At 43.4% G+C, this 138,939-nt stretch overlaps 10 protein-coding genes and 3 long non-coding RNA genes across 18 annotated transcripts in view; 10 read left to right on the top strand and 3 right to left on the bottom strand.

The window, feature by feature from the left end:
• kif4 (kinesin family member 4) overlaps positions 1-7,466 on the top strand; it is an 11,088-nt gene extending 3,622 nt beyond the window's left edge. Inside the window, exons 8-31 of the mRNA XM_030100988.1 lie at positions 1-60; positions 448-623; positions 893-954; positions 1,075-1,207; positions 1,386-1,444; positions 1,628-1,733; positions 1,847-1,945; positions 2,300-2,476; positions 2,620-2,723; positions 2,801-2,945; positions 3,484-3,594; positions 3,676-3,759; positions 3,867-3,980; positions 4,061-4,216; positions 4,319-4,416; positions 4,675-4,804; positions 4,890-5,060; positions 5,140-5,259; positions 5,349-5,426; positions 5,511-5,609; positions 5,768-5,929; positions 6,144-6,269; positions 6,595-6,711; positions 6,836-7,466. The exon at positions 1-60 is cut by the window's left edge and continues 60 nt beyond it. Of these exons, the coding sequence (XP_029956848.1) occupies positions 1-60; positions 448-623; positions 893-954; positions 1,075-1,207; positions 1,386-1,444; positions 1,628-1,733; positions 1,847-1,945; positions 2,300-2,476; positions 2,620-2,723; positions 2,801-2,945; positions 3,484-3,594; positions 3,676-3,759; positions 3,867-3,980; positions 4,061-4,216; positions 4,319-4,416; positions 4,675-4,804; positions 4,890-5,060; positions 5,140-5,259; positions 5,349-5,426; positions 5,511-5,609; positions 5,768-5,929; positions 6,144-6,269; positions 6,595-6,711; positions 6,836-7,054 (2,906 nt within the window). The 3' untranslated portion in view covers positions 7,055-7,466. The remainder of the gene's footprint in view (positions 61-447; positions 624-892; positions 955-1,074; positions 1,208-1,385; positions 1,445-1,627; positions 1,734-1,846; positions 1,946-2,299; positions 2,477-2,619; positions 2,724-2,800; positions 2,946-3,483; positions 3,595-3,675; positions 3,760-3,866; positions 3,981-4,060; positions 4,217-4,318; positions 4,417-4,674; positions 4,805-4,889; positions 5,061-5,139; positions 5,260-5,348; positions 5,427-5,510; positions 5,610-5,767; positions 5,930-6,143; positions 6,270-6,594; positions 6,712-6,835) is intronic.
• Positions 7,467-17,984: 10,518 nt separating this feature from the next.
• adssl (adenylosuccinate synthase, like) lies at positions 17,985-24,894 on the top strand. Its single transcript, XM_030101276.1, has 13 exons — positions 17,985-18,275; positions 19,935-20,037; positions 20,666-20,734; positions 20,820-20,870; positions 20,951-21,017; positions 21,104-21,211; positions 21,509-21,590; positions 21,861-21,987; positions 22,077-22,231; positions 23,029-23,153; positions 23,237-23,334; positions 23,943-24,092; positions 24,190-24,894. The coding sequence occupies exons 1-13, from the start codon at positions 18,042-18,044 to the stop codon at positions 24,240-24,242; spliced, it is 1,422 nt and encodes a 473-aa protein (XP_029957136.1). The 5' UTR covers positions 17,985-18,041; the 3' UTR covers positions 24,243-24,894.
• A 5,104-nt stretch (positions 24,895-29,998) lies between these two features.
• On the top strand, positions 29,999-39,041 carry kcnk4b (potassium channel, subfamily K, member 4b). The gene is made up of 7 exons (XM_030101067.1): positions 29,999-30,785; positions 30,997-31,318; positions 35,413-35,527; positions 35,758-35,918; positions 36,023-36,209; positions 36,663-36,805; positions 36,898-39,041. The coding sequence occupies exons 2-7, from the start codon at positions 31,130-31,132 to the stop codon at positions 37,516-37,518; spliced, it is 1,416 nt and encodes a 471-aa protein (XP_029956927.1). The 5' UTR covers positions 29,999-30,785; positions 30,997-31,129; the 3' UTR covers positions 37,519-39,041.
• A 5,459-nt stretch (positions 39,042-44,500) lies between these two features.
• esrra (estrogen-related receptor alpha) lies at positions 44,501-57,280 on the top strand. Of its 3 annotated transcripts, none has more exons than XM_030100815.1 (8): positions 44,501-44,653; positions 46,274-46,376; positions 50,668-51,051; positions 52,100-52,216; positions 52,338-52,451; positions 52,964-53,131; positions 53,525-53,794; positions 54,141-57,280. In XM_030100815.1, exons 3-8 carry the CDS (start codon positions 50,673-50,675, stop codon positions 54,392-54,394), a joined length of 1,302 nt encoding a protein of 433 aa, XP_029956675.1. In that variant the 5' UTR covers positions 44,501-44,653; positions 46,274-46,376; positions 50,668-50,672; the 3' UTR covers positions 54,395-57,280. The 3 variants fall into 3 exon arrangements, with proteins under 3 accessions (XP_029956675.1, XP_029956674.1, XP_029956676.1); XM_030100814.1 differs by having other exon boundaries at positions 44,502-44,791; XM_030100816.1 differs by lacking the exons at positions 44,501-44,653; positions 46,274-46,376 and adding an exon at positions 47,263-47,369.
• Positions 57,281-58,978: 1,698 nt separating this feature from the next.
• LOC115395303 (peroxiredoxin-5, mitochondrial-like) lies at positions 58,979-63,222 on the top strand. Its single transcript, XM_030100775.1, has 6 exons — positions 58,979-59,141; positions 62,074-62,208; positions 62,280-62,411; positions 62,529-62,567; positions 62,641-62,705; positions 62,886-63,222. The coding sequence occupies exons 1-6, from the start codon at positions 59,046-59,048 to the stop codon at positions 62,989-62,991; spliced, it is 573 nt and encodes a 190-aa protein (XP_029956635.1). The 5' UTR covers positions 58,979-59,045; the 3' UTR covers positions 62,992-63,222.
• A 15,108-nt stretch (positions 63,223-78,330) lies between these two features.
• Positions 78,331-84,590, top strand: LOC115395390 (peroxiredoxin-5, mitochondrial-like). Its single transcript, XM_030100914.1, has 6 exons — positions 78,331-78,415; positions 83,423-83,557; positions 83,629-83,760; positions 83,878-83,916; positions 83,992-84,056; positions 84,234-84,590. The coding sequence occupies exons 1-6, from the start codon at positions 78,404-78,406 to the stop codon at positions 84,337-84,339; spliced, it is 489 nt and encodes a 162-aa protein (XP_029956774.1). The 5' UTR covers positions 78,331-78,403; the 3' UTR covers positions 84,340-84,590.
• Positions 82,686-85,704, bottom strand: LOC115395391 (uncharacterized). Its single transcript, XR_003932270.1, has 3 exons — positions 85,585-85,704; positions 83,635-83,789; positions 82,686-83,465 (listed from the first exon to the last, which is right to left on the bottom strand). It is a non-coding gene; the product is annotated as an uncharacterized LOC115395391 (long non-coding RNA).
• Positions 85,705-85,797: 93 nt separating this feature from the next.
• LOC115395381 (barrier-to-autointegration factor) lies at positions 85,798-89,482 on the top strand. The gene is made up of 3 exons (XM_030100905.1): positions 85,798-85,898; positions 87,230-87,387; positions 87,603-89,482. Exons 2-3 carry the CDS (start codon positions 87,262-87,264, stop codon positions 87,747-87,749), a joined length of 273 nt encoding a protein of 90 aa, XP_029956765.1. The 5' UTR covers positions 85,798-85,898; positions 87,230-87,261; the 3' UTR covers positions 87,750-89,482.
• Positions 89,483-90,240: 758 nt separating this feature from the next.
• On the top strand, positions 90,241-99,664 carry LOC115395384 (uncharacterized). The gene is made up of 3 exons (XR_003932269.1): positions 90,241-90,296; positions 97,136-97,138; positions 99,623-99,664. It is a non-coding gene; the product is annotated as an uncharacterized LOC115395384 (long non-coding RNA).
• On the top strand, positions 92,395-94,859 carry LOC115395383 (barrier-to-autointegration factor-like). Of its 2 annotated transcripts, none has more exons than XM_030100906.1 (3): positions 92,395-92,511; positions 93,648-93,805; positions 94,685-94,859. In XM_030100906.1, the coding sequence occupies exons 2-3, from the start codon at positions 93,680-93,682 to the stop codon at positions 94,829-94,831; spliced, it is 273 nt and encodes a 90-aa protein (XP_029956766.1). In that variant the 5' UTR covers positions 92,395-92,511; positions 93,648-93,679; the 3' UTR covers positions 94,832-94,859. The 2 variants fall into 2 exon arrangements, with proteins under 2 accessions (XP_029956766.1, XP_029956767.1); XM_030100907.1 differs by having other exon boundaries at positions 92,406-92,507; positions 93,643-93,805.
• A 257-nt stretch (positions 99,665-99,921) lies between the features above and the next one.
• Positions 99,922-102,822, bottom strand: gng3 (guanine nucleotide binding protein (G protein), gamma 3). The gene is made up of 3 exons (XM_030100192.1): positions 102,614-102,822; positions 101,732-101,831; positions 99,922-100,415 (listed from the first exon to the last, which is right to left on the bottom strand). Exons 2-3 carry the CDS (start codon positions 101,828-101,830, stop codon positions 100,287-100,289), a joined length of 228 nt encoding a protein of 75 aa, XP_029956052.1. The 5' UTR covers position 101,831; positions 102,614-102,822; the 3' UTR covers positions 99,922-100,286.
• Positions 102,823-104,792: 1,970 nt separating this feature from the next.
• On the top strand, positions 104,793-127,272 carry LOC115394895 (uncharacterized). Its single transcript, XR_003932190.1, has 3 exons — positions 104,793-104,804; positions 112,646-112,912; positions 127,262-127,272. It is a non-coding gene; the product is annotated as an uncharacterized LOC115394895 (long non-coding RNA).
• Positions 116,408-138,319, bottom strand: LOC115394893 (uncharacterized). 3 transcript variants are annotated; one of them, XM_030100189.1, is made up of 5 exons: positions 134,943-135,002; positions 134,649-134,792; positions 118,691-120,792; positions 118,034-118,336; positions 116,408-116,740 (listed from the first exon to the last, which is right to left on the bottom strand). In XM_030100189.1, the coding sequence occupies exons 3-5, from the start codon at positions 120,774-120,776 to the stop codon at positions 116,475-116,477; spliced, it is 2,655 nt and encodes an 884-aa protein (XP_029956049.1). In that variant the 5' UTR covers positions 120,777-120,792; positions 134,649-134,792; positions 134,943-135,002; the 3' UTR covers positions 116,408-116,474. The 3 variants fall into 3 exon arrangements, with proteins under 3 accessions (XP_029956049.1, XP_029956051.1, XP_029956050.1); XM_030100191.1 differs by lacking the exons at positions 134,649-134,792; positions 134,943-135,002 and adding an exon at positions 138,309-138,319; XM_030100190.1 differs by lacking the exons at positions 134,649-134,792; positions 134,943-135,002 and adding an exon at positions 122,900-122,961.
• Between the last annotated feature and the right edge of the window lie 620 nt (positions 138,320-138,939).

Here is a 138,939-nt window from a genome sequence, read left to right as displayed (position 1 = left end):
AAAGCAAGAAACACACGTTCGTTCCGTACAGAGACTCCAAGCTCACCCGTCTGCTTCAAGGTTGGCTTTGATTTTGATGTTCAAAAATGACACAGTGGTCATTAGAAACCACTCGCTTTGAAGACTTTAAAAACCAAGCATATTCTATCTGAAATGCTTTAAGCATGGATTCTGAAATTGTTTTTTGAAACCTTTCTCATGCACTGATGTGACCTTTTCTCAGAGAATAGACGACTCTCTATAAACCTTCAAGGAACACAAAAATATAAAAGGCACTTCGGCATATGCTTAAAAATCAAGTTATCTGTAAACGCTGTTTGGGATCTATTTTTGTGTGAAAAATTGTTACATTTTTTATGTTGTCAAGTGACAAATTTACAGGATTTTGTAGCCGAACAGACACGTCGGATTAAATCACTGATGGTTGTTCTACTTTTTGGTGTTTAGATTCGTTGGGAGGCAACAGCCACACGTTGATGATCGCCTGTGTGAGTCCAGCAGACTCAAACATGGAGGAGACCATCAACACCCTGCGCTATGCAGACAGGGCTCGCAAGATCAAAAACAAACCCGTCGTCAATGTTGATCCCAGAGCGGCGGAAATGGACCGACTGAAAAAACAGGTAAAAATGTCGGGGGGGTGTCACTTAAGATGTGATATTGGTGTCCAGAAAACAGCTCTAACATCTCTAGATAAATATATAGTTATCTATCTAGTTAACTATGGACCAATTAGCAAAATGGGTTCAACTGTGTTTGGAGGGTAAATGTCTTCTAAGCTGGTCCGTCATTGCATCCAAAAGAAATTGGTTTGTTATGCAAAGTAATGATTCATGAAATTATATTTAAAGTGCGTTTAATAACTGGTGATGTGATTCCTGTGCTTGTGTAGGTTCAGGAGCTGCAGGTGATGCTCCTTCATGCCCGTGGAGGTGTCGCTCCGGCGCTCTCGGGGTGAGATATTCCTGTCGGTCAGCCAGGGTCCCATCGGGACATCAGATAAGAAACACACAGGGCGCATTGTGTCTGCAGGAATGAGCAGGTCGTAACAGTCGGTCTGTGGCTCTGTTACAGGCCTGAGTCAGCGGAGAAAGTAACTAAACTGGTGGAGAGAAACCGCGCTCTGCAGGACGAGAACAGCAAGCTGAGCAGAGAGCTCAGTGAGGCGGCTGGACAGACGGCGCTCATGTTTGAAAAGATTATTATGGTGAGAAAGTCTACAGCAACATTTAATCATCTCTTTGTATCGGCTTTTCTTTTCAAGGATGTAACGGTTGCAGTTGACACTCACAGGTGGAAAACACTTATCTGACAGTCTGGTGATTTATCTCTTCTTTCTCTCTTTTGCATCATATTCATCATCCTGTGTTTACGTTATCTTACAGACAGAACAAGCAAATGAGAAGCTTCAGAGTAAACTGGAACAGTTGCAGCAACATGCAGCGTAAGTTTGTAGAAGCACAAAGTCGCAGAGGCTTCAAGACGGATCTCAGAGCTTTAAATGTAGCAAACAATCCAGGCCTTCTCTCGATGTGCTTATCTGGGTTTTCAGTGGCTTCAGACAGCTTTGAACAGAGTGTTTTTGAAAGAAAGCGTTGATAAAGACACTTGTTTTGTTCACTTCCAGCTGTACAGTCAATCTCCAGAAGGTGCTGGAGACTCTGGAGGACCAGGAGCTAAAGGAGAATGTCGAGGTGATGAGGAACCTGCAGGACATCATCTTGGAGCTCAAGGTGAGCAAACATGCTCTATAAAGACTGATGAATTATTGTTTTTGCAGCTGTTGACATTTGGCTCTGAATATTCAACCAGAATTTCATAGTTTACTGCTTGTTTGCTTTCCTAGAGTGAGAGTGCCGGCATTGCGGCTTCCATCGACGCGATGGCTGCAGGGGAAGAATCCTCTGAGGCAGCTGGGAACGGCAGTGCAAATGAATCTCCATCGGTACGTTATCACTTTCATTAAACACAGATAGGTTTATCTTTAACTCTTTAGGGACCTCTCATTAGAGTACTTGGAAATGTCAACGATTTACCTTCATTCTAACATTTTTTTAGTTGCTTTTTTTCAGGGTTAAAAGTCTGATCATTTGCCACGTGCTTTAGGTTGAAAGTTTCCCAAAATCAAATATATATCAGGTGTTCTTTAAAAGAAAAAAAAAAAGCCCCAAGTATTACTTTCAGGAAATTATTTTTCTGTTAAGTAGCAGCATAATTTCCATCCCCTGCCCACACTGATCAGAAATAAAAATCACATGTGAATCAAAATGTTCCAATCGCTGCACACGTCCCCTCTCAGGATGCTGGCGCCGTCAAAGACTCCCCGGAGGCCTTCACGGCCCATCATGCACTGCGCCAGGCCCAGCTCTCCAAAGAGCTGATCGAGCTCAACAAAGTGTTGAGTCTGAAAGAGGCGTTCGTCAAGAAGATGTGCCAGAATGACAGCCAGCTGGAGCCGATGCAGTCCGAGCATCAGGTAAGAGGCTCAGCCACAAGCAACCAGAATCTGCACGCATGAATGATGGCGCATTACTGAAGTCCTGCAACTCTCGGTGACTAATAGGACATTTCTGTCACTTGCAAATAGCTTAGTTATAATGCCTCCATGTCGTTCTGCAGAAAAATTTCCAAGCTCTTCAGTCTTCAGTGGATTCGCTGCAGAAGGAGAAAGAGGAGCTCATCTTGGCTCTTCAGTCCGCAAAGAAAGACTCCAACCAGGCCAAGTATGGACAATGCTATTGATTCACACTCCCTCCGCTACATGGCTGTTCTCAGCTGATGTTCCTCCCTCTCTGTCCAGGCTGAGCGAGCAGCGGAGGAAGAGGCTGCAGGAGCTGGAGGGCCAGCTCGGAGACATGAAGAAGAAGCTCCTGGAACAGTCCAAGCTGCTCAAAGTGAAAGAGACGGCTGCTCAGAAAGTAAACAATCTCATGCAGGAGATACAGGTAAACCGCCGTCTTCTTCGCCTTCGTGGATAACATTTCTGGCAAAGTGGTGAAAGTGACCAATATCAAATGAATTACCATTTCTGGTTTAAAAAAAAAAAAAAACATTAAATAAATGTTTTGGCTTCGGCTTTCCCTTAAAGATTGAGTGTTGCAGCCTCACAACACGCTGCAGTATTTAGAGGTTTTCTGCACATCAAGGACACTTTTTCACATTTTCTCCCTTTTCTGAGAAAAAATGTATTCAGCTGCATTAACTTAGACAAATGGATGTTTCCCAAAAGCAAAGAAAACAAACACTAAGCTTATATGTATTCTTAAGACCATGGCTTTTTATTCAATAAATAGTATATCTGTCGTTGGTTTAGATGAAAGTCTAAAATTTGATCATTGTGAAGGCCTTGATAAATACTTGAGTTTTACATCTGTCGCAAAGTCAAATGAACCTCAGTGGCTCCCTGTTCTTCAGTTATTGTCATTTTGCTGTACACGTGTCTGCGATGGAGGCCAAATCCAAATCAAGCTGTGCTTTTCACAGGCCATGAAGACCCAGCGAACGCAGCTAATGCGGCAGATGAGAGAGGACTCGGAGAAGTTCAGACAATTTAAGAGCAAGAAGGATCGAGAGGTGCTGCAGCTGAAAGAGAAGGTATGTGGAGCATTCAGCCACAGGGTCCCTTCAGAAGCTTTGGGCCTTTTTTGAAATCGTTTCTCGCTTTCGGATTCTCAGGATCGTAAACGACAGTACGAGTTGCTCAAACTTGAGAGGGATTTCCAGAAACAGGCCAGCGTCCTGCGTCGTAAAACGGAAGAGGTGAGCGATCACTCCGTTTTCCTCTCAACATCTGTGATGGCGTTGCGTGAAGAGGCAGAGGAGCCTTTAGGAATGGTTCAGATGATGAATAACTCCTGCTGCTACAGGCCGCAGCTGCAAACAAGAGGCTGAAAGACGCCTTGCTGAAGAGAAGCGAGGTGGCAGATAAACGTAAAGACAACCAGAGCAGAGGCACGGAGGGAGCTGCTGCAAGAGTGAAGGTAGTGAAGCATTTCCATAAACTCTCCATTCAATAATGGAGAGTTAGTACACAGTGATAGCGTGACTTTCTGCTCCTCAGGCTTGGCTTCTCAATGAGGTGGAAGTGATGGTCAGCACGGAGGAGGCCCGGCGCCACCTCAACGACCTGCTGGAGGACAGAAAGGTCCTGGCCCAAGAGATCACCCTCCTCAAAGAGCAGATTGAGGCCGGAGAGAAGCCCGCTCAGAAGATCCGGGTGAGCGGAGGGGATGGGCTCCGCCGAGTATCTAACGATACCCGGCTTAATCGCCCGCAGAGGAAAACTCTCACATCGTGTCTGTGCTGACTCTCCACGCAGCGCCGGACGCTGACCCTCTCTGAGCTGGAGAGCCAGGGGGCGCTGGAGACGCCGCTCACCAAGCAGCTGGAGAACCTGCAAACAGAAATGGGGCTCAGGTGAGTCTCAGTCTTGAGGAATCGCAGCGCATCTCTGGAACAAATCGATTTTAACATTCCGCTTCATCACATGAATTCAAGTCGAAAACCGAATATTTCTCCAGTAAAGCTGATCCTGAATTAATTATATACAAATAAAAACAGTGATCCATGTACAGGAACTCTATAATTTCATACCAACAGTAACTCAGGTGGTAGCAAAATAGCTTGTGTGTGAAGCTCATGCCAGCGTATACAGAATGATTTGTTTCTCACCAGGAACGCTCAGATCGCTGATCTCCAGCAGAAGGTTCTCATGGCGGACAGCGAGTCCCGTCTGAAGCAGCGCGTCGACGGCCTCTCCAGCATCGTGGAGGCAAAGTGCGCCCTGAGGCTCCTGGTGTCTGAGGTGAGCGCTGAGCCTCCACTCCCGCTCTTTGCTCAGCCGCTCGTTTCCAAAGCCCCGACAATAATCACTTTTTCTTTTCTTGCAGCTGCTGGCTACCAAAGCGGTGAGCTCCAAGCTGGAGAGCGAGCTGAAACAGGAGCAAGGAAACGTTCAAGATTTGCGTAAAAGGCTGATGGATGAGCGAAACCTCATGTCAACCATGGACATGGAGCACCAGCAGCAGCTGGTGGAGCTGGAGCAGAGACACCAGGCGGAGGTACGTCACCCGCTGCACCAGCGTCTGAATCCCCGCCTCCGTTTCCGACATTCGATCTGCCTTTTGCTCCGGTCTCCAGGTCAGCTACTTCCTGAACCAGCTGAAGAACAAACCAGCCTGTGAGGAGAAGAACGAAGCCAAGCAGAAAGACGAGGAGAGCTCCAAGGAGAAGGAGCTTCTCCAGCGACTCAGAGTCCAGGTTGTTCTCAGCTGTTTCCGCATCAGATTCTCTTCGTGCTTCTTTCAGTGAGGAGTTGTTGAACCGATGCGTTTCTAATCTGAGAACAGGAGGAGGAGCTCAAAAAACTGCGAGGCCTGAGTGAGCAGAACCAGAAACTGGCGGAGGAGAATGAGCAGTACAGACAGGTAACCTCTCATGTCTCTGATTCCAGTTTTACCGTCTGAGCAGATGAAATCAAATGGATCAGTTATTTTATGACTCCTTTTCAGAAACTGTCTCTGCTTCATTTGGCGAGCGGGAAGAAAGTCCTTGTGCCTCCAAGCTCCAATCAACAGAACGATGACTCGTTTGAATATGTTCCTCCTAAAGTAAGTCTGTTTGCCTTCAAGGACGCTTCGTGTGCGTGGAATATCTCGATGTTGAAAGAATGAACTTGACCCAGGACGCAGCGTCGTTCCCTTTAATACGACTCAATCAGATTTCACCGCTGCATGATTCCTCTCCTTGTGATCTCTCCCTTCAAAAGCCCAAGCTGAAGCGTTTCACCGTGGCCAGAGTGCCGCTGAACGCCACCATCAACATCGACGAGCTGATGTCGCCCAGCGAGGACGAGGAGGACGACGAGGACTGGAAGCCCGAGAAACCGGAGAAGGGACGCAGAGCCTCCAAGAAACCGAAAGCAGTGGGGGTAAGAGAGCGCCGCTGGAGGGGAGTGTGACACTGAAACGGGTTACGATGTGAATTATGGAGAACGGTGAAAATACGTCACATGACATTAAAGTCATCCAGCAGTGGGTTTCAGATTTCCCTGAACTGTGACGTCTTCATCATAGTGTGTGTGGTGTGTGTGTTTAAACTGTCTCGTAAAGCCCTGCGATGCTGAGTGGTTTGTCTGTCCTCAGTGTGCGTGTAAAGGCCGCTGCAGCAACAAGCAGTGCCGGTGCCGCAAAGGGAAGCTGACGTGTGGGGAGAACTGCCAGTGCGACCACGAGAAATGTCGAAATATGGAAACGCAAGCGCCTATCCAGGTGAGGGATCCCACAGATCCACATCACTTGATCCGTTTCAGGCACAGATTTCTATTTCTGGGTAAGAAAGGAAGTTTGAACACGATCCGGTTTTATTCACTGACGGAAAACCTCAAAGTGAAGCTTTTATTGGATCTGCAGACGAAGTTTTACAACTTAATAGTGTTATTTGTTAAAACATGAAGTCTAACGAGCTTTATTGGATTTAAATGCACGTTGGATTAGTTTGTTGTGTCAAAACTGTAAGGTTTTTAATTTTGGCTTTGCTTCGAGTTCACATTCAAAGACGTGCAGAACGTTATGTTTGTACTCTGTTTCATTTTAGGAGGTGAGTCACACAGAAAGCGCCGCCCAGGACTCGGTGGGCTCTCAGGACGCCCCGGCCGGCAGCCCGGAGAACTCCACCTTCTTTAAGCCGCCCTCCTGCACGCCCACCAAAAAGGTGAAGCTTTTTCCTGGAGTCTGAGCTGTTTGTAGGATGTTAGATATGATCACTTCTGAAATGTAACGGTTCTTTAAACAGTGTGATAATGAGCTTTCACTGACGTGCTGCTGTGTTGTGACAGGTGCTGCAGGAAATCGGAGACCTGGGACACTCCAGCGGCGAATTGAAGCTGGTCAGGAAGGCGCTCCTGGAGGAGGAGGAGGAGGAGGAGGAGGAGGAAGACTCCTTCGAGGAGGACAAAACGACAGTCAGCTTCCTCAAGAAGAAGAAACGGCTCCTGACAAGTTTCCAGAACAGTTTTTTCTCCGGCTGCACGCCAGTCAGAGAAGAATTGGAGTGACGGAGGCGGTCGGAGGACTTGTTCGCTCTATGTGTCTCGTGTTGGTGTCGTCTTTTTTTCATGTGATTAAAGTGTACTGCGGGTCGAGCGTCGTCATTAATTCTAAAACACTTTTCAGTAGGGGCTGTGAATGGAACGATCAACAAATATGTATATTGCTTTTAGCTTGGTGCCTTCCGTCACAGTAAATGATTTAGACTAGGAACTTTATTTACTAATGTAAATTCATCTTTCACACTCATCTCGACCTGTGCTTTTAGTATCGAAGTGGAATAAAGTCTGAAATGGACAAATTGATTTTGTTTTAGAGACATTGTAACATCTTTGAGGCTTTCAGTCCGTCTGTTACAGTGATTGTTTTACTGCTGATGAGGGGAAGGGAATGTGTAGCAGAATGGTTATATAGAGAATAAATAACTAAAAACTGAAACGCTGGATGCTGGTGGTGTTTGATGCGCACTGTGAATAACTTGACATCCTGAAAAGACAAAAAGTAATTAGAAAGCGCCAACAGAGTCACGTATTCTAGGAATCACATGCTGTGTGTGTGGATGAGTGTGTGTAGGTGCAGGTGTGCAATGCAAACAGGCTCCACATGACTCCCTGCTGGACTTCTGGACGCAGCTGCAACATGTTGGTTCAGTCCTCAGCGTTAAGCATCCGAGCGCCGCCGTCCTCTGCAGGAAAACTCAAGAAGCAATTACCGGTCTTCTGGAGGCTCCGGCTGCCTCGTGTCACACGTGGAAATATAAAGACACACACGCCTGCAGGGGGCTGTGCAGCGTTCTTGATGAATGCCAGCGGTTGGACAATTAAAAAGGTCTCACTAGGTGCTGTTGACGTTTCTCTCCCTGCTCAGCGTGGAACAAAACCACTCCACCTGCTGGCATTTCAGATCACAGCCTCTCAGGGCTGGGCGTAACGAAGTGATGTCCTGTTTTATTTCAAAATAATGAATTTCCATTTACTTTTTGTCTGAGAAATGTCTAATTAGCGCGTTAAAATACTTATGGGGTGTGAATCTGGGGGCCGTGAACTGGATTGTTCCCGGCAGGATTTATTTTACTATTCATTTCTGAGATGAATTTGAAGAATGAATTCATTAATTGTTCAATTTAAAAACAAATTCTTTAAATAAATAAAGACTTGAGTATGAAACGAACCTTCACACATGTGAGGCTCATCAGTTCGCCTTAAGGAATCTGTTTATATCGAAATGACAGGTAACAACTTTACACAATGATTGACAAAACCATCTATCTCAGAAACCAGATGATACCAATCAACTTGTTAGATTAGAAGCTTGTTTTGAAGACATAAAAGCCTGGATGAACTCCAATATGAGGTTCTCCTCATACTTCTGATAAACCCTTCTGGAACCAGCTCCAGGTTCAGTCACAGTCTCGACTTTTGAAGTCAGACTTAAAACTTTTCTATTAAAAAAAAAAGAAAATTCCAGCAGCAGAACAGCACAAGAATCATAAAAGTGACAAACAAACAAAACCTTTAACCTTTCATCTGGCAAATGACCCTACTTCACTTCCTTATTCTTTCTGTTTCTTTGAGACGGACAGTAATGAGTTTGTGGCAGTCAGAAGATAAAAAATAAAATAAAGGTTATAAAACTCATCGAAATCAGACATGTGGGGTTTATAGAATTTATGTCAAAGTTCGACACTTCTGCTTTAGTGAGAGGAACACTGATGTATTTTTCTCTGTGTCTTGGGAAAGCTCTCCAGGCCATGTGATTGATGCTTTAAAAAAAAAAAAAAATCAGTAAAATTCTGAACACATTTACTGACAGTGGGGTGATAACATGTGACACTGCTGGAACGTCGCAGAGAGTGAGATTTTATTACATCTCAAACAAATAAAGTGAGAAATGAATCTCGTTTAAACACAATTCTAAATTGGATCTGGACAATTTTAATCAGTTCAACACATTTTCCACAAGTTTTCAGACAAATTAATGAATATTTTTTCACTTTTATCCCTTTAACAAGTAAATAAAAACCAGTCAGAAAGTCTTCAAGACCAGTGTTCAAGTATTTTAGTGAGTGTCCTCTAAAGGGTTAAACATTAAAGCTTGATAAGATATAATGCTTCACTTGAGTAATATAATCATGTGAAACATTGACGTGCACACTGGAGACTCCGGAGGCTTTACAGCTCTTTTAAACTCTTTCAAGGAGATTCTTCAAAACTAAAAATCAATCTGTGAATTATTCCTTCAACTTAAAACACTTTCTGCTCTGGTTTTCAGTGCGTAGCAATAATTGTAGAGATTTTTATAACAATCTTTCCACTTTTTTTCCTTTTTTTTCCACTAAGAAAAACAAGAAAATGTGAATCGACTGTTATGATTGTTGGGATGGAAATCCTCCTGTGAAGACATATCAGTCAGCATGTGTGGGCAGACTGAGGGAAGAAAATAAATCCACAGGGCAGAGATGAGTAAATCTGCATGAGGGCCTCGGGGAAAATGTGTTTCGACGGCTCCCTTCATGAATACAGAAAGATTTGGTTTGGCGGAGATAACGCCGTCAGATTTCAGACTGTGGGATGAAAAGGAAACGAGAATAGCTCAGTCAGTCAGGAGGGTCCAGGATGTTTCCAGAAATTATTTGGGGAAGGAAAAAAAAAAACATGCAAAATCTAACAGAGAGAATCAGATTAAGGAGTGGGAAATGTTCCACAGACAGCAGCTTATCACACAGGGGTATTCATCCAGAGGGATCTCTGCTCTCATTAAACATGGTTTCTGTCATGTAAATCTAAATAGCTTTCACATTTTTTTTTGCTGTTATTCGCAGTACACACTTCTCACCAGTTGGAGGCGCTAAACGTGGGGATGCTGTCACTAAGCAGGGCCTGATCAGGGTCACCTCTCAGTGGGTGTTGAGCCACAAAAAGCTCATTTCCATTGAGGGACACGGAGAGCAGCAGAAAGTCTCATATTTCTGAATATCTCCTGATTGCTTTTGTATGTCTGGATTCAACCAGAAGAGACACGCAGACTCTCATCTGCATGTAGGGAAGAAGAAAGAGCTCCAAGGTGTTAATTTAAATAATTTTCAAATTCATGATTTCATCTGATGCTCTCCTGGACTGCAAATGACTCCGTTTGACCGCAGATAATGTATTCAAAAGGATTTATTTTTGCATGAAGGGGCGAAGAAAGGGTCTGAAGATTCAAGAGAGAGAGAGGGAGAGAGAGAGAGAGAGAGACAGAGTGGTCTTTGAATACTAATGTGTGAGATAAGTGGGGAAAATATAAAGCAGAGAAGCACAAACAATATTAAAACTCACTGGATATAAATGAGGCTTCGGTTTCTGACAAAACCAGCCAGCGGGGATTTTTCCAAGGTGGGTTATTAAAAAAGCAACGTGCGTCCCGTCCAATGACTTTATATAAGGACAGATAAAGACTTTTACTGTCCAGATACTTAGATTTTAAACCATTCATTCTGACAGTGAAATAGCTTTAATCGACACAAATTATAAAACCACTTTAGCAGAAATGGGGACACATGAACTCCTGGATGTTTTTCCCTCATTCTCCACCAAACACATATCCTCTCTGGGAACAATAAAAGATGGAAACTTTGCTGTAAACTCCGATTTACTTGGTTGACCAGGTTTAAATGAGCTTCTACACATCTATCGACAGAAGCTGGAGACGTACATGTTCGTTAGTGGGCTCACAGAAAAAAGATTTACTGCACCCTCTAGTGGTCACGATAATTAAGACAGCAGCAATGTGTAATGCAACAGGTTACGTGATGTACATGAAAGCGCTGGTGTAGAAACATGTGAATGAAGACGAACAACAGGGGACAAAAGGCTACGATCAGGCCCACAGAACCACAAAGGGATTTTTAAACTTATTTCTCAGGATTAGCAGACAAAACACAAGACCGATCTGAGATATCGATGAAGCTGCCATGAAAGCTATGTAGCTTTAGTCCAAAAGCCATGTTGTTAAGGTGAGATGATAAAAACATGCAGAATGCACAGAATGCAACAAAAGAGGGGTTTTTTTTACACTTCACTGTATTTTGCACTAGAAACTTTCATTAAAATCGGCTTCATGCTGAGACTGCTGTCATTTTCAGCAATAATTTTTTTGGCTTTGTGAGAATATTGACATTTTCAAGTTGCCACAGATCCTCACATTCAGTGAAATGTGTTCCAGACCAATACAAAAATGATGAGAAAACTATATAAAGCATACTCTGTGCCACAACAAAGAAAAACTTTAAAGTTTAAATATAACGGTTATTATTATGACGCCATTTTACCGGCACAGCCCGTTAAAGACACCTTGACACTCCTGCATGTATTGTAATGTCTAATTTCGTATTTCACCACGTCTTCCCTCTTATAATCAGCTCAACTTGACCAAAAATCCAGCGAAGCCAGAAGATGTTTGAAGTGAACTGAGGATATCTTCAAAAGTAAACACACATAAGAAAGACTTCAGAAAATGGCCTCTTGTCCTTCACATCAACGGCCCCGGTGCGGTCAATCATTTCTGAAATGAGCTCATCGAGCGACGGACATCAACCTCAGCTAAGATTCCAGCGTCGCATGTGACCTTGTTCGCAAGATAATTTTATGTTGGGCAAATTGATGCTGCTATCGGACCTAAATTGCATCTGAAATGATTACGACCTCAGGCGACATCGATTCAAAGGAGGGAGAAACGGCTTTATCTGCTCGTCAGATTAATGCTGCGCACATCGACTCCCTCGCCGAGACGCTGGACTCTGCACTCATTTGCACCAAACCCTTGAACTTCCGAGATAAGATAGGCCAAGAGCATGAATAAAAGAGGTGTAAAATGCCTTCACTTCAAGGGAAAACGTCATTATTTCACTGCAGTTTATGATGTTCGAAGAGTTTCGTGCATATTGAGGACGTTAAGGACAGACAGCCTTTTCTGCTTTGTCATAATCATTTGAATAAATAACTGTAGTTTTGCTTTCTTATTGCGGATGACATGAATCCACAGTCATGCACGAAAACACAGAAGATAAAACTTCCTGATGATGAGAAATAAATGCATGTTGTGGCTTGTTCAACGTGTTTTCATCTTTTCTTCTACTCAAATGTTACGGCTTGTATTCGCCGTGTTTGTTATCGATTGCAATTTTATTAAGGCGTGTGCTCTCTATCAATCTTTAACACGCCATTCAACCCACCTTTCTCCGTGCCGCCGGTCAGCCCGACTCTGTCATGGCAGCCCTCGCTCTTTCGCTTCCTCGTGCGTTATTATTGCCCCACACCTCCTGAGTATCACACCCGCTTTTTTGTGCTACGTGCGTGAATGTGTGTGTGTGTGTGTGTGTGTGTGTGTGTAAGTAGATCATGTAATTTAATGCAGCGGGTGTACACCAGACCGGCTTTCCTGGAATTAGAACCTTTTATCAGTTTCAACTGTCGTCGGGTTTCTCCTTGTCCAACATTGCAAAAACATCTTAAACTTTATCGCTCCACTGACCATTTTCTGTCACTTCCTGTTCGCTCCCAAAATTTGAATTTGACAAGAATCAGAGAACGAATGATTATGAAGCCATGATTAATACTCGTATGTTGAGTACTTCTTTAGGTAATAGGTTACGTGGTACAGCAGTGGAGCTCCTAGAGGAATCCTGTAAGACAATGGTCCAATTTAATACGTTTTTTTAGCTGGAATTTTTTAATATATGTGAGATTTTCTTCATTGTAATGAGTCTAATGCACGTCTTTATCTTGGCACTCTGGGATTGAGATGTTTCAAAGTATTTCAAAAAGCGAACAATAAATGGCGAATCAGTCTAGATTTATGAATATTTCAGCTTGTTTTTCACTAAGAGAAGGTGTATTTCTCTGAGGGCGTGCTGTGTGTTTCCCTCTTGCGGGTCAGGTCATTCGCCGAACACATATCGTGTGCGGCGGGACAAAAGAGATGTGCTTGACTCAGGCCCTACCCTCGGTGTCAGTCGGAGTGGAATCAGGATGTTGGACCGAGGGGCAGGGCCACGGTGCTGTTAAATATTGACCGCGAGTATAATTATTAACTTTCACCAACTCCCGATCTCTTAAGCTGGCCGCTCCGCGTCGCTGCCATTGCTTCGCCGTCACTGCTGACATTTACATCAAAAGCGTCCTCCTCGTCCCCGGGTCTCGGACCCGCTCCTCCGTCTCTGTGCCTTCGCCCGTCTCGCTCCCTGCTTGCCGCCTTTCTTCTCCTTCACGCTGTACTTCCTCTCGCCTGCTTCCTGTCGCACGACACGCCGCTGGTCCTCAAACCTTTGGCCTCTCCCTCGAAATCCAGCGGGCCTCGTTGGACGTAAAGGTAAGTCGAGCCTTGCTTTGAAAAAAACATGACTAAAAACTCATCAGCATCCTTCGGCTTGAAGTAGCACATCTCAACCGTTCAGTCTTTTTCGTTAAGCTTTAGCTTTATCGTCACTATTTTGACAAATAACTAAAAAGAACAAGTTTATTCTTAAAATGAAATATCATCCTAAAAGCAGTGAATTTAATCATCTTGGTTTATTCAAGATGTTAAAAACCACCCAGTGAGTGCAGCTAATCATTGAATGACTTTATTGGTCTGTTTTTTTTGTCTCAATGCAGTTTTATTGCGAGGCAAAGTCTGCTGAGGCGTCTGAGTTTAAACAGGACAGGAAGTTAAAAAGAAAGGAACCTGCTGCAGAGCTTGAAAAGAATCTGATAATGTTTGTGAACTGATGTAATACAGATCAATCAAGTGTGAGGCTGGTCTTTGAGTCATAATGAAGACAAATGTCAGAGTAAGCAGGAAACACAAGCGCTCGCAGGTACATAGGTCGGACACACCCATATACTCACATATTGAAAAGCACCCTTGTGTTGACAGCTACCATAAAATCTGTGTTATCTCTGCAGGCCTTGGCCCTTTGGCCGTGCTGTTGGAGGAGCGCGAGCAATGATGCCGTTTACTCCGGGCTATAAAAACTGGGAGGAGGAAATTGCCAGGTCAAAGTCAAGAGGAGACCGGCCATATAGTGAAGCAGCTGCCTCAGAGTCCAAATCCTGAGCTGACCTCCTCCTCGCCTCTCCTCTCCGACTGGCTCCCACCTCGACGCCACGGAACCGGAATCGTCTCGTCAAATAGGTTTGTTCGCTCGTGGCGGCGACGAGCCGCTGCTTCGGCCTTCCGGTGCTCGCTGGATGTAACAGCAACTCCATGTGGAAGCTGTGTCTGTTCCAGTGGAGGTGCTGTTACGTGCAGAGACCCACCCAAACACGCCATTCCTGCTCATTTGTGCGTGGGTCCGATTGTTCTGCAGTGTTGGGACACAAGGTGATGACCTATGAATTGACAGCCAGTCGTTTCTTGCATCTGCCTGTCAGTTCTGTAGGCCACTGCTGCGTTCGTCTCTCTGAGCCTCTTCAGACGCACACGGGACGCTTTGGGCCTCTTAAATCTGAGGCATCACCGACTCAACTGTGACTATTTGTTGTTTTTATATTCATTCCTTTTGTAATAAAGTGATTAAAGTCAGAATGTGTCGATGTGTGTGTCTCTTCAACTCTGCTGTTTTTCTTCATACACGATCGAACAACAGATGTGCTTCAGAAACATAGTGAAATAATTAAAGATGAACTCCAGACATGCCTTAGGAGGCATGGAAAAATGTTATTAAAATGATATTTCATGGTTTGACTTACTTGTTATCCCAAAATCGGCCAACACTTAAATAAATATCTGAAGTAGCTATAAGTGTGTTGGGAATATCATGTGTTCACATCATTCTCAACTTTCCTTCTTCAGCAGATGAGTGCGATCACACACACACACACACACACACACGCACACACACGCACACACACGCACACACACACAGTCCTCCAGTTTCAAACTGCATCAGCGTCTCTCTGCACAATGAGGCTCAAACATTCATGAAGAAAAGCACTTTTTTCAAAGTATTAAAGGAGTCGAATAATGAGCTTCCTTTAGGAGTGTGTCAGTAAAATCAATGGCAGAGACGCCACAACAATGTGCAAACATCACTATGAGGAACATTCAGACATGGTAAACATGATGGTACATCAGACAAGACAGGTATTGATCTATTGGGTTTGCTAAAGCAAAGCAGAATCTTTAATGGCTCCTCTCATCACAAGTTAGACTTATGTTATGAGTCCAACTGTGTTTATAAACCAAGGTTTAAAAAAAAACGGAAACAGATTAAAAAAAATGTTCACATACAATTTTCATGATGAGAAGTGACATCAATAAGCAACATTTATGGATAACAGTGGTCAAAGTTTCAATTTTACAGTTGTCATATATTCATGGAACTGTTGAAGTTACTGAGGATTAATGATCAATAATAATTCTTATCTGTGTGTGTGGCTCCAAGACAACACAAAAGCCTCTTTAGTGGCACAATGTCCCTAATAATGCAGCACATGGACACAGTTACAGTGACTGATGAACAGAAACTGAACTCAATCATCGCCACATTGTCTTTTCAGATTAGTGTTTCGGCCTCTTCTTACCTGACAGCTGACTCAGTCTGTGCTCCTCACTGGATTTTATGGATTTTATGGTGGATAATCTGAAATGAACAGTTGTATTACAAGGACACACAGGGTGAAAAAGCTGATATTTGCTGCCATCTAGCAGCCGATTTTCTCTCTTACACTACAAAGTGACACATGACAGTCACATGCTGAGACAATACAACAATAAAGGGCCACTTGTGACCTTTTGAAATCTTTAATTGGTGACATTAACAACAGTAAATGTGTGTCACGGTTTTACGGTGCATCCAGAAAGAATTCAATCACCTTCACTTTTTCCACATTTTCTTGTGTTACAGCCTTATTCCAAGATGGAATAAATTTTTTTTCTCTCATCAGTCTACACACAATACCCCATGATGACAAAGTGAGAAAAGATTTTTTGCTAATGTACGAAAAAAGACAAGCTGAAATGTCACATGCCATTCAATACTTTGTCCAATCACCTTTGCAGAAATGAGAGCCTCAAGTCTCAAGTTTGGCACACCGGCATTAGAGGTATTTTTCCACTTTCTTCTCTACAAATCCTCTCAAGCTCTGGTTAGACAGAGTGTCACTGCACAGCTATTTTGAGGCCTTTCCAGAAATGTTCACTCAGGTTCAAGTCTCCAGGACTTTCACAGACTTGTTCTGAAGCTTCTTCATTATCATGGACGTGTGCTTCGACATCACAAAAAAAGCTTCTTTTTTTTAAGTTTCATTTCTAAGTTAGATCAAAGAAATAAACTCTGTCACACACAACAAAGCATTAGCAAAAATATCAGCAAAAATGTTTTTTGCAAGCTTTTCTGTCAGAAAGCTCATATACTTACTGTCAGTTTAGGCAAAGTGCCTCATCACTCTCGTTGCACTTCCACAGAGTGACCTGCCGGACATTTTTGGTCTTCCTGCAGTAACTGCAGATGTTTCTGCATTCATAAATCGGTGTATGTGGCAGGTGACTAAATGAACACCACCCACATCCTTACTCACATGTAAACCTCAGAATTACACATTTTATCATTGCATCAATAAGACGAAGACAAGAAGACCTTTTCTGCAAATGAATTGTCCTGAAACCTTTATGTCTAATCCTTAAGAGGGAGATCATTGACTTCCAAATCTGTATGACAGCAATAGGTCTGTTACTAACCCATTTGTTCATAGAGATAAGAGATAAGGTCATTAACAGTCTTACAAGCATTCAGTAAGAATTTAATTTAAATCCTGATTGTGGCAGGAACAGCATCCAGTGCAAAAGCAATAAAAAGAAAAGCTAAATATGTAAGTAAGTTGCAATGACTTACTTTGGCAATCCCTGCAAAAGGAAGAAAGTAAATAAACCCTCAATCACTGTTAGAGTTAGCTTTTTTTAAAATATGAGTTATTTTTGCAACTTACTGAAAATAGTTGGGAGAAAAATCAACCTTTGAATCATGTTTATTTTACTTTATGGGGTGTTTTAATATAATAATTCCAAACACATTTGATGGTTTTTATTTTCAGAGGAGTAGAATAGCTCAACAAAATAAAAGTACAGACTCTCCAAAAACAGGAGAAAATAGTGTCGACCTTAGAGGGTTACAACTGGAAATGTTTGTACCCTTTCTTTCCACATGCACTGCCCATCTGGGTAATTTAATCCTGCAGTGGAATCACACTCATTGTGCCCTTAAAACATCGGGTTCTTGTGCAATGGTGTCACAAGTAGAACTGAGAAGTGAAAACCACAAGTGAAGGTAATAATAATGTAACTTTCTAGTGTTGCACTCTACCCTTTCTGAGTACACAGATTCGGGGCCAAGGTTGATTCTGGGTGTGTGGAGTTGAAAAGTATATGTGTTGTTGTTACAATACATCTAAGAGTGTGAATAAAGAATGAAAATAGCATATTACAACTGACAGTGTTTAGTCTGATTAGGGTCGACATTGTCTCCTTTCATACTGGTATTTAGTTCTGATATTTATTTATTATAGTACACGTTTCAAGAGTCAGTAGTCATGCATGAAAAAAGCGGTAAATGCTTAAAGTACAATACTTAATTTGTGAATTTACTAAAGCAAAGAAAACCTTTTAAGGCTTATGTTGAAGTCTCGCGAGATTTAAAGCAAAAGCGGAAGTCCGGAGGAGTGAACTATCTTGTTCGCGATCTCTTTGAAAAGCGTTAATTCGGTTTATTTAGCATTTTAATAACATAATTTTCACTTTGTGTGCATGATTTGATTTATGATGCACAATAAAATAGATGATTCAAGAGAACTGTTTTTGAACACACTGTCACCAAGCGTATTTTTATACCTAAAAGAACTAGAGCTATCAGCGGAAACACTATGGAAACACCGCCCTCTAGCGGCGGCGCTGCGGATGAACACTTCCCGTGCAGCAGAGAACGCGGTAAAACGAGTTTCCGGTGTACGGGAAAGCAGCAGCAGCGGCGGCGGAGGCAGCATGGCATCCAACAGCGGCATGGCTAACTTGAACGGCCAGGAGACCGCGTCCTTGAACGGCGAGCCGGTCGTCAAGCGGCCGCGGGAGAGCGGCCCGCAGGACATGTCGCTCCGCGTCCCGAAGGAGCCGCAGAACAAAGTGACCGTGGTGCTCGGAGCGCAGTGGGGCGACGAGGGGAAGGGGAAAGTTGTGGACTTGCTCGCAATGGATGCGGATATCGTCTGCAGGTGTCAGGTAACATTAAATAACACCCTCCATAATCCTCCACAGCGGCGCCGAGCTTCTCTCTCTCTCCACACGTGAATGTTCCTGAGCAGTTTTGATGGAATCGGCCGTAGAAGAGCGGCTGTTAAATATTCATGACTCGGCGCGTGCGTCAACAACCTTGTGTGACCTCCCGGATGTTGAGGCGCTACAGAGGGATGCTAGCAGACCGGGCTAACGGGGGTTTGTGCGGATTCTCCCGGACGGTGGGCCCCCTCGAAGCCCCCGCGGAGCCGTGATGGTTCCCCTCAGTCACAGCCGATAACATCTAGTCGATGCGGGGTTACGTAACTCGCGCCGCCCGCCGCCGGCAGCTGTTCTTCCTCGCGTTCAACACACTCGCATTTATCCAAAATGTGACTTTGACTCCTCTGTCAGTCATTTAAACTCACCTGCCTGCTGTCACCAGACGTGAGCTTCAGATGCATCAGCTTTTCCTTTAGTTCAGCAGCTGTTTGGAGCTGAGCCAACCTGAGGTTGCTCCTGTAAACAGTGTGATTCATTAATGAAATATGTAATTATGACTTAATAACAAGTGTTATTTATGTCACTTAAAACAAACAAGGAATTAATTTACAGCTTTAGCTGTTAATACAATACAGAGACAGGTAGGGACGAGATGTCTCTTTATCTTCAGTGATGTAAATATTTGTTCTTTGCTATAATTAAATTAAACCTGAAACTGTCAAAAAAAGTCAAGCTAAACAGATATTTCCATTCCTGTGCTTTTATATAACATTGTTGAAATGCATAGAATTGCTTGTTGCCTGCTGTGACCTGTCTGATCCATTTAGAGCTTGGTTGTTGTTGTTTGGTGCTGAGCTTGGACTTCAGTTGAACCTCAATAAAGCCACATTAGCGTTGGAGGGTCTGAGACCTACTTTCCAAACAGAGCAGCTCCACTTGTTTGGGGCACACAGCAGCACTTGGCTGGCTGTGCTCATTATCTCACAAATGGACCGAATGTAACGGACGTGAACACACTCCCACTGAACTGCAGTCGGGCTCATTTAATCTTTTTGCAGAAGCTTGGTTGCTTCTCTTTACATGTGTGTCTTAGTAGTGCCTCCATATCAAATTCGCCCCTTTTCTCTCTGTTTGATTTGTTAAATGTTCTGATGATTAATCATCCAACCAAAGGTGTGTACTCACTGTGTTTAAATAGAAACCTTCCCCTCCTTGAATTCTTTTGCACCAAGATCAGCACTCCATGCAGTGCTACGTTTCACACATTCAGTGTTAGTTCAGTGCCACAGATGTGTAAATAAGAGTCAAATATCACTGTATTTCACTGAACATACATTTAATCCAACTCCTCTTTTCACACAGCGGTGTGCAGCGCTCCAGTTCCCTCTCACACTTCAAAAACATGCATTTAAGGCTGATTGATGAGTCTAAACTGTCTGTAGTTGAGTTTGTGATCAAGTATTAACCATTTTGTACGCTGGATTTTCATTTGGATGAATTGATTTGACTGAATTCCTCTTTGATGCTCTGCCGTGTTGCTGCGGGTTTTGAATCATTCCGCTCTTTGTTCTCACTGTGAATGCTTTGTGTCCTCTTCTTCCAGCGCGGCTTGTCCTGAGCGAGCCGCCTTGTCTCCGTTCTGACTGCGTTTTCTGTCCCCAGGGAGGAAACAATGCGGGACACACGGTGGTGGTGGACTCGGTGGAGTACGACTTCCACCTGCTGCCCAGCGGGGTGCTCAACAAGAAGGCCGTCTCCTTCATAGGTACGGTACGGCGCGGCGCTCAGGTTTGATCTGGAAAAACGCTCCGATGGCGGGAAGATAAATGCTGCAGTAAAGCTGTAAAACATCAGCATGAAACCTGTTTTGATTTGAACATCTGAGCGACTGAAGACTTCCTTATCTCTATTTATGTGGAGTTGAGGATATGACCCTGATTGTTAAGTCAGATGGAACATCCATTTACAGCCGTCACCTTCTTTCTCTGAGGAAAGAAGCAGGTTGTATATAAAATTTAAAAATATCTGAAGTCTGTGACTCTGTTATTTTGGTTTCTATTGTGCATGTTTTCCTATTTCCTCTTTTTTTCTTTGGTCAGTGAAGAAACAGGAAATGAATAGAGAGGAAACACGTAGACGTTATTTAAATAAACATGCTCAGACCAGTAGCTTCAAACCTTCAGATTGCCTTAGGCTGAAGACTGAGTGACTAAAACATTATCGTGAAGACAAACGCCGTCAAACTCGCAGCACAGTTTTTCAGGTTTGTCAGATTGTGTGAAGTGAGACACCCTGTCCTCGTCTTTAGGCTCTCCTGCGAGCGTAGACCCGTACGGGACCGTCTTCTGCCACAGTACATGCAGGGTTTTACAGGTTTTTGTCTCATGCTGCAGGAAATGGAGTCGTGATTCACCTTCCAGGACTGTTCGAAGAGGCTGAAAAGAACCTGCACAAAGGGAAAGGTGAGGCTTCACCTCTTCCTTCACTCAGATATTCCCGATAACACCGCGGCCTTCATTACAACCCGCTGATTGTTGCTTCTCGCAGGATTACAAGGATGGGAGGAGAGGTTAAAGATTTCCGACCGCGCTCACATCGGTGAGTAAACTTCACCCTGTTTGAATTTGAAGCCGTGGAGCCGTTCGCCCTCCAATGACGCCTCTTCTGTCCGCCTCCAGTCTTCAACTTCCACCAGGCTGTGGACGGAATCCAGGAGCAGCAGCGACAGCAGCAAGAAGGAAAAAAGTAAACTTTTCAACACGTGTTTAGAAACGGCAGCTTGAATCGTGATTACAGATTAGTTATTCAGTTTGTTTTCGTGTTTCACGCAGTCTGGGAACCACCAAGAAGGGCATCGGGCCTGCCTACTCCTCCAAAGCTGCTCGGAACGGCCTGCGGGTCTGCGACCTCGTCTCAGATTTCAAGGTTTTCGAGGAAAAGTAAGCACGAGTTTGTTACGTGTGGATCTGTGATGTGAGCGGAGCAGCCGGTGTTTTAGATCAGGATCCGTTTGTTTCTATCTGCAGTCTTCTGAACTCATTTTCTGTCATGAATGTAAAAAAGTATAAACTTTGTGATAATTTGGTGTAAAATTAGCCTCATGTCTGTAGTTGTTGGACTTTATGTCAACATGTTTTTGATCAGTTTGTGTTTTCAGCTGCCTGCGGTTTGCACCGCCTCTCTGTAAAGCACAGCTTTGTTTCATTCTCTTAACTCTTCCTCTCTGACCGCTGCAGATTTCGGATGTTGGCCGAACATTTCCTGACGATGTATCCCAACCTGAACGTGGACGTCGACAGCGAGCTGCAGCAGCTGAAGGTAGAATCGGCTCATCACGCAGAGCATCGAGGAAAACAAAACCAGTCATGGTTATGTTGCATATTTTAGTAACAGTTTTTAAAGAAAAAAATCTGAATAATGAGCTGAGCAAACCTGTTCCTCAGAGGTCTGGATGTTTCATATCCTACTAGTTAATCTGGGAAGAGTTTAGGCCCCAGAAAATAATCCTTAAAGTTTGTTAATTAATGACTGTTAAAGATAACACGCTGGTTTTGGAGTGTTGAATTTGTTTCCTGGCTGTTTCTTCAGGGATACGCTGAGCGACTGCGCCCTCTTGTGACGGATGGCGTGTACTTCATGCACAAAGCTCTGACCGGGCCCAGCAAGAAGATCCTGGTGGAGGGAGCCAACGCCGCCCTGCTGGACATCGACTTCGGTCGGCCGCCGGAGCGTCCTCCTCCTCCTGCCTGTGTCGAGCGGCCGCCGCCGCCGCTCGCCCGGGCTGACCTGTGTTTCTGTGTTCAGGGACGTATCCTTTCGTGACGTCCTCCAACTGCACCGTGGGAGGCGTGTGCACCGGGCTGGGCGTGCCGCCGTCCTACGTGGGCCGGGTGTACGGCGTGGTCAAGGCGTACACCACCCGGGTGGGAGTGGGCGCTTTCCCCACCGAGCAAAACAACGTGAGTAGAAAGAAGTTGAAATGGTGCCTTTCAGTGTTTGCTGATGAAGTTTGGATCGATCTCGCTGCTCCACATCCACACGCTGTCATCATAGCCGTGCGTGAGCGCCGTTCCCCTCCTCGTCTGGAGGGAGTCTGCAGCCCGCTGCAGGTCAGAAGGCAGAGCTGTGGTCGGATAAAGTCCCGAAATCCTGATAGAAACCTGAAGGAGCTGCTGGGTGTTACTGGAAAATCAGCAGTCCTCTCTGGCTGCATCATGCTGCAAACATTGTAATGATACCCAACTAATGTGCAATTTGAGGAAAGAAATCTAATTTTAGTAATGGAATGTGGCAGTGTGTGTGTGGATGTCTCGATATCAAACCGATACACTCTGCATGCTGCAGGGATCGTCGTCGCTTTGAGTTTTAGATCAAGTTTGTGTTTTAGATCAAGTTTGTGTTTTGCCGAAGCATAAACTACTTTTAACATGATGTGTTTTAGTCGCACAGGAAGCGAAATAACTAATAAAGTCTGTAAACAATATTGGAACGTTATGTGTGAATGTTTCCATTTAAAAACACCAGTTGGTGTAATTTTCTGACTGGATATTTTCTGATGAAGCGTTATTGAGCCCAGAGTTCTGACGCTGATTCAGCACCTCGGCTTTAATCCCTGGTAGAATCTGATCAGAACAGTGGCGACTAATTCACAGCAGAAAGGAACATGATCAATAAAAGGCTCCGCTCACTGACGGATTTCTCTGTGTGGGAGTGTTTGCCATGAGTTTTAATGAATTGCATTTTTTTAATCATCCAGGAGACCGGAGACCTGTTACAGTCCAGAGGGCGGGAGTTCGGCGTGACGACGGGCCGGCGGAGGCGCTGCGGCTGGCTGGACCTGATCCTGGTCCGATACGCTCACATGGTGAACGGCTTCTCCGCGTAAGGCGCCGCCGTGTTATTACCGAGCGCTCATCAGTCGGTCCGGAACCGAGGTGTTAAATCAGACGTCTCTCTCTCTGCAGCATCGCCCTGACGAAGCTCGACATCCTGGACGCGCTGCCCGAGATTAAAGTGGGCGTGGCCTATAAGGTTGATGGACAACCGCTGCCAAGTTTTCCAGGTACGAAACTACCACCATACCAACAGGTGAAGTGATAAAAGACATTTAATGGATACATGATTTTAGAAGAAGCTCCAACAGCGAGTGACTGAATTGAGACTTAACCGTGTTTGAGTGCTTTACTTGTTTAATCCATCATCCCAGATCTGCTGAAATCATCTTTTTCTTGCCCCAGTTTTCCCATCATTCAATATGTTTTAGTCATTTTAGCTCTCAGTGTCGGTATCTGTGATGCTGCAAGTGTCGGTAAAAGCTTTCACGCCAGCGATCATTACTGTGGCGACAGGTGAACGAACATGCCTTCCGTGTTTCACGAGGCTCAGCTGTTTTTCTCCTCGCAGGAAACGCAACATCTGGGCTTTTTTTCAGAAATCTGTATCGCAGCACGTTTCTCCTCTTTATGTCGGAGTTTATTGAGCCAAATGGAGCAAATTGAATTGTCGAGCTAATGAAGTGGGCCGTGAAGGCGCTTCTTCCTCCTTTCTGCCGTTAAACACTGCAGCTGCACTCCAGTTGGGCTGCTTCCTCTTCTGCTGTCTTCTGGAGTAGAAGTCACTTCTGATCCTCTTTTTCATTTTTTTTTTTTTCCCCCTCCTTCATGTTTCCAGCAAACATGGACGTTCTGACGCGCGTGACGGTGGAGTACAAGACCCTGCCCGGCTGGTGCTGCAGCACCGAGGCCGCCCGCAGCTTCGAGGACCTGCCGCCTCAGGCTCAGAGCTACATCCAGTTCATCGAGGACTTCCTGCAGGTGCCAGGTCGGTGCAGCGATCCCTTCCAGCGACGGAGGAACCGGAGCCAGCGGCTGCCCGTCTCAACCTCTGCCTCCGTTTTCTCTCCTTCCCCTCGTTTCAGTGAAGTGGGTGGGAGTCGGCAAGTCCAGGGAGAGCATGATCAAGCTGTTCTGAGCCGCCGGCACGTTTTTCCATACCTGCAGCCGTCGACGGGAGCCGCCTGTCACACCGGCGGAGGAAGAGGAGGAGGACGAGGAGGTCACAACGCAAACTCATTCCTAAAGGAAGCTGCTTCACCAGCAGAGCGACAAGAGAAACCTTTTAGTAGCCGTGTGTGTGTCACACTCAATAATTCACACCTTTAATTTATGCATTCCACCTCTTGTTTCCTATATTTATTCGGGTGTTTATCTTTTAAAACCTGCTGCAAAACATGTAGGTCAGTTTTTTTTAATCACTTTTTTTTTTCTTAGTGATTGAAAGTAATGAATTAAAGCAGAGTGAGACATCAGCATAACGTGCAGTTTTAGCCAAAACCTTCCCTCCTGTCCTGCCGTGTGTCAGCTCTTCTGATCAGCACACTTTTTAACCTTCGCATTAGGAGGAAGTTACAATAACGCTAAAAAAAAATAAAAATAAAAAAGCTCTTGAGACTTTGTAAGGAAATGGAAAACCAAGCCGTCGTGTGATTTTAGTGTGAGTGTGAACTTTTCTATCTTTCACCATTCTGAAAACATTGAAGCATCTCAGTGGTTACGTTTGTATAAAAATAAAAAAAAAAAAAAGAAGAAGAGAGAATTAAATCTTTATGATGATCGCAGGAGCACATGTAGAGCTTCAAGCAGAGGCGCGAGAAAAGAGGAAGTTACCGTGTTTTCACCTCCATTGATTATCTGTAGTTTTTGAGTCGATGTAAAAAGGGCGGGCAGCAATGTACAGAGGTCATCTCCACGCTTCGTTCGTCGTTTTAATGATGGAAACGAGAAACTCCGCTTTGCTTTTATCAATAAAAGGAAACTGTAAAGTTTACTGTGGGTTCATGTCTCGTTTTCAGAATGCAGAATGATTTCCCGGTGTTTTGTAGTCCGTGAGGGCGGCCGGACTCCGTTTCCCACCCGGCCGTCGCCGCGCGGCGTTGGTCCCGCTCCTCGCCGCCTGTAGTTATGTCGGCTTCCTCTCGCTGTTTGAAAGCCTTTCAGGACCTGCGGGGATTAGATTAAAGTGTAAAGTGGGCTCCTTGGCACATCGATCAGAGATGTAACTGTGTAGCAGGGCTTCCCAGATACTCCCAGTGTTTCTAATGCGTTAAACATGCACACACACTTTTGCTTTCAGCCTCTCCTCCTCATGATGGGTGGTAATCTCTGCAGTCCCGGTTTGTAAAACACAAGTCAAGGTTGAAGTTCTTGCATGGTTGGAGCGATGCAGGTTCGCTCCATTCTGAACACACACTCTCGTCTGAACACACACACTCCACTCGGTCCTGCAGACTGGATCATCTCAACAGTTGTGAGGAACCAGTCAGGTTTCTGTGCAGCAGTTTGTCTGAAATAAACAGCGAGATTCATGATATTCTCCTTGGTTTAGATCAGGGATGTTAAACATAAGGCCCAGGGGCCAAAACCGGCCCACCAAACAACCACTAAGGCCATTGTGAAAATTTCAAAAAAAAAAAATTTTTTCTTCCAGTAGTAGCAGACAAGACAACACAAATATCGGGATGTGAACGGAGCAGTTTGACCCCCCAGGTTTAGATGGTCAAGCGTCATTTGACCACTGTTACAAAGCACAATGTGGAAATAAAGCAGCTTGTTTCAAATTAGAAACCACTGGATCTTGTTAACTTCGGGTTGAAATTAAAAGTATCATGACATCGATTAATATTTCCTGCAATCTGATGCTTTAAATTTGTCTCGCGTTAGCTCGACGACGTTGCTTGCTGTCTTCGGTGACACCGTCCTGTGAAAGCCGTTCTCCGCTCCATCAGGGTGCTTCTTCCCTTAAACGGCCAAAGTTGCAGACGTGTGCTAACCAGTCAATTTCCAGTCCGCAAAGTCCCTGCATCATCAAAAATGGGCGAAAGTGAGCTGACAGTAGATGCTCCGAGCCTTAATTGAAAATAAAGTGCTCATAACATCGGTGAAGGCCTCTCCCTCCTCCTCCTCCTCATGCCTGCTTGCCCCCATGCCTCCCTCTCTTTTTATTTACCAACCAACCTCCACTGGTAATTGTGAGAACCTTCATCAGCAGGTCAGTCAACCTTCGGCGCCTCAAACCTGACATGGACCTCAGTTGAGGACCTTCCACATCCATGATCGGAATTTTTACCATCAATCAACAACAAGTAAGGACTTGTACATTATCTAATTTGTTTGAATAATCTAATGAATTGGAAGCGAGTCCACTGACGCCACAGCTTTTGGAAAAAAACGTCAGAATTGGCCTTTTAGAATGACCCTGTCATTTCTGATACCGCACTGAGAAAGGGATGTTTTGTGGGAGAGACACCGTCTCTTCGTGTGTTTTGTAAACTTCTCGGAGCGATTCGTTTTAATTCTCCTCCAATGACTCGTCATCTTTCCTCTGTTTTCTGTAAATCTTCCTGGAGCTCCAGCGTGTCATGATTTATGCATCTGGAGAGGGGGGGGGGGGGGGGGGGAGGCGGATAAGGCGTCTGCCTCCCCGCGGCTGGAAGGCGTTCAGATTTTAGTGAGAACGGGGAGACAGCGGCTCTCACGCAGATTGAATTGGAGGAGCTAAACGTATTTAACAGTTTATTTGGTGAGTGCATGAAATAAATCCAATTCGGCGGATGGAGCAGCGAGTATTTGCAGGAAAAAGCCCGAGAAAGATGGAGCCCTTCTCGTTTTACATTGCGCCCCTTTGGACTGGTGCTGCTTAATAAGAATGCATTACATCCTAATGCACTGCCCTGAGGTGCTGGCCTGCTCGTCGTGCGGCGTGTGAAGCTCTCCATCAGCAGCATGCCCTGAAATAGGAGTTCATTTCACAAAATGTCGGAATCATACATGGCAAAGTTACTGATTTTTAATTATTCTCGATTTTTTTCCTGATTCTAAGGCTGAGTCCAAACTTAAATTAGGCTGATGGGATGAGTTTTATGCACATTTACACCAATTAGCCTCAAACATGAAAAGAGCATGCAAACTCCACGCAGAAAAGTTCCACAATCTCAGTCTGGACTCGAACTAAGGGCCTTTCTGAGTGTGAGATGTGAGACTGTTTACCACTGCAAAGCCCAGAAGATTAAATTCCGATATTAATTTTCCACATTGTTATTGATGGATCTCTTTTTTGTGGGTGAAAATGGTTAACCTTTTAAACTATCAAAGCTGCAGCTATCACTTCCCCAAATCCTTCATGTGAAGATTAAACAACTCTTACCGTTTGGTGTTATGTTAATGATCATGCTTTCTGATTCGATAATATGTCCTGAATTCCTTGTGCAGCCTGTTAATCATAAAGTATGACCATAAAATGCTGTCAAATCAAAGGGAGAACCTGTTAATTTTTGTATATTCATGCATGAGGAAAAAATGCTGCGCTGACCATTTGCTGTTTTGTGTTAATATGTAATCTTTGAAGTAATAAGAGTAATTTAGCCAAATAATGTGCTTTTTTTTTTGTAGTATATCTGATCTGGCCTCCAGTTCAGTCTGAGAAATCTGAGCTCACACTATCAAGGACAGGAAAGAAGTTTTGCAAAAATCCTTCACTCTTAAAATCAGCCTGATGTTGGGTTTATGCAGCGCTCTTTGATTCGTGCATTGACTGGTGAAATGAATACATACAAACGAGCACGATAAATGTCCTTGACATGAGTGTTTCAATAAGAGAAAGACCCAAAACACATCAGTAGGCGAGCAGCATCTTGGTTCCAGACCAACAAAGTTAAAGTTGTGGATTGGTGAGCCCAGTCCTCAGACCTCAGTCTGATAGAAAATATGTGTTTGTTCAGAAATATGTGGACACTTCTTTCTTCTCACAACCCAAGATTCATTTTTCTTCATTTTCTATGAATTCTTCACAATGCATGAAATTAAGAACTGTCATGAGGATTTTGAGTTGAACTCAAGTCACGGATATAGACTGAAGTGTTATTTTATAAGACTGGACAGAGATGCAGCTCACTGGTGCTCTTCGGTCAAACAGCAGCGTGTTTAGTCCGTGACGCTGGTCACGTATCGAGAGCTCCGGCTCACGCCGCTGTGGATGAAAGTTCCTTCAGATCAGCTGCCAAAGACTTTAGTCGACTTCCAGGATGAAAAAAAAGCGACTTGTGCCAAAGCAGTACATCAGCTACTGTGTCAGACTCTTCCTCTTTAACTCTCTGAAACTGCTTCACCTGATCAGTTATTTTCACGTATTTACACACAGCTGATATCGCTGCAGTTGCACTGACATGAGTCTGACTAAACTGCATCATGTAAACACTTGTATGTGTTCAGATTGACGCCCTGTTTATAAGCCAGACTCCATGTAAGAAAGATGTCTTTCTTTCCGTGTCTTAAAATAAACAGAAAACTCAGACTGAAGGAATTGATTCAGGCCAAAGAGAAAGGATATTTATGACGGCTGAGTTTTCGCAGTGACAATCTTCCGTGAAACCTCTAAATGTTGCAGCAGACGGGCTGGAGGATGTGTCGCAGAGAGCCTGAGCTTCGGCTGCACTAGTGGATACACCCTTTCCTCCACAGCTTTCCACAACAGTCCACATGTATTATTTCTTTATTTTTCAACAGATCAGATGACAGAACAAAGCATGAAACCTCCCCGGACCTACTAAAAGTATAACTCAGCTAACTCTTGCCTTTGATGGAACTTCAGACCGCTGACCGATCTGCAGTGGTGTCTAAATAATTCAAAAACTGGGTAAAAATTCCTGTTCTCCAGCCAGGAACCAGAAAATGTGCAACGGCAAAATATGTTGACCTCACAGTTACTTTTGATGTGTGAGGACTCATTTCAGCCTGAGAAGCTTCATCCCCACACACACACACACACACACACCGAGGGTGGCTGTGCTTTCTTCCACTTGCAGTATCTGCAGAGTAACTCCGATCAAACCTCAATGAAATGCAGAAATTGATCGCAGGCAGATGCAAAGACGTGACCGCCGCTGCAGCTCCCACTTCACACACACTCTGATGAACACTGTAGTGAACATGGAGGAGGAGAAACACGGCAGCAGAGCTCCAGAGTGAAGGGAGCGAGGCAGCTGGATGCGAAGCGTGCTGCTGGAGTCTGATTCTGCTCTTCAAACTGAACGTGTTGGAAGAAAAAAGACAAACCCCGCTCCGTCCTCATCTCCACCTTCATCTGCCCTGCTCCACCCCCCCCCCCCCCTTTTTCTCTCTCCCTCTCTCTCTCTTTCTCTTATTCACTCTCACTCTCTATAAAAAGTCATTTTGACTGGGTATCTTTTCCTCTCTTGTGCACTCAGCACCAGCCTCCCCCCTCACACACACACGCACACACACACACACACACACACACACACATGCTCACACACATTGCCTGTATGCGGCTGCCTGAACTCATGAGACACTCCTCATGCAGCTGCTGGCGCTCTGGATTCCTTCATTTTGAGGTAAGCACACACACACACACACACACACACACACAGCGTCTGGGCTGGACGGTCCGGTCTGAGCCATGAATCTTACGGACCCGGTGGGACTCTAAGTGGTAATAAAGTGGGACTACGATGGACGGCTGAGTCTCTGCTGCTGCACGGCTGGCATTTAATGCAAGGCGTGTTACGACTTCCTTTGGTCAAGAGGAGCGTAATGAGTCTGGTGTTGTGTGTTGCAGTCTGAGGTGTGTGTACGGTGTTCTCATCTTGTGTTTCGATGCATTGATGTTTAGCTGAAGCAGAACTCTTTACTCACTAATCCATTCAGCACAAATGTTCTCTGATCAAACATGGTGATTTTCCTCTATTTGTTGAAATTCTGGGCGCATGTTTGTTTCGAGGTACGAGTTGGAGATGAGGTGGCATTTCCAATTTAGTAAGTGGACAGTCCCTTTGTGTTTTCCCGGCAGCTGTAAAACCATTTGGAGAGCAACTGGGCCGTCACCGTGTGACAGTTTATTGCTCCCATTTTGGATCAAGACCAGAGGATCTGCTGACTAAAGAGCTGCAGTCACTGAACTTTTACAATCCAAAGAGCTCGGCTTTCTGATATTTTTCATGCCAAATGGCTTGCACATGACAGACACATCGGTTCAAATGAGAGGATGTAGAATTTCCTGCTGCAGGTGCATCAATAGTCTTCACTTTTAAACAAAAACAGCATCAATGTTCAGCCTGGAAATGACCAATCTCATCACACCAAACCTGCTAATTTAACTTAAAGAGAAGCCTCACACACATTCTGAGGCATCATTTTTCCAGATGCTCCTCTGTATTGCTTGTATATGATGAATGATGGTCATGACGGGAGCAGCTGTGTGCAGCCCTGCCACGCCTCAGACGCTGGTGTTGTCTGCCATCGATTATCTCCTCCAGTGGCGGGATTAATGGGAATCGTAGTGTAATGCTTGACGTCTCTGCTCCTGTCCAGTGTCCCCTCCATCAGAGTGTGACGGGGACGGGCTCCCCACCGGCTACGGATCCAGGGACTCCATCCTCAGACCTGGAGCCAAGAGGGAGTGGAAGCGGCGAAGGCGTGGGCACCTAAAGCGGATTGACAGGTGAGTCCAGCTCCAGCGTTTATATATTTCATCTATTCTCATGCTGTAGCGTCTCTCCCCGACGTGTAAGGTGGATCAGATGACAGGCTTTTTATCCTGGACGTTGCATTTACTGTGTGTCAGAGCTGCGGTGGGGCTTGAGTCCATTTGCTGCCCGGGGCTGTGGTCAGCCTGAAACCCGTGTGCTTGTGTGTGGTCGCTGATGTTTCAGCTGCAGCAGCTGGGATCCAGACCAGGCTGCAGCCGAGGCCGACAGGGAGAAGCAGCAGCAGCAGCAGCAGCAGCAGCAGCAGCAGCAGCAGGAACAGGAGCAGTCTGTGTTTGGCCTGACTGGAGGTGCAGCCATGCGCTGCTCCACCCTGCTCGCCATCTTCACCGGGGTGCTCCTCTACTTGGTGCTGGGAGCCGTGGTGTTCCGCGCCCTGGAGGCTCCGTGGGAGGAGGGGAAGCACATGCAGCTGCAGGACGCACGCCGGGACTTCCTGCTCAACTTCTCCTGTGTCAGCCCGGACAACCTGCAGGCCCTCATAGAGGTATGGATGGACGACCGCAGGAGTCGACGCCACCGTGAACCTCCTCTCTGGTTTTTAACAGCATGCTGCCAGATGAACCCGTTTTTGACAGAAAAAGTTTGCTTATTAGAGGAAAACATGATCACAGCTTGACTCTGGAGCAGAAGTGATCGACTCTCCCACCTGCTCAGTCCTGCAGAATGAGAACATGTGGTGCATTATTCAACAAAAGAGGAGAGAGGAAACGCTTCTTTCGCTCTCAAGCTCCTGACTTTGCAGAGAGAAATGTTAGGACATTTTTGAAAGGACAACCTTTTTTTAAAAAAAAAAAGGGAGTTTTTTTTTTCAAACGAACTGACAAAAGTTTCAGTTTCAACGTTTGATTTTTCAGTGATAAACAACTCTGATGATTGTGAAGTCTGCAAATATTTCATTGTCACCCTCAACAGGCCAAAATGTGCCTGAACACTTCTTTAATAAGTAAACAGAAGGATCGAAAATCAATGAGAATTATGGACATAATGTAATGAAACTTATTGACATAATCAGCATACGTTTGTTTTTTTCTTGACAAAAAGAGAAAGAGAGCAGAACTCAGTGATCCGGTGGCGTAATTACAAACGATTTCATGAATAAATGAGCTGGAGGGCTGCAAACAATGACTCAGGAGCTGCATGTGGTCTGTGAGCTGCCACTCCGCCAATTAGGGGTGACTGATTAGAATCATCTGCACATTATTTTAATCTGTTTCTCACATTTTACACAACATGGATGGATCTGCAGTTGTTGACAGTAGAATCATTGAGAATGGTCCGTGTGGCTCGTGTTGAAGCCCCCCGGACTGTGCGGTCAGTGTCGATGGTTAATGGCTCTGTGGGCAGCGTGCTGCACTGAAGCAGGTGTGGTCAGGCCCGGCGTGCACGCGTGAGCATCTGACTGTGTGTCTTCAAGTGCATGAAAGCCGATCCATGTTGAACTTTACAAGGTACCGTGTGTCATATGTGTTTCCATCCTGGGACGGGTGTCCTTGCTCCAGTGTGAACTTGTAAAAATACAGTTTTAGCTCGCAAAGTTATACAGGGACGTGCAGGTTCAAAGGTTAAAGCACCTGAGGGACAGGATGGAAGTAAATAGATGCTTCTTTTGAAGAAATACATAGGAGGATGAGATCTGCATTCCAGCCAATTTAAATACTGACTGGAGTTTGCATGTTCTCCCTGTGTGTTTCCTCTATGTACTCCAGTTTCCTCCCAAAGTCAGCGTAATATCAGTCTAATGGCTGTCTTGCTGGGAACAAGCTTAGCAATAAACGACAATAAAAAAGAGAAACTTCCCTACAGGTGAAAATACATCGTGCTCGCTGAAACCTCGTCCTCATTTCATCGTCTTTGGCTCGTTGTTCAGCCTCCACGGCTCTCTGGATGATAAAGTGCAAACAGAAAATCGAACGGAAACAGTTTAAGCAGAATTCAATACAGTCAGCTGAGGACATTTTGCTGAAAGCTCGTCTTTTTTAAAGAGGAAATGACTCCAAAAGTTAAATGAAAACACTCTGCTTGTTTCAGGTCCAGTGGACGTTATAGTCCCGCTTGTGTTGTGTTGAGGTGCGTTTGATTCGGCCTCATTCCGGGGCATCGAGCGGTGACTGCTGTCCCTGCGCTGCTGAATATTCATTCAGATGCTGCACTTTTAACTAACAGAGCTACAGACCCAGCAAGCTTTCCTTCTCCTGCAGAGACTGCAGTGGACGTGCATTTCAAACATCATTTCTTTCATTTTAGATTAATATACCGCACAAGCAGCAGTATACAGTAAGTGACGTGAATTTTCAGATTGGAGACATTATAAACAATGGTGAGGCACATGTGAAGTGTCAGAACTAACTCTACTCACAGCATAATCCTAACCCCTCCTCCCACGGTTGCACATTGAACAGAAACACACACATGAATGTTCATGATTCAAAGGAGCGATGTAGAAATACAGAAACGTTTCCGTGTTATTGAGCAATGATCACCCTGCGGTTTAGTGGTGGGAGATCACAGTTGTCCGAGAAGTCCTGATATTTCTACATTTGCCAAAGGCCAAATTGATTAATAGAGATCTGGGATATATATCAAATGTTGCTGCTGCCACAGACACACACACACACACACACACACACACACACACACACACACACACACACACACACTCCCTGTCAGATGAAGAAACTGGCTGTATTTGAGCTAATGAAAGGTATTAAATATGACAACACGAGCTGGGATTGTTTACAAATGTACTGTCATATATTTTGCCTACCAGTTGTTTTTTTGTTTGTTTTTTTTTAGTACAGTTTGTGACCTTGAACAAGAAGCCGCTCCTGAAAACGTCTTAACGACAGCTCTCATGAGACTTACAGTCACATTATTCATGAGTGAGCAGGGCAGCTGGGACAGACTCATTCTTCAGATGTTGTTCAGAGCAACGAGCCGCCATTGTGTGTCGGGTTTCACCGAACAAATGTCAGTTGTTTCAACAGGTCTTCAGTAGACCTGGAGTTTTCCTCGTCGTGCCATCTCCCCTCAGTTGTCGTCTGCTGTGTGCTTCTGGTGGAGCTGCCAAGTCATCCAACAGGGAATAAAAGCTTCAGGAATTTCAAATTGTTGCAGTGGTGGCTCAGTGGTGAGGAAAGCCGCTCTCATCAGGACCCCTCCCACCCCCCTGCACCACTCCTTCATGCTGCTGCCATCAGGCGGACAATACCGAACCCCACTGGCCCCGAAACCTCCCAGAAATCGTTCATCCTCTCTGCAGTTACTGTTTCAAACAGCACAGAATAGGCTGCACTGTTCTGATGTTGGTGTCAAAAACAACTTTCTGTGTTTACTGAAGGACAGACAAGAAAGTTTCTATTCTATTCTAAATTTTTTTCTTAATTGACACCTCAAAAACTGCTGAAATCTTGTTATTTTTCTCATTATCTTGAACAATACCAAATCTACTGCAGCCTCTGTTTTTGCAGACGTTGTAAACTGCAGCTTGACGAACTACTGGCCAAACTTACACTAATCAGGATCCTCAGCAATCCCAATTAATGCAGGGATACGGCTGGAAAGCCTCCAGGTTCGATCAATTCCCCCCAAATTCCCCTGAGATAAACGTTCTGCTCAGCGGCAGCGGCCCAACGGACTCAGGCCAGCCAAAACTGCTTATTTCCGACAATCATCAGTGTCTCGTTTACTCGATGTAACGACGTCTGCAGAGAACATGTTGATTCATCATGAGGCTCAGGTTGGAAATCGGAGTTAACAAATACCTCCAAGAACCAGTGGACACAAAACAGATCATGGAGAAGGGGAATTAGATTATCTGTGCTGCGAGTAGCTCGATATCCACGGGACAGGACGGAGCCTTCGCTGTTCACCGTTACCAGTAACTTCTCAGTGACAGAGCATTTCTACACCCTGTCTCAAGCTAATCTGTGTGGACAGTTTAAAATCACTCCTGCTTTCAAGTGTCTACTTCTGCTTCTTTTATTTTCAGCTGTGTTCTCCTGGTTACTTAAAGTTATTAAATTATGATAACCAAAAAGTATCAGATTTACTGCAAAAACAGTTTTAAATTTAGAAAACAATCCTTGTTTTGTTGTGATTGTTTTCTTTATTTAGACTTGTTCTCATAATGTGTCAGTCTCTGTTTTATTATCATTATCATTAGCTGTCAGGTCTATGTGGGTCGGTTTAATTACACTATATAGGTTTAATAGAGGAAGATGCTGCATTATCTGGATTCAGTGCATTTTTTTTTAAAGAAAAACTGATTGTTTAGCTAACAGTAATTACAAGAAACCGCAACAAAACGGTTAAGATTCATTGCAAATATGGAAGAAACTATGAGACATTAATCTGACCGTGATGTGCGTTGTCTTAAAGGGAATGCCACTAATACTCACGAGACGCATCTTCTTTATCAAACAGGAGTTTAGTGAAATAGTAGCAAACATGCTCTTTTCTGGAGCTAAAGCAGGACGAGGACAGACAGCAGCAATGTGTACGTCCAAATAATGTCATCCAGTTGATCGCCAGGCACTGAACTGTTCTATAAAAACTAAACAGGAAACTCTTTTCTCTCAGGAAGTGTCGGACGCCCTGGGCGCCGGAGTGGACCCCAACAGCAACATCACCTTCGTTAGCAAGTGGGATCTGGCCAGCGCCTTTTTCTTCTCAGGGACCATCATCACAACCATCGGTGAGCCTCCACATGTTATCTTCATTTTTTTTATTTATTTATTTGATTTCTTTTTAGCAGCAGACTGTTGAGAAGACAGAATAAACTGTAACCATGTGCCTGCTTTCCAGATATTTTTTTTTTTTGTCAGTCGAAACATGTTTTATTCAGTTATTTCAGGCATTTAAACATTGAAAAGTAGCCCAGATTTTCTAGCGTAATTGTGAATCTCTTGCTGTCTTTGTTTTCAGGGTTTGGAAACATCTCCCCCAAGACGGAAGGAGGGCAGCTGTTCTGCATTTTCTACACTCTCGTGGGAATCCCGATGTTTGGCTTCTTGCTTGCCGGAGTGGGAGATCATCTGGGAACCGGACTGCGGAAAACTGTGCTCAAGATCGAGAAACTGTTGATGGTAAGACCCTTACAGAAAAATCTATTTCCCCTCTTCGGTTTCTCAGTCTTCGGTTCTTCTCGATGAGTCTGGTGTTGTTGCCCCCCCCCCCCCCTTCCTGACAGAAATGGCGGGTCAGCCCCACCATCGTGCGCGTGATCTCGGCCGTCCTGTCCATCCTGCTGGGCTGCCTGCTCTTTGTCGCCGTGCCCATCCTGGTTTTCCAGGAGGTGGAGAGCTGGAGCATGCTGGAGTCGGCCTACTTTGTGGTCATCACCTTAACCACGGTGGGGTTTGGCGACTATGTAGCAGGTACAAGACCTTTAATCCACCAAAGATTGGACCCAAGACTGGTTGGGGTTGGGTCTTGTTTAAAAAGATATTTAATTATCCCGATAACTGTTCCTATCTTTCCATCTGCAGACATTTTTCATTGTGTTAAATGACTGAAAACTCTCCGCTGCTGTGTAATTTAGCTGCACTGCTCGCTTTTTCATCTTTTTTTCGTTGAATCAATCGATTTGCAGCTTGTGTGACTTAATCAGTCATCTATAAATACGGCCGTCATCTGTGATGCATTAAGTCCTCTCAGCACGGACAACAACATCATTTATTAATGATTGTCTTGTGAGGAATGAATTATTGATCATCCAATTTGGTATGAAGTATCCGCCATCCACGCTGTTTATTTACTCCACAGCCAAACGATGAATGACTGAATGTCTCGTATTTACTCACGGCTTCTCCGAACTGTCTGTGTTAAAGGGGACTCTGGGTTTGCTGGGAGCGATCACTGGTACAAGCCTCTGGTGTGGTTCTGGATCCTGCTGGGCCTGGCGTACTTCGCGTCCATCCTGACGATGATCGGTAACTGGCTGCGGGTGTTTTTCAAGAAGACCAGAGCGGAGGTACCGTCTACGTCCTGCGTCTCTCGCGTTTGCTTTTCAGTGCGCCTGTTCCCTCACCACCACGTCCCGTTTATCCCCCCCCCCCCAATCAGATGGAAGAACTGCGAGCCCACGCCACCGACTGGACCCAGAACATCCAGAACATGTCGGTGGACTTTCGCATCGCGGGGAAAATCGATGACCCCTTCAAACGCCATCGGCGAAAGCACCGCCACCGCCACCGCAAGCACGGCCACAGCGTCACGGCCAACGGGGGCCCCGAGGAGAACGTGAAAGGCCAGGAGAGTCACACGGAGTCCGGATCTTACTCTTCGTCCTCCGCCTCGTCCTCCTCGTCATCGAACGAATCGGGATCTGCGTCGGAGACGGATTCTCAGGTCACTCAGACGGAGCGAGTGGCCGAGGAGAAAAACGCAGAGCTGAAGAAGGAGGAGGAGGAGAAGGAGGCGGCCCCTCCGGACGCCCACCTGTCTCAGCCCCTGGACTACTTCGGGGAGAACCTGGCCTTTATCGACGAGTCGTCGGACACTCAGAGTGCCAAACTGCATTTGGATCCGCTGCTGGACTCGACGCAACCCAACCCTCGCCCGCCGAAGAGAAGACGCAACAGGAGGCCGGTCCCACAGAGGAGCCCCAAGGTCCTCAGCTCCAAGGAGAGGAAGGCGCCCAGCGGAGACCCCAAACCGCTCCCCGATGTACCGCTGAAGCTTTAAGACTGGAGCCGATCGCAGAAACTTCAACTCCTTCGTCCCGGGATTGAAAAGTGCTGCAAACTATTCCTGCTGGATCTCTGTCTGTCTTCACGTAAAGGGCACAGCGGAGGGTTTACACTGTGCACAATTCAGACTTTAAGATATCTTACACCAAACACGGGACGGGTATATCAGAATAATGACTGAATGTGAGAAGAAAGCACTAATGAGACAGGCGGTGTGTGATGCCTTGGTACTTAAAAGAAGGGAAGCAGAGCAGGAACTCGATCACTTAAGTGTCTTTTAGTGGTGCAACACTTTTTTTTTTTTTTGCTGTAGCAAAGAGCGGTGTAGATCAGTGTGGAACAGTCTTCTCTGGCACCAGAGCAGCAGGAAACATCTCCCCAGCATGATTCTCTTCTTTGATATTTGAGCAAAAAACATGAAAAAAGAAAACACTCTGGTAGAGCTACAATGCACATTTTTTTAATTTAATTTATTAGAATATTTATTTGACACAGTGATAAGCTCAGCTTTCATTGCAAAACCATTAATGTAACAGACTATTTCTAAAAACTCAGCGGTATCTAAGGATAAATTAGATTTTAAGGCTGTTACCAATATCTTACAGTGTGAAATACATGTGGAAGTCTGGAATCCAGGAGCGACGGCTTGGTGTGAGAGGAATGGCGTGCAGCGCTGCTCTTTGAGTTCGCCTCGTCCTCCCACACTTTGAAAGCCCCCGGTGGAGAAGTTGTTCTGGGTTTGAAGCAGCTGTGTGCCCACACTGTTTGCAGCCCTCTATAGGCGTCTCCACTGCAGGACTTCTGCATTTGTTTGCATCCGTTGACAGTGAGACCGCAGAGGTATGTCGTGTACGAGCTGTACATTACAGTAATAAAAGTTTACAAGAGCGTTGTTCTCACAGAGAAACTCTTGAGATGCTTCAGGTATGAACGCCGCGAGTGTGAATCCTATTTCAACATTTGATCCAGAGACAGAAACACCAATGACTTTTTTTTATCACTTTCTTTCATTAACCCAATCACTGTTGTTCTTTTCTGACAGTTTTATGTTGGTCGACAGCAGCCGTTTGTGTAGCTGCTGCTTTGTGTGTGTGTGTGTGTGTGTGTATATATATATATATATAAGTGACTTCCTCACAGACACTTGAGATGAAAACATGACGCTGAAGCCTTAGCCACTTGTGGTTTGCATTTAATGCTCTTAGCATGCGAGTGTGTATGCCTCGATCAAAGATGATGAAGTGCTCTTTACGCTAGTGTTTTTTTTTTCCATGACTGTGTGAGGAGTTACTGCTCCCTGCTGGGGCAAAAAGACATCACACTGTTACTGAAAAGAGAAGACACTGGCTTCTTTCTCATCAACCACGTGCTCAGAGGTCTCCTGCTGATCTTATCAGTTTGACCCGATACAGTTATTTGTAAATCCTGCCACCAGTTAAATGCTCTTTTGGTATGAAATATTTTTTTTTAAATTCTGTACACAATCACATATCTGCATTTTGATTGCCAGCTGCAACGATCCTTACTGTGCTGCATTTATCTAATAAAGATTTTCATTGAGTTCAATGTATGTTATTTAAGACTTATCCCACAAGAGGAAGTGCTGCTGTAATCTGTGCTTTTCTATTCAGAGTGCAACAAATGTAAACTCGATGAACTGCCTGTTGTACAAAACCCACAATGAACAATTTTCTGACATCGGTTACTTTTTCCTACAAGTGTCTCTTTAAAGTCATTTCAAGTCATCTTTCAGCGCCACTTCTGAAGGTCGTTTAAGGACAGACACGCTGTTCAGATACAGTTACTCACGCTGGTTGTCTTTGCTTACTGAGCAGGGATAACACCCCAACTACGCCTCTTGTTGAAAGCCACCGCTGACAGCTGTATATTTCAATAATTCCAAATCAGAGTATCAGTGCTGTAATGTAAATATGGTCCATTGGAAAAAAACAAAAAAAAAAAAAAAACCATGAGCATCAGCAGTAAGATGTTTGGAGTAAAAGTACCGGCCTGTTTTCTCCGAATGATTATTAAAGAAACATGACATCAACATAAAGAAGAGTCCACACCAAAGCCAGTCAGGAAGATATAAACAGATAAACAGATGATTCAATTAATAGGTATTACAGTTAAAAAGTCTTTGCAGGTAGAATGTGAAGACTCCAGACAGACTGACCCAGATGAGCCAGGGGACAAGGTGATCGAACCAACCACCAAAACACACTTAAATAAAACGCAATTACCTGAAATCTGCCTTTGAACACAGCACTGGAGTTCATTTCTACTAATGATGATTTGTTTAATCTGGAAATAAGTTCTTTAAAATGTCTCGACAGTTTATTGAAGCCTGTCTCTTTAGTGTTGGAGATTTCATGTTTGAAATAAATCCTCAAAGACGTACACTGAGAACTGTTTTCTGACATGAAGAGTTGCTTTGATAAACCTTTAGTTTGTGATCATTTTAAACTTGGAAGATTTGGACCAAAAGAATTCAGAGGAACCAATGAAACCTGTATAAACCTGTATGGCACACTGCCATGAAGAAAACGATAAAGATAAATGCATCAGCAAATCTATTGCCGTTATTTTAAAGAAACAATAAAATGAAAAAAAAAAAAAGGATACAATCACTCACATGGCTTCAGTGGCTGCACAGACCTCCTCAGACGGTGGTGGTTTCCAGGCAGCCATATGCTGCAGGACTGGAATAGCACCCAGGCTGTATAGAGGAGGCAGAATGCAAACGTCCTTCACTTGGTCAACATGGCCTTTTTAACATGTGCTGGAGCTCCTCGCTTCATCTGTGTAAGAAATACTCTCCCCAGAGCTTTAACTTGTTTCAGTCTAGAAACAAATGCAGCATGGACAAACAGCTTAGTAGCAGAGGAAAAAAAACAACAACTCTTGTCTTACTGTATGTTCTGTCATTTTGAAAAAAATATTATAACTTTTTCATCCTTCAGATATCTGACCCGCAAAACCTGTGGTTGACACTGAAGGGATTTCAAACATGTGACCTTCAGGTCAAATCTGGTTCAAAAGAGGGTTTTATCAAGATGGCAAAATTATCTTGAAAGTTTAAAAATAGCAGAGGACAAATGGCAATCGTTGTTCTGTTAGAGGTCAAAGTACAATGCTGAGACACAGAAGTGAACAGCAGGTGGCAACAATGTCCATCGCCAAGAAATCAGTGAAGGAACAGTGAATTTAACCGCTTCATTTCCAGCACAACATTATGAAGAAAGCTGGGAGTTCAGATTTCAGGTTGCACATTTCTACTTTAATTTCAGAACGTTGACAATAAACTTCATATTAAAGTAGTTATTTTCATTGTTTGGTAACTTTAATTTGTATTTGTTTCTTATGTTGTTAAGAAAACCTGATTATTTCCCTTTGAAATGGTGTCACATTGTTAAGGAAGATGCATTTGTGGGATGAGCAGTAGAGCTGAGAATGCAGATGACGACTCCTGATTGGGTCAGTGGACTGCACACGTTTCTTCCACAAACTCCTGAAATAAAAGGATAAATTACTAATAGGTCCTGTTTCCTCACACTACAATCATCCAGGGCTGTAGATTTACTTTGTTAGTTGAGTTAGATTTAGATAAGATAAGATAAGATAAGATAAGATAAGATAAGATAAGATAAGATAAGATAAGATAAGATAAGATAAGATAAGATACAGGTTCATTCACTTGTACAATTGAAGATACGGTCCATGCATAAAAGAATAATTCATATTTGAGTAAGCATCTGAAAAAAGGCATATTAAAAACTAAATTCCATTTTAAAAGAAATCACTGACAGTCTTGCACAGTGTTTACTTCAGGCTGTTCAGTTGAAAACTGCAGAGGATTTAAAGGATTTTTTGAATAAATATTTTGTGAGCTATTGAAAGAAGTGATGCAGACGGTGAGAAAACATCCTCTGTGATGATGGTGGCTTTCCTGATCAAAGAGCAAGAGTACAGTACACAATGTGAAGTATGAGATGGGCAAATTATTTTTTGCTCTCCTGGCTTGTCACACAAGACAGCTCAGTTTTGTGTTTGGTGGTGAGGAGGTTGTATAAATAAAATAATGGATTCAATGTGAATATTTTAGCATACATTTCTATTTTTTTTTTTTTTAGCACTAAAGCATGAACCCATTGGCTAATTATGCTGTTATGTTCCTGGTTGTACCCAGCTGGGATCAAAGTGTACTGCGTGTGTCCCCTGGACTAAAATGAGTTTGACACCTCTGGTGTAAATGAAAGCTGGCTTTTCTGTTTTAACACAACCAGCAGATGGCACACACATGCAGCGTTCAAGACCCAATTATCCAGTGCACTTCAAAATGCATCTGTGATCTCTGACAGGAATTTGACTCTGCTTTTGTTATGTGGTTGCGGCCACACTCATTTCAAAAGGGACAGTTTCCTTTTTTTGTCATTTTCATGCTGAACAGGCGAGACGCTGGCGTGGAGGAGGGACGCCGCAGTGTCCGCGAGGCCTTGGGAAATATGACACCGCCGCGGCGGGACGAGCATAAAGGAAAAAGCATTCAGGAAGTCGGTGATGATGTGCAGTGGCGGTGTCAGTGGGTGACCTTTAACTGGAGGACACACGCGCGTCACCAGCACGGGGCTGCAGCGCCTCGGCGCGGCCGCTAGGGGGCGGTGTGTGGGCAGTGCTGGACGAGACACACTCCTGACCTGGATTTAAAAGGGAGAATACACCTAAATTACAATCTGAATATTTGTCTTCCACAATTTTTCCACGTAGATCTGAGGACGGACGAACACTGCAGAGTCATTTAGAGATAAATTCTGGGGCGGATTTAAAGAGAATATTTTCCAATTCAGGCAAAGGGATTTAATATTATGATATACTGTACAACTGAGACATGATACCTAATATCCAATGGATGAAAACCCGATTTTTTTCTACATATAATCTCAAAGCATGTCAACTTCACATCTTCTTTTGCATCATTTCGATCAGGATAACCTGGAGTTCAGCGTGCTCTGTATTCATTCTACTTGTGATTGTATTCACATGAAGGTGTTAAGGCAAGGTGGAGACTGCTTTCTATCAGCTGTAGTATCTATGACTCACTAATGCAGTGCTTTTCTTGTGTGTGCTTCATGCACAATGGCTTCTTGGTGTTATGTAGCCCATCAGCTGACACCTGTCTGGGGTCACGACCTGCTGTAGGGAGCACCCCAGGGACCCCAGCTGGCATGCACAGTGTGTGTGAGTGTGCTTCCTGACGTTTCCACTCATCACACACTCAGCACATGGCCTCCATGATCATAAGCGTGTCAGACAGACGCGCGCTGAACATTGTAATGCAGTAAATCATAAACCATAAAGTGCAGCGAATCAATCCAATTTTCCAGCTTTGGTGTGAATCTAATGAATGAAGCATGGCCGGCTTCGCCTCTGACCGGATAATGCAGAGTCTGCAGCAGGAGGCTCTGATGCAGCCCCGCAGAATTGCAGTGTCTGCAGCAGAGACCGGATGACCTTGCTTCAAGGTCGCAATGACACTGCCGTCAGTTTTTCCTCTCATGCGCGCACACCACGAGAATCCGGTCCCGAGCCCCCGGTCCACCGCATCAGGGCTGCCTGTGGACACATCCACGCACGATCGTCCCGCAACTCTGACACGGAGCAAGTGGCACAGTGCTGCTTATTGGTTCAGACCAGTTTATTGGTCTATAATTAGAGCCAGATAATGCTGGGGAGTCAGGGGAATACACACTTATCCGGACAGCACTAACGCAAGGAGACTGTCACATTTTCTCCCGCGTTTGTCTGATTTTTCGGATCATTTTTTTGAAATGGACAAGCTCGTCAACTCTTGTGTGACAGCTCCTCTTCTCCTCCCTCAGTGCCAGCTGTTACCAGGCATGCTGGAGAGCCTATTTCGAGAAGGAGAAGGTTACAAAGTTGGACAGAAAAATCACCAATTTGTTGTCATCTGCTGCATTGAGGATAGATTGCATATAAAAAAAAGTTCAGTCTATTCTAAATAAAGCATTGGAGGGAAATTCGGCATTCAATGCAAATCTTCACCCCCCCCCCCTCTCTTTTTTTTCTCTACTACTGTTACTACCCGTCGATTATGTGCCCCTCTCATCCCATTGCAGTGATCTACTGATCTCCTGTCTTCTTTGGCTCCTGTCCAGATAGTGTAGTGCTGGGGAGCCGGTTCAGTGTCACAAGATCGACAGCATGACTACATTTTCCATCGAGGTCTCTGCATGCAACCTCTTAATGCGGGAGTCCCACATGGCTTGTGTCATCATTTAAACGGGACAAAGGCCATTCTTTAAATAATTGTGCTTTACATTAAAATTACCACAGCAAGACTGCTATAAAAGGACATAAAGCCAAGGGAAGTTGCACTTAATCATAGGCTGTGTATTAATAGGAAGTTCGTTCGTCTTTTTAATGGGAAAGGGCTTGCAGCTGCGAGAAATCCAGATATTGGAACCGGATGTCAGTTCTTTCGAAGCCTCGTGCCTCGGTGAATGTACCTGGACTACATCAGTAATAACCGGGTCATATTTTTTTCCAGGAGTTGCGGGCCTGATTATAATGCGGGTGACGCCGTGGAAGGCGCGTACGGACGTAACGGAGACACAACGGACGCAAAGCGAGGCGGAGGGAGGAGGGAAGGCACGAGATCAGGACGACGTCACTGACACGCGTAAAGCCAGCGTCAGAAAACACGGAGGAAACCGACGTCTGTGCGCCTGCGAATCTTCAAAATAAACCACTCTTCCTACTCATTTAGTCAAAAGGGTGCCAGATGACTCTGAAATGATCTTAGGTTGTAATAATACAGTATAAAACTAGGATTTAATACTGATGTTGGCGTTGTTTTATGATATGTTGCCTCTGGAGAAAACAAAAATCTGTTTCGCAACCGTAGCCTAGTTTTATTTTGAAACACGAAAACCGGATACTGCAGTTTTCTATGCGCTAGCTTGATTCAGATAGACAACTACAAGCTCAGTTGTGGAAGCCGAAGACGGGAATTTGTGTCGCCGGGGTACGGAACCGAACAACCGGATAAAGGCACGGTGTCTCTCGGTGGTCGATATCGCCCCTGGTGCCCGGCAACACCGTGAAGCGATGTGAGAAAACCGGCCAGGCTCCGACGTCGCCATTAAACCAGCTCAGCTCAGCCGACTGTGGACTCTCCGACCGCGGGGACTTGACTGACTTCAGATTATAAAATAAATAACAACCGTGCGATGTTTTTACATTTCTCAGTAAGTATGATTTGTTCGCTTCTGCTGCAGAGGCTGAGCCCACAGCGGGGCTTTGGGCTGTTGTTAATCTTGTCAGCTGTCTTAGCGGCAGCCTGATGTGCATGCACGATTTGCCTGGCAGAGCTGTAAGTTCGCCCTGGACACAGTAACCAGGGGGCCGACGGGGGGGGCAGGAGGCGCTGAATAAATACTTTGTATGGCATGCATCGTGTAATAATTTACAGCACACGCGCCCTCTCTGTCCTACGGTATACTCAAGCTCCCCTTTCTCCCCTATACAAACCCTATAGATAGAGGTTAAGAAACAAAATCCTACAGAAATGCCCTAATTAGTATGATGCATGGTCAGTCATGGCGTAAATGAAGAATTGCATGACCACGAGTGAGTAAGATGCGACTAATGATCGTCCTCCCCTGCATGCTCTGCACTTCTTCAACACTTCAGCCAGCCTTTCCCGTGTGCATTGTAATCTCTGGAGTTATCCTTCTGTGCGCTGTTAACACACTGAACTGTGTAAGTCACCGAGCCTGCTGGACCAGGATTGAGATCACTGATCTTAAGGCATAATCCACTTTGGCAATTAACCTTTCACCGGTCCAGATCAGTAGGCAAGGTCACCCCTGGGTGCTGTTCTCTCCGTCTCCACAGAGCGCCGCATTTAAAACCCTCAAAGTGAGTTTAATGTACAGCCTGCATGGGGTGCATTGTCAGAGATCCGCCGGTGTCCCCGCAATCAGGACCCTGATAAGACAGTTTTACACCACTTAAGACAAAAGAAGGGCTGCAATCTGAGCTCTGTGATGGTTAACTTCTTATTCAAGTGACATACCATGTGTTAAAGTTTATACCAGCTTTATTTAACTGATTGTTCTGATCAAAATCTAAATTATATTCAAGAAAAGATCCTATCTTCCTAAGAAAAATACAGTTCTTATCAAACTAAGTGAACTAAACATCCTTGTTGTCACTGAAGGTGAAAGTTGCTTTAAAGAAAAATTAATATATCCTTTTAAATTTCACACAAAAAAATCTTGATCTTGGTGTCAAATTTAGACTTTTCATGCTATCCTTTCACCTTAAATCTCCGCTCTTTAATTATTTACAGGGAGTTATCACCAAACTTCAGCTTACGACTTTGTATGACTGAGAGACAAGGTGTTGGCTTTACTCTCTGTCCTTCAAGCATTCCTGTGACTGTGACCTTTGGAGTGTGTCACGCAGCGTTAGGGGGAGGGTACTCCAGCAGCATGCAGAAGTCCGGACAGATACGCAGGGATATGAAAAGAAAGTCAGCTTTAGGAGTAAATACATGGCATATCATTTAAATTCACTCTGAGAGACTCTGGTCATTTTTAGGTTAATGCAGCAGACTTGAAGGGATTCAAACACATATGTGAAATTGTTTAAAAAGAAAAGTAATCTTCCTTTGTTTTTGCCAGAAATACTCGGACGGTACTATAAAGCCTTTTCTTATTTTGCAGGTTTCCTGATAACTGGTTACTTCAACCCACAGCAACTTTACTTCACTGAGCCGCCAGTGTGATTGAGTGACACAAAGGCTTCGTACTTCTGTTGGCCAAACAGGTGAGCTGCCATTTAGAATATTATGTTATTAGTCTATACTTCAACAAGGATCATGTTCAACCATGCAGGTACACAGTGTACAGATGTAGTTTCAGCCATCATCATTTTCACAAGTACTCAGAGGGAATGTGGAATTGGAAATGTAGCAAAGACAATTAGAGCATTCCTACTGTACTCACTTTTCATTTCCTGCCTGAGATATTACAAGAAGTTCCACATGATTCTGTAGCAGTCAAACACTCCACATTACATGCTTCGAGATCATTAGCTCTAACTCGGATATGTATTTTAGACTGCTGTAAGTGCACGGACACCGGCTTGAAAGGATGCTGTGGAAAGAACAGAGGAGTGTGAGCCCTGCCCGCTGCCTAAGTAGTATGAATCAATGTGAGGATAAAGGTGCGGGTGTGATGGACTTTGAAGTTGGTTGAATCAGAGGTGCTGCATGCAGCAAAGGAGGTAGAGGATTTCAAAGCTGGGTGCAAGAATAAAGTAAAGACATGCAGATGATTTCCATCTCAGTAAATACAGAAGATGAGTAAAATGTCAGTTTGGTTCATCCATACTGAATTGACTTGATCCTTGAATTCTCACCACATCAGTAATCTAATTGTAAGAGCAATGATGGAATGGTATCTGCAGAGGGTGTGATTGTTTATGTACCATCATCGTGTAGTTTGAGACGTTTAACGAGAGGCATGAGAAGGAAACGTAGGCTACCAGCTTGTTGTTTGAATGTGAATTAATGATAAAGCAGCTTTCGCTGGAGTGGAACCGGTTTGCAGATTGCTCCCTGAACTGTGGAGCCCCGGTAGATCCATCCTGTATCCTCCAGCAGCTGTGAGAGAAAGCCGATTGAAGCCCGGCCCATCTCTGAGCCGACAGGGGCGAACCGGGGCTAGCAGCAGCAGCAGCAGCAGGCAGAGCCGTGCCATGCTAACACGCCACGGGGAGACTTAACGCTAAGTGCTGTTACTAGACTCTGTCTGTCAGGTAAGATGCTGCCGACCAAAATAACCCCCTCCGGGCTCCTGGAGGACAGAGCCGGTCAGTCAGGATTAGCGCTAGCCGCGGCTAGCCCGGTTAGCCCCGGGTTTGCTAACGCGCAGATATCCTGTTAATGTGTTCGCCAGGCGAGCTAATGCTAACGTGGCTCCCAACATGCTGACAGCAGCTGGCGATGCACACAACACGTTTCTATGGCAAGTTAAAGAGATAACGAAGCCATTCAGCCTGCCCTGGCTGGCTTCACACCCCGGGTAATCGCGTTTAATCAAACCAGTCTGCACCCATTCTGCTATTACGGACTTCTTGTGTAATATTTTGTCCTTTTTGAGAGTCGAAGCTCCTCATTTCTCCCAAGCAGATGTGTCGCCCAGAGGTGCACATGGCGGAGGGACGCTTGGCGATCCACTCAAACCAAAGCGTGTATTTTCCTGTGTGAACTCTGCTGGTAGTGACTGAGCTTTGTCAAACTTGGTCCGAGTAAGATAAACTTTAAACAGGGGAGGTTTGCCGTGACCTGCTTGCCAAACAGCTCATATCCTGAGAGGGCAAACTCCAAAGTGAGCGTATGCCAGGCCAGCAGCTATAGGATGAGATTATCTGCTGTGGAGATAAATATGATAAAAGTGCTCTCGTTTCACTGTGAAATGTACCTTGGAGCTGGAATTAAGCTACTGTGTTGTCTTGGATCATCAATCACACACGAATTGAAGGCAATACTCTTGAATAGCTGGCTCTGAGTTATTTTTTTCTGACTTTATGCTTCATAGCTTCCGGTTTTTATTACCTTTGAGTCCTAAACCTAGTTTATAGGCTTTATCTAGAGTCTGATCACCTTCAACACAGTCATTATGTTCATGCTGTGGATAGAGCATACCTGAAAAATGTTCACCAGACGAGTTAACAGGGTGTCTTATCAGTGCTGTTTACGTAAAGAGGACAAGAAAATGTTTTTTCAAAGGATCACGGCCTACAAATAAGGTGAAATGTGTCTGGATCCGAGTTGTTACTCAAGACCTGGTCGTTAAATCTTAACTGTGTAGTATACAGTCAGAAATGTATTAATCATTTTGCACATTGTTGCAGACAAGCCACAAACACACACACCTCAGGTCAGGATTAAGCTGTTATTGATTACATCCTATAAAGGTTTCAACCCTCCTTGAGCTGCAACGAATGCTGCAGATATGACGACGTGGAAAAATATACTCGGGTTTAATGTTTTCTATACATCTTTCAAAAGAAAAAACAAGGGATGTTACGCAAATATCCATATATCGTCAGTGTGTTTAGAGCAAGCTGTGCATGTAGAGTTAGCAATCATTGTATTCAATCACTGCAATATTTTAAAGGCTGTTAGAAGATTTTGAGCACAGCTGATGAACACAGAGGAAAGAAATGCACTGTGATTGCTAGAATATATAGTTTGCATAGGAGAAGTGACTTTCAGGTCTTCACTGCAGTGAGGCCTTTTACGCGACAGAGTACCCTCTCATCATCCTCACAGTCACCTATCGAGGTGGAACAAGAGCGCAATCATTCAAGCAAGGCTTTACACCAATGTATTCAGTGATGAGCCTGGAGATACATGTATGGACTGAAGCTCACCTGAAAGTCATTTATTCACCTGTTTTGAACTCTTGAGGCAAATTTGACTAATTTTCTTTTATTTCACCCAGGAAAATGTACAAACAAGAGAACAAAGTATTTCCTGCTTTGTCCACTGAAACTCAGCCCGCTCATTTTCATATCGGAGACTTTTTGGCTATTGCTGCGTTATATGTTGAGGAGATCAGGCTGCTTTCAGGCTGATTGTCTTATAAAGCATGAGATGTTATTGACAGTGGAGGGCCCCCGGCGTCTGGCATTAAAATCCACTTACCCAAAGTCGAATCACAGCTTCAGAGTTTGAAACTAAATTACTTATGAGGATCCACGCTTTCAGATTGAGTTTGCATCTGGCAATGGAAGTAAGCACACACTTAGGGAATTAAATGTCCTCTTCTAGGTTTTTTCTTTTTAATTCAGAAACAACTTTATTTCACTTAAAATAGAATCAATTTCACTGATTTGAACCGGTTCACTTAATTTTTGGGCTAATATTCAAATAAAGGAGGACTGACAGTGAATGATTCCACATTTTGAGGAATATGTGTGCTACCCAGCCTTTCTTATCGAGATCAGGTCATTTTAATTTCGGAGTGTCACTGTTGGAGAACTGATTGCAAACTTCTCCTGTGCTCGTCAGTGCAGAAAGTGTGCCACATTTCTTCCTCTTTGAAAACTTATGAGTGCAGTAACAGTACAGTGCAGCCACTATTGGGGTCGTCATCTCTTTTATGTGCTTGTATCCTTATACTTGCAGTGCGTTTAATCAAAAATACGATATATTTGTCCTGCTGGCTTCTGTAATGAAATAGAAAAGTACAGAAAGTCTTTGGCTGACATGAAGGGCACTGCAGCACTCTTCCTGCCTCGCTTCAATGTAAGTTATATGTCTGGATAAGGAAGAGTGACCACTGTTTATGAGCACAATGACCTTCATCCTGTCACCTTGGCTATTTTAATAGCGAGAAATGTTGCAAACAAAGACATTGCTTAAAGGAAATGATCCAAGGACAGTCTGCTTTTATATTGGGCTGGAAAGGTTCTGGGTTGGTGAGTTCAGGGTAGGGTTTGGAGGATTTTGAAAGAAATGACAATCTAAGAACGTTAGACATATTAGTCAGCACTTTTCTTTTTTTGATGTGACCATGCTCCTTTAACAAAATCCAGACCGTTTTGTTCTTGGCTGTAATCTAGATTAAATATATGTACCTTGATTGGTAGTTTAAATCAGTTTGCTCTTACCTTTTGCTGGATTATGGCCTTGAATTCTTGATGAGACTCTTTTTTTTCATGCTGCTTGTTTCCTTCAGATTACTGTGTTTACACTCAAAGCATCCCACGCCCCCCCCCCCCCCCCCGCATCAGTGCAAACAGTAATGGCTTGTTTATACTTGTAAACAGGGGCTGAGGCCTCAGTGCCCATCACAGGGAAGCAAAATACAGACACAAGTGTGACGCTTTGATTGTATTTATAACTACGATAGGCGAAGGTTAAATAATGCGCCTCTGCTGAATTTCATTTCCGCTTGAAAAAGACTCATGAACGGCCTGAAAATGTCAGATTGCAGCGATTTTGTGAGGAAGGTGTTTCTCTGCCAGGTGTCTTAAGAGACGATGATGTGGGGGAGACGGCCATTATTTACCGTGACCTTTCTCTCTTTGTTTTGTCGCCCTCCAGACGTCATGTCTTCCCGGGAGCGTCGGTCAGACGTGTACATCAAGGCAGAGCCGAGCAGCCCGGAGGGAGGCGGGGGAGGCCGGACCAGCCCCGGAGGGGCCTCCTCGGACTCCTCTCAGAGCGGAGGCGGCGGGACGAGAGGGGACGGCGCGAAGCGCTACTCGCCGCCGCTGTACACGCCGGCTCTGCACTGCCACTTCAAAGAAGAGGCGGGCGACGGGGCCGAGGAGGGCTCCACCGGAAACGGGGCCGGCCGATGCAAGTACGCCCTCAGCACGCTCCCCAAGAGGCTGTGTCTAGTTTGTGGGGATGTGGCTTCGGGGTACCATTACGGCGTCGCGTCATGCGAGGCCTGCAAAGCCTTCTTCAAGAGAACTATTCAAGGTGGGTGTTCACTGCTCTTCTTCAAGCTCCGTCCTTCAGTAGGAACATCCCGATAGCCGGTTTCATTTCATCTGGATCAGGCATCCATTTGACCTTAAGGAGGCTCTCAGTCGATTCAATAGGTCAAAGGTCACGATCACTGCGACCTCACATCCGTTCCCTCATTGACAATGAAATTCATCACGAAAGCCTCGAGTGAATTTCTCTGCATTGGACACACTTGTCCACTTTAACCGTAACATGAAGTCATCAGATTTTGAAAGTCAAAGGTCACGGTCGTTTTTATGAGTTTCCTAAACATGAACCTTTGAGAATTGATGCAAACGTTAAGCTGAAGGCAGAGATGAACTGATGATTAAGGAAGAAATGAATCCCAGCGAGCTTTCTCATTAGTAAAAGTTTCAATTTAACATTGTGCAGTTTATCCGTTTGGCTTTCTTTACATACATCCCCCTCTGATTCGAACAAACCTCTTCCTTGTTGAGAACTACTGTGCTTTCACTTCTCAAAGCACAAAGACATCACATGTTCCATCTAATGTCATGCAGACCGAGTGCCTGCATCCATTTCCAGTCCTTTTTTAAATTTGGCACATTTACTGTAATTCAAACACAAACTGATAAAGCTTTGGCGGTAAAAGGTTGCGGTCACTAAGACCTCACGGGTTTTCATCAATGCAGCATCTCACAGAAACTTTCAGGGGATGATTTCAGAATTTCTGCTCACGCTGGCTTTATTTCTAATCCTTGTAAAAAAAAAATTGCTTTAACTTTATATTTCAGGAAAGTTCACATTGAGCGACCCTTTATCATATCGCTGAACACTCTGAACTACAGTAATGAGTCAGGACTTAAAATAATGTGAACGTTGCTCGAGATAATTTGAGATGAGATGAACCTCCTTGAAGAACAGTTTAAAAAAAAAGCGTTGAATCATGTTTATTAGCTACAGTATAACTCAGCAAATCTTTTATCTATGTAAAAAAAAAACATAAAAACTTGGCAGCTGCTGCAGAGTCAATATGTGAAAACTGTTCTGTTCTTTAAAGGTAACATTGAATACAGCTGTCCAGCGTCGAACGAGTGTGAGATCACCAAACGGCGCAGAAAGGCTTGTCAGGCATGCCGCTTTACCAAGTGCCTCAAAGTAGGCATGCTGAAAGAAGGTGAGTGCTTCAGGAAGCTCGTAACCTCTGCAGTCTCTAAAGATAATCGTGTGTGTGTGTTGAACTCGTTTGCTTTTTCTGTGCCTGCTAAATCCGACTCTCTTTGCCTTGCTCGATGTAGGTGTTCGTCTGGACCGCGTCAGAGGTGGACGGCAGAAGTACAAACGGCGCCCCGAAGTGGAGAATGCAACATACCAGAGTGCCCCTCTACCGCTGACGAAAGAGAGTGAAAAAGGTGGTTGGAAAAACACGACAACACACCTCTCGTTGAGCCGTTCACAGGCGGGCTTTAGCCGGAGCCGCAGGACTTCACTGCAGCCAGATTCTGCTGTCGCCTTGAACGTGCAGCCACTTCACTGTATGTGACATTGAGCTCTCATCAGAAAGTGGCTTTTAGCTGTCAGCATCGCCACAGAGAGGTGAATAAAAGCTAAGAGTCTTTAACCAAACAGCGCCCTCTGCTGCCTAAAATGTTATTTTTAAAAAAAAATAAAAATACAAATTCTATATACTCTGTATGCTTATTGGCGCAAATTTAGGTTGATTTGGACTGAAACTTGAAGGACTGGCTCTGGCATTCCCCTCATAGAGACGTTTGCGTTAAGGAGTCGTATTCCCCTTCTATGTCTGGAGCAGAATGTGTGTCCTTGCAGGGTGAATAGGGTCCTGTGTGAAGCGCGGTTTTGTTCAGATGTCTGGGTCTCTTCTGAATGCACCGTGCCATAAATCCTCTGTGTGGCGTCGTAGGCTCCTCCAACATCATCGTGTCCCACCTCCTGGTCGCCGAGCCGGAGAAGTTATTTGCCATGCCCGACCCTCTGCAGCCCGACACAGCCCAGCGCACGCTCACCACCCTCTGCGACCTCGCCGACCGTGAGCTGGTTGTGATCATTGGCTGGGCCAAACACATTCCTGGTAAGAGATGCAGTGAGAACAGGGGAGGGGAGGGGAGGGGAGGCAGTGACAGCATGGCAGCAGTGGAAAAGATTTAGTGATCCATTCTCAGTGAATAGGAACAAGCGTGCTGTGTCATATTTCACCCTGGCTGTGACTAGAATATTGATCATCAGGATCATTATGAATGGCCTGTTTGGACCCGATTCTGCAGGCTGAACACTGTAATGCGTGTGTACAACATAAAGTAAATTAACTTTGGTGAAGAGAGGACGCCGAGCTGATGCACTGCTTTAATTAAAAGCATTTCCACCTCCACCAGGTGTTTACAGTAAATAACCCACGACATGTAGCACTGTGTCCATCAACCCTTGAGAAACGTGCCGTTCTCTCCTGCCGTGCTTCCCGCTGCAGGCTTCCTGTCGCTGTCCCTCGCGGACCAGATGTCGGTGCTGCAGTCGGTGTGGCTGGAGGTGCTGGTGCTGGGCGTCGCGTATCGCTCGCTCGGCTGCGAGGACGAGGTGGTGTTCGCCGAGGACTTTGTCCTTGACGAGGAGATGTCACGCGTTGCCGGACTGACGGAGCTCAACGCGGCGATCAGTCAACTCGCTCGCCGTTTCCGTGCGCTGAACGTGGACCGGGAGGAGTTTGTCATGCTAAAAGCCATCGCACTCACTAACTCAGGTACGAACACACAGGTTCACCTGGCGACCCGAATAAAACCTTCAACACAGTTCAAACTTTTCTGCAGCTGTTTATTATCTTGATGCACGATACTGGATTTTTAAAAATAGTTCAATACAATTAAAATATAGGATGTTTAATACCAGAATAGGGTAGTTTTTGTTTTCAAACTTGATTTTCAAGGCACAAAACAGTGTTTGAATCATAATAAATATGCTTCTTATTTTGTTCTTCTTAATCTTCTCATCCGTGCAGTGTGGGTAAAACTCGGTAAACATGAGTACTATTGTCTGCTCAGAAAGCATCAGTGTTGGGTAACGTGACGCGTCTGGTCCTGTCCCCTCAGACTCAGTTTACATCGAGGACATGGAGGCCGTGCAGAAGCTGCGGGACCTCCTCCACCAGGCCCTGCTGGAGCTGGAGTGCCAGCGGCGCCCGGACGACCCTCAGCGGGCGGGACGCCTCCTCTTAACGTTGCCGCTCCTCCGACAGACTGCCGGCCGGGCCCTCACCACGTTCTACAGCATCAAGACCCGAGGCGGCGTCCCCATGCACAAACTATTCCTGGAGATGCTGGAAGCCATGATGGACTCCCCCTAGAGCCGGGCGCTGCGCGAGTGACCAGGACGATGACGGAGACCCGGCGGAGTCCAGATAGTTTATGAAAAAGGAAAGCTTTTATTAGAGAATTCGTAATGAGGAAATATTTTCCCCCCTTAAGACTACAAAAAGAAAGGAAAATATAATGAGAGAGTGAGTCCTCGTTTCTTCATGTCTGTTAGAGGGAATCAGCTATTAACAGTGCAACGCAACTGCCAAACTGTAGTAAAAGGCTCCAAGATCCACGAGCGAAAAACACAAACGCCAGAATATTTCTCAGATGTAACTGTTTCACGGCATGTTTCATCACCGCGTCTGTCTGCAGTTACGACACCACAGAAGAACAACTTGACTCAAGAACAGACTGCAATCATTTGACTTCTGAACTCTTCAAAACCGACGCGCCGTCTGCTCAAGAAAGCCATAAAACCACGTTCCGGCATCAACGCTCGAGGGTCCAGCACGGGGTCAGGTTGAAACGCACATCAAGTGCTTGTATTTACTATAGTTTAGCGTGCCGTTGTAGGCAAACCATAGGAATTACTTGCAATATGTTAAAAAGCAATATAATGACTTGATTATTGTCTGTCACATTCAAAATGTGGATAAAACGGTGAGACATCTGTTTTCACATCAGTAGATCTTCACTCTTTGCCCCCCCAAGTGCTGATTTCTTTTGTTTTTTAAGTCTCTCTTCGTGTAGAAACTGATCCGTAGATACTCTTCAGAGTAAAATAGTCACACATTTGGGGTTAAAGAGTCAGGAGCCACTGATGTCAGTTTCTTTGTAAAAGGTGCAATTGATCGGTTGTCTAGGAAAAGAGCATATGAAGATTGTGTGCTGATAAAAGGCTTCACTTGGAAGGTGATAGTTTCTAAAGTGTATGTAAGTTATGGTACACACTAAAAAAAAAAAAAAAAGAAAAGTGGCTTCCATACAGACAGGCGTGTGTGTGTGTGTGTGTGCGCGCTCCACTGAGTTCAGGGAAGAACACAACTGTGGCTGCAGCAGCAAGTCGAACAGAAACAAGTCGGCCTCATCTGGTTTTTCAGTATATATATTGTCCCCTCCACTGCGATCGACTTCAGCTGCTGTGTGTTCTAAAGGTCTGTCCTCTTCATAACACTAACCTGTACAGAGAGAAGAGCTGTTGAGCTTTTGGCTGCATTTTCTGCAGCTGCAGCGACAGATGTTGCGAAAAGCTCAAACCTTTCAGTGCGATGGACACACGTCTGTGGGAACTCCCGAAAAACGGCTCAAAGCAACAAGAAATGCAACATATGCAACATTTTCCGTTTTGGATGTTGAACCCCTGAAAGTCCTTGTCCGGACGGTTTGTCCACAGTCTAAAATAAAAAGATCATTATCGTTAAGCTCCACATGCAATGTAAGACAGCGGCGGCGGCGGCGTCTGACGTCCCTGTCAGATCCAGAGGAATGACCCTCTGTGGCTGAGAGGTCATTTAAACTTTTAGCCATGTACAGTACGGTTCAAACAAACATGCAATTTATAGTGGGAAATAATAAAGCCAGCAAATGTGATCCAGATCGCCCATTACAATATTTGTGCAGCGTTTCAGTATACTGAAATTTGTAAGGAAAAAAAAAAACGGCGCAAAAAAAAAAGAAGCTTTTTCATACAGTTTCCTTTTTAGGATTTAAGGGTCTTTTATTTACGTTGTGACACACTGTTGTGAGTTTGGTATTGAAATGAAGCTTTCCATTCAGGATACGATGATTGCTGATTGTCTTTTTTTTTTCTTTTTTAATGTGTGTGTTTTCTTTTTTTTTTTCTTCTTCTTTTTTTCCTTGAAGCTGATAGTTTGCTTTCTAGGGAACAATTTTTCACGGCTCTTTCGATGTGGTGGCTTGGTGTGGCTACAGAAGGCTACCTCAGGAGGCAGAGTGAGCCAGATGGCGAAGTGACTGTGGAGACAAACATAACCGTCATGGTCCTTTTTGATTTGACAGCTTTAAAGGTACAATATGTCTTCTTTTTTTTCTTTTTTTTAACGGAATGATGAACGAGGCTAAAGCTTCTCCAGTCTGCTCACAAGTGGCACCACTACAATCTTACGTACTGTTCCTTTAAAGCTCACTGACTTTCTCACAAGCACCTGAGTTCATTCGTTCCCAGATCGAAGGCGTGCGCGGCTCATTTTACGGTACAGCGTGTTTCTTACCGTTGGTATGGTCAAACCTGTGAACTGTCCACCTGCTAACGCACAGGCGTCTGATATCTTCCAAACCTCCACTCTAGGATTCACCTGTTTGGTCTTGTTTTCATACTTTACAGCTTACTTACGTCTGTCTGAAAGTTTTGGGTGTTTTTTTTTTTTGTTTTTTTTTGGTAGGTTGTTTTCTAATCAAGTTTCTTACCCACATTTCAAAGCTGGTGAAGTTCCTCCACATTGACACGGTCATATATGCAAAGCTCGGTTTTGAAACAGCTGCAGACACATGTTTAGGTACACTGGGTGTGGGTGGAGTGAGGATCAGCTGCGGTGTCACAGTACAAACGGTAAAGTCATCTGTAGGTTTGATTACGTATGTGCGCATTAACATAAATGAGCAATACAATAAATTACCAAACCTCACATATTTCCTTGTATAGCCACAGTGTACATTTAACATTGCCAGTTATTCTGACAGATAGCGACTAAACGTTATATTATTTAGAAGTTCAAATCAATGTTTGTATTTTGAAAGACTATTTAAATGATTAAATTCTATTTTTTACTCAATTTACTGTCGTTTGACACTGCTTTATTTTTGTGTGTGATATTGGCTGTGAATTTCTGTGTGTAGGCAATTTTTTTTTTTCATTTAGATACAAGTTTGATGTCCTTGTCTAAACATGTCCACATAAAAAAAAAGAAAAAAAATCACTGTGAAAAAAAGTGAGATCTTCCACTGTCTGATGCAGAGCAGGGAGTGGATTATTGTAGGTGCTTTGTGTTGTGTAATAAATGGACACACCACCACCGCATATCATTGGCGTCATCCCTTCCTTTTGGATGTTTCTGTGTGTGTGTGTGTGTGTGTGTGTGTGTGTGTGTGTGTGTGTGTGTGTGTGTGTGTGTGTGTGTGTGTGTTTGGTCTGTACACAGTATTTTATATGGAATTTGTTTCATTTTTTAACTTGTTTCTAATTAAACAGAAAAATGTTCAGACTGTGTAAACTTTAACCATAATTAGCTGGTTCTGCATTGTAAATTAGTGTTTACTATTTTATGGTCCATTTTAATACGATGTAGTATAACAACTGTTCTCATAGTTTGAGGTATGTGTTTACTGAACCATCCAATTCTGCTTTTTCCCTTTCTGTTGGCCTGTGGACAGATGAGACACTACAGGCTGTCACTGCACCACCAAGTGGTCCAAAGTGGTACTACAACACAAGTTGGGACTGGAAGGCCAGTTTTAAAAAGTAACATCTATTTTTTTTCCAAAAATTTCAAATAAAAATGTGAGATGAAGAAATATCACATTATATTAAAAACGTGTTTAACTTCCCACAGAAATCCAGCGAGGAATATTATTTCAATTAGTTTTTAAGCTTTAAATCATGAAATTTGTGTATTTTTTTTTTAAACCTATCACATATTTAGATTTAAATAAATAGTAGATTATGGTGCTACTTATTTATTTCACTTGTATTTATATAGATGAGTCTCACTGAGACCCAGGGTTTCATTTTCAAGAGCGACCTGTTTTGGGTGGGTAGCACTAGCACCAGTTTATTCAGTCACTTTATTAACTTATGAAGTTTACCCTTGAAATGTCCTCAGAGTTCAAATTTTCTGCTCAAAAGTATATTAATGAGAGCTCCTGTTTGTCTAATATTATCACATCAGAACACTTTTTGACTTATTGTATAGCTTCCTAGAATTTATAAAAGAATAGGAGGAAAATTATTCATATCTTATGACGCTGAGATTCTCTCCTTCTCCATGCTTCCACATTATTACTACATGTCACTGACATTATGCAGTTTCTGCTTTCTTCTCTGACCGTGGATCTGGGACTCTCGTATCTTTTATATTTTAACATTGTATTCTCTTTTGAGATACGCCTTTATTTTTTATCATGATTATCATTATTAATAGTAGTAGTATGAAAGTCGCAGGTAAAAGTTGATGGCTGCGTTCCACTTCGCGGAAAACCTTGTTTTGGTCGGCTGGTTGACTGTCTGTGAGCCTATAGGAACACTACATGGAACCAAGCCATCATTAAACCCCACACGTGCTTTACGAACGATGACAGTCGCAAAAAAAACTTTTTTTTTTTTTTTTTTTTTACAAATAATAACGTTACTTTTACACATGATACGCCTGAATCACATTTTTTTTTTTTTTTTGGAATAACTTACAACGAAGAATTACTTAAATAAATGTGAATGTGACAGACGTCTCCTCATGGTGGTTTTAAATCTCAGTTTGCAGAGCGCCAGCCTGACAAACGCAACCTTAGACATATGGCTTCTTGTTAGCAGATGGTGCAGTCAATAAAGGTTTAGCGGGACAGAGGAGGCTGGAGGCTCGGTTAAATCCCCACCGCCACACGTCCGAGTAGGTGGCTGAAGTCGGCGTGATTTGTGCCCACGCGCCGTGCAGATCCGCTGTGGGTCGTTATTGCTCCACTCCAGCTATGCTCTCCTTCACATCCACAGTCCTGAGGAGCTCCGCGGCGGTTCAACGCATCCGGCTGCTGCACATCTCTGCCCGCATCAATATGCCCATCCAGGTATGAGCTGCGACTGGCCTCCGTTAGCCGTGAAGGGGCGTCGCTGTGCCTTATTTAAGTAACTAACTTATAGGTTATAGGGGTTTTTTTTAGTGCGTGTGTTTGTGTGTGCGCACAAGGCTCACCGCCTCACTGAGGTCAGCCGCCATGACAGCTGGTATATGAGAGTGATAGAGTGTTTTTCAGAGTTTTTGGGGATGTTTTCCTCTCCTCCGGGCCTCGCATAGCGTGGATTCATGCGACTGGCTGTTCCTCTCTAGTCCGTCCACGGACAACGTGCTTAACTTCGTTACATAGCTAATCTCTGCACTTTATACAAGCTAGTGCTAATATCCTGCTTCTCAGGTTGTGCATGTACTTAAGCACTTTCCTCCACTCTGTTATAGATCTCTTTAAAGTGCCTCGGAGGGCATAACATCAATATGTATTTAATAGAGCCTACTGAATGTGCAGCTTATCACTCCGTGTGTTAATAAAGTGTACCGTTTCATAATTATTTCAATGTCAGCGTTTATATTTAGCGGTCTGGTGTTTCAGATGATCCAGTGTCCCTGCTGACTGGTGACGGACTTCCTTTCGCTTCCGTCGACACAGCTCGTGAAGCAGATGTTAAAATAAGAGTCACAAAAGCATGACTCTTTAAAATTTAGTTTGAATACTGTTAAATTGCGGTAACCAGGTCAGTCACGGGCTTCTGTCTGGTTTTCAACACCTGCTGTTACGAGCAACAGCAAAGCTGAAGGGCAGCCGATCACTAGACAACCGGGAAACCACTTCATCCGAAACACCGGTCATGTAATTCCACATCGTGGTTTGTCGTCCTCTAGTGGCCAGTAATGATAGCGCGCTCTCATTGCACAACCCAAAACTGAATCCAGCAAACTCTTTGTATTTCTTTCTGCTCAGGGGCGTTTCTTCAGTTTGTTGGCTCATAATACTGTGGCATTTGCAATTGGTCTTGACGCATTAAAAAAAAATGCTGATTGCAGGACTTGGCTTGTCCAAAGGCCATCTCCCATGTGTGAAAACCTTCAGCTTGAAACCTGTGAGCTTCTCCCGGGACATGATTGATCTCAAATAGGTTTTATCAGCTTTACAGCTGAAAAGCTCCTCTCACAAGAAGCAGCAGAAATGGGAGGAGTGAAATTGAGACATTTTGCAATGCTTCGACAGTGCTAGATCAGGATTGTCAAACATGAGGCTTGTGGTCCAAAATTGGCCCCTGCAAGACACTCCAAATCCAACCTACCAAACCACAAAGCCAGTGGTTAAAATTCCAAAGAGAACTTTTTTTTAAACTGACACCAGAGCTGATATATCGTTGATGCTGCCATGAAAGATGGCTACAAGCCATGTTATCAGCGCGAGTTTGTTAAAGCATGCATAAAGCAACAGCAATAGAAGTTTGGTATTATTAAATCAGCTTTATGCTCAGATTGTAGTCATTTTCAATAGTAATTGTTTGGCTTTGTGAAAATATAGACATTTTCATCATTTATACTCTGCTCCACAGTAAAGAACAACTTTAACATGTAAACTTAAAGATTATTGTTGCATTATTTTACCAGTTCAGCCCACTCTGATCTAGATCCTGGGGGTACCTTGAGGGAAAGCTGCAAGCTGTGGCTGGTGCTATTGATATGGACCAAATGTGAGCCCTCTCTAGGAGGCCATTCTTCTAGCCACTACACTATGACAACATGCAGGGGCCCCATATTAGAGGGATTACCAGTATATTGTTGCAGTTGCAGACAGTGTCAAAGTTAAAGGCTTTCGTCATGTTGTCGTAGATATGTACAAATGTCTGCCCTCTTTTGGGGGAGGGGGGGTTGCCCACTTGGGGCCTTAGTCAATTGCCTGCCTTGTCCCTTGCCTCTGTTTCGTTTTTAAAAGCTTTTTTCAGTTGAATACACCCATAATAAAAATTTGTTGAACTTATTTCAGGTAAAACTGGGCGTAAAGTTGAAACGTTTCCTTGCATGTTGTCACAAGTCAAAGGAATTCTCCATCACGATGCCAGCTCAGCATTCAGTTTCTAAATGCGTTTCTAGACAAACTTTATCACCTAGTTGTTCAGGATAAACTGGATCAGTCGAGGTTTGCTGGAACACATCAGAAGCTTCAATCAGGCTGCCAACATTCAGAACATCACCCAACCCAACTGAAGAGTCCTTCTTGACTTAATGTTAAAAAGTTTCTGACACTGACTTCTCTGCAAACAATGGAAGAGGCATGTGGAAGTATCAAGGTGTGGTCAAGGATATTTTGCCTGTTATGTAACCTGTGAAAAATATCGTCTGTGAGATTTTTGAGATGTAGTAAAGACTGCTGTGTTGTTTGTAAAGCACATATTTTTACATTTATAGAAAGGATTGTTACGTTTTGATTTGAGGTTTTTTTTTTATTTAAATGTAAATGAAATGAAAATAGAATACATTTCTTTTTAAAATAGATTTTTATTGAATTATTTCAGCGTTGCAGTACCCTCATTTATCTGCACTACTGACATTAGAAATGTTGCAATTTATCCGATTGAAGATAAACGGGCTTTGCATTTAGAAAACTGGGGTCGTTTTCACCCCACAAGTCAACACAGTGCACCACCGTGTGTATTCATGTCAAAATGTTGACAAGCCACATTAAAAAAAAAAAAACTAGCTCAGCAAAAATGCATATCACATTTCCTCATAAACAGGGTTTTCCTTGAAATCCGCTGAAGTGCTGTGGAGGACTTGAGGAATTTAAAACAGGAAACAAGTGAATTTGTGTCTGCAAAGCACAAACAGTAGTTGGGCGTTTTATTCTCTGGCTCATCATGATCGCAAAGCAATGGCTCACAGTTTCAAAAGGCATGGGGAAACAACTGCTTCCTGGGATATTGTTTCATGGCTTGTGTTAATAGTAATAGCTTTGTCTTCTCCATCACTATCAGGTTGGTCAAAGTCTCCCTGCAGTGGAGGTCCAGGAGGGGGAGCCTGGAAAAAAGGTGTCCATGGATCAGCTCTTCAAGGGGAAGAAGGGAGTCCTCTTTGCTGTCCCTGGAGCTTTCACCCCCGGATGCTCCAAGGTGAGTCCCACACTGCCCGTTTACCTTCTCCTGCTTCTTTAGCGTCACTTAATTTGATATTTTAATTTCAGACTCACCTCCCAGGCTTCGTGCAGCAGGCCGGAGACCTGAGGAGCAAAGGGATAGAGGAGGTGGCGTGCGTTTCTGTCAATGACGCGTTCGTCATGGCTGCATGGGGGAAGGAGCACGGAGCAGACGGCAAGGTATGGACGCCAGTTCACTCCACCGTGAACTTTCCAAAGGATAGAAACATTTGTAAGAGAGCAGGCAGGCTTAAGGATTTTTGCTGACTCAGAGTTTACAGCTATTTTCTTTTGCAGGTTCGAATGCTGGCTGATCCCACTGGAGCTTTTACAAAGGTAACTTTTAGCGGCTGGTAGACGTTGGTTCCTTAAAGCTTGTGCTCACTGTCCCTTTCCCCCTCCTTGCTAGGAGGTTGACCTGCTACTTGACAGTGATCAGATTGTGCAGGCTCTCGGGAACAAGCGGTCCAAGAGGTAACTGCTGTTTCACAATGATGAATGTTTGTTTTAGTCATGTGGATGTAGTCACTCCTGGTTTATATTTTTTATTTAATTTTATTTTTTTAATATACCTTTTATTATTGTTTCTTTAAAAAAGAAGAAAAAAAAAGATTTCACTGCTTCTTGGAGTTTTCACCTCACCTTGTCTTTCAGGTATTCCATGTTAGTGCAAGATGGAGTTGTAGAGAAGATCTATGTGGAGCCTGACGGCACCGGGCTGACCTGCAGCCTTGCCCCCAACATTCTGTCTGACCTGTAGGCTCAGTCGCAGCCACTTAATCCCAGCTGCACACCCATAGTTACTGTCAAAGTTGCACTAACAAAGCCCTGTAGCAACCTGCTCAAGCTTCCCTCTCTTTCCAAAGACGGGTGCAGATGTGATGCGGATTCAAGGGTCAAAAACAGAGGAAAAAGCTCATTAATGCGCACAATTATGTCATGAATCTCATTTCTGTTACATATGAGCAAATAAAGTTCAAATATTTCACCATCAGTTGTTCAATTTGTGAATATAAAAGATGGGAGAAAAATGTCGCATTTTGATATATTTTTTAATTATTACGACTCAGAATGGTTATTTAAACCGGTATTTGTTTTTAAATGATTTTGGTACCGACAACATAAAAGGTTATGTTTATCTTTATACTGTTATGAAAAGTCAAGTGCAGTCATGAAGGGAACTGATCCGAACATAGATGACAGCTCATTGGTCTTACCTGGGGTGTCAAAGCTATTTTAATTGAGGGGTCACATACAGCCTAATTCGATCCTAAGCAGTCTAGGCCAGCAAAATGACAGAATAATCTGTGAACAACTTTAACTCTGGATTAGTGCAAACCCTATGACACACACATTACTACGCCACACATTTTGTTCTTTGGTGAACCTCGCACACTCGTTTCATTCTTATATTGTCTTGTGTATACAGTGTCTCTTTCTTATACTCTCTTGTGGATATAGTTTCTTTAATTTCATTTTTACTTATATTTTCCCAAACTGTTGCAACATCTAAGATTTCCAACATTTATAAAATTGAGCAATGGTGTAAAGTCAGTTGTTGCATCCGAAAATTAAACAACGGGACTGCATCTTTTTTTAACTGCCCAAAAAGCTTCAAAGTCATTCCTTCAGCTTTGTTTTGACAACTCTGACTGTATAAAAGGATGGGTTTAGGAAGTGTCCGGGGGTCTATTTCACCAAGCAGGTTTTAAGAAAACTCTTGTGTTCAATAACCCGGAAATGTGGGAAACTCTTAGATTTCAATTACGCAAAGGGAGCGAACTCAAACCATAGACAGAGCAGTAACTCCAGCCTGTTCCACTCGGAGAGGTAACTTAAACTGTCGGTCAGTTACTGCAGTAACACACTCCGTGACTCTAACCTGGTTCGAAGCAGGTGTTTCTGAGTCAACCCTGAAGTTTCTCTCTGGCTCCGCCCCAGCTGGCGAGTTTTTGTGTAGCTGTCAAAATTTCATGTCCTTTTATCAGCGATCCTGTAGATGAAGGAGCGGCATTACTGCAGCGTGATTTGAATATTCGTCGGGAGATTATTCATAGACCGCGCAGAGATGTTTTGGCGTTTCCGGACAGTTATATTTTTGAACGGTACCGCTTCACGTCTCAATCCATACGCTGCATTTCACAATCTTTTCCGTCCATATTTTGCAACATAACCAAACGCAGTCGCGCTGCAGTTCTTCGCAAATGGGAGTTTTTTATATAACACTGGAGATGCAGAGCACTGAGGAGTTTAAATCACCACCATCATTACCACCACAGCAAATAAAAGACATGACACACATTTCATTTTGTCTTCATTATTTCCTACAATAAATGAATAAATATTAAAAAATAAAGGGTTTAGTTCATGTTCCAATAGTGAACATAATTCACCTGTGACCATGAACCCACCTGCAGCTTGTGCTCCAGTATCTCAGTATTTCGTCTTCTTCATCTGGAGGTCCAGATACTGCTGTCCTTTAAGGGGTTTCTCTATCTTGTTAAGTAAGTGGATTTTGTACATTTCTTTGACTGGTAAGAATACATAGAGGACATTAAATTATACAGTTGCACATGAATTGAATGAAATGAACCTCTGGTGTTTACTGAACATCCATCTCACAGTGTTGATCTGTGATGTGGAAGTTGAGGGACCATCCTGCTGCTGACCAGCCATGATCTGTTACAAAGGATGACAATGTTGAATATTTCAGTGCCGGCTAAATATCAAGCTCTCTGTTCCACAGGAGTAATCAGAATTTTAATGGGAAGAGAACAATCAGTAACGTACCTCGATATGACTTTCTGGAGGGCAGCAGACACAGTTTCATCCTCCTCATCCTGGATAAATAACATCTTTCAGTATATTTGCGTATATTTTTCCAAACTAACATTTGGCAAAATATTTTGAGTATTTCCTACTGACAGTTTCAGGTTGGTTGTAGCATGACGGGGCTCCAGCAGGCAGATAAAACCTTCAATATCTGGGCTAAAAGAAGAAAAGGACATGAAAGACAAAATAAACATTTGTATCAATAACATTTTTAAAAATCTTATACTCAAATAATATATATTAGATTAAATAGGATTACTTATTTAACATAACATGATATAGATGTGTGACATAAAACAACTTGCACAGTCCGTCAGCCACTTAATATTTATGCTACTTTACAATATTAAACATGCTTAAAATGATGTACCTCAATGAGATTATGCCGAGGTCTTTTGAACAACGTTTTTATATTTCATCTTTAGCTGCTGCCATGTGCGCTTCTTCCCTGAGGGATTACAACTAAATGAAATACCTTAATTGGTGACCATTCAAACAGTTTCCCTGTAATAATATTCAATATTCAATAATATTCTGATATAAAGGACTACATTTAAAGGGACTTAAGGCAACTTTTCAAAATTTACCTCAGTGCTGCCGCGATAGGTGCTGCGGGTAACTGCAGCCACCAGCCAAGGCGGCACGGGAGCGCGCACAAACATTTTACAGAATGTCCGGCTTCACAGCGCTGCACCAGGGATGCTCCTGCTGTTTACTACGTCGCGGATTACTGCAAGACCACAGCGCATATTATGTGATTTTTGTAAGCATCCATTTTCACTCCCAAATGCAGCTGAAGTTCCCTCCATGAATCAAACACATATCCAATATTTATTCGGGTGCCTGCCCGGCTTCGGTCATGTTTTCATTTTTTTTTTTTTTTTACTCACAAGATAACGCTAATAATAGGGCTGCGTTAAACGATTACTTTTGTAATCGATTAATCTAGGAAATAGTTCTTCAATGCATTGATAATCTAACGATTCATTTTTAAATCCGTCGCGGAGCTCCTCTCCGCCTCCGTGTTTATGCAGCGGGTCCCTGCGCGCTTCGCGGCCGGCACGGAGCGCGTCTCCGCCCGGGAGCAGAGATCCGGAGCTCTCCCGTCAGCCTCCGTGGGGCAGCTCCACTCGGCCCGTGGAAGCCGCCGCCTGCTTCACGCGCCTCCGTGGAGCAAGCCGCGGCGCGGCAGCTCCGGATCTCCGCTCCCGGGCGGAGACGCGCTCTGTGCCGGCCGCGGAGCGCGCGGGGACCCGCCGCATAAACACGGAGGCGCGTGAAGCAGGCCGCGGCTGCCGGAGCTCTCCCGTCGCCGCCGTGGAGCAGCTCCGGGCCGTTTACCCAATCGGCCCCAACTCAGCAGGGAGCGCTGCTGAGACTGGCCGCCTGTGAGTGCTTTGGGACGGGGGAGGGGCTCATGCAGCACCCGCTGCTTGCTGATAACAGCGGAGACGTCCTGTCACGTCTCCAGAGCACCAGAAAAAGTCGCTAAATTTGTCGCTAGTTACTTTAGACAAAAAAAGTCGAAAAGAGGCTTTGGAAAGTCGCCAGATTTAGCGAGAAAGTCACCAAGTTGGCAACACTGCCCGCCCCTGATCCCAGCAGTGTTTGAGTCCGTGTCCACGGCGGCCATGTTCTTCCTGTTCGGCAACGCGCATACAGCGTCAATTTACGTCACATCCCCACGATTGCGCGGGAAATTCGGACCGAACAGCAACAAATTATTTGGCACACAGCCTGTATAAGGCAACAGACAGATACGCGGATTGGCCTGTTATTTTAAGTTTTTAATGCTTCACGACCCATTAGCATTGAATAAAGTGGAAATGCATGTGTAGTTTTTCACAAATCTTGCCTTAAGTCCCTTTAAACTTACGCATTGACACGGGCAGCAATTTTCTGCCACGGAATCTCCCTCTCCTTCGCTGCTGCAGCGGTGTTGTTTTTTTGTTTTGTTTTTTTTCAAAAATTGTGTTCCAGCTTCCATACGTTGCTCTCCGCTTCTCTGTTGCCATGGTGACTCGTCGAATCGGTGCTCCATTAATGCTGGCTTTTTATAGTTGTCGTGCACGTGCTAAACTCCAGGTGAAACTACTTGAAGTTGAGTAATCCAACTCAAATCAGCTGTTGCGTAACCGAAAACCCAGCGTTTTCCCTTTCAGAGTAGATCAAACCAGAGTTCAGGATTTCACTCGATTTTTTTCAACCTGCTTGGTGAAATAGACCCTGGGTTGGTTCCTGGCGGCCGGAAATGACAACGGGTCGTCAGCGGTGGCGTGTTAATGTCCCGCGGAGCGTGTGGATCAGTGGATCCCCCTCCTTTCTGGTCTATACAGTGCTTGCATCCTTCTGCCTACGAGTCGGGTTACCTTTGCCTCACCTTGCAGACTTGCGTGTTGTGGTTGATGCCTCGGATCCACAGTACATGACCAAAATGAGAACCATTCATCCGCAGCATGCTTGCAGTGGCGGACCGTGCATTTCACACTAAGGCCTTCAGAACAGATCCGCCTGAACCAATCCACCTCTCAATAACTATTTTGTCTACAAAAAAAAATCTTATTATGCAGATATGCACATAAAGAGTTGTTGCACAGCAGATAGATACTTGTGCAGCCAGAATAAATGCCTTTGCTGAAGTGCACAATTCTCCTACTACATCTGTGCACATACAATGAGCATCAACAACTTAATAAAACAGCAATATTATTTAGGAAAAGAGGAACATTTTACTCACCAAAATCCCGATTATTTGAAAACAAAATACATCCTCCTTTCCTTCCTCAAAAAGAGTTCAACTACCTCTGTCATACAGATTATCCGTGCGTTTCAGTTCAATAAAGCCAGGGCTTAAAGTCCAGCTTGCCCTGTGGTATTTCTGGCATAAGTTGTATTTCTCTTCAGGTCTTCTTCTTCTTCTTCTTCTTCTTCTGCTTCTTCTTTGGAATAATTGCGGTAGGCGACCAACAACTTAGGTGCATACCGCCCCCTACTGTATCTCTTGGTGAATGTAAATCAGAGGGCCTGGATATGCTGTTGTTAGAAGCTAGAAGGCGCTGAGTCGCCAACTCGAAATCTGATTGGTTGAAGCAACTGTCTGATTGGTTGAAGCAGCTGTCTGATTGGTTGAAGCAGCTGTCTGTTTGACCCTTCACTTTACTTCACTGTGCCATCAGGAATGAATAGCGAAGGCCTCGGGCAGATTTCTTTGACCCTAGCAACAGATGATGCCTGAAATCTGATTGGTTAAATGATTTAATATCAAAAAAACATGTCTGGAAGCAGCGCAACCACGGAAAACTATGAAAGGAACTGGAACATACAGTTTGGAATCATTTATTAATTATTTATGGACAAAATATAATTTACATCAGTCTGTAATTCAGATAATTTTTAGGTCAGCAGAGAAGGCTTTGCAGGCCCTGACGGCCCACCACTGCATGCTTGTCCCTGTCAGTTGTGATCCCAGAGCTTTCCGTGCCATGCCAGCCTTTCTCATTAAAGCTCGTGTCCGGAGTTTTGAAAGAGAGAGGTTTTTTTTTTTAATCCAGTGTCTCGAGGATTTGCCCTCCCTCTGCTTTCATGAGCGACCAAGCCACGCCCCTTTAATTGTGCGCGCTATTATCTGTCGGGTGAAAATGAGAGCCTCTGAGTCCTACAGCATCCTTCATGTTTAGCTGTTTACGGTGGATGTTCAGCAGACAGTGGATATATCCGAGGTAAACGGGGCGGCTGCTGCGGAGCTAACTCACCTCTGACTGGGCCAGCGGCAGTGCTCTCTGGCTGCTCCACACTTTGATTGACAACACGAGAATGCGAAAGCTCGAACTCTATTGGCTGAAGCTGACCGGCGCTTTTTCGGATAACATGGGGGTCTATGAGACGAAGGCGGGGCTCATAAATACATTTTTATATTGCTTTATGCTAATATTATATTGTTGTTCAAAAGGACACGTTGGTAGTTATGTGTTAGCGCTATGATGCTAAGTTGCTACATGCTACTTTCTGTAAGGAGGAGGAGTCGAGAGCAGGGGAGGAGGGGGTGGGTCACGCATGCGCAGCATTTCAAAAAGGACTAACTGGATTTCTCTCTCCATGGAAAATCCTCTATACAACCTTAAAGGAATACTCCACCCAAAAAATGATTTGGCCTCATTTTCTACTCACCCTCATGCTGAGAAACACTCTGGAGCACTTTTTTGACGTTTCAAATGCAGTTAGAGATGTTTGGGGATTTTCGTTGTCAACAAACAGGGACCGACAGAGCCCGACAGAAAAAATGGTCCATAAAATCCAGAAAACGTTCCCATTTTCCTTCATACTGCTCGTCCGCTGTAATCCAAGTGTCCTGAGCGCGTAACGTCCATAATTAATTCTTAACGAGGTCATTTAGTACATTTTAAGAGCCCAAACAGGGCGCTCTCACACAGCTCCATTGCATGTCTGCGCGCGCACCCTGAACTACGGAAGCCGCGGCAGACCAAGCCAGACGCTTGCGCGCTTTCAGCGACTACTTTTCTAAATTGCAAGCGTAGAAGAAGAAGTTCCGCTGTATATATTCTGCTGTGAGTAACCGAGCTGTGGACAATCACAAAAGTGATTGGCTACTGTTTTAAAGCTTTGAATTCGGTGTCCTGCTGAAAGGGCACAAGCGTGTTGCTTGGTCTGCCGCGGCTTCCGTAGTTCAGGGTGCGCGTGCAGACATGCAATGGAGCTGTACAGAGCGCACTGTTTGGGCTCTTAAAATGTACTAAATGACCTCGTTAAGAATTAATTATGGACGTTACGCACTCAGGACACTTGGATTACAGCGGACGAGCAGTATGAAGGAAAATGGGAACGTTTTGTGGATTTTATGGACCATTTTTTCTGTCGGGCTCTGTCGGTCCCTGTTTGTTGACAACGAAAATCCCCAAACATCTCTAACTGCATTTGAAACGTCAAAAAAGTGCTCCAGAGTGTTTCTCAGCATGAGGGTGAGTAGAAAATGAGGCCAAATCGTTTTTTGGGTGGAGTATTCCTTTAAGTAGAAATGTCATCTGTTCCTGCCTGCATCTAACTAAGGTGTTCATGTGTAGACGCTGAGTAGTTCAATCCGTGTTTAATCCGTGTTTAACGAGCCGATTGTCGAGTTTGCGCCGATGGGAGCGCTCGGTTCAACGCCTGCGCATTCCAGGCGGGCGGTGTCATCAATTCCACGGCGTTATAGGAGCGCTCATTTCCTACACCCGCGTATCCAGGCGGGCGGTGTTTATCTACCTATATATTTATTATTTGACATTAAATGAAGTATTTGTGTTGGTGTATATCACATGATGGATGCAAATGATTTCTTAATGAAAGGTGGAAAATACAGAGACTGAAGTTGATCTGTTTATTGTTTATTCCAGAACTGATTTGTGATCAGGTGCACCACAATAAACACGCATCTGAAGAGCAACGATCCTCCCTCCTTGTGTTACCTACACCCATCTTGGTGAATGCTGGATCAACCCTAAAAAACTGCGCCTCACAACCTTCATCTCACCTACCCTGACACTCAGGAAAAATAGGTGAATTCACAATGGCAAAGCCAGAGGTAGACGGACTGTGGCGATTTTAGGGGGTGGCCTGGGGTGGCCCGTGCCACCCCTGAAATCTCATTGGCCACCCCTTAAATTCACAGAGAGCGTCTGTCACGCTCTGCAGGACGCGCTGCTGCGCTCAGCCTCCTTTGTTATGCAGGCGCCCTCCTCCGTAGCGGCTTCATGAATACAGATACCCCGTGCGTCGTTAGATCCGTCTGAGCCAATAAAATACAGCGGGGGTCACCAACATGAGATTGATAGCTCTGTTAGCCAATCAGAACAAGCAAACACCGTCATGGTGAAGAATAACATGTATGGCGCAGACCAATCACAGAGCTCCTTGAGGCTAACTAGGGCTCATTTTTACGCCCCGATTGACGTCAGAGGTGGCTAGGTGGCTGTGCTAAGCGATTCCGCTGGACGATAAACGTACAACTTGGAGTTTATATGGCCAGAAGTGAAGGTAAGTGGCGATTTTTATACCGCAGTTTGAAAACGCGATCTTGCTGTTGGCTGTTTTAGTGGCATTTTCTGACAGATTCTGTGGTTTTAGATGGCTTTCAGTGGTATGGTTGTAACCAGCGAAGTCTCAGCTCTAGTCTGACAGGCTGTTTGTGTGAATTGTATCTTTTTGTAACTTTTGATAAAGTAATACACATATGATACCCAGTTCAACCTAAATTCTCCTTACTAGTACTTATAACCTTCGTACTAAATTTAAGTGTTTTATCAGTGGATCCCATCTCTTTTTGAATAATTCAATGTTCAAATTCAACTGTGCAGTAATTTTTTCCATCAAATATACCTTTGTAATCCTCTCTTTCCATTGGTTCACTGTAGGGGGAGATGGTTTGCACCACAAAACTGTTATCATTTTTTTTGCCACCAAAACCATTAGACGGTAGTTTTCATCCTTATTTAAAACCTTTACTGGGAGTACTCCAAACACAAAGATCAGCGGGTCGAGCTCGATATAAATTTGAAATAATTTTGAAATTTCCCCCCTGATTCCCTCCCAAAATGTTTTCAGTTTTGGACAGTCCCAAAAAATGTGTGTATGGTCCCCAATATGTCCACATTGCCTCCAGCACAAATTTGTTTTTGTCTTGTCAAATTTAGAAATTAAAAAAGGCGTTTTAAAGTATCTCACATTCACTTTCCAATAAAACTCTTTCCAAGATGGACTGTTGGTTAGCTTGTGACCAATTTCCCAGACTTGTTCCCAATTTTGATCATCAATCAAAACGTTCATCTCTAATTCCCACTTTTCTTTTGCCTCCAGAGCGCTCCCCGAAATAGTAGATTGTAAACACTTATAAAGATATGATACAACCTTATCACTTTTCCTTTCTTTCATAACCTTGATAAAAAACCTTTCCAGGTCTGTGGGTTGTGCTTGCAGTTGTGACCATTCTTTATGTGACATTAAGTAGCTTCTCAACTGTAGAAACCGATAGAAATCACTTGAAGTCAGTCCAAATTTCTCCTGCAATTGGTTGAATGATTTTAGAGTGTCCCCTTCAAATAAATCATCTATAAAGATAAGATTATTGTATTTCCATCCTTGAAATCTTAAATCCAGTTGGCCTGGTAAAAAATCTATAATATCGCAAATTTTTGTAGCTCTGGAAATTAATTGGGGTGCTTTTATCTTTTTCTTAATTGTTGCAAGAACTTTTTGAGTACACTTCATCCATGTATTCGAAAGTTTGTGTTTATTCCATACTTCTTTAGAGTAAAATATAAGAGCTTGCAGTGAGAGTCCAGCGCATGAAGTTTGCTCTAGACTTAACCATGTTGTTTCTTCACTTTGTTTTGCCCACTCCACTGCGCCTTGTAATTGAGCTGCCCACTAGTATAGTTTTAAATTTGGTAAATTTAAGCCTCCATTTGCTTTACTTCCTGTCAACTGTACAAATTTCACTCTCGGTTTTCTTCGTTGCCAAATAAAAGTTGAAATCATTTTCTCTATCTTTTTGATTAAATTAAATTAACTGCTGGGATCCAAATAGGAAGGGACATAAACAAATAAAGAAATCTGGGGAGTATATTCATTCTAACAATTTCAGTCCGTCCAAAAAAGGAGAGTGGCAGTAATTCCCATCTTTCTAAATCCTTTCGCATTTGATCAATAAGTTTTTCATAATTTAAGTTGTACAGTTGAGAAGCATCTTTGGTGATAAAAATTCCAAGATATCGAAAGCCGTTGAGGGGCCAATTAAATTTCACTTTTTCAGATAGTTCTGAGGGCCAGCTACCCTTGATCATCATAGCTTCAGATTTTGATTCATTTACTTTGTATCCTGAGACAATAGTAAAATCCTTTAAACATTTTAAAAGTGCGGGAATAGAGGTTTTAGGATCTCTAATGTACAATATGACATCATCCGCATACAATGATAACTTATGTGTCCTGAATTTATCTGTTATTCCTAATATTAATGGGTCATTTCTAATTAGTTCTGCTAAAGGTTCTATACTAATAGCGAACAAAATTGGTGACAAACTCTGCTGTTTAATTTGATGGTAAGCATCACAACATTTCTGTCAGAAATAATGCACATTATTAGACAATCTCTTAAATGTTTACTGTCAGGCCCCCAATTTGGGGGCGCTCGGGCTTAAAGGGTTGTCTCAGCACTTTTTTCCATGCCAGTACCGTATTTGCTGTGTTTTAAATGCTGTTAAGAGAATTTTTTTTCCTCTTAGGGATTAAGGACTTGCCTCATTTTCACAGCTCACATATTATTTTACAATAGGCAGATCAACTTGCATTCAAATGCCACAAATGTTAGAGATCCAATGTGTGTTTATTGTGCTATTATAAATAATATCTTGTTGGACAAGGCTATGATGGCGTGTCCGTTATGAGTGGAAGACACTCTGGAGTGGCAGCCAGAATAAAGAGTGACACCAAACATGCAGTTTACGTACACTGCAATGCACATTGTCTGAACTTGGTGCTTGATGACACTGTGAAGGCAGTCCCAGAGGCTGACTGTTTTTTTGCACTGTTGCAGAAACTGTATGGGTACATGTCTGGATCATATGTTCATCATAAATGGCTAGATGTGCAAAAGGAAATGTGTGAAGGTCCACCATGGGAGTTACAGAAGCTAAGTGACACTAGATGGGTGTGTAGATACCTGGCCTGCAGAAATCTAATGGACCGATTACCTGCTGTGCTTCGTGTTCTGCATGACATTGCAACTGAAAATAGTGGGGAAAGATCTGTAGATGCTCGAGGTTTGCTGACTCAGCTAGACTTAAGCTTCATCAGTCTTCTTGCAACTTTTCGAAGGCTTCTTGGGGATGCAAAAGTCCTGTCTGACATGCTCCAGTCTCCTTCACTTGACCTTGCCATGGCAGTGGATTTAGTCAATGCACTCAAAGATTCTCTTCAGGAGTACAGAAGTGAGACATTTGTTGACAATCTGTGGGGAAGCATTGTAGAAACTGTCACAGAGTGCAGTATAGCCATTCAAAATGCAGAGAAAAAGAGGTCTCAAACAGTTAGTTCCAGACCTGGTGGGGTTGTAATAACCTCTACATGGGGTCAGCGCAAATGCATGGAGGGAGACAAGGATGCAGACAAGGATGCCTTTAGGAGAACAATCTTCTACCCTACTGTGGATACCATACTTGGAGAGTTAGATAGATGCTTCTCAAAAGACAATTGTGACATCATGAGAGGAATACACGCTCTGGACCCCAAAAGCAAAACTTTTCTTCAAGAGGCAGCAGTCTTTCGCTTGGGAGAAATTTATGCAAGTGATTCTGAAGATCTGGGTCATGAACTCCACCAAACAAGAAGGCTTTTGCAAAGGAAACAACAAAGTGGCATGCCGAATTTGTCTAGTATTGTTGAACTTGCAGTCTTCCTTGAACCTCATAAAGACGTTTTTCAGGAGCTTTTCCGTCTGTTACGGATCGCCATAGCCCTCCCAGTGAGCAGTGCAGCATGTGAGCAGAGCTTCTCTGCTCTGAAACTCATCAAAACCCATGTGCGCAAAACAATGACCGATGACAGACTGAGCAACCTGGGTGTCCTCAGCATTGAATCAAGAAGAGCAAAGTCACTAGAGATGGACAAGTTTATTAAAGTTTTGCCACCAACCATCAAAACCGAAGAATCCATCTGATGTAAAATGGATGAACCCAGAATTTGCGATGTGTTTTGATGTTGCATTTGCATTTCTTGATTGTATATAGTTTGTGTTTGTGTGATGCCCTCAATAATTTAACTTCAATAAAGTCTGTGACCTGCATCACTGTTTTTATTTAACCACAAGGTGGCACCTCAATTGGTATGTGACAGCTGACTGATTACTCCAGAATGAGTTACTACCCCTATCTCTCTTTCTCTCCTACACACACACACACAGACACACACACACACACACATATGTATATATATATATATATATATATATATATATATATATATATATATATATATATATATATATATATATATATATATATGTGTGTGTGTGTGTGAGAGAGAGAGTATAATTCCATTATACCATGGCCACCCCAGACTAATTGTGTGTCCCATCCTGGCCACCCCAGTGAAAATGTCCTGGATACGCCCCTGTAGACGGAGCTAGACGAAGTAGACGGTGCAGCCGTGGGGCAGAGTTATAAGTGTGCCTCCAACTCGGACAACCCTGCTGTCAGCAACAGAGATGGCTGAGATTGCGTTTGCGTACGTCCTCATGGAGGAAGTCGAGTTTGATGACCTGCTTGATCATGAATTACACCACTGTCATACAGCCACTGATAATCTGATTTATTATATTTACATCCATAGTAAGTGACAAGTTACGTTTGGGGAACCTAGTAATTATATAATAGACCTGTCAAACAGTTCACAAATTGTAAAAATATAAGAAATGAGCACAACATTTAATTAGAATGGCATGACAGGGATGTCACCTGATATTTGTGGGAAATTCACTTGGTAATGGTTATTGTACCAATTCATTGTAGCTTTTGACTCTCAAAAACGTTGGCTGAAGATTAACTGTTTACGGTGCAGACAATTTTTTCTTCCCTAAATGGGCACACGCTGGAAATTTTGTAGTTGGTGTAGTTGGCAGTATGACTTTTGTCATCTTATTCATAGATGAATGACAGCATGACCAATAGTATAAAAGAATTGACATAGTGCATAATAGTAGTTAGTGTAAATAGGATATTCTGAGAGCTTCAGACCTGCCAACCTGTACGCATTTTGCGTAGCAGGTACGCAATTTGACATCAAAATACGCTGGTACGCTCCGCCGAGAGCCATATGAAATCCGTGTTAACGGAATCGCGGACGGAATCGCGGAAATGACCAATAAAAACAGAATTTGAATAAAACGCGGAATATTGCGGAATTCATCCTAATCTGGTCTGAAATTCAGTTTTCGGGAGAAAATGGAACCTTATAGTGCAAAGCAAACATGCCGGGGGGACCGCCCGAGCTGCTGCAACGTGTACGTCACTTCCACAGCGCTGCTAACATGCTAAAGCTGCGTTCACAACGCCAAAAGCTTTCCGCGATTTGGCGTCAAAATACAATTGAAAACAAATGTGAATGCGCGTTCCAGCCACAACGAGACGCGACGCAACAACACGATGTCCAAGCGAGCTGCTCCCTCCCCTCTCACACATTTAACAAAGTTATGAAACTCCACGCTAAGCGCTAAATACAGAGCAGAACAGTACACGGACTTTTATGCCTCAGGGGAAAAGCTTTTTTGTAAATACTGTCAACGTACTGTGGACTGGACTCGCAAAGACGCATGCGACTAATTGAAAAGTACCGTATTGGCCCGAATACAAGACGATATTTTTTTCCAGAAATTGCATCCTAAAAAGTGGGGTCGTGTTATAATCGCGGACTTACGGTAGATGTCAATACGCATCCGTGCCGCTAGATGGAGCTCAGTATCACTGAGCAGAGAGCGCGTGGAGTGATGAAATGAGATCAAATGATCTGATGAAAAATGGCGGATCATCTGGAACAAAGGGGCTCGAACACTGGACAACTGAGCAAACAACAGAGGCGAAGTTATCATACCAACTTTAAACTGATGGGGATCAACGCAGCAGAGTCATCAAACAAGCCGCCAGGAGATCTGGTGTAGCAGAGTGCCTTTATTGGAGAGCACAGAAAAAACGCCTAGAGAATGCTAACGCTATGAGAAAAGCTTTCCGTGGTCCAAAGAACGGACGCTTCAGAGAGACTGATAGAAGGGTGAGTGAATACGTCACTGAAAAACGGAAAGACGGAATGTCCACCACCAGAGCCGTGATTCAGCTGAAGGCACTGGAAAGTTATTTACATCATTTATGCAGTTTTGACTCCTTGAGGCTTCTTAATTGTATAATAAAAAGTTGTTTTATGAGTGACCTTATTGTCTTCAGCATTTTTTTTCACAAAATGATCTTTGAAAAATAGGGGTCGTGTTATAATCGGAGTCGTCTTATATTCGGGCCAATACGGTATTTCTTTGTTGCAGGACTTTAAACATTAAATGGACTGTTATATCCTATTAAATTGTGGACATTTATTCATTTCCACTTACCAGACACCTTTTTTTATGGTAAAAATGAGCATAAAAATCAGAATACCAAATTCAGAAATATTAAAACGGAAAAAACGGAATTTGGGAAAAAATAAAACGGATTTCATATACCTCTAGCTCCGCCTCATTAAACTACGCAAAAAGCTGCAGACGTCTGTGAGCGCTGTTATAAATGTGGACCGTGGACGTTCTCATGTCTGACAACACGATGCAGCAGCAGGGCTCTGAAGTGTCACGCATTTCGGTGTGTTGTCACGCAGTCACGGCACACATTGTATTTGTCACGCTGAAAAATATACCGGTAAATTAGGCTGGTGCGCCGCAGCTCTGGAACCGAGAGTGCTGCGGCTTTCAATGAACGAGTCGTACGTTTGAACGGCTCTTTCAAGTGAACGACGAGAGCCGGTTCACAGCTGTCTGAGAGCCGTTCCTTTGTGCAAACTGTCCACGCTTCCTTCACGTGTCTCCTGAGTGTCTCCTCAGTCCAGCTGCCTTCACGTGAACGACCGAGTTTCACTTTTCCGCAGCAGCTCCAGTCACCTGAACGCAGCAGCTAACTAGCGGAGGAGGAGTGTCCAGAAACCGGAGAGAAGCCGGTGTTTTGGAATAACTGATTCCCTATTAACGGGCGACTGGGTTTTTTTCACATCCCTTGTTGCTGATAGATGTTAAAAACCAGACAAAAAGCCGTGTCAGACCTTTTATGAGCCTGATTTCAACATCTGCTGCTACTAGCAGCAACAGCAGGAAGTGCTAAAGGAAGTCGGTCACCAGGTAACAAGGAAACCAGTTAATTTGAAACACAATATTGACGGCTTTATAAAGGTTTTAGTAATGGAACGCACGCGCACACACAGCATAAAATGCTCAGTTAAAGGACACGTAGCAGCATTTAGAGGCTTCATTTTGAAGCTTAACAGAAACATCTGTTAAATCTTTGTTAATAAACAACCCCCCCCCCCCCCCCCCCCCCCCCCCCCCCCCGGCGAGCCCGAGACGAGCGCCCCGTGGGAGCAGATTGCCGGGCGGCTCAGAGAGTTGTTGAGAGAGTTGTTTTGCCAAATCTGGGCGGGGCGGCTCAAAAGTCTTAAAAGTCTGCCTCTGGCTTTCTCACGTCAAACGCAAACAAACAGTCCTGAGGAGCTCCGCGGCAGTTCAGCGCATCCGGCTGCTGCACATCTCTGCCCGCATCAATATGCCCATCCAGGTATGAGCTGCGACTGGCCTCCGATAGCCGTGAAGGGGCGTCGCTGTTCCTTATTTAAGTAACTAACTTATAGTATTGAGTTTTTTTTTTTTTTTAGTTCAAGTTTTCAGAGTTTCCGGGATGTTTTCCTCTTCTCCGGGCCTCACATAGCGTGGATTCATGCGACTGGCTGTTCCTCTCTAGTCCGTCCACGGACAACGTGCTTAACTTCGTTACATAGCTAATCTCTGCACTTTATACAAGCTAGTGCTAATATCCTGCTTCTCAGGTTGTGCATGTACTTAAAGGTTGTATAGAGGATTTTCCATGGAGAGAGATTCAGTGGCAGTGAAGCTAGGTTTACACTTGCACGACTTTTTGCCACGATGTTGTCGTGGCAAAGCGTGCCAATCTCGTGCAAGTCACAAATGGGTGTTCTGTCAGATTTTGCTGCCTTATCAGATTTTGCTACCGCAGCATTAGACACATCTATAAATTTTTGCTACCGTGTCAAATTTTGCTGCCGCTGTTTTTTCCGTATAGCTTTGTCCATTACAGTTGTTTATCTAATCACAATGTTACATTACCATGGAAAAAAAAAAAAAACGAATCTTCTTGCTTCTTCCTCTATCTTTTTTTTTTTAATCAAAATTGTAGGGGAGCATATTTTGATAATACAGTAATCCCCCCCACCACCATTAAATAATGCTCCCAGTGCTGAGTGCACGAATAAATCATAAGTATTCACCCCCAATACCCCCGTATCATTAATTCCAGCTCGTTTTGATGTGTTTTATATGTACTTTAGGGTGGTAGCATATGCTCCCAGTACTCGGTGCACAATACCAGTTTAAAAAAACGAATCTTCTTGCGTCTTCCTCTATTTTTTTGTTAAATCGAAATTGTAGGGGAGCATATTTTGATAATACAATTCATACAAAACACATCAAAACTAGCTGGAATTAATGATACGGGGGTATTAGGGGCGAAAATGATTTATCCGTGCATTGAGTACTGGGAGCATTATCTGATGGCGTGTAAGTGAACTATCAAAATTTGCTTCTGCATAAAAGTACTGATAAAACATCAAAACAAGCTGGTATAATTACACAGGGCTATGATATAGGATGCTGGGACATATAAATTCCAGTTTTACAACACAAAGTACTTAACAGTTCTCCGAGAGCTCTCCTGTCCTGCTCACGGTGCTCACTCAGCGTGAACTCCGACAGGGAGCAAATAATTATGGGCATGATCTTAATGACGTGGAACGCGTGCGCACAGCCGCAAAGTATTTTTTGATGGGTAGCAAAATCTGACAGAACACCCGGCAGGTTCCCACACTGTTCACGACTAGTTCACGCACAGTTCATGACCAGTTCACGGACAGTTGGCGCACAGTTCACGGACAGTTCACTAATGCGCCCGTCAGTGTCGCGAACTGGCACGACGCATTCACGACGCATTCACGCATAGTTTGCGCATAGTTTACGAGCTTCCCGCACTGGCACGACGTGGTTGCGCGCGCAATTACGCACGTCTTATATGAGTAAAAAGGGGGCTTCCCCAACCCCGGGTCATTTTTTGATTTGCCGTGGAACAGACAACATGCTGAATGCCAGAGACCATCACTGCGGAGAAGAGAAGAAGCCTGTACCTGGCAGCTGCTGTGTTGAAGAGCAGCTGAAAAGGCGCTGCCTAGAGCTCCGAGCTGAAGGGGGCCCCGACGGACGGCTGACATCAGTCAATTTCAATGACAAATTGAAGACGCTACACTTCATGCTGCAACGACAGTAGGTCGAAAATCCCCCGCATGGGGCCCTTTTCCGGGTATTCGCCGGTGGCCATGACTGGCACGCATTCTCCCGCATTGTCCCGACGCGTTCACAAGGAGTTCACCGACAGTTGGCGCATAGTTCACGGCCGGTTCGCGATATTTTGTCGTGACCAAAATTTTGAACATTTCAAAATTTTCGTCCCGACATGGCACGCAGTCCCGTCGGGTTTACGCACACTTCACGCCACTTTACGAGTGGTTTGCGACTCGATTCGTGGCAATGCGTGCCACAGAATCGTGCAAGTGTAAACCTGGCTTTAGTCCTTTTTGAAATGCTGCGTATGCGTGACCCACACCCCCTCCTCCCCTGCTCTCGACTCCTCCTCCTTACAGAAAGTAGCATGTATCAACTTAGCATCATAGTGCCAACACATAGCTACCAATGTGTCCTTTTGAACAACACAAAACACAGCAAATATGAGTAAAATCCTGCACTTGCGCCAAATCCTGTACCTGAGCCGTCCCTGCTCTCGGGTGGATCAGAGGAGAACGGGGAGGTTTGTGTGGAGCTGCAGGACTGGAGCAGATACTCGGAGTTCACAGCTGACCTGTGTGTGAGCTGCAGCATGCAGGCATAAACAAGCAGCAGAGCATGGTTGGAGCTTGGAGGAGGAGGGGGAGGGGGGTACGAAAAGTGCTAGGAGCAAGACAGCTACGCTACAAATGTAGAGAGGTTGATTGATACGTTAAACCAATACATAACGAGGCTACCTCGTTATTGATTGGCTAAAGAAATGTTGGTTTTACAACCTCCAGAGTTGATTACTTTTTGTTTTCTTTTTTTGATCACGATAAAAACAAGGCTGCTACAGCTTTATAACGCCATTTTTTAGATTTAATTCATTTTTGTTAGTAATAAAGATCTTCTATACAACCTTTAAGCACTTTCCTCTACTCTGTTACTGATCTATTTAAAGTTCCTCGGAGGGCATAACATCAATATGTATTTACTGGAGCCTACTGAATGTGCTGCTTATCACTCTGTGTAATAAAGTGTACCGTTTCATAATTATCTCAATGTCAGCGTTTATATTTAGCGGTCTGGTGTTTCAGATGATCCAGTGTCCCTGCTGACTGGTGACGGACTTCCTTTCGCATCCGTTGACACGGCTTGTAAAGCAGATGTTAAAACAAGAGTCACAAAAGCATGACTCTTTAAAATTTAGTTTGAATACTGTTAAATTGCGATAACCAGGTCAGTCGCGGGCTTCTGTCTGGTTTTCAACACCTGCTGTTACGAGCAACAGCAAAGCTGAAGGGCAGCCGATCACTAGACAACCGGGAAACCACTTCATCCGAAACACCGGTCATGTAATTCCACATCTATATATCGTGGTTTGTCACGCTCTAGTGGCCGGCAATGATAGCGCGCTCAAATTGCACAACTCAAAACTGAGTCCAGCAAACTCTTTGTATTTCTTTCTGCTCAGGGGCGCTTCTTCAGTTTGTTGGCTCATAATACTGTGGCATTTGCAATTGGTCTTAATGCATTAAAAAAATGCTGATTGTGGGACTTGGCTTGTCCAAAGGCCATCTCCCATGTTTGACAACCTTCAGCTTGAAACCTGTGAGGTCATTCTTCTAGCCACTTACACTATGACAACATGCAGGGGCCCCTTTAGAGGGATTACCAGTATATTGTTGCAGTTGCAGACAGTGTCAAAGTTAAAGGCTTTCGTCATGTTGTCGTAGATATGTACAAATGTCTGCCCTCTTTGAGGGGGGCCCTGCCCACTCTGGGCCTTAGTCAATTGCCTGCCTTGCCCCTTGCCTCTGTTTCGTTTTTAAAAGCTTTTTCCAGTTGAATACACCCATAATAAAAATTTGCAGAACTTACTTCAGATAAAACTGGGCGTTAAGTTGAAACGTTACCTTGCATGTTGTCACAAGTCAAAGGAATTCTCCATCACAATGCCAGCTCAATATTCAGTTTCTAAATACATTTCTGGACAAACTTCAACACCTAGTTGTTCAGGACAGACCAGATCAGTCGAGGTTTGCTGGAACACATCAGAAGCTTCGATCAGGCTGCCAACATTCAGAACATCACCCAACCCAACTGAAGAGTCCTTCTTGACTTAATGTTAAAAAGTTTCTGACACTGCCTTCTCTGCAAACAATGGAAGAGGCATGTGGAAGTATCGAGGTGTGGTCAAGGATATTTTGCCTGTCATGTAACCAGTGAAAAATACTGTCTGTGAGATTTTTGAGATGTAGTAAAGACTGCTGTGTTGTTTGTAAAGTACATATTTTTGCATTTGTAGAAAGGATTGTTACGTTTTGATTTGAGATTGTTTTTGATATAAATGTAAATAACATGAAAATGGAATACATTTCTTTTTGAAATAGATTTTTATTGAATTGTTTCAGCGTTTACAGTAGCCTCTTATCTGCACTAGTGACATTAGAAATGTTGCAGTTTATCCGATTAAACGCGCTTTGCATTTAGAAAACTTGGGCTGTTTTCACCCCACAATTTAACACAGTACACCACCATGTGTATTCACGTCAAAATGTTGAAAAGCCACATTAAAAAAAAAAGCCTAGATCAGCAAAAATGCATATCAAATTTCCTTATAAACAGAGTTTTCCTAGGCGTTTTATTCTCTGGCTCATCATGATCACAAAGCAACAACTCACAGTGTAGTGGCTATTTGTCTTAAATGCAACAAAAATCAAAACTCAAACTTCAAACTGCCACTGATGCACCAGGTTGTGGTTTACGCAGGCAAAGAAAACATAGTCCAACAAAATTCCAGTGAGGTTTATCATGGTTTATTCTCCAAGGCAAGCAAACAATTGGAGCGATCACTTCCTGCTGCTTCTCTCGCGCTGGTAAAAAAACCATAGCCCCACCCAGGTGCCCACTGATCCTCTACCTGCAGCCTCCCTAAATAACCTCCAAGTGCAGGTGGTACCAATTAACTCTACAAAAGCAAGCCTAACAGAAAATAATGTACCAATTACCCAAACCAAACATGCAAAATAAACAAAATAATAAATCTAAACAAAATAAACACTATATGAAATAACACAAACAATATAAATAAGAAAATATTCAGAAAATACTCAGACTAATAAATAGCTCTAACACACAGTTTCATCAAGGGATGGGAAAACAACTGCTTCCTGGGATATTGTTTCATGGCTTGTGTTAACAGTAATAGCTTTGTCTTCTCCATCACTGTCAGGTTGGTCAAAGTCTCCCTGCAGTGGAGGTCCAGGAGGGGGAGCCTGAAATAAGGGTGTCCATGGATCAGCTCTTCAAGGGGAAGAAGGGAGTCCTCTTTGCTGTCCCTGGAGCTTTCACCCCTGGATGCTCCAAGGTGAGTCCCACACTGCCTGTTAACCCTCTCCTGCTTCATAAGTGTCACTTAATTTGATATTTTAATTTCAGACTCACCTCCCAGGCTTCGTGCAGCAGGCCGGAGACCTGAGGAACAAAGGGATAGAGGAGGTGGCGTGTGTTTCTGTCAATGACGCGTTCGTCATGGCCGCATGGGGAAAGGACCAGGGAGCAGACGGCAAGGTATGGACGCCAGTTCACTCCACCGTGAACTTTCCAAAGGATAGAAACATTTGTAAGAGAGCAGGCAGGCTTAAGGATTTTTGGTGACTCAGAGTTTACAGCTACTTTCTTTTGCAGGTTCGAATGCTGGCTGATCCCACTGGAGCTTTTACAAAGGTAACTTTTAGCAGCTGGTAGACCTTGGTTCCATTTAGCGCTTGTGCTCACTGTCCCTTTCCCCCTCCTTGCTAGGAGGTTGACCTGCTACTTGACAGTGATGAGATTGTGCAGGCTCTCGGGAACAAGCGGTCCAAGAGGTAACTGCTGTTTCACAATGATGAATGTTTGTTTTAGTCATGTGGATGTAGTCACTCCTGGTTTATATTTTTTATTTCATTTTATTTTTTTATACCTTTTATTATTGTTTCTTTAAAAAAGAAGAAAAAAAAAGATTTCACTGCTTCTTGGAGTTTTCACCTCACCTTGTCTTTCAGGTATTCCATGTTAGTGCAAGATGGAGTTGTAGAGAAGATCTATGTGGAGCCTGACGGCACCGGGCTGACCTGCAGCCTTGCCCCCAACATTCTGTCTGACCTGTAGGCTCAGTCGCAGCCACTTAATCCCAGCTGCACACCCATAGTTACTGTCAAAGTTGCACTAACAAAGCCCTGTAGCAACCTGCTCAAGCTTCCCTCTCTTTCCAAAGACGGGTGCAGATGTGATGCGGATTCAAGGGTCAAAAACAGAGGAAAAAGCTCATTAATGCGCACAATTATGTCATGAATCTCATTTCTGTTACATATGAGCAAATAAAGTTCAAATATTTCACCATCAGTTGTTCAATTTGTGAATATAAAAGATGGGAGAAAAATGTCGCATTTTGATATATTTTTTCATTATTACGACTCAGAATGGTTATTTAAACCGGTATTTGTTTTCAATTGATTTTGGTACCGACAACATAAAAGGTTATGTTTATCTTTATACTGTTATGAAAAGTCAAGTGCAGTCATGAAGGGAACTGATCCGAACATAGATGACAGCTCATTGGTCTTACCTGGGGTGTCAAAGCTCTTTTAATGTAATTGAGCGGTCACATACAGCTCAATTCAATCCTAAGCAGTCTCGGCCAGCAAAATGACATCAGAATAATCTGTGAACAACTTTAATCTGGATTAGCACAAACCCTATGACACACGCATTACTACATCACACTTTTTGTTCTTTGGTGAACCTCGCACACTCGTTTCATTCTTATCCTGTCTTGTGTATACAGTGTCTCTTTCTTATACTCTCTTGTGGATATAGTTTCTTTAATTTCATTTTTACTTATGTTTTCCAAATCTGTTGCAACATCTAGGATTTCCAACATTTAGGAAATTGAGCAATGGTGTAAAGTCAGTTGTTGCATCCAAAAATTAAACAACGGGGCTGTATCTTTTTCTTTATTTTACTTTTTTAGCTGCCTAAAAAGCTTTGAAGTCATTCCTTCAGCTTTGTTTTGACAACTCTGACACTCAGGACAAATGACTTCTGCTTCCTTCAGCGTGAGTCTTTTTCCAAACACACCCACAGTATGCTAATACTACTTTACAAACAAGTTTGCCAGCTTTTATAATGACTTCTTTTCATAAAACAATGCGGCTCCCAGTAAATGGTTTACTGGACGGTTTGAACCTTCTGATGGGCCGATTTTCAACCGCAGACCTTATGTTTGACACCCCCGGCCTCTGACAGGAAAAGACACTTCAAAGTATGCGCTCGCGCATTTATTCCATATTTGGACGTATGCTGTACTTCCAAATAAGGAGAGCGTGATCAACAGGCTTACCCACAGACACTTACATGGCCATTGCAGGCATTCGAGGACGTTTAGATCCGTGTCTGTGCTTTCTGTACACGGAGGGGATAATATTTTGCGCATCATAGTGAAACTTAGCGTATTCCCATGGCAGGTGATTGGCTGTTTGGACCGCGGCTCGATTGATCCCATCTCAGTACGTCTGTGTGACGTCATGACGCAAGGCATTGCCGCGCTTATTTATCCTGCTCGTCTCTGTACGTCATTACGTCAGGACGCAGGGAATTGCATTGTGGTCGCCGGTGTAGAAACAGAAACCACCACACACCGAATTTTAACTCGACGGGACTTTTTAAAGGTTGGTTTGTTTCCTTCTTAATTCAGTAGCTCGAAAGAGCTAACCGAAGCGATGTGACGTGTAAGTGATGGATAAGTAGTCGTGAATCTTTCAGTAGTTAGCTTATTTGAACTTACATTAGCCTTAAGTTTTGCTAACAAGGCGCCTAGATTCAGGGGTGTCGCTTGTAGTTTCAAGCATGTTGCGAGCCGATGGAATACACAGAATTGGATAGAATGGCTCAACATATCAAGCTCTACCTGTTCGGTGACAATAGTGGCTCATTGAGAAATAGTAACGCATCGATGCTAGTTAGCTTGTGCTAAAGCTGTTAGCACTGAAGTGCGTTGCGCGCGCATTTCAACCGTGTGTTTGAATGGAGATGTGGCTAACAGTTAGCTCTGTAAACTTGGACGGGCTGTGTGCTCCAGGCCTGTAGCTGTAAAGGATGCTCACATCAGGCACATAACGGAAAAGAGCTCAGCGAAAGAGCATTTTGTGAAGAGAAGTTCACGATAAACCCCGGTAGTGTCATTTTAGCTCAAGATGGATAAAGATCTAGTCGTTTTCCGTTATGTGTTTTCCAAATCGTTTTGATTTTAAGTAACTCGTAAAAATAGTCATCAGTTTCAATGCTATAAACTAAAACTAAGTGTAGCTTAAAGCAAAGTTGTTGTTTTTTTTATTGTAATGTTCTATCAACGTTTTGATATGTTGCAGATTAGCATCCTGAGTTATTCTAGTTAAGTGCTGGACAATGGAAACTTTGTTTTTATCAAGGTTTTGACTTTTATTCATTAATAAAAACTCAACAAATATGTAAGGATGGGTATTTTAGCAATCAAGGCTGTTTGAACAAAGTGAAAGTGAAAGTCATTGCTAACATAGCATGGTGAACAGAGAACTTTCAGGCATACTTCAAGATTTTTGTTACAGTTGAAATGCTATGCTTTTGTACTGCTCCAGCACCTTTTTAGGGCAAGGCAGACTTTATTTATGTAGCCCCATTCAGACACAAGGCATTCGTAGTGCTTTATAGGAAATATATTAAACAAAGTGATTGAGGATCAACTTTTCCCCATAGATAAGGAGCGTAGGAACTAAAATCTGCTTCAACTCATGTCTTCTGACTCTGAAACACTTGATAAATCTTTGCCTGAGGAATTCATTCGTCTGGATGTTTCATTTTCTGCCAGTAAATTTGAGTTGTGTTCAGGCCAGAGACGATATTCAAGTAAAGTTTGGAAAAAAAGGACTATATATTACTTCATAAATGCAACTTGACCAAAATATTGGATTTGATTAAAATTACAATAGTTAGCTTGCTTTAACTTTGTGTTTTTGTGTTGCAGCTGGGAACTTGTGTCCAGCCTGAACAGCCGACATGTCGTCAACATCCCAAAAGCACAAAGAGTTTGTGGCCGAGCCCATGGGGGAGAAGAACGTGATGGCTCTGGCAGGCATCGGGGAGGTCCTGGGTAAAAAGCTGGAGGAGAAAGGATTTGACAAGGTGATGGTCAAACCAACTCTGATACTAGTTTGCCAGTTTTGAATTTGAGGGTTTCTTCACTTTTAATCACAAAAAATAATGGGCAGAGGATAGTGACACGTCAGTGCAGTTCATCACATGCTTCAATCTAAATGTAGATTCTTGACAACAGGGCCCTTGTTGTGGGGAAACCATTCCCTCCAGATTCTCCACTGACTCCGTCTGTCCCTTCTCAGGCGTACGTCGTTCTTGGGCAGTTTCTGGTGCTGAAGAAAGATGAGGAGTTGTTCCGAGACTGGCTGAAGGACACCTGTGGGGCAAATGCCAAGCAACAGCGAGACTGCTTTGGCTGTCTCAAGGAATGGTGCGATGCCTTCCTATAAACACATAGTCATTATTTTCTACTTCTGAAGTCCAAACTGCACAATACCTCTTCAGCGATCTTCATTCAATTCAGCTGCAACATGTGTGAACTGACACTACACAGTAATGGGGCTTATTGGCACGTGCCCTCCTCATGGTCTTCAACAAGTAGGTCTAAACTAATAGTTGCCAACTTCTCTCAGTAATTGTTGTTGAAGAAATTTGTATAGTTGATGGCACAGTGTGGTAAGGTGAGCTCACTGCCCTCTTCACAGCAGATATTTGGATTTGTTTTATACGCCACTTGATGCCACAATTGTGCACAGCAATGCGATGATGTTAGACGTGTTGGAAAAAAATGTGAAAAGTTCAAACACCTGCTCTGAAAAATGTCTACTTTCCAGTGGGATGCTGCTTGGATTTAAATACTCATATTAGCCAAGATAATGAAAATACTGCATATAATTTCTCGGCAAGGTAGAATTTTACAGTTGTTTGATTCATTGTTAATGTACTTGGAATTTCCCCTTTTAAGCTCAGCACTGCTGATTTGTTCTGTGTTTAATTTTCCTTCTTCCTCAAATTGTTGATCGCTTCAGCACACTTCTTCTGTGTACTGTGATAAGCTGTCCCTACACACCAAACAAATACTGATCCTTCACTCTTGGGTGCCTGTTGGCTAAGTTTTAATACCATGGGCAATATCAATTGTTAACTTTTTTGTTTCTAATGGGCTCACCTTATCACTGGTTTAGTTTGTACGGTTCGATCAACAATGTTAAGACATTTTCTTGGTGAGAAAGGTTGTTTACGTGAAGGGGGATGTGGCCAGTTTTATGTGAAACACAAAACCTCAATGTGGTCTCAGCTGATGTTTTTAAAAATTGAGCGTACTTATTAACTTAACTTTAAATGAAGACAATACAAGGCCACACCCCACATCTGTTGGAAGCTTGTTTGGACCTGGAAATGGAAATGTATGTAAATAAAGTTGCCAATGAAACAAATTCAAATATTGTCAGAGAAACGTGTCACTCTATTGCCGATCATTGTGTTTAACATGAGCTGATTGTTAGTAGCAAGGTAGTCGGACAATAAGCTACAGTCGATGTTTAGGGTCTTTAGCTTTTCACGTGTAGGTGTCCTTCAATGATCATTATGATATGATATTAGGCAAATAATTCCGCTGAGACTCAATGCTGGTGATCACCGGGCGGCCATCTTCATCCAGATCAAAGTATGAGTTGCTGGACTTATAGGCGAAGATGTGTTAAAATCTTCAGAAGTTGCTTTTCTTCCCACATATCAGTAAATGAACCTTTCTGATCTGTCGTGTGACCCAAATAAAGAACATTTCATTCTTTCAAGTTGCTTTAAATGGAGGTGAAGCAGCAGTAGGGTTTAACACAGCCCTGACTTTAGTTCAGGGCTTCATAGTGAAGCTTAATATTATATCTGACTGTATTTTTAAACATGAGATGCCTTAATGCATGCTAGTTTAAGCATTTAATTCCATCTACTGAGCTACAAACTCTGCAATAGTGCACGTTTGGTGTGTTTCCTCCCTCCACATTGGTGCTTGCGGTCACCAGCTGTATCAGGATAGAAGCGTTGTGTAGCAGCTGCTTGTTCAACACTGGCCCACGTGTGAGCTTTTGATTGTGGAAAAACCTTCCAGCTTTTATATCACTTTTATTACAAAATAAAAAGGCAAGTATCAGATTTGGACACGCGTGTGTGTTTTTGTTTCATGAACAAGAAAAAAAATCATCAGAGGCAGAAAACCTTCTTTGACAGTTTTTTATTTTGATGCTTTATTTTCCATGGTTTTGTTTCATTTTTATTTTTTACCCACCAAAGCTCCAAATGTGATATTTGCAAGATATTTAAAATGCGGTGTAGGTTTTGAAATAATCCAGAGCAGAGGAGCCGAGGGGATTGGGCTCTCGGATGAGGAGCTCTTCTCTTTACTTTTGTAGATGATTTGTAACAAACGCTGAACTTTAGATGGAGAAGTTATGCAGACAGGTGAATTATTGTATTAAAGTTGATAAACTGGCCAGTGGGGAGTGATTGCTCACCCCTCTACTCTGGAAAACCTCTCGCATCTGATTTCCGAAAATGATAATGCACGTCTGTTTAAATTACATTATAGCTGCTGTTAATTTTTTGCCTTAAAGAAATAGAAAATTGTGACTGACTCGTAGTAACCGCAAAGCTGATGTAGCTTCAATGGCTTGCATCTTGTCAGATATTAAATGTCCACAACCCTCTGGAATGTCTTTTTCAGGGGCGTTTTCAATGATATCTGTGTGCTATTGAACTATAAAATCTCATTTCGACAGTGATCAGATGCTATGACTTGTTGCTTAAGTTTTCACAGTAGCACCTAATGCACACACACATACACACTTTCACATCCACACTACAGCAACATTATAGAAATGAGCAAAATGCTGAAACCTTAAATAAAACCCTGGGGTGGGGGAAACCGGTCACAACACATGAAGGGCTGTCGCCCTCGCTGGACACAAGTCACTGCCAAAAAGAAGGGACCGCCGATGAATGTAAGAATACAAAATGAAGACGGGACGCACAGCAAGCGGAGCTTTTTCTGAGTGCGGCGGAGCTTGACCTGCAAGTGGTGTGTTGTGAAGATCTCCACCTGCCACCCCGGATTACCAAACACCGACTCGTATTCTGTTCGATTGCCAGATCGTGGAGCGAAGTGGGAGCCCTGGCACCATCTGAGCAGCATTTGAGACGTGTAGCACCACCACCACCGTGATCCACAGAACTAGATAAAAGCTTCAGATGCTGCAGAATCCGTGTGAATCTGATCCTGGGATCAGCTGAGGAACAACTCGATCGCCAGCCCGCTGTCCGCTCTTTTTGGCAGTTATCGATGATCTATGAGAGCATGAAATGTTTTCAGCCTTATGATTAGGAGTGTTTTAATTCTTCTTGCCTTTTTTTATTTAATGTTATTGTCATTTCCGTCTTAAATGTTAAAGATTTGCTGCAAATTCTTCCCCTCTGCCATTGAGACGCGTGTCTGCATTTTGAGAATTTCGACATTTGGTTTTATAGTAGATCATGTACTGTACATCGGCAGCTTTAATGCGAGGTTACTATAGTACATCAATGTCTTATTTAGATCGGAAGTACATGTACACACTGTACATACATGTACACACTGTACACTTGTACTTTGCCTGGACAACAATCCCTGATTTGTCTCAAAGCAGAGCGCAGAAGAATTTCTTCTCCCTGAAAGGGTTCTCTGAGGTGGGCACGGGGGTGATCAGGGGGCCGTTGCAGGCGTGTGCGTCACAGTACGCCATCAGGTCAGCTGCTTCCTTTGAAACCTGCCAGAGGAGAGAAATGAGAAGATTTGACGCAGCTGATCTCTCACCTGACATTCACTCATGATTCATCTTGCAATTTTTAAAATTGATCCTTGAAATAATACCCATTTGTTCATGTTTGGAAAAATGTAGCCGTAACGTTGTTTCTTGGTGAATTCAGTCTCTCTGTTTAGTTCAGGGGTCTCCAACCCTGTTCCTGGAGAGCTTCTATCCAGCATGTTTTAGTTCTCTCCCTGCTACTACTGTGGGAAAGAGGCAGACAGACAATCGGTGATCATTAGAGATAGGTGTCCCTCATCACATCTCTCCAGCATTTTTCCCTGAGCCACCTCTACCCCCTCGCCCCCACAGCTGAGCCAAAACCATGCCCACCACCACATGCGTTCATGACACTCCACCTACAGTAACTGTTCCAGCCATTATGCATGTGTGTTGTTGGTGGGTGTGAGCCCGGTGTTGTGAATGAATGGTTACGTCATGAGTGGGTATGTGGATGCGTGAAGGCATATGAGTGGGTGTTAGTGTAGCTGTGTAGTGACTGGGGTGAGCACACAGTTTTTGACCACCTTGTGCCACGCTTCGTTTAAAAAGCTGTTGGAGAAACGAATAAAGTTGTAAATCGAACGCTGTGGAGTGTGCGCGTCACCTGTATCAGACCCAGTCATGAAAGTGACAAAAGGACAGTTGTAGTCACAACAGTAACATTGTGGTATGTAAAAGTATTTAGCGTTATGTCTCATGAAAGAATAAGTGCATTACTTGGGGTAATGATGATTTTGGTAACAACAGCACTGAAACTGCTACAGATCGGTCTGTGACCGTATGCTAACAGCTGATTTTTTTTAACTTCCTCTTTGGTGAACGATGGTCTGTTTCTCACTGTGGTCTCTCACCTTTTTGAATGGTATAAAAGGTGTACCAAAGACTTTCTTTTCTTTGACCAAATTGTATTAATACTGTGGCTCAGAATGTCAAGGGTGTGTCTCCACATGGTTTTATGCAGATGACACTGCGACTTAGCAACAGGAAATGTGTCCCCTGTGTTTTTCAATCCCTGCAGTCTGCAATTCCTGAACAAGCTGCCACAAACACTCCCTTTCGTAAAAAAGCCAGATACACCCATTGCAGGTATTTAATGACGTCAGTGGTCTCTGTATGCAGAGAAAGAATTTTTTGCACATCAAAATGAAACTGTTCCCATTGCAGATGATTGAGTGTTTTGACCACGGCTCCACTGATCCTATCTCTGCACGTCAGTTTGTGACATCATGACACAAGGCATTGTGGCTCTTATTTATCCTGCTCGTCTCTGTACTTCACATATATCAGGACGCAGTGAGTTGCATTGTGGTCGCTGGTGACGCAGAAACAGAAACCACACACCGAATTTTACCTCGACAAGACTTTTTTACAGGTATGTATTTTCCTGCTTTGTTCTGTTGCTTGAACGAGCTAACCAAACAGATATTATGTGTAAGTGATGGATAAGTAGTCGTAAATCTCAAAGTAGTTTGCTCAGTTCAAGTTACATTAGCCTTTTGCTGCTGATGCTTGTAGTTTCAAGCATGTTACGAGCCGATGAAATACAAAGACTTGGAAAAAATGGCTCACCATTGCAAGCACTACCTGTTTACCAACAATAATAGCTCATTGAGAGATTAAGCTTTAATGCATCGATGTTAGTTAGCTTGTGTCAACCGTGTCAGCTTCAGCTTAATATTCATATAGCTGAAGAGCTAGCTATTTTCAGCGGTGTGCATTCATATCGTTTTGATTTTAAATAACTCGTAAAAAGTCTTCTGTACTAAAGTAAGAAAGACATTTAATGTTGCTTAATGCATTTTTTTTATATTCTGTAAAAGAATTTGTTACGAATTCAAATCTTGGGTTATTCTATTGAAGTGCTGTTCAGTGCAACCTTCATTATTATTAAAGTTTTTTTCTTTTTTAAATCATATATGTCATAACGGTATTTTTTTTAGTAATCAAACATGACTATTTGAACAAAGTGAAAATTGTGTCTTTGTACTGCTCCAGCACACTTAGGGCAAGACAGATTTTATTTATCTAGCACTATTCAGACATAAGGCAGTTCATTGTGCTTTACAGGGATATAAAGGAAATACATTAAAACAAAATGATTCAGGATCATGATTGTAACTTCACAGTTTGTTTTCAGCAAAATTACAAAAATTTTCTGCAAAATTCTGACGGCCTTTTGGGTTTGATGCTATCTCATGAACCAGGAAGTGCAGTGTGAAAAGTGTGAATATGGTTTGATCCATGTCAGACTTTACACTAAGTCCATATCTGACCACAGCCATATGACTTTAATATTCACCAGCCATAACCTGGTGAAAACATAAAGTATATAAACAGCATGGAAATTTTGAGAGCAAACTTTTCCTCAGGGGTACTTCCAAATTCTCTCAAATTTGCACTTTTCATCGAAAGGGGATTTGGTGAGGCAAGAGTCAAGCAACTAGTGAGGACCCATTCAAGGCTGCTTGGAGCTTCAATTAGAATTGACTTTGTGCTTTTGTGCTACAGCTCAGAACTTGTGTCCAGCCTGAACAGCCGACATGTCGTCAACATCCCAAAAGCACCGAGCATTTGTGGCCGAGCCCATGGGGCAGAAGAGAGCGGAGGCCCTGCCAGGCATCGGGGAGGTCCTGGGTGGAAGACTGAGGGAGAGGGGATTCGGCAAGGTGATGGTCAAACCTACTTTTTTTCTGATACAGCTTGCCAGTTATGAATTCAACGGTTTCTGAAATTTTGCTTGAAATCATTGACAGAGGCAAGACAACGCTTAAATACAGATGGAATGTTTTCAGTTCAATTCAGCTTCATTTTTAGAGCACCAATTACAACAGAGTCGTTTCTAGACTGCTTTTACAGAGAAAACCCAACAGATCCACATGAGCAAGCATAAGCGACTGTGGAAAGGAAACTCCCCTTTAAAAGAAAGAAACCTTTGCATAACCACGCTCAGAGGTGGCGGGTTTCTGCTGTTCTGGTTGGGGTGAGGGAATACAAAAGGGAGAAAAGGATAGAACAGACAGATCGATTATCTGAATTAGCTCAGCGTTGCTCCGCTTGATGCAGGTGGATCAATACAGGAGGCCTCAGATGGCGAACCTTGGGAATCCTGAGAGAGGGAGAGAGAGAGAGAGAGAGAGACTGGTTCCACATGGCAGGTGCCTGAGGTTAAGTTTAGGAAAGAGGATAATGTTAGGCTTAAAATAAGGATTAAGACTAATGTTAAGCTTAAAATAATGGCTGGTTCGGGTGTGTTTTTAGAGAGAGGAAGAGGGAGAACAAGAGAGAGAGGGACAGAGGGTATAGAGATCAGATGAATAGCACGAGGAAGTCAGAGCCAAGGAGAGGCAGCCTGCTTAGACTTGAACCTCTCCCTGTGCTGGGACTGGCTTGTAAGCTCCAACTCCCCCCAAGGGAGGACAGAAAAGTTTTGCACAATTGATGACAGGCTTCAATCTAAATGTAGGTTCTTGACAATGGGGCCCTTGTTGTGCTAAACTATTTCCGCCACTTAGATATCTTCATTGATACTATCTGTACTTTAACAGGCGAACAACGTTCTCGGGCAGTATCTGGTGTTGAACCAAGACCAGCATCTGTTTCAACGCTGGCTGAAGGACACCTGTGGGGCAAATGCCAAGCAACAACATGACTGCTATGCTGGTGTCCAAGAATGGTGTTCTGGAAATGTGTAGTTATGCTGTCTGGAATAAAGATTCACGAAAGGTTGTCTTTGAAAGTTTCTTGAAGCTCCAAAACACACTTGTACAGAGTGCTCAGATGTCTGCATGAGAGTACCTCATTCCCAAGGCACACATGAAATCTTAAACTACCGAGGGTGGGGCCGGAGTCCTAACAAAGCACAGAAAAATGTTTTCTCTATTCATGAGCCATTGTGCTCATTATGGGGTCTGGCCATCATTGGTATTTCCCCTTAATGAGCTCCGTCTTGTTGCATGTTAACGTCCACCTTTTTGCTTGTAACATTTTCCTCCCCTTATTCTGCTGTTTCTGGTTTATCATTTCTTTATTTGCTCTGAAATGTTTTCAGTCGATCTTTATTTGCAAAAGCACTTTTCGTATTCATAAAAAAATAACGCAAAGTGCTGAACAGTAAACTCAGTCACAAAAATAAAAAGAGCAAAAACCACCCCATCGATCAGTATGCAGGCACAGACACCCAGGTGTACACGCACACACACACACATACAGACACACTCCCAATTTGTGTCACACAATTTTTTTGTGCATTTCCCTTGGAGTTGTTTCTAGTGGTGTGACGTTCACGAATGAGTTGGTCATTTGAATGGGTCTTTTAATTGAACAACGACAACCAGTTCACAGCAATCAAGTATGTGCACGTTTCCCACGCTTCTTTTATGTGTCACCTGTGTGCCTGATGAGTCCAAGCTGTCAATGCTACCTTCAGCTGAACGACCGACAACATCTTCAGCTTTGTACAGTGTAATGGAAATTTTTAGGTATTTGATGCATGTGATGGTTATCAACTTTAAGTAGACTCCTCAGCAGAGGCCCCCCTGGACTCCTGACACCAAGCAAACCCAAATGGGGGTTCTTTCCTGTTTGTCCTGTTGCATTTTGAGCAGATGTAAGGTAAGGTAAGGTAAGGTAAGGTACTTTATTGGTCATTATACAGTGAATGTACAACGAAATTTGTTCTCTGCATTTAACCCATCCATCGATGCCACTGAGGCATTCCGTATGGAGCAGTGGGCAGCTGCGGGGAGCGCCCGGGGACCCATCTCCAGATGTGGGGTCAGGTTAATGGTCAGAATCACCTGACTGGAGGATTGACCTATGGTGCATGTTATCGGTTGATAACGGTTATCGGTTGTGTCTCCCCCTGACTAGGCGTAATCTCTAAGAGGTGTCTGTGGTCTGTATGCTACTCTTCTCTGATGCACAGGCAGCCACAGGGGGTTGAAGTGGGTTGGGTGGTTGGAGTTGTTCCTTTGTCACTTCATATGTTAAATATGTGTCCCTCCCTGACTGAGGGCAGCCTCCAAGACATGTTAATGACATTAACATGTCTGCCCCTGGCCACAGGGGTTCAGGGAGGGGTATAAACATCAGTCTGTATTACAGAACTTTAGAACTCACACTGACTGAGCAGCTGTGACTTCTCTCCTGTTGCAACTGGAAATAAAGGAACCAATAAGGAACTCATCTTTGGTGCATTTATGAATACAATTTCCACAACAACAGCATGCTGCAGTCTCCTGAACACAACAACTAACCAGCGGAGGAGGAGTTTTAGGAGGAGTTGAGGAGCTCCACCCTTTTAAGCTCAGCACTGTTAGTTTGTTCGATTTTGCTTCCTCCTGAAATTGTTGATCACTTCACCACATATTTCTTGCAGTTTAATGTTATAAACTTTCCCCACAGACCATACTAATACTCATCTTTCACTCTTGGGTGTCTGTTGGCTAATTTTTGATGCCATGGCACCATCATTTGTAAACTACTTATTTTTTTAAATGGACTCACCATATCACTTGATTAGTTTGTACGGTTAGTGCACCAACAATGTTCAGACGTTTTCTTGATGAGAAAGGTTGTTTGCCTGAAAGATTTTGTGGGGCATGTAGCCAGTTTTATGTGAAACACAAAACCTCAAAGTGGTCTCTGCATCCATCTATCCATTTTTTATCCACTTGTCCAGGGCTGGGTCACAGGGGCAACAGTCTAAAAAGGGATGCCCAGACTTCCTTCTCTCTAGACACTTCCTCTAGCTCTTCTGGGACAATCCCAAGGTGCTTCCAGGCCAGCTGAGAGACGTAGTCTCTACAGCGTGTCCTGGGTCTTCCCTGGGGCCTCCTCCTGGTGGAACATGCTTGGAACACCTCCCCAGGGAGGCGTCCAGGAGGCATCCTAACCAGATGCCCGAGCCACCTCAGCTGGCTCCTCTCAATGCGGAGGAGAAGCTGCTTGACTCCAAGTTCCTCCCTGCTGACTGAGCTCCTCATCCTATCTTTAAGAGAGTGCCCACCCATCCTGCAGAGGAAGATGATTTCAGCCGCTTGGATCCAGGATCTTGTCCTTTTAGTCATGGCGCAAAGCTCCTGACCATAGGTGAGAGCAGGAACGTAGATTGATCAGTAAATTGAGAGCTTCGCCTTTCGGCTCAGCTTCCTCTTCACCACGATGGACCGATACAACGACTGCATCACTGCAAATGTTGCACCGATCCGCCTGTCAGTCTCACACTCCATCCTTCCCCCACTCGACTCATGAACAAAGCCCCAAGATACTTGAACTCCTCCACTTGGGCCAGAGTCTCTCTGCCAACCTGGAGAGGGCAGGCTACCATCTTCCGGTCAAGGACCATGGCCTCAGATTTGGAGGTGCTCATCCTCATCCCTGTCGGTCAACCCGAATGGATGACATGGGCCCAAGCTATGGCAAGTTGCGGCCTGAGCCCAGTCAGGCCCCATGGGCAAACGCCCGGCACACCAGGTGCTCAGATTCAAGTCCCAACCCCGGGCCTGGCTCCAGAGCAGGGCCCTGACTGCATCATACCGGGCGTCATCTCAGTCCTTTACTTAACTTTTCTCATGGGGGCTTTTGACCTGCTCTTAGTCCGGCTCATTGATGTTGGCTCTTCCTATCATTGCGAAGCAGTATTCACTAATTGTCAGATTGTTTACGCATTAATAGGGCACATGAGCTGAGATTAGACCATTGTGACACAGGTTACTTTTGCCCTTCTGATCATGTGTCATTGCAATAGTAATCCTGCTATCTGCAGATGTTTCTAAAAATTGAGCATTCTTATTGAAATTCTTTGACCTAAATTTTAATGAAAACAATACAAGGCCACACCCCACATCTGTTGGAAGCTTGTTTGGACCCGGAAATGGAAATGTATGCAAATAAAGATGCCAATGAAACAAACTTTAATATTGTCAGAGAAACGTGTCACTCTATTGCCGATCATTGTGTTTAACATGAGCTGATTGTTAGTAGCAAGGTAGTCGGACAATAAGCTACAGTCGATGTTTAGGGTCTTTAGCTTTTCACGTGTAGGTGTCCTTCAATGATCATTATGATATTAGGCAAATAATTCTGCTGAGACTCAATGCTGGTGATCACCGGGCGGCCATCTTCATCCAGATCAAAGTATGAGTTGCTGGACTTATAGGCGAAGATGTGTTAAAATCTTCAGAAGTTGCTTTTCTTCCCACATATCAGTAAATGAGCCTTTCTGATCTGTCGTGTGACCCAAATAAAGAACATTTCATTCTTTCAAGTTGCTTTAAATGGAGGTGAAGCAGCAGTAGGGTTTAACACAGCCCTGACTTTAGTTCAGGGCTTCATAGTGAAGCTTAATATTATGTCTGACTGTATTTTTAAACATGAGATGCCTTAATGCATGCTAGTTTAAGCATTTAATTCCATCTACTGAGCTACAAACTCTGCAATAGTGCACGTTTGGTGTGTTTCCTCCCTCCACATTGGTGCTTGCGGTCACCAGCTGTATCAGGATAGAAGCGTTGTGTAGCAGCTGCTTGTTCAACACTGGCCCACGTGTGAGCTTTTGATTGTGGAAAAACCTTCCAGCTTTTATATCACTTTTATTACAAAATAAAAAGGCAAGTATCAGATTTGGACACGCGTGTGTGTTTTTGTTTCATGAACAAGAAAAAAAATCATCAGAGGCAGAAAACCTTCTTTGACAGTTTTTTATTTTGATGCTTTATTTTCCATGGTTTTGTTTCATTTTTATTTTTTACCCACCAAAGCTCCAAATGTGATATTTGCAAGATATTTAAAATGCGGTGTAGGTTTTGAAATAATCCAGAGCAGAGGAGCCGAGGGGATTGGGCTCTCGGATGAGGAGCTCTTCTCTTTACTGTTGTAGATGATTTGTAACAAATGCTGAACTTTAGATGGAGAAGTTATGTAGACAGGTGAATTATTGTATTAAAGTTGATAAACTGGCCAGTGGGGAGTGATATTGGAGTGAATGCTCACCCCTCGACTCTGGAAAACCTCTCACATCTGATTTCCGAAAATGATAATGCACGTCTGTTTAAATTACATTATAGCTGCTGTTAATTTTTTGCCTTAAAGAAATAGAAAATTGTGACTGACTCGTAGTAACCGCAAAGCTGATGTAGCTTCAATGGCTTGCATCTTGTCAGATATTAAATGTCCACAACCCTCTGGAATGTCTTTTTCAGGGGCGTTTTCAATGATATCTGTGTGCTATTGAACTATAAAATCTCATTTCGACAGTGATCAGATGCTATGACTTGTTGCTTAAGTTTTCACAGTAGCACCTAATGCACACACACATACACACTTTCACATCCACACTACAGCAACATTATAGAAATGAGCAAAATGCTGAAACCTTAAATAAAACCCTGGGGTGGGGGAAACCGGTCACAACACATGAAGGGCTGTCGCCCTCGCTGGACACAAGTCACTGCCAAAAAGAAGGGACCGCCGATGAATGTAAGAATACAAAATGAAGACGGGACGCACAGCTAGCGGAGCTTTTTCTGAGTGCGGCGGAGCTTGACCTGTAAGTGGTGTGTTGTGAAGATCTCCACCTGCCACCCCGGATTACCAAACACCGACTCGTATTCTGTTCGATTGCCAGATCGTGGAGCGAAGTGGGAGCCCTGGCACCATCTGAGCAGCATTTGAGACGTGTAGCACCACCACCACCGTGATCCACAGAACTAGATAAAAGCTTCAGATGCTGCAGAATCCGTGTGAATCTGATCCTGGGATCAGCTGAGGAACAACTCGATCGCCAGCCCGCTGTCCGCTCTTTTTGGCAGTTATCGATGATCTATGAGAGCATGAAATGTTTTCAGCCTTATGATTAGGAGTGTTTTAATTCTTCTTGCCTTTTATTTAATGTTATTGTCATTTCCGTCTTAAATGTTAAAGATTTGCTGCAAATTCTTCCCCTCTGCCATTGAGACGCGTGTCTGCATTTTGAGAATTTCGACATTTGGTTTTATAGTAGATCATGTACTGTACATCGGCAGCTTTAATGCGAGGTTACTATAGTACATCAATGTCTTATTTAGATCGGAAGTACATGTACACACTGTACATACATGTACACACTGTACACTTGTACTTTGCCTGGACAACAATCCCTGATTTGTCTCAAAGCAGAGCGCAGAAGAATTTCTTCTCCCTGAAAGGGTTCTCTGAGGTGGGCACGGGGGTGATCAGGGGGTCGTCGCAGGCGTGTGCGTCACAGTACGCCATCAGGTCGGCTGCCGCCTTTGAAACCTGCCAGAGGAGAGAAATGAGAAGATTTCACGCAGTTGATCTCTCACCTGACAGCCAGGGTCAGTCACTCATGATTCATCTTGCAATTTTTAAAATTGATCCTTGAAATAATACCCATTTGTTCATGTTTGGAAAAATGTAGCCGTAACGTTTTTTCTGTCTGAATTCAGTCTCTCTGTATAGAATATTTGAAAATCATTTAAGTCACGGAAGTTTGGCATCATTATAAATACAATGTGAAAATTGAAAATAATGGAGAATATCTAAACAAGTATTCATTCATTCATTCCTAGATTCAAGTCTGAAAAGAAAGTGGTCTGGTCAAACGGTTCTATGAATAATCCAGATGGGGTGACAGGATGAAGCCTATTGATCTGCTTGAAGAGAAAACTAGATGTCTGAAGGTATCGCAGTGCAGCAGGAGAGAGACGATAAGATCAGGAGACACTCCACAAATATCATTGGAATGTTTTTTTTTTTATAGTTTGTATTGCTTGACTGAATGAATTCAGTTATAAACTAAATCAAAAATATTGTGAAACTGATTCCTTTTCTTTGATTTTCGGAAAAAAAAAAAGGGTTTAAATATTGGAAACAACTTTGGATCTTTGCATATTGCAGAAGGTGACACCGCTGAAAGTTGTCATTGAAACATTGATTAGCAATATACCCAATCTATTCCTGTCTTGATGGATGGATTAAACCTCAAAGTGTCATGGAACATCACAGAAGGTGATGTACAAGAGCATTGTGCACTTGAGAAGGTCACTTAGAACTTTATTTTAGTGGTGAGACCGCTGTGGGTCGTCAATATTGGACAGATAATGCGTTACTAACCCTGTAAGAAATTAAAGTTGTTTGCTGCTTAGATATAAAATACACTGAGAAATGAGTATATATACAGAATCACTGCCTTTTCCCAGCAGCATGGTTGAGGCTCTGAAGTGAGGGTTTATACAAAACTAAAGTAACCCCAAAATCAAGAAATTAAACATATATTTATATATATATGTCTTAAATATTGGATATATACATACAAAAAAAGAAGTATTAAATTATACTTCTGGATTTAGATTTGACTAAATTTGCTAATATTTCTACAGTGCTGTCATTTAAGGGTTTACATTTTATTCTTAATTTGCATTATATTTTACATTGACTGATGAAACGTGCCATTTTTCAATCACCTCACTGCTGATTTGAAAGACTGTTCGGATCGGTCCAAACTGAGTTGCACATTTGTCTAACTGCCCTTTTGAGGGATCAGAATACAGATATCTAAGATGTGTCTGCACTTGTGTTTTGTGTCGTCCCACCTTTATCCTGCAGAAACTAGCCTCGATCTTCAGTTGCTCCACCAGCTTCCTGGCCTGGCCGACGCTCATGGTGCTGTTCACTGGGGTGTCTCCTTTCATTCTAGCCGGCAAACACAGGACAAGATGCATGGACATCAGTTACATTCAAAGTCAATCCGTTGATCTCTGCCTTTGACTTAATTCTTGTTGAATTACTAAACAACCTGTAAGAGAGTTTTAAATTCTGTATGTTCTACTTCAGATAATCAACCATTCACTTTGACACTAATATGTTATACTGATGTTAAATTACAGTGAGAGGTCTGTAATGTATATGTTCAATGTATACACTTGGGTTATTCAAACCAAATTTCATTTTTACCATACCAGATTGGCTGATCTAAAGAATCTACTCATCAGAGTAACAGTTTGTGGTATTTTATTGCTAATTTCGATGCAGCTTCGGCCATAAAGCCAGCCCTGCGCTGAAGTCTAAATATCGGTCAATGTTGTGTCATGGAATGGGCACAGCTGCTACATTATGTCATCTTATGTGGCTTCACAAGCCTGTGCATTCTCTGAAAACGCGAAAGCAGCACACAAACTGGGCCAAATGGTCAGATTTCAACAGCGTGGCCCGCAGATTCCCCCCACCACGAGCAGGAATAACCACAGAAATGTCATATTCTGGAAGAATTACCCACTGCTGCCATTCAGAGGTTCATGATATGTTTAAATATTTATCAAAAATGTGCCGGAGAATGGAAAAGGAATCAAGTCAGCTGGATTGTCAACAGGGGGGAAAAGCAGAGCAGCAAAGGAACGTATCTATCTAAACCATTCTGGACCTTTCCCCATTGTCTTCTTCCTTCTCCCTCTTCATCCACCCCCTTTTCTCCTTACCCGTATTATATTCCTCTTCAGGTGCAGTCTTCCCCCCTCTTCTCTCTCTTTCTCTCTGTCTTTTTCGGCCTCTCTGTATCCCTCTGTGAGCTTATGTTAGGTGGTATCAGTGTGGCCGGACCCCACCCCTCACAGACAACAGCCTGGATGGTACCCTGCTCTGTACAGTCCAGTGCACTGCAATTCTGCCACAATGAGCACTGGATGTGTGGTGGATGGAGAGAATCCCCCCCCCTTTGGTAGCGAGTGGTACCTACCAGACAGAGGGAGGGGGTGGCTGCTGCTGAGGCTTTCTTACAGGGGTTGGATTGTACCATAAAAGCTCTTGGGAAATCGGGGCCAGTTGAATTTCTTAAGGTTTTAGCCTCAAACAGGAATAAGCATAGTTTATGTGATGTGCGGATTTTGGTTTGGGTGTTTTAAAAAATCCTGAAACATCTTAGAAAGAGAAGTGACTGAGCTTGGATCATGATGTGTTTCTGTGGCTTTTGTGATGCCCACCCTCTCCTCTGTTGCTATGGGGACTGCAGCAATCTGGTTTACATGTCAAATCACAGTATTGGGAGAAACGGACCGGTATTTATAGGATATATACTATAGAATATGTATAATTCGTGTAAATTAGATGAGAGATGAGATTAAACAGAGCTGCAAAGCTTTTTTTTTTCTCCCCTTTAATCAGCGGGCAGGTTTTCATGACGCTGTCATTCCAAAGAGCCTGTAGAAACGAGAGCGTCAAAGAGATACACATGTATGCAACTCATATTCTCGCAAGTAAGACTTTGTGTGCGTGAACCTTCTTAAAAAATAATAGTGTCATAAGCAATGCATGTGCGCTAACCCTTATGGATTGAAACTTGCACAGATCGCTTAGAAAATTACAATTTCAGGTCTCCGAATCTGACCGACGCCATCTTTGCTAAGCTAGTGTTACACGACTTTAATGGCGCTACGCTCCGGTGTCGTTGCTCGTATTTTTCAATGGTGACACATCTTTACAGTTAAAACGTATCTGGTAGCGGGGGCGGTTTGCGGTTTCGCGGAGGTTTGTCCTTGGAGGCTGCCGTAGATAAATGTATCATCTTATGAAGATATTTAACTTTTCCTCTGTTTTTAATAAAATAATATATACATGTGATTTAACTCTGGAAGCACAATTAAAAAAACTGTGTGTGTGTGTGTGTTTTATAAAAAAATTTGATACTTATTTAGAGATATTGAAACTTAAAGACAAATCAAACAATGAGTTTACCAAGATTAGCAATAGTACTCGTAAAAAAGATTGACAAATAAATACACCAAATTGTATGAACTAGTGAATGTTTCTTTACTTCTTTTAGTTGTTTTTTTAAGTGTTGGAATGACATTGTGGTATATGATCAAATGTACTTACCACTATTATCTTGCACTGTGCTGTATGAAGATTAAACTGCATCAAAAACTTTTGACATTGGTCAGTTTGTTCAGTTTGTGGATGCTGAAAGTGCAAATAAAAAAAATGTATTGCTCTTGCTTCCAATGTTAAACGGTGATTAAAAAAAAATCTGTGACTAAAGCATATTTTTCAGTATTTAACTAATGCCTTTTTTTTTTTTTTACAGCTTGTATCACTGTTATTTGAACATGTTTCAGATGATCCTGAGGAGACTGGGCTGGATGAAACTCTCACTGATGGTTAAGGACTCCATCTGCTGGATGATTGTGGCAGATTTGGACCGCAGCTTGGCACAGACCTCAGCAGGAGCAACAGAGAGATGACCCCTCTCCCATCCTCTGAGGTAAACAGCACTGACCTACTACACTGGGTAATAAGTACGTCATTAGCAGAAACGGTGAGCCGAAAGCTGTGGTAGGTGACAGCAAAAAAAACACGAGGAAGGCAAAGCCATAACGCCTGAGTGAACTGCAGCTTGCTTCTGGGGCAAATCACAGTACTCGGTCCAGGATGGAGTGTCTCCTTCATTTCAATTGAGGTCAAATGTCAGTATGAGCTCTGACTAAGGAGCCCTTCAGGGAAACATGCCAAATTTCAAAAGTCAGCTTTTGTTTTGATGTTGTTCTGCTGCAGATTAGTGGTCGGAAAAATGAGAGAACTTTAAAAACTCACTTTTACCAACAGGGTAAGACTTGCTTTACTGTCTTGTTTACTGGAAAGAGAAATCCTTTTGTTCCACAGCACAGTGAAGCAGGGGTCTGCATTCTAGTGTCATAACAGGACAACGGGGGTTCGCTTCCACGACAGAGGCCTTTTTATGTGAAGCTACATCGGCACAGTGTGTGATTTCGCTATTTCCTCCAGAAATAAACTGATGACTCATTAAAATTGAGAGGCCTGCTTGACTTGCAGCATGCAAGTAAATCAGCAACACATTCAGGCCTGAGACCTTGCTTTAAGCTTCCTGACACAGAGGAAGCGAGCTCTGACTGAAGCCCTAATGTCCGACTCTGCATGTTTCTGAACAAGCTGCAGCTTTCTGTGACCTGACAAAAAATAATCAGCAATTTAGTCCAATCAATGCATTTTAGTAGAGTAATGGTTTGTGTGTAATTTAATCTTGAATTCTTGCAGGAGACATTTGAACACCTGCAGTCATGTTTAGAATCAAGAGAAGCTGTGAGTTACTGAGAAGTATGGGTGTGAAAACCACCTCTGGTCTACATATCCCTTCTTTTTCTAAATCATGTATTATTTCAAACCTGCTAAACATAAACACCTGTTTGAGGTGTGGTTTTGTACAAGAGCTTTTTTCATCATTTCGGATTTTCTACGGTACCTACATGATATTCAGCTACTGTAACAAAATTTGTATTAGTCTTAAACTCTTATTCTTATTCTTATTATGATTTCAGGAAAAGCTAGAAAACAGAATCAAATCCAACAGTACAATTATAAATTCATAATTTTATAATTTTACTATGAGAAATAGATTACTTCCATTCAAATGATGTTAAAATCAGCCATGTCTGCCTTTTGATCTGTTATTTACTTGTTGTATGTTTATTGACAGAAAGATTGTGACTTGCTTATGGCTGTAATGTGACAAAATGTGGAAAAGTTCAAGGGGTGTGAATTCTTTTTGCATGCTGCTGTACAGGCTCTTCATGTCACAGTTAAGTTTGCTGTGGCAACCCTCTACTGTTTGAGTAATTTCTCTGTCATTCTCTTTTTTAGCAGAGCTGACTCAACTCTGCCACAGCTCTTAAAACCTCTGAGGTGTGAACCCACATTTATTTTCGGCTTTCGGCTTTGGCCACACCGCTTGTAATTTAAAGGACCACTTTTATGCCTGCGAATATACTTTAAAGGGGGGTCTGGCACAGACTGTGACAGCAGGTACAAACCAATGCATGACTGGAAGGGCCGCCTGCAAAACGCTCGGCAGATGGTCCCAGAGAGCCCCCCTTTCATCTCGGCAGGTTATTCTCTACAGTAATTAGTGTGAGTGCCAAGCATTCAGCACAGAGGCCGTTTAATAACTCGACATTATAATAATGTCACAGTAATGTGGAAGAGCAACGTGCATGTGAGCTTTAGAACATTATTTATTGTTTTTAAAAAAGAAAATGTCAAAAAGCTCGCCGCACAAATCCTCAGCGGTTTATGTTTGATCTGCTGTGCTATAAATGCTTGAATTAATTAAGCCTTGCTACATTTCTTTGTACTTAATTAATAGTGCCTAATTAGGTTCAGTGTAATCACTGCTGGGACTCTCTGGGACCTTTCAAGTCTGGAGACTTTAAAGCTGAGAAACAACCTTTCTCGTGTTTTTAACTGCAGCTTTACTTCATGTTGTTCAGAACGTCAAGGACGCAAACAAACATGTGTTTCTCCAAACCTGACAAGTTTCTCTTATTGACTTTGCATTAATTATTAAATAAGAACCAGAACAGTAGGTCAGACCTCACAGCGATGTTTGATTTTCTCATTAATGTCACATAAAAACATACATTTTTATTTCTCAGTGTTGTTTCACACCTTCAGCCATTAGAAGCACAATAATCCATTCAGTTAAAGACATATCCATCCATCTTCTTTACCTGCTTCACTTTGGGGAAGGATGAGCTGGAGCCGATCAACAGCTAATTTTAGATAATACTATAAGTAGAACACACCATGGGCAGGATGCCCGGCCATCACAGAATGGAAAAAAAAAAGGATGTTACTGATGATTATTCCAACAAAAAGAGTTTTGAAAAGTGCAACAAAAACATTTTTGCGAACAAATTAAATGAGCGATTGAAATCAAGCAGATGGGGAACAGAAAGAGAACATGGGAGCTCAGAGGAACTAAACTGTGCGTAACAGCAGGATTGAAACGGACGAACGATATCACCAGATTGAACCTCATTCTGCATTCATAGAGTTTGGCACCGGGAGAGCTGCCAGTCGGGAAGGTCCCATCTCTTTGTTTACAGCATTCACATGATAATAACAAACAAGCATTCATTCATTAGAGTTAAAAACAACATAGTGATCACTGAGCAGATTGCTCTCGAGGCTTAAGGCCTCGAAAGAACACTCAGAGTCAGACACGATATGCTTTTAGCATAGTGGAGTTTTGTTTGGCGTGGTTGTTGACGTGTTCATTTCTCCGTCACAGGCCGTTCTGTTTTCAGCTGTTTGCGTCTTCATTTCTTCTGTGAGGAACGTTCCTGGGGCAGCGCGGGGGGAGTCGATGCCGCTCCACTGCCGTGGTGACAGGTAGTAACAGAGGAGAAATGGAAGTGAGATGGCGTCGCTGTGCATGGCTGATCCAATACACATCACACCTCTGTCACTCCTGCTGCCGGCTGGCTGGATAAAATCACACTCCGGGAGTCGAGCCAGCGCAGAGGGGGAGACGCACCAAGGAAAGTACGCCGAGTGAGATGTGCATACTTGCATAACATCTGACGGGACGTGTCTTGTCTGCTCGTCTCGCTCGGGTCACACGGCCGCTGCCCTCTCTTAGACACACTACTACAGTTCGGAATAAAACTTTCCTGGTCAATGCTTTGTTGACATTTTGATTTGAATCCATGTGGCACGCTGCGCTGCTCTCCTCCGGGCTGCTGTCGATAAATATTGAAACAATGTCGGTAAAAGATTTTCATTTTAAGCCATTTGGGCCATTGATTCTGCGATGGGGCTCGGCCCGGCTGCCGGACACGGAGATGCCGGACGGATTTTAAAGTACGGAAAAACTTTCAGTCCTAATGTTAAAGAGCGAAATGCTTGCTCCATTATCTGTGCAATTACTAAAATCTGATGACTGGAGGTTGTTTAATGTATAATCTCCAGAATGAAACAGCTTAAGCAGACATTTAACCGCAGTAAAACATCATCTATAATAACTGAGTTGATTTGCTGCAGGCAATCACGCTCCAGCAGCTCATCAGCTATCGTGTAAAATGCCTGTGTGCAGATAATCCAGCAGACTGATGTCGGCAGCCAGCAATTTTTTATTCATAAATACAGTGTAGGGAATAAATAATTCACCTGGCAGCAGCATCTACCACATCAGTGGTGCTGACAGGTGCAAGCAGCAGGGATGCAGGTGTGTGCTAACAAAGTTTCACCGTGTAAATACTGTAAACATGTAGTGAAAATGTTGGTTTGAATCTGAAGTGGTCCAGTTTATATAAAGTTTGCGTGTTGTTCTTGTACATGCGTGGATTTTCTCTGGGTTTCATCCCACAGTCCAAAAGCATGAATTTGAGGTTCCTGGGTGCTGCACAGGTGCTGGCGGATTAAATCAGGAATATATTTTTGCTGTATATTCATTGAATTTTTTCTGTTTGGATTCTTGCTTCTAATAAAATGAGTGTTAATCGCATCATTGATTTCGTCTGGCCAACTGATCGCCCTTTCAGCGATACTGGACAAACACTGCGTCGAGTTTGAGTATTCTCCCTGTTTGTGCTGGCTCTCTGTAGTTTTCCCAAAAATTTCATGCAAATATGTAGTTTTTGTGATTGTGTTTACTCAGCAGACAGTGTTTTGAAATGTCTGCCTTGCAGGTAAAAGTGTCAAATGTGACACTTGGCTGTTTCTGCAGGCAGATCTCACCGGAGGAAGAGTTGAGATCCTCCGGCCCTGGGACATATTCTGAGGATGATGCACTGCTGATATGTGGCACGATGGATAAGACCTGCAGTGCAGAATGTTTTCCCAGAAGGTAAAAACTGGATTGTTGGACAGTGTTTTTACAGCTGAATGATGAGGTGATTTTCCACTAAAATCTTTGCAATATCCTCTAAATCAAGTTTTAAACACTACTGTTTTTTTGGCCTGGACCATCCCTGCAGCACTCCATCCTCACGTGGCTGTTTCAGGTTTAGACAGGAAATCTTCCTGGTGAAATTCAGTCCCGGTGCTCGCAGTTAAACACAATCAGTAGAGTATTGCTTTTATTCGAAGCAGTTATTACCACGCAGATGCTGAGTTTGTTTTAACCTTTCCCTCTTATCGACCTGCCCCCGGGTGCTCCATCACACAGCCGTGCATCCCAAACCAGCCTTATGTAATGATGAGCGCAGCAGATCTGGGTGGGGTGATCATTCCAATCGTCAATCGCAATTGGCCGCGTGTATTGACGCTAGCGTAACGGCTCAATACTTTCCAAACACACACTACTGACTTCATTCAGAGAACGCTGGTGATCCGTGGACGAAGCCAGTGTTCGCCTAATGCCATAAATGAAATCAAGACGAACTCACACAAATGATCATCCAGCTTTTTTCCCAGTTATTTTTTATTAAAAGAGCCAGTTCCAGTGTGTTTACTAGAAAAAAAAAAACAAAACAAAAAACAAAGAAACAAAAACACAGAGAACAGTTTTCACAATCCAGCCATCAGGTTTTTGTACTGCACACTTTGGGATGCTATTATGGTAACACCATCATATTCAGCTACAACCAACAAAAGAGATAAGACGGCAATGAAATCACGTGATGGGGACGCTTCAGTCGAGTCACCGACGCAGGAACCAGCTGATCAGATTGACGGGAGGCGGACGAGGGGGGAGTGAACGTACGAGCCGAGCTCTTCCTGGAGAGACCACGTGGTTCAGCCGGCGTGCCGACGCGTTGCACAACCGCTCTGCCTGGATGGGAGTTTGACGTCACGCTAGCGGAGCGCGGTCAAATCTCGACCAGTGACCACACATGATAAGTTCATCCGTAACAGCAAGCCTTGTTACTCCTCCCTCGTGAGTTGTGGCTGAATGAGAGGCCTGCGTACGTTTCAGATAGTCTTCACACTGGCTGTCTTACTAGCTACAAATCCTTTGAATAGTACTGAAGTATAAATCCACTTGACTTTTTGCATATTATTTTGTGCTACACTATTATTCATAGATGCAACTTTTTGGACTATTTCTGAGATCTCAAACTTTATAAATCCCAAAGCACACATACTATATGCTAAGAATATATTTGGTTGTACACGGATGCAAATTAAACCAGGTCCAAACCGACTCTAAATGCAATTCTTTGTCAGTTTCAGGCAGTTTACCTTCAAAGAAAACATTTATGTATGCTAAAAGGCAGCTGAGGGACAGTTATTTTATTTGCATGACTGACATTTTAACTGTTATTTTATCTGTCAATTCTACGTATTTATAAGTCAACCATCCATGAACTGTACAGAGCTGAAACACAGCATAGAACAGCTTATAAAATAGCAGAGTCATGTTTTATTTTTTGATTTGAAATATTGAAATTTGTGATATTCAACCGTCCTCATTATCTGGAATTGCTACTTATTATAACAGTGAACTGACGGGATAGATTCTGTATAGCTGCGATTGGATTCATCATCAGTATAGCTCCGTAAATACAAATCTGTACTGTCCTAATACTAAATATAGATGCAATTAAATTCAAAATGAACGTTTTTTACCTTTTGCTTCAAACTATTGTTTTAGGCACGTTGTCGCTTCCTCAACCAGACCAAAAAGTCTGATCGCACAAAACTAAAATCCTGCAGCTGAGACGTGTTGATTTGTATAACGCTGAAGATGTTGAGCAGGATTATTTCATTGGTGAGTTCATGTTTATCAATCTCGTGGACATTGAGCTGGAAGACTCAAAAACACCTGATGAAACCAGACATTGAGAGTTATGGTGACCTCTAGTGGTCACAGAAATTATGACAGAAGCAAATTTGTGGCCGCAAGAAAGAAATTATTGAAAAACAAAAAGTCAATTTCAGGTGGACAGATGGGATTAGTCAAGACTTCCACCCTAGAAATTGGTGTAGAAACCTAAATCTAACAAAAACGAAATCACATTTCTTTGAAAATATGTCAAACCAAAGTAACTTTGGCTCTGAAATATAACAAAATATCTCACTTGCCACCATGACCTAAAAGAGGTGACCTCCATGTGTTTTTTTTTCTTTTTGTGTTTCAATCAAAACTTTAAATTAAGAGCTCCACGCTGCAGCAGTGATACAAATCTCATCAACATTTCAGCTGCACGATTTGTGAAAATGATGTTGACAGTTTTAAAACAATCTGCGTCTTGTATTTTTTCTGAAGATGCAGATTTTAATATGTAGACTGGTCAAAAGCATCAAATTAGCATATTTAGTTCAGGACTAAAATTAAGAACCTATCACTGGACTGAGAGGAAAAAAAGTCTTTCCCAAATGAAAAACTCTTGCAGGAAATCAAAGTAAGATCACAGTTTTACTGAACCACAGTGAGCAATGGGATGGCCCTGTAGAAATACGGCACTGCTACGGTTTACTGTCTGCTTTCCTGCTCATCATGCTTGCAAAGGAAGACGGACGGGAACAGCAATACATCCTACGGTTGTGCACAAATTCACTCTGAGATTAATACACCGCGCCGAGGCAGCACAATAATGAAGCCTGGATTGAATTCAGACAATGTAAGCAGGGCCCTCTGTGTTCAGGCCCGCTTTGTACCGGTCACCTTTAGCGTCCGCTGCCGTTTGGCGGCAGCTTACTGCGACGCAGAGAAGAAAAGTCTTTGTGATATAGCAGCATTGTATTTGTCACAGTGCACCTTAAAGAATTATGGAGAGTATAGTCGGTACATGAAGGTAGAAACGTCTAAATACAAGGACCAGTTATTACAATATGAAAATATTACATTTTGCTTAAGAGAAACAATCCATTTATGAAAAGGGGAAGGAGGAGACAGAAGAGCATCACAGGTTAGATAACAGGAGTATTTGGGTCTCTGGAGGAAGCGAAACAGCACAGCATTACAATGAAAGTCATACCTGAAGAGTTTGTACCTCCGTTAAGAAGAAAGGAGGCGGTCTGCTTTTTTGTTTTTCTTGCGCTATCTCATCCGTCCTACGAATTAATATCCTTAAATTTAATATTTGGTACGAGAAGTAACACAATGTTTGAAAATAGGCAATAAAATACAAACAGGACTTAAGTAAGTTCTCACAAAGAAGCGATGCACAGATATACAATGTTCCCAAAAACGTATCATACACACAGTTTCCTCTTTTCAAGTGCAAAACACAAACAAAAGATTTGTATATATACACACACACACACACACATACTCGCTTGGGCACACACACACACACACACACACACACACATAGCTACACTCGGAGACACTGGCCCTTCAGTTCATATGAGTTAACAAGAAAAATGTAGAATTTCCTTCGATGTGTCTCTCGAGTACAAACGTCTGAGGCCAGCAAATGCCTCAACTGCACAGCAAAGTCCAAACGGCGTGGAGTTAAAGAAGTTGCTTCGGCAGCCATTTTGCATATAAAGTCCGTATAAAAAAGAAAGAGAAGCAAAAAATAAAAACAAAACAAAACAAAAAAAAAAAAAGACAAGGAGCGATCGTGATTGGCCCTCTTCAAAGGTCAGGACAATATGGATACTGAGAGCCGAGCTGGAGAGGCGGGAGCAGTGAACAGAATGTTTTGGTTGAAGTTTCTCCAGCTGAAATAAAGGTGAGAGGTAAAAACAGGACGACGGTGACCCCCTCCCACCTCCTTTCACCGAGGGCTGATAGCATTTGAAGCGGAACACAGCAACACGGAGCGCAGCAGAAGCTGGAAGATGTCTTTCAGTCCTCGTATAAAACAAAAGGGTCATGTAGAAAAGAAAAAAAAAAAAAAAATTATATATACAGATACATGTGTTCCCAACATGATGAGGAAGTTTGACAGTAGAAAAATATAGAGCCTTTATCAAAGTCACTTCGCCAGAAAATAAATCCAACACGCAAAATTCAGGATCATTCCTACAAAGTGTTTAGTTATCGAGACAAATCCAAACTGCAGGAGGCTGAACTGAAGGCATTTTGGCATTTTGTGGGGAGTTTTGTGTGTTAAGATCTATAAAAAGGTGCAACATGTTAAGTTGAAATATTAGAGAAAATATGTCAAACTAAAAAAAAAAAAAAAAAAAGTTGCACTTCTTTTGTTTGATTTTGATTTGGAAGCTTGTATCTTTCTTATTTGACCTAAAGAGTTTGAGTCATGGTCGTATAGGAGAATTAAAAGGAGAAATGGACTGTGTGCCACATGTCAGAGTCTCCAACATCTGTCTCCTCTGGTTTTAAAAGACCAACAAATGAAAGCACAACTGAATAAAAGAAGAATGCACATCTTCTCCCACATCCTCATATTAGACTCATTATTTCCAAAGACGTTGCTGCCTAAAGGCTACTGAACAAATATGCACGGTGCCAGATTAAGAAATGAGCAAAATAAGATCATCCTCAGCGCTTAAACACCAGCTCTGATCACTTTTATGACTTCCTTCCTAAAGACTGAGCAAAGCTTTGAAAACAAACAGCTGCAGTTTAAATCCCGTAGCCTGAAAGTTTGGTGACTATTTAACAAGACACACGTGCAGACAAGTGACAAATCAGACAAAAGGTCCAGTCTTGGAGCAAAGTAAGGAGTGTCACTGCTAATTTTAGACCAATTTCCAATCATCTATCTACTCTGGGTTTAGACAGGAAGAGTCTATCATCAGAAAACTTGAGGTAGGCTACTTTCAGACCTGCCGGGGTGAATGTGAGCGAGTGACAGCAACTGCATGAGGGTGTCTGTGCACACCCTGCCCTGTGGACTCCACGAGTTTAAACTGAAAACACTCTTTGAAAATGTGTTCCCAGTCTTGTTTTTTTTTTTTAACTCTCTTTATGCTTGTATTATCCAGATTGCTAATATGAAGCAATAGGAAGTGATTCTGAGCAGAGAAAGCAGGTCTTTTAGCAAATGTACCGATCCATGAGCCAAACCAGACACTGTGCGCCCACTGCTGGTTCCAGATCCTTCTGAAAAACCGCTACGCTGTTTGTTTTCAGCCGTTTGTTGGGAGGGAAACGCACCATTGTCGAGTGGTTTGCATTTTTAAAATTCCCTAGTTGAAGTGTGGGCTTGGGAGCCTTTTGAGTTTGCATGTTCTTCCCATGTGGGTTTCCCTCAGGTTCTGTAATTTCCTTCATCGACCAGTTAGTTTAGAAATAGGTAGAAGTAAGTTTTTAGGAATCTTTCCTTCCTAACATGAGCATGCACACCACCTCTTTGAGCTATTTGTAAATGATTGGATATTGAATTAGCAAACACGCACTTGAACACACCCACAGGCATTTGGACCATTAGCCATGCACTTTACGTTGTCGAATAAAATAGAGCCTAAAGCATATCAATAAAAAGTTTGACCACCACGCGCTCCATAACAGTGATTCTTCAGATGCTTCGAACATGAACGAAAAGTGATTTCCTTCATTGATCTCATTGTAAAATGCTGCCTGACGCGCAAGTCTGGAATTTCACAGCGTGACTGAGATCTGGTGACCCTTCAGTGACGCCCTCCTGCCCTACGGATGGATAATTTGTTATTCTAGAGGCGACCCCTGTCAGGACTTACAACGTGCCATCACAGGACAGAGGTGATCACTCTGAACAGCTCTGTATTGATTTGCAGTGACACTCTGGTCTGAGGGGACAAGTGGACTCAAACCGCTGCCAGCAGGACGTCCCCCTCAGCAGAACAGCCCCGCCTCCCTGGAGGGGTCGCGCACTCTTACAATTTGTCACCTGTCTGCACATCTTAAAGGCAACTTTTAATGTTTTGTAGCTTCCTATATCCAATGTTTTTTTTGTTTTTTTTTAATTTTACACTGAGACTGGAGGTTCAGTGTGCAGGCGGTCTACACAGGGGCTGCGCTTTAAATAATTACGACTCACCTCAATAAAATGGATGAAGAGTTCACAGTGAATCAAGTAACCTTCTCCAAAGCCTTCGTATAAAAGATAATGCATAGTCACGAGGGACACAGTTACCAAGTTCAGCATGGATAATAAGGCAAAAAAAGAAAGCTAGGGAGCAATACTGCAAAAAACACACGTCTCGTCTGACTCTCTCACAGAGCTATGAAAATAACTGAATACAAAGTAGATTTGGCTTTAAAAAAGTCTTCATGAAATAAATAAGGTAAGTTAAGCTGTGAAAATATACTCTTTCCAAATTAGCCCCTTTTCTGGAAAACTGGTTCCAATTAGGAAGTAACACTTCAACACGGCCACGAGCCAGGCGAGGCCAAGAACCAACAGTTGCAGACTGAAAGCATGAAGCTTCACATATTAAAAAAAAAAGCTAAATAATTTGCCTTGCTCCAACTTCAAAGCACGAGTTCCGCTACATATTAAATTTCTCCATCCGAAGTTAAATCTGACCACAGTGTGCTTTTTCAAATATAAGAAACATCAGTCCAAACAACACAACAGGACTGTTTCATGCTAAACATCAAACCATTTTTTTTTTTTTAGGTATATACCAAAAAAAAAAAAAGACAAAACATCCTCTCTCTTCCTTTTTTTTTTTGGGATCGCCATAAAAGAAATGTTGCACTCTGCACAGTTAAAGAAGGTCCTTTGTTTAAAGCACGAGCAGAACAAAACCAACCAGCCCACACATCCGATCGAACATACTGTGGAAATGATAAGTGTGCAAAGCTGTTGTGGATTCAGCTCCGTAGTAAATGCTTTCATAATGAGTTTATTTCAGTGCATCACCTCGCACATTTATTTGTGGTTGTTTCTACACGTTGATGTTGCGTGTCACCGACACCTGTTTTTTTGCACTGTAACAATGCTCCAACACTGTGAGAGCAAGTCTGTGAGCTGCTGCACTGAAATAAAAAAAAAAAAAAAAAAGAAATCTCAAATGTTTCAATGAGCTCTTTGTCCCGTTTGTCGTAAGTTCTCCTGCCCGGTCCCATGCCGCTCCATTACACAGTTCTCACATCGTCAGGCAAAGAAAACAAACAACAACCAAAAGTTGTCATTTTTTTTTTAACCCAAAACAGGAAAATTCTTGTCACCGCAGGGACAATGAATTTGATAATAAAACAAATGCATGGGAGGTAAAGTGCGTTGTGATGACCTGTGTGCTGCTACATATGGTGGAAACGTCAGTAGAGGAAGCCGAGGAGGAAGGTTTGAGGTCGAACCTTTTCCGTTTGCGTTGTGCATGCATTTATGCTTAATGGCAACACAGTCACTGTAATCCTGTTTGTGTGAGGCTGTCAATGTAAACAAGAGGAACGAGAAGGAAGAACAGAAATGAGATATCTGAGTGATGTTAGAGCTATACAAAATATTGGCACGTCGTCTTCTGAACAGTATACTGGAAGAGAGTCAAGTCGTCTAAGGTTTTCTACTTAAACTAATGACCCGTCCAGTCTTCTGTCTCGTGTTTCACAGTATTAAAAGTGCACTAACTGCCAAACTCGCCAGCGATTCTCGTCATGTCACGCCTAGAAAATGTGCTGCACTCTGTCTTTCATGCCAATTTGATTCATGTTCGTCTCTGCGGCGTGTCGGGGAGCTGCGCGCCTTCTTTGACCCCTGACCTCTCTCACACCTGCGTCTCCACTCCGTTGAGTTTAGGCATCAAGATACGAGGAGTCACCCCAGAGTTGAGGTCCCTCTCGAACTCCAGAAGCTGGCCCATGAAGTTCAGATTGGGCGAGACCACCGGGCGACGGCTCCGCACGTATTTGTAGGCATCTGTCATTGTCATGAGGGTGTGCTTCATAAGGTAGGCGATGACGATGGTTGCGGAACGAGACACCCCTGCCTGGCAGTGCACCAACACCCCCTGTCCACTCTGATATGCCTCCTCTGTGGAAAACAACGACAATAATGACATAGATGAGCTCAGTTTAGCATAAAGATATAAAAAAAAATTAGTTATAGGTGTAACAGCGTTGCATGTGTTTCGATTCAAAAACATCAGTGGATTTCAACAAATATAGTTTTTTTTTTTTTTCCTTTCAAAATGAAACACAAAGGTTGTAATAGCAACCAGAGAAGCCTGTGTGAAGGTGAGTCGGTGTGTGGGTGGTCTGAACAGGGTCAAGCATCACTTCACAGGCACTAACACAATGGTGACTGACACGGCGCTGGAGGGAAACAAAGCAAGTGATGATCACATTGCAAATGGCTGTAATCATTTCTCTTTGGATAGAAATTGTCACAGAGGGGGAAAAAAAAAAAACAAGTGAGAGTAACCGTGACTCCAGTATAGAGATGAGTGTTCTATTAGCCGCCATAATCACAGTCTTTTATTATCAGTCGGTAAGAGGATGTTTAAAAAAAAAAGGAAGTGATTAGTTATTACTTTTGCATTTGCATAAAGACAAGGGGGAAAAGTGTGAGTTATTAAAAAGTTTTGTTATTATAAAACATATTCTCATAACTATCCAATCATCTGTACAGAGTCAAAATTAACTTTGGCCATGCTGATAAATGAAACCATAAGACCTGTGAAGACAGCTTCCCCACTGCATGTAAGAAAGAAATACTGGTGGGTATCTTGAAGCTACCACAGCTTATTGGGTCATTTCGTTTCTTGCAGAGGAAGTTAACTCAACACATTTACAGCGTGAATGCTGTGCTAATAGACCCTTGATTACTTTCTTGAACATACAAGCCCTTGGGTGCCACATCCTGGGGATTTCTGGGGTTCTTGACCCCTTACTCGATGATGAAGACTCTTTTACAGCTCTGTCTTCACTCTGTCAGCTTCTATCTTCAGCCTCTCAACCTTCACAGGAATGATCAAGACATAGCTGGTAACTCAGTAACACTACCAAAATACTGATACTTCTAATATCAGCTATTTTTGTAAGAGTGCGTTTAGTTATTGCATCGTATTTCCCGATGTTCATCCTTCATATCTGATTATTGATGCTGATACGTCTGTATAGATGCTTCACACATGCTGCAGATGTTCATGTCAGAGGCTGAAATGTGTTCACGTATTGGCTGACTGGAGCTGAGACAAAGAATAAGACCGAATACTTTTTGTCTTGGTGTTCCTTTCAGCCGGTGGCCTTACTCTGCTTTATTCATACAGCGTGTTCACTCATCCAGCTACAGTACGTGCCAGTGATTCAGATGTGGCTCTCTCACCAATGAACTCGAAAACCTCCTCAAAGTATTGTCGAAGGTTTTGCTTGCTGTTGTCGGTGGCCGGGAGCCGCTTGTAGCGCAGTCCAGAGTTGACGTGGTAGAGGGGCAGGTGCGTGGTCACGTTCACCACGTAGCCAATGTTGAGGCGCAGCAGCAGGTCCAGGTCTTGGGCGTCTCTCTCGTTTCCGAGAAACAGGAAAGGCAGGATCGGACTGACCACAGCGTTTTCTGCATCGGGGGTCATCACTGACTCATCGGACAGCGAAGCCGGCAATGAAGAGGACAGCGGCAGAGAGAGGTGCACTGTGGGAAAGAAAGAACGAGGAGACAAATGTTTTCATTGCATGGGGCGGGGGGACTTCAACTTGGGATACAGAGCAATAGACTACAATGATACTTGTTTGGCAACAAGCAGCTAAACTAAAACAGAAATTTCAGAAAGGTGTCAGATTTTTAAATGTAACTAGCAGCATGCATTCCTTTAAAAAAAAAGACTATTTATTGAGGTCATAAGCTTAAATCTTCCTAAATGTGTATATATCTGCCTAAAATATCCCCATAACCCATGTTGTAGCCCATGTTTCTACCATTCACTGCAGTTGAGGTTGAGGACGTTGCTCTCACAGCCCTCACAGGTCAATAAGAAGAGATTCTTACTTCTGCTGTTCTCCTCGTCTTGCTCTCTGTTCAGCGAGTTCAGAGCCAGGTGAAGAGACTGAGCTGACGGCAGAGAGTGTCCTCCCTCCCTGTCTCTCTGCCAGGGTTTGGGTTTGATGAGCGTGGTGGGGGCGGACGGCGGAGGGGAAAACGACACCGGCGACGGTGGCGATGCGGAGCGTGGAGACGGGGATCGGGGATATGAAGCGTCCTCATCCTGCTCGGGACCGTCACTCATTCCTGCATCTTCCGCCTTATTCAAGAGCCTCTTCAGCGAGCTGCGGCCATCGTCATAGCCAGAACCCGATCTGCAGCCCACAAAATCAAGGGCGGCCATTTTGCCCTGCTGGAGCCGCCTTCTGCCAGCATGGTCTGTGAGCTGAGTTTGCCCATATTCCTGGAGGTTTTGACAGTCCAGGAGGACCATGCCTGTACCATTACTGCCATTCTTTGCCTGACCTCCACAGGATTTCCCGACCCCCATGCCGGCACAATGATTCTTTTGGGCTTTCGAATGGGTCATTTTCTTTGCGAGTTCTTCAGGCCAGATGGTGCGCACACTGTAGTCATCATCATCAGCTTGGAACACAGCCATAGGATGAGCTGCCCCAATGCCTCTTCCTGGGGGTTTGCATCGCCGAGGGTTGAAAGTCACGACAATGGGATCGCTGCTGCAGTAGCTGCAGGTAGAACTTCCTGTCTGAGAAGCTTTGGGATTGCAGCCTGTGACACAGCTCTGTATCGCCCTCAGAGGGGCCGAAGAGGACAGCGGGGCGCAGGGCAGACATCCTCCTACTAGTTTTTTACGTAGGATTGCGGGGCTCTCGAAGTTTCCAGCCTCGCCAGAGCAGGAGGCACACCGGAGTGGTTTGAACAGGTTTGCCCGGCAGTCGGATGCCGTGCTGTTAGAGGAGGAGGTGTTGGAGGTGGAGGCGGTGGAGAGGCAACCAGCAAGGTTTTTCAGGCCCATATCTTTTTCTCTTCTTTTCACTGCCCCGGCATTGTGACCACAAGTAAACGAGGTGGTGGAGCTTCCTCCACCTCCTTGGAAGTTGGCAGAGTGGCCCTTACACCCTCTGCATCTTACCAACCTCCAGCAGCCACAGCTGAACGGGTGCGTGCAGTCGATGGTGCAGGTATGGTCTGGGCTGGGAAACCCTCCGGCGTGGGAGGAGCAGGGCGAGAGGGGTAGACCATGGAGAATGTGAGGGCGGTGGTCCCTGATACGGGGAGGGTGAGGCTGGCTGGACTGTTGAAACGAGGCTGGGACATGGGTGGGTTGGGAAGGAGGGGAGGAGGAATAGTTGGAGTTTAGGATGGAGGCATGGGGCACAGGGACAGAACTGTGGTGGTAGGGCAGACTGTGACTATTATGGCTTTGATGAACAGTTCCCAGTTTGGAGTTCTTCTTGTGACCCAGAGAAGGAAATTCGTGGTTGTTTCTGGTGAGAAAACTTGCGTTTTCCTTTTCCTTTTCACTCCTGAACTTATGCTGCTGCGCCTGAGCCGGGACAAACTGTAAGACTCCTCCAGGGGAAGATGACAGCTGACGAATTCGCTGTGACTTGTAATCGACTCCACCTGGCCTTCCCACGAGCGTGGGTTTCCTCTCACATTGTCCTTGATCCAGTGGTGGAGAGAAGCACTTCCCTCTGCCACCTTTCACACTTCCGCTCCGTCCTAATGAGTTGCTGAATCCTCCCGCCCGTCCGCCTTTGTCTACCGTCACCCTGATATCAATAGTATGCGTGTGGGAGGGCAGCCGTGGGCCGAGAGTCACTGTGCCATTGCTGTGGCAGTGGCTAGGGATGTGCCTGCTGCTTGGCGGGACGGCCGGCAGGTCGCCTTTGAATGTCTGCACGCGCGAGGACCTGCGCTTGCATTCCACAGTCAGGGGTTTGCAAGAAGGCGAATAGAAATGGGACTGAGACTGGTGGAAGTGAGGAGGGTGGGCGACTTGTCCATTAGCGGAGGCTGTTATTTGAGAGGAGTGCTGCGGGACGGTTTGCGGGGAGGCCTCACAGAGGGCTAAGTTTTTAGGGCGCTGAATGACCACTATGCGCTCGTCAAGAGGGAGGGGAGGCATCTGGGCCTACGCAAAGCTGTTTGGCGAAGAAGGAAAGGAGAGAAAGAAAAAGAGTCGTCAGGAATTGACAGTAATTTTAGTGATTCTCAAAATGTGGGGCACACTTTACATTTCATCAATTCACTCCCAAACAGCACATGCTTTTACAAACTGACAAACATTGTGGTGGAGCAATTAAATACATGATGTACTGTATATTAATAGAGTTGAGTAAAAAAATCAAGTCAATTATTTATGAAATGTAAAGTAGAGCTCCATGACCTCCACAGAAAACACAAGACGAGTTCACAGCACTGAAGGAAATTCATGTTTTGCATAACACATCAAAAGCAACAACCAGCGATGTCACACCTAAGTTTTGACCTTTAACATGTCGCACATTTTCCTCTTCACATTTGCTGCAAATGAAGGGGAAATTTTCAAAGGTGAAAACAAAGCGAGGTGCATGTTTGGACGCAGAATGATATCGGAGTGGCGATATCGCGTTAAACATGCACCTCGCGGTCTGTGCCTGCTTACACCACGGCCACCGGCCAGACAGCCAATGCTCGTTCGTATTCACGGAAATTTGACATTTAAATTGAAGCCGTTCCCGGTAATACTGTTGTCATTAGGCTGTGAAATTCAGAATCGAAAGGTGTGACAGGGTGTAGCTGTTTGCTGTTAGCAGCAAATAATCCAAGCTAATCCTGATGGCAGTGAGGCTTTATTAAAAGCTCAGTCACAAAAGCCGCATCAAATGAGCTCCAACAACCTTCATCCCTCTGAGGAGTCCTCGTGCTTAACAAGAGGCAATCACAGGAAATAATAAGACGAGCCTGGTCACGGCCCATCATAAAATGGCTAAATGCACTGTAAAAACTGGATGGACAGTTCATGCTAACGTTATAAACCCCCTCCTTTAAAAAAAAAAAAAACAAAAGCTCTATTTGTGAGAAGTTCATCTTAAATGAAAAGAAACTGTATCTATATTGCTGTCTGTTCTCTGCACTGTGACAGAAAAACAGCAGCGTGACTCACCCTAATGGCTCAGCGGCAATCTTTAATTTAAAGATGAGAGCCATGTGATTATCTGAAAAGAAACAATTCCGGCCCCAAGCCATCGAGCCGCCTCATCTTGCCTCTGCAATAAACTAAATTAACCAAATCCTTTGGGCCAATTAACAACAAGCATTTGTGCAGGCCGTGGTTTAAACAAAAGGTCAACACATACACAGTAATACAACCCAGCTGGAGGGAAAGTTTTCACATCATGACACAGACTGTAGCTTCCATTTATTCACTTCGTAACTAAGTACATATAGAAGTGTCTTTGTATCATTTCATTTGATTAATGTCTCCAATAACCGGTTCTTAGAGTACCTACAGAACTTCGGAGTTCTTTTATAATCTTTGGCTGCATTCATTATGGCGCTGCTCTCAAACATTAGGATGAAATATTGTTGTCGTTAAGGTGAAAATCCACCCTGTGGTACACACACTGTTAATTACAATCAATCTGCGACACGCACGGCACCCGTGAGTTGTTTGGTTGATGAACTGCTTTAATTTCCTGCTTGCCACGCGGGCGGCATGCCTGTACGGTGGCAGTGCCAGTCATCTGGACGGAGGAGTTAGAATATGGACGTTAGCATGGAGCCAGAGCATAGGGTTTGTTTAAAATGGACAAAGTGCAGTTTTACCAAGGAATTTGTAACCTCCATATAGTAAAACTGGAATATTGTGATTACATTTCAATAGACAGAAAGACAGATTTCTATTGTACTACTAATGTAATAAGCTATGGCAATTATATATTCTGATATATCCATGCAATTGAAAATTGCCAAATAGCTGTTTTGGGTGAATTGTCATTTTAAGCTGTAATTTTTCAGGATTCCTCAGGAACGGGGAGAAATTTCAATAGATACAAAGAGAAAGGGACGCTCGGGACAAGACTGGCCGACAGATACAGGAGTGAGTAAAATACAAGGGTGGGGGGTGGGGACAGTTCATGACGTGACACTGTATAGCACAGACTCGGGGGGGGGGGGGGGGGGGGGGGGGGGGGGGGCGGGGGGAGGAAGGAACACGTCAAAATAATGTGGGGAAGCCTTCACTCCCCGCACAACACAGTTACCGACCCATAGCGAGAGCAAACCGCGCTCCAGAGTCCCCATGCTTAAATCCACTGGCGATGGTATCCTTATCCTTCCTTTCTTTCTTTTTTTTTTTTTCCTTTTTCAGCCTTGCCTGTGGTAAAGGGGGGGGGGGGGGGGGGGGTTACATTGACCCAGTTTTATCATGGTGGAAGTCACTATCACTCTGATCACTTTTCTCTCACACACTGGAACGTGCAGGCTGGCTAGTGGCATTTTCACTCACTCAGAATTACAGCTCAGACCACAGAGAAAGACACAGATAGAGATGGAAAATACTCATAGCAGACTCCAGAGTATTTCACTCTGCAATGCAACTTGGTCTTCCACCGCAACAATAATGTACTGCGGAGTATCTTGGAATATCTGATTGTTGCAGTATATCTGCTGTGTCACTGTGCCTTATCTAGGACCGCTGGAACTGAAGGTTCAGTGACATATTCTCTAACTAAATGGAATCTGTGGTGGTAACAGTGCCCTCAATACTACGTAGAAGGATTACAGCATGAACTCCTTCCACACGTTTCCCTGGTTAATAGTGTGATGAATGTTTCTGCTCTGGCTTCTTATCTGTAGTCGGCACACCGCAGCGCACTCTGATGAAAAGTCAAGGGGGGGGAAAAAAAGCAATATTAAATGCCTTGAAGACATGTTTGTTGGTGGAGAGCGACATCATATATGTGCTCTGATGCTATATTTGTTTTGGTATCTGTAGTTCATGTGGCCTTATTTTTCTATCTGTTCATGGACTGTGAAGCTCTATTGAATTCAGGGTCATGGGGGGGGGGGGCTGGGGCCAACACACACACACACACACACACACACACACACACACACACACACACACACACACACACACACCTCAGGGCAGCTGTGTCACTAATTTGACTTACACAGCATGTCTTTGGACTGTTTGAGGGAAACAGGAATAACATGCAAACACTGCTAACTGTACACAGAAAAAACACAAAGCCTGGAACTGAACAGGAGATTTTTTTTTTTTTTTTTTATCGTGAGGCAACAGTGCAAACCACCACGACACTGTGTACGATCAAGCATGTTAATATATGAAAAATCACGCAGTGTGTAGTTCTGACTCTTATATCACAGCTGTAATATTAGACCCTGGACTCCAGGACCTTCATGTGTGGTATTTCCATGTTCTCAGAGTTTTTACTCCGAGTACTTTCCTCCCACACTCCAAAGACTTTTATATTGGAAGAATTAAGAGTATGTAACTTTCTCTTCCTTGGTAATTGCCCTGTGATAGCCTGGCTGGGGCGCGGGGATAAGCACAAACCCACCACAACACAAATGGGGACATTAGAGTTGGCTGTACAGTCAGTGTCAGTATTCTAGAGAAGCGCTGCTGCTGCTCATTTGTGGCTTTCACTTTTTGGCAATTACGAAAAATTGACAAAATGAGGAAAGAACAATTATGAGCACAGATATTCTGTCATGTCTCTGCGCTTTTTTCTCCGGACAGCAGCAGACTCCTATTAGGGGGAAAAAAAAATGTAACAAGTCATTTGAACAGTTGATTAGGAGGTTAATCGAAATTGCGTCTAATTAACAGTGTTTATGTGAAATCTCTCCACTTGGTAGGTCCTAATTAATCTGTCGGTCCGGCGGTGTAATGAAATCTGATAAAAGTCTGCGAGCTACCTGCTCTGCTAGCGCAGTGGACATGCTGAACGCTGCGGCGTGTGTGTGTGTGTGTGTGTGTGTGTGTGTGTGTGTGTGTGTTTGCAGTAAATGAGCCTCCTCAGTCTGCTTTATTTTGAAGCTCCAGCCAAACAGCATGTGCAGACTGCCTTGGCTTGTTCGGCGCTTGTGGGATGAGGAAACTGTTTGTTACATGATTTAAGGACGGAACGGGCTTGTTATTTTCACTTTGCGATTTGACAGTTGTTCCCTTGTGCCGTCTTGTTTGCGGCTCAATTCGCCGCAAACATGCAATGTTTCCTCTAAGGGGGCAGGAGTGAGAGGAATGTTTTCTCAGCATCCAACGGGGTATAGATGGATGGCAGTGTGATGATTCTGTAAAGTTCTGATTGTTACTTAACTTTCTGAATGAAATTCATCCTGAAATGTTGTGCTCTGACTTAACCTACTGTCCACAATGAACATAAAGCCAGCATCTCTAAAACCCAGCTTATAAAAAGAGAAATTTGTTGTTGATTTTTTTATATATTTGTAACAGAATGACCCGACTCTTGGCTGTGGTGGCACAGCGGGGACACCGCTGTCGCTGGCCTCATTGCTGACTAAGAGATAGTTTAAAAACTCAACTCCTCCATCAATTTAATGGACCAAATCAATGTCACACTGAGTCGAGGCCATCAAGCAACCTGTAATGGAAAGTCATGGTGTCTGAGTAAGAAGTTCCTGCAGCACAGTAAATGTCAGCCACCTTGTATCGGCGTGTGGGATTACATAATATATCTCCTCGGCATATCAGAGGGCGCATGCTGCATGGCGTATAAAGCTAACAGTTAAGTGTGAATAAGTTATGAGCACGGTCCGGAGAGGGTGAGTCGGCGGGGATCCTCTTTGAGAGTTTTGACAGTGAGCTTCTTATGCGCACCTGAATAAACAAGCAGCACAGCTCACGGAGCAGAAAAGCCAATGCAAATGTGCGATCAGGTATGAATATTTAAGGGAAGAAAAAAAAAGAAAAGCCTAAAGTATGCTAAGCTATAGGATCGTGCAAGCTGCTTCTGGATCGCAACACATGAAAGTGTAATGATTTGAAATGCACTCAGACGAAAAGAAATACTCCAGGATAAATAGATAAATATTTAAATCAAATAAAAAGAGTGTCACTCAGTTCTGGTTAGTGAGAGCTGCATGAGCCTGCGGGGGAGACTGTGACGCCCTCCCCCGACTCACACCCCACCAGCACAGGAGAGATAACAGCTTTATAGTCACAGGCAAGAGCCAGAGACAGGGGAGCCGTGTGCACGCCAATGTTTTTCCAAATGATTTAACTCTTGCAAACACCTGAGCAATACCTGCAACGTAGCACACGGCTAAAACCTGCAGGATGGAGACTTCAGCAATGCAAATGTCTGATTTTTATGTCAAAATGTAAGCGGGATCGGCGTGTTCCGACATGCGTGACATGACGGGACCTCGCTCGCATGACAGGCGGACAGTTCATCGCAGTAATCAGTCACAGCGCTGACTCCGGCAGCGCGGCGCTCAGTCCACCTCCAGCTGCAGAGGCGGCGCAGGGAGTGTTTTTAGGGACAAGCTGTTGAGGGGGCTGGTGTTTTTGGGAGCAGATGGCTGTCTCACTCTGCAAGATTGATGGCGATCTTTTGCGCTCTTTCTCTCCGCCCCGGTTTTTTTTTTTTTTTTTTTTTTTTTTTTTTTTTTTATGCAGCCACTTCATCAAAAAACACCTGACAGCCAAACACCCACACGGCAGAGCGAACAACAGCGGAGCAAATAAAGTGCAAATGCTCAATTACTGCCTGTTGAAATGACTCTGAGTTAAAGGATTTCATTCCTTTGCTGCATTGGGGGGGTTGCTGCATGTGGATGGCAAGAAAATTAGTCATGTGAGTCACATGTTTCCAGAGGCTGATGAGCAGGCTGTCAGAGGACAATCCTCATCTCTGCAGTTTTTTTTTTTTTTTTTTTTGTGCTCGTGTGAAGCTCACAGTCGGCACAAAATGACAGAAGGCGGTGTATTTCTGTCTTTATACTCTCATATATGTAAAAGGCCAAACTGACAAACGGACTGCAAGTGTTCCCAGTGTCACACATGTAGCAGCGCTGGGGGTCAAACCGCTGGTTTTTCTGTGTTCAGATGGAACCAGTTTTGCCGCGGGGCTGCTGATGTGACTGGAAATTACAACAGAGGAGAGGAAACGGCGGTGTTTGTGTGAATAGAGTCTGCTGACTGATGCATATTGTCAGCAAACTGACAGGTACTGATGGGAGCGAAGGCACCTGCTCACCTACCGCAGGATTTCTCCTGAAAGCCGGAAGCATGGACTAATGTCAGGCAAAACCACTCCTCCGGTCCATGCATCTTCCCTTCTAAATTCTAAAGGAGTGGAGGATACAATCTATCCCCCTCTCACAGAGATTAAAGCTACTTCACAAAACATGTAAAATAAATGTATTTTAACATTCAAGTAAAGCAGAGGTGCCAACTCTCACACATCGACAGTGAAAATCACTGCTGGATCACACACTGCACGTACGATCCCACACTGGGTAGCACATTTTGGCTGCTGTCGGACTTCCTAAGGAATTTCACATTCATCCATCAACAATAAAAAGCTTTTTCCGAGGCAGTTAGGAAGTGCAAGTAAAGAGAGTAAGTCCTTGTAGGAACTCATAGCTGTTCCACTTGGTTGTTTAGCTTATTTAATGTTGCATTATCTTCATTGCAGTTGCTTTACATTTATTCAAATAACTAAAAGCTTGTCCTTTTCCTTATATTTCAATATTTATTACTCTTATTTAAAAGAAATACAGGGGGAAAAAGAAAACATGTTTGACAATCAAACACATCCTGAAAATAATAGAGACTCAACAGTGAAGAGTTCATGTGTCACTGATTCGAAAGAACTGGTTTGACAGTGTTGGAATCATATTGTGGTGTTTTCCTGCCGAGAGTTACCCGACAGAATCAATACCGCTCTCCATTTAACACAGGAATGGTTGTAGGACAATTTCCTCCTGAGTTGTTTTGTCCTCACAAAGTCAACAAGATCTAAGTAGTGACTGTGACCCGGTGAAGGAACGACCAGTTACATAAGCTCCAGGAATACAACTCGCTTCCTTTTTACTCATTATGTGTTTACAAAAATAGAAAAAACATGACAATACACATGAAATGAGGTAAACAAGTCAAAATACTTTGATATTTATGGATTTTTCTGTGAATTATAATACAAAAACATACAAATCAATTTAACCTCAAATTGAGGAAACAACATATTAACATTTAAAGGGAGATTAGATATAAAATATTGACTGATTTGCAGATACTTTGTCTGCCGACCTTTCTTATGCTGGGCTATGCTGCACGAAGAATCAGCTTTAAATGCAAAAAACGCCATTCATATATATATATATATATATATATATATATATATATATATATATATATATATACACACACACACACACACACACACACACACACACACATTTGTAATATATAACACAAATACCTTTATCTGAGTTGTTTTGTAAGAACAGCGATCTGACGTCAGTTCAATCTGAAAATGTAGTGCGAAATATACTAATAACAGTTTTGTACTCTTTCTGTGTTTTTGCTTGTCTGCAAACTATTAGGTCCAATAAAAAAAAGTGCAAGGCCATCACTGTACTAGTTGCTACAGACTGTTTATTAAAACCATGCCAGATATTTAAATTTTTATCTTAAAATAATTGCACAGTGTACTTCTTGCTGTTTAGCTTATTCATTGGCAGCAATATTTCGGACTCTGCAAAGGCTGTAAAGTCCACCTTCACACTTGCAGTTTTAATGCTGCAGCATGAAGGAGAATCAAACTAATTACTGTTCATATAATGACAGAACAAAAGGAGCCCTGAGCTACAAGGAAATGGTAACCTTAGCAATTAGAAAGAAGCCCTGCCTCTGGCCTGTGCTGATGTGGATATCAGAGAGCGAGCTAATTCACAAATCATCCGAGAGGCAGACAACGATCAGGATTTAAATACTCCGGCAGGATCAAACCTTAACGGGCCAAAAAAAAGCGGAGAACGACCTCTCTGTTGTACTGCTAAACAGTGAAGATGCACTTGGCCGAGCACCAGACCTTCGTGGGCAGAGTTCAGTTCAGAAGCCAATAACCAAAGACAAAAAAAAAAAAAAAAAGAGATGGTTAAAAAGCCTGTCTGTAAAGAAAACAAGCGCCGTGCACCAGCATGGCCGTGGTGGCTGCACTCTGGGGCCACAGCAGCATGCAGAGTCTCCCTTTTATTGCCCCCCAGGGTGGAGATGCTAACTGTGACTGCAGCAGAGAGCGAGGCTCTTCCCGCCCCATCGCAAATATGATATGAATGATAATGACCACGAAGGCATCCTGCACTGAGAGCCGACTGCCAGAGTGGGTCACACACATTCAAGAGCTGCTTAACCCGCAAATTTCACATTTTAACTCCAGTCAGTCACCCAGCTAAGGACGATATATGTCCTCATTTCAATATTATGGATTTTTTATGTGTGTAAAAATGACATAAAAACTATTGACTGGATGTTTCCAATATAAACTGCTAATTTGTGTATTTTTGGTATTTTAGCAAGTATTGAACATTACTGTGGCATAAAACAAGGACCCAGTGATGCAGTAGTGGAAACAAACTACCGCCTTGTTTGTGAAGTATCATCAGCATAAAAGCTTTAGTATGAGGCCACATATGCAAAATCATGTCGCGAGGTTGCTAAATGCTGTAAAAGAATTTCAGAAAGGATTCAGCTTTGCTGCATTTGACAGTATTTTGCACCAAAAGGCCTTGTTACAAATGGAATCATGTTGATATTGTACTTTTTCTGTGTACTGTCTTGACTAAAACAGAGGAGAACCTCTCTGCCACGTTAGTGATCCGGCCCCCTAAACACATAAGGGCTGTAACAAGCTCAGTATGACGCTCAGGCATTAACGTGCACGCCTCTGATTATGCTCATTTATCCAAACAAACATGCTGTGTGTGAACTTTTAAAATCCATTTATTTGATGTGTTTCATTTTGCCTGCTGACAAAGAAGACAAACAACATTTTGCGGTGAGAACTGTTTCTCAATCTCTTCTGAAGAGACTTTGCTGTTATTTTGGCCAATGAGATAAAGTGGACTGACAGAAGACAAAGAGCTGAACGCGCCTGAAAGAGAGAAGCGAGACATTTGATTTGTTAAGACAACGGTTCGGCCGACAAAGGCACAAAGATGCTCGCGAGTCATTATGACTCACGCTTTTATCAGGCTTAAGTCACACATCTAATGATGTGAGACGCACTTAGTAGGGAGGAAATGACTGGCACCTTCGTTGTGTGTGAGGACTCTGTTGTGACTCAGATGAGAGTCAAATGAGAGTGTTTTGTCAACAGCAGCATGATAATGGCACAATAAAGACACACACGAGCGGGAGTGGATAACTTTGTGGAATTCGATTTCTATACGTCTCATATTCTGTCCTTTTTGTTTCGGATTGACAGAGGAACGCAAACGCCTGGCGTTAGCCTTTTGCTAAAATTCATTGTTCACTGCAATCTGTCTCATCAGAGCTGACACCACTACAGGCGAGTGAGAGGAAGTCAAAATAATTACATCACCTAATCTCACACAGTCAGCGGACTGAAAATGATGGAAGCACAAAGAGCGCCGGCCGGCCAATCAGAGAGCAGCACGATAGGAAACATTCAGCCGCTCGTTCTCCCCTCTGCTGTTCAATCAAACTGATTCAGCGCTGAGACAAAGACCTGACAGGACACACTGCATCATAATCTCCCCGCAATCCGGCAAGGCCGCCTTGCGTTTTGTTTATCTTCTCAGAGGAATAATGGGAGTTGGTGGCGCTTTGGGCGCAGAAGGATTTTTATTTATTTATTTATTTTTTTTTTTTAAGGTTGTCTGTGTTTTTTCTTCTTTATCTTGCCCGAAACACATTAAACATCAAATATCTTCATCAGTCACAGACAACGCCTCGATTAGCACACTTACTTGACTCGTGCTCGTAAAAGGAGCCAAGTGCCGTTAAAGTAATGAGGCAGGAGTTTAACCTCTGCAGATTCATAATAAAAAAAAAAAAGAAACATTTTCCTAAAATAGAGTACTGAGAATAGAAACTGACAAAAGCAGCTTGGAGAAAGGTTTTGCAGTTGGCTGGGATTCGAGCGCCCTGTCAGGTACAGATAAGAAGAGCAGTAATACGCTTTGAATATATATTTGAACGGATCTTTTTTTAAAAAGCACACGGCCTGGGTTAACAATCGCCGTCAGGCTGCACTTGTTCCAACTTCCTGAATGTCATCTCAAAAACTGTAGCTTTCTGACACGCGGGAAGGTGTAAACAAACAGTGAAAACAGACAGATGGGCGAGGACAAACACAGGCACTCATCAGCATTACGTGTTGGAGGCAGAAACTGAACAAACGTGGTGTAACATTACCCACTGAGAGCTTCTGTGTGTGTGTCTGAGCGTTTGCTGCAGTGTGTGTGTGTGTGTGTGTGTGTGTGTGTGTGTGTGTGTGTTGATGTGAGCCTATAAAGGGGAAAGTGTTTGGCAGGTGGCCTTTAAACCAGAACAAACCGAGCACAGGTCCAGGGTTTCCTCATGTGTATCCTACTCCGGGCTTATGAGCCCTCAGACCATTTTGTATTCTGCAGACAAACTCACAGGAAAAAAAAAAAAAAAAAACTAAAACAAAACAAAACAAACTTATCTGACACTACACCATCTGACAGAAAGTTGCTCAACTCGAAAAAAAAAAAAAAAAAAAAAAAAAGCCAACGGTAACATCTGTTAGCTCCAGTAGGGCACAACAGTCTGTTTCCGACTCCCCTCTGGAATTCATGCCCGGCCATTTTCGTATCCTGGAAGAAGCCCTCCAAGAAAGCACAAGTGTGTCAGAAAACAACAGAGCAGGACACCCCGAGGCCGTCGCAGGGTCTCCGCTGGCCCCAACGACGGCGGCTTAATGGCCTCGCCGTTATTAACGGCTGGCGTGATTCTCCGGTCGTGGCTTGAGTTTTCAGTCTTGCGTCCGGTGGACATGAGCCAGACCTTAACCGCTCATCTGAAGGTCTAATTCCATCGTAATAGGACAGGGAGTGTTTTTTTTTTTTATCCTGGAGAGTATTACTCACTTCAAGCTGAATTTGAACTGTTTGCCTAAAGTGGTTTTGCAATGTGAGATTATGGACAGCAGTATCTCTATTCCTAAATGGCGAACAGTGTGACGGGTTTGCAGATGCATGATTTAAAAAGGTGGAAAAATGCTGGACAATGTCCACATTCTCTGTCCACCGCCATACTGCTCTTTGTCCTTGCACATCAGTGCAACTCATGCAATTTCCAGTGCACTTTATTTCTTCCCCGTATGACTCCAGTGGTGCAGGTAAGCAGGACGATGTTGTTATTCATGCTGTCTGTCACCTCCGGTTCAGAAGACACTTACTGCCGTACCCAACGTCAAGAAAGTGACAGTAATAAACCTTTAAGAATGCTAAAGTCGCACAGTCTGCAGGATCCTTTGAAAAGTGCGTTACTTGTTGTACTTCAAACTGCTTCCCTGCTCATTTCACAGTGTGAAGATGCGATGAACTAACAGGAAACATTTAAAGACACGCTGCAAACGTAAATGGCAGATGAAACAATAATTTACAGTGCAGCGTTCATTTCATCATATATCATTTCTTTTGAAAATGTAAATCACGGATTGCGCTATACTTAAACCAAATTTATGAATCATGGTTTTTGGTCCAAACCTCAGTTTCTTCCATTATTCTCCTGGATCATTTTACTCGGAGGCTGAAGCAACACTCAGTCTGGCTCACTGAGCCTACAGAGCAGGCTCGACAGTCTATGAATGTCAACTGGGAAGAAAAATGGCAAAACAATGGAAACCCTAAAAGTTTAAAGCCTTGAAACATTTATTTTGATGACTGGCCACAGAAAAAAAAAAAAAAAAAATCAATGAGCTGCCAAAATTGGAAACTGGACTGAGGATATTATTGCTGTTAGAGAAAAAAACTCAGAGTTGTTTCCAATTAATTAAAAAAATGACAACTCTATTAATCTTTTCTCTTGATATTATGGACACTATTTGGCAAGAAGTAAAATGAATTACTCGCTGTAACGTTGTGTGTAACCACCCACAAATGAGGAATTGGACGATGATCACTTTTCTGCGAGACTCAATATGTTTGCTTATAGGAAATGCACATAAATTAGCATGCGAGAGCGTCTGAGATCACGCTGGTAATTCCGTTGGTAGAACACGTCGCAGGAGTTCTACGGCTCGATCCCCCAACGCCTCCTGTTTTGTGCCAGGATCAAAGGTATTTTGTAAGCGGTCTAAAATACGTGAGACCCAAAAAGCCTCAAACCAAATATTTCATATTTCGATCCCTTTAGAATGAAGATGTAAGCTGTGTATCTACTGTTCATAGAGGCAGATTTTAGACACTGGTAAACTATCTCATCATGCACCTGGCAACAAACAGCAAAACAGGCCAGGTCCCCCATTTATCAAAACAACACACACACTGACCACTGTGTGTGTGTGTGTGCAGACAAATGGGGTTAAACAGCAGCTCCAAGAGACTGAGGAAAAACCTGAGAGAGGAAATGAGGGCTTTAACCTTCTTACTGTTCGGTGACTGTGCTGTTCTGCGAGCCGTCACACTCTGCAGAGTCATGCTGGTGAACTTGGACTGAAGCTCTGTGTTTGATCTCAGCCTCTCTTCACGATCATCTCCAGTCGCTCCCGCATTTATACGTTTCTGTGCGCCACACATTCAGCCGCTAGTCAGCCAGGATGGCGTTTTTATTTCCACTAATGTAAAATGTAAGACGTCGTAATGCACAGGAATGTTCCCGGACTTACTCTATACTGAAACATCACACCATTACCGCATTTGACCGCCTGTAGGGTGAGTGTGGACAGGTTGAGCAGACCGCTCCAGTTCTCTCTATAGGCCGTAAATGCAGCTCCAAACTGTGAGCAGCAGAGCTGAATGATTAGTCTCGGTGGAGTAATCAATACAAGTGACCCCATCACATTAAAAGAGCCACATTAACATCAAGGATGCTGCTTAAAGCAAGTTTAAAATGAGGGCTGTCCTCATGGCGTCTGGTCTTTGGCACCGCAGCGATTATGTGTCAGTGAAGGCAACCTGGACAACTTGAGCCATTGTGCATCTAAACAGCTCCCAGCTTTCTGAAATAAGGCTTTCAAGCTATCAGTCACTCCTGAATGCAGACTCTGGAGACACGCATGTGTGTGCGCCTCCATCTCTGTACATCCAAATAATGAGCTGATGCCATGAAAATATTTGCAACGTGTTCACAATCTGCACATCTCTCTCGTTCTGCCCTCTCATCAGCTCTTTGTTGCACCTCATCAGCACCACCTCGAGCTGAAAGAAAAGAGTCTATAAATATTTACATTCTGCCTCTGCTCGGTTGTTTATGGGGCTATTCTGCAGGCCAGGAGTGAAGCATCCATTAGTTCCTGTTTACGCAGTCGCTAGATGGCGCACCGCCTAATTTCCCCTGTATTTTTAATCGCATCTTCGTAAGCACAACCTTTTTTTTTTTTTTTAAACGTGTGGAGAGAAATACATCCGATGTGTGCGCCAGGCCCCGAGCCAGCAGCAGGCATGTCCCTGTAACATCCAGCCTACATGTGTCTGATCAGAGCCCATGCCTGACTGTGCGTTTGGCACCTCCAGTTATTTGTAAAGCTCGCTGCTGTTTATTCTAACAGGACTGCAAAGCGGGGTGAACGCGCTTGTTTGATCTAAACAGGTCATGGTATAAATCTGCCTTTCCGACTATCCAGAAAGAGGACGGACTCATACATGCAGGAAGAGAGCGAGTGCTACCGAGTAATGTGACCGAGGCGTAGTGCGGCGAGAGCCGCCGCACGGAGCGCACAGCCCCGCTGAGGGGGGCTCCATCACATCCCGCAGGCCGACCGGGGACAAGCGGCGGAAAAACAAAACAAAAAAAAACATGACTTACATCAAGAGCGGCGGTCCCGTAGTGTATTCATCATTTATGCGCAGCGGTCCTCATGTCTGTGGTGGCCCGAGCTGCACGACCCTCCGTGTTGGTTTGATCCAGATGTGTAACAGCTTCCCTGCCTGCTCGCTCTGTACATGCAGCCTATTTAAAATAATAATAGTAATAATAATAATTTAAAAATAAAATAAAACAAAAAGAGACACAGAGAGGGAGAGAGATGTAGAGGTTGGGAGGTCTGGGTTGGAGTAAACAGGTAAATTAAAGAGAAGTCATCACAGGTGTTTGGCTCACTCAGCTGGCGTCACGTCTGAGCGTGTGTCACTCCGAGCCGCGGCGCGCGTGTGAGGAGACACGGACGGGGAGGTGGGCTCTATTGTCTCCGCTGTGGATGACATCATCCCAGACCAATGGCGAGACGCACGAGAGCAAGGGGCTCAGGGGCGAGCACGCAGCACGTGCAGCCTGCTAGGAGACGTTCAACCTTTAACCCTTCAACAACCTCCGCGAGAGCGAAAACAACAGGAAGCAGATCTGAACTCTGGAAACTGGACCCAAACTCTTTAAATCATATAATAGTCACATTATAATACAGAAATATGTAGAAGAAACAACTCACAGATCTCAGTGGAATTTGATTAAACTATTTAACATCTGCATGTAGCTAAAACTACGAAAATACAGGCGGCGAGTTCATGTTATGACCAAAATAACATGTCAAAGTCGAGAAGTGCTCTTTAATGTATCCACATTTCTAAATGTGTGCAGTAATCCCGATGAACTGGTTCACCACATGATAACATTAAAGTGTGGGAAGGAAAAGTTACGCCTCTGCGCGTCCCTGGTGGTCAAGTAAAGAAATTGCAGCTAATGCCATAATTTCTCACCTTGAGATCGAAAAGAACCCCATTTAGTAACTAGATTTAATACCAGTTTTATCTCTGACAGAGTCGTGTTGATGCATAATCTCATTCATCGAGGAGGCATTAGGTTTCTCCGTTTATCCAAGTGGTTTCATGAGTTCATCCTGTTTCCCGAAGGCAATAAAATCAAGGGAAAAGCAAGAAAGACACCAGGATGTGATATCTGCTACAGCCTAATCAAGGGAAACTGGGTAAACTGTCTTCCAAGACATAAGTCCAGTTGGCATGATTCAATTGCTTTCAGAAGACTCTGACTGAGACATTAAATTACCAAAAAGTTGGACTCAGCTTTTGTACAGATGCTGCTTTTGTGGGATTTGAGAAAATTATGGAGATGCACAAGTCAATTTTATTACTTTCGGCATGTCATGACGCTTTAAGGAAAAAAAAACATGAAGGTGTTTCACATGAGTAAGAACAGTAGAAAGGAAAGACTCCCTCTAAACCTCAGAAGAAACAGTGCAGTAAAGCTTTATGTCAGTGAAATTAAAATACCAATCATTTTTCAGAACAGTAGTGAATAGTTATCTAGTCTGAATGCTCTTCAACACAGTATCCATGCTTTTGAGAAATATTTCCACATTTTAATTATTCTGAACACAGGAAGTATTTCAATTCTCCTCCAGATCATTTTAAATAAGCCTATAAGCTCAGAGAAAATACCAGCGTTTATGGATTATGGTTAAATATTTCTTCTTGTTTGCGCGATACAATAAACTGTGTTCACAGACAGTGGCATCTGGACGTGTTCCTGAGCCCATGCAGCGATATTCAGTGGAGAACCAGGCCTGTTTTCAATATGCAGTAACCCATCTGAGGACCCAAAGGTCAGGAGAATTCGGTCTTCACATTTGTCTTTTCGCCTCTTTTGAACAAACATTTCTCTTGATTGTCTGATTCTGCTGAAGGGCTTATGTAATTCTGATAAGAGATCTTCAATCTCTGAAATGCTCTTTTTAAACTCAGTCATTCCGTTCACTTTTGGCCCATCAATCTATTTGTTTCCCCCTGTTGTAACATTTCTGAGATGTGTTTCTGCCATCAGATTCAAAAGGAGCCATTATCTTCTGTGAAATGAGACTGTCTTTCAGTTTAAACATCTGGAATGTTGTTTATATTCTACTGAGAATAAGATATTTGTCCATGAGATTTGTACATTTTCGCATTCAGTTTTTTAAGCACAGTATCCAAGGGTGGGTGGTCTATTTGATGGGAAAAACGGTTTTTTTTTTAGCTTGTGATTTGTTGTAAATAATAAAAAAAACATGCATGTTTAATCACTTTAGTCACGTTCTTTCGCTCTCTCTCGCTCGCTCTGCTTGATTTCCTGTTAAAATATTCAGAATCCGGCTTCAACACCATTTAGTGTGATATTTTTGGCAAAGCAGCGTTCGCTTGAACACAGAAAGCCACATTTCCCTCCTCACATGTCGCCAAGATGATTGACACGGATGTCACGCTGACCAGGAAATGATCTTCTCATTGTGTGAAATCAAGATGTAGAACGGAGCCACCAGCTCCAGACTAATTTTAGCAGTTAAAGCGGTTTTAGCTGCCATAGCTGCCGAGAAAGGCTGAAAGCAGAGACCTTAATCTCCTCTCGGAGTTACGCTCTCTGTAATAATGGAATAAATTGAGCTCTCTATTTCATATGTGTGACTCCATGTTGCTCTTCCTCTGCCAGCCATTGATTGTTCCTCTATAGAATTTTATTATAATTTTCATAATTATTTACAAACTTTATGTTCAATTCTCATGTCAGAAATGTGTCTGAATTATTTCATCTGCTCTTCTTTTCAATTCCATTTTATATTAAAACAGAACGCTGAAAGTGATCAGATTGATGTACAGACTTTCACGCACCACGATTATCAACTGACTCAGCCAGTGCATCAATCCCATAATGCTTTGCACGATAGTGACGGCTGTTTGTGACATGAGCCTACATCATAAATTAAATTTCGAGTTTCTTGTGTTTTGTTTAGATTTTTTTTTTAAATGGTAATTCAGTCTGGAGAATTAAATTTGGCTTCTGAAAGCAACATTTTCATCTGCATCGACCGGTTTTATCATTTCTGTCAAAACAGAGAAAGTAAAGTGTAACATACCTAACAGACATAATTTGATCTCAACAAGAGAAAAACATGACTGCAACAAGTATGGACATGGACTTTGTAACAAGGATCAAAATGAACCAGGATTTTATCCACAGTGACATTTCTTTTCAAGTGGACACTACTGGATCACAATCTACCAATAGATGCTCATACATGAAACATTTCATCCCTGCTATTTGTGTCCATGTAAACACAATTTTTCACTCCCAGTGTCTTCAGCTACAGGTCTCCAGACGCGCTCCGAAAAGGAGGGATGCAGCTTTTGGTAGTCAAGCAGTTCTGAGCATCACAGCTCTTCCTTAAAGAAACAGACTGAGGAGCAGCAATACCGTCAGGATAAACCACCGACAGAAGATGAAGATCTGTGAAAGACTTCACCTCAGAAATGAGTGTTTCCCAGTCTACTGGGTTTGTGTGACCTTGACAATAACATTATTAGCAGCAAGTCGGCCGACAACAATAATAATAAAAAAAAAAAAAAAAATCTCCACAAAGAGAGCAATCACAGTCCGTCCGTCGTCTTCCCGGCACCAGCGCTGGCATCCACCCTCCTCAGCAGCGTCTCTCTCTTCAAACTCATCCACAGCTGTGACTTTAATGTGTCAAATGTTCCAATTAACAGCAAGAGTGAGACAATAGTTCACATCCCAGCGGATAAGTTGGGGATTTCCCTGCACCTGCTGCATGTGGCGGTTTAATGATGAGTCAGTCTGATAATTGGGTGAATTGTCACATTCAGCACCCGCACTGTAAATGAGAGTCAGTGTGTATTGTCAGAGTGTCAGGTTCCCTTCCCACCCCACAGCAGGGCGGGTTCAGTTCCACTTCCTGTGAGCCTGTTAAAATGGAGAAAGAGACTCTGTTGAGGGAAAACATCAATAACTGGTAGGGAATGAGAGAAAAACCAAAAGCAGGAAAAAGTGACTTCATCTGCCCCGCCTGCATCGTTTCACTGTGTTGCATTCACTGACCACCTGAATATCAAACTTCTCAGGGAAAACCAGGTTCGCAAACCAAACTAATCTTTAAAGGGTTGATGCTGCTGGGAACTTCTAAAGTTAGCGATTGGGAAAGGCTTGTATCTCAGTAGTAAATACTCACATGAAGACGGATGTAAATCTGTCTATAAATGACAAATAAAATTGAATTGGTCTATCTGATAAGAATTCATGCCTTTAAAATACATGTGATTTGCCAACTTTTAAGGAACTATTGGATTGGAGTGGTGAATGCAGTCTTGAGCTGAACTTT

This window comes from Salarias fasciatus, chromosome 10 (assembly GCF_902148845.1).
Source record: "Salarias fasciatus chromosome 10, fSalaFa1.1, whole genome shotgun sequence".
NCBI classification, from domain to species: Eukaryota; Metazoa; Chordata; class Actinopteri; order Blenniiformes; family Blenniidae; genus Salarias; species Salarias fasciatus.
The sequence above is the reverse complement of the archived record's forward strand: the minus strand, read 5'-3'. Positions and strand labels throughout refer to the sequence as shown.

What these genes read in the sequence shown, in the direction of transcription:
- LOC115394893 (XM_030100191.1), bottom strand. Translation starts at nt 120,776, where the DNA reads ATGCCTCCCCTCCCTCTTGACGAGCGCATAGTGGTCATTCAGCGCCCT. An exon ending in AGACGAGGAGAACAGCAGAA is followed by an intron (nt 118,337 to 118,690) that starts GTAAGAATCTCT and finishes TCTTTCCCACAG; the next exon opens with TGCACCTCTCTCTGCCGCTG. An exon ending in GGAGGTTTTCGAGTTCATTG is followed by an intron (nt 116,741 to 118,033) that starts GTGAGAGAGCCA and finishes TGTTTTCCACAG; the next exon opens with AGGAGGCATATCAGAGTGGA.
- LOC115395390 (XM_030100914.1), top strand. An exon ending in TCACCCCTGGATGCTCCAAG is followed by an intron (nt 83,558 to 83,628) that starts GTGAGTCCCACA and finishes TTTTAATTTCAG; the next exon opens with ACTCACCTCCCAGGCTTCGT. An exon ending in GGGAACAAGCGGTCCAAGAG is followed by an intron (nt 84,057 to 84,233) that starts GTAACTGCTGTT and finishes CTTGTCTTTCAG; the next exon opens with GTATTCCATGTTAGTGCAAG.
- gng3 (XM_030100192.1), bottom strand. Translation starts at nt 101,830, where the DNA reads ATGAAAGGAGACACCCCAGTGAACAGCACCATGAGCGTCGGCCAGGCC. An exon ending in CTAGTTTCTGCAGGATAAAG is followed by an intron (nt 100,416 to 101,731) that starts GTGGGACGACAC and finishes CTCCTCTGGCAG; the next exon opens with GTTTCAAAGGCGGCAGCCGA.
- LOC115395381 (XM_030100905.1), top strand. Translation starts at nt 87,262, where the DNA reads ATGTCGTCAACATCCCAAAAGCACAAAGAGTTTGTGGCCGAGCCCATG. An exon ending in AGGAGAAAGGATTTGACAAG is followed by an intron (nt 87,388 to 87,602) that starts GTGATGGTCAAA and finishes GTCCCTTCTCAG; the next exon opens with GCGTACGTCGTTCTTGGGCA.
- adssl (XM_030101276.1), top strand. Translation starts at nt 18,042, where the DNA reads ATGGCATCCAACAGCGGCATGGCTAACTTGAACGGCCAGGAGACCGCG. An exon ending in GCGAGCTGCAGCAGCTGAAG is followed by an intron (nt 21,591 to 21,860) that starts GTAGAATCGGCT and finishes CTGTTTCTTCAG; the next exon opens with GGATACGCTGAGCGACTGCG. An exon ending in CCTGCTGGACATCGACTTCG is followed by an intron (nt 21,988 to 22,076) that starts GTCGGCCGCCGG and finishes TTCTGTGTTCAG; the next exon opens with GGACGTATCCTTTCGTGACG.
- LOC115395383 (XM_030100906.1), top strand. Translation starts at nt 93,680, where the DNA reads ATGTCGTCAACATCCCAAAAGCACCGAGCATTTGTGGCCGAGCCCATG. An exon ending in GGGAGAGGGGATTCGGCAAG is followed by an intron (nt 93,806 to 94,684) that starts GTGATGGTCAAA and finishes GTACTTTAACAG; the next exon opens with GCGAACAACGTTCTCGGGCA.
- esrra (XM_030100815.1), top strand. Translation starts at nt 50,673, where the DNA reads ATGTCTTCCCGGGAGCGTCGGTCAGACGTGTACATCAAGGCAGAGCCG. An exon ending in AGTAGGCATGCTGAAAGAAG is followed by an intron (nt 52,217 to 52,337) that starts GTGAGTGCTTCA and finishes TGCTCGATGTAG; the next exon opens with GTGTTCGTCTGGACCGCGTC. An exon ending in CATCGCACTCACTAACTCAG is followed by an intron (nt 53,795 to 54,140) that starts GTACGAACACAC and finishes CTGTCCCCTCAG; the next exon opens with ACTCAGTTTACATCGAGGAC.
- LOC115395303 (XM_030100775.1), top strand. Translation starts at nt 59,046, where the DNA reads ATGCTCTCCTTCACATCCACAGTCCTGAGGAGCTCCGCGGCGGTTCAA. An exon ending in CCACTGGAGCTTTTACAAAG is followed by an intron (nt 62,568 to 62,640) that starts GTAACTTTTAGC and finishes CCTCCTTGCTAG; the next exon opens with GAGGTTGACCTGCTACTTGA. An exon ending in GGGAACAAGCGGTCCAAGAG is followed by an intron (nt 62,706 to 62,885) that starts GTAACTGCTGTT and finishes CTTGTCTTTCAG; the next exon opens with GTATTCCATGTTAGTGCAAG.
- kcnk4b (XM_030101067.1), top strand. Translation starts at nt 31,130, where the DNA reads ATGCGCTGCTCCACCCTGCTCGCCATCTTCACCGGGGTGCTCCTCTAC. An exon ending in GACCATCATCACAACCATCG is followed by an intron (nt 35,528 to 35,757) that starts GTGAGCCTCCAC and finishes CTTTGTTTTCAG; the next exon opens with GGTTTGGAAACATCTCCCCC. An exon ending in AGATCGAGAAACTGTTGATG is followed by an intron (nt 35,919 to 36,022) that starts GTAAGACCCTTA and finishes CCTTCCTGACAG; the next exon opens with AAATGGCGGGTCAGCCCCAC.